At 45.6% G+C, this 144179-nt stretch overlaps 1 protein-coding gene across 1 annotated transcript; it reads left to right on the forward strand.

Moving 5' to 3' along the window:
* The first annotated feature begins 66318 nt into the window (after window positions 1-66318).
* Window positions 66319-100627, forward strand: LOC148543425 (histo-blood group ABO system transferase-like). Its single transcript, XM_088467397.1, has 6 exons — window positions 66319-66392; window positions 72437-72493; window positions 79407-79466; window positions 86186-86221; window positions 88031-88165; window positions 99868-100627. Exons 1-6 carry the CDS (start codon window positions 66361-66363, stop codon window positions 100625-100627), a joined length of 1080 nt encoding a protein of 359 aa, XP_088323523.1. The 5' UTR covers window positions 66319-66360.
* Window positions 100628-144179: the final 43552 nt, after the last annotated feature.

Below are 144179 nucleotides of genomic sequence, written 5' to 3' on the forward strand. Positions count from 1 at the left end.
GTTATTTCCTCCTCTAATGCTTCACATTGTGAGGTAGATCATTTAGGCAAACTCGCCTCGTCCAATAGGCTTCCTGTTAACTCTGGTTCATCCGACTGGGCTTTATATATATTACCAAAATACATTTGAAATCTTTTTAAAATGTCCGAAGACTTTGTGAAAATTGTTTCTGGTCTATCTCCTCTAATGGCCAAAACATTTTTTTTACGCCTACTCGGCTTAGATATTTTTGCCAGTAAGGAACCCGACCGGTTTCCCCACCTGAAGAGTTTATTCTTACTAAAATACAAATGTATTCTAGCTTGTGACAGCAAATAGCTTTCTAATAGTTGTCGGGTTTGTCTATATTTTTCATATAGTTCACTCGTTAACCCTATCACGTATTCCTGATAACAGTTACCTCGCTCTTCAGAGAGTTATATTTTTCCTTGTTCTTTCTATGCTGTTCTGCTGTATACGCAAAAATTTCTCCTCTCATTACTGTTTTAGAGGTTTCCCAATATAATATTAGATTGTTTCTATGCTCTTTATTATTTTCATAATAATCTGCCCACTTCTCCCTAATGTTCTGCTGGAATTTATCTGATTTCGATAAATATGTTAGAAATCTCCAAATTCTAACCCTTTTATCTGTGTTCATTAAATATATTGATATTGACACCATTGCGTGATCAGAGACTAATACGTCATATATGCTACTAGAAGCAACATAAGATACAAGTTGCTCTGCTATGAATATATAATCAATCCGTGAAAAAAGAATGGTGTACCCCTGAGTGAAAAGTGGCATGGCAGCACAGACGGTGTAATGGTTAGTGTTACTGCCTCACAGCACTGAGGTCATGGGTTAGATTCCCACCATGGCCCTATCTGTGCGGAGTTTGCATATTCTCCCTGTGCTTGCGTGGGTTTCCTCCGGGTACTCCGGTTTCCTCCCACACTCCAAAAAGATACTGGTAGGTTAATTGGCTCCCAACACAAATTAACCCTAGTGTGTATGTGTATGAGCATGTGGTAGGGAACATAGATTGTAAGCTCCACTGGGGCAGGGACTGATGTGAATGGCCAAATATTCTCTGTAAAGCGATGCGGAATATGTGTGCGCTATATAAATAACTGGTAATAAATAAAAGTGTATGTTCTCTCCTTTTAATGTCATAATCTCCATATGTCCACCACTCCGTCCTAATTCCATCATTAATCTTTCCATTTGATTCCTAAAAATTAGATTAATTTGTTTTACCGTGCTTGATCTATCCATGTGGGGATCTACCACAGCATTAAAATCTCCCCCCAATATTAAATTAGGAGTATCTCTTCCTAATATCATTTGTGTGATCTGTGAAAAAAATAGTGCTTGTGCATTGCTAGGAGCATAAACATTTAGGAGCGTGTATCTCGTTTCACAAATTTGAATATCTAGTAGAATAAATCTACCCTGAGGGTCAATTATTGTATCCAGTATAGTGCAAAATATATGCTTGGCCATAAGTATGGCCACCCCTCTTGATTTTGTTCGATGTGATGCCACCAGGCAATCCCCTATCCATCCATCCCTTAATGTTATATTATCCCCCTGTTTCTATCTTGTTTCCTGCAGAAATATAATATCGGAACCTGAACGTTTCATATGTTGTATTAATTTTTTTCGTTTTACCAGTGAGTTCAGTCCGCTTACATTCCTGGAAGATATAACCATTTGGGGTAATCGGGAAGGAAGTAAGATAGAATCAGGTTTTCTAATAGGTATCATCCGATCCCACTATCAGGTATTTGTTGACTCAAATTATTTAACCTCCTTTTGGGGCTCAACCTGTCCCACCGAGAAGTTGAGTTCCCACAAAATCTATTCACTCTAGGGTCCCGTATGCGCTTTTCCTATCTCTCTGTTTAAATTTCCATAAACATTTTTTAAACCATACTGCAGTTTATTTACAATCGTGTTTCAACCCATTTTCTTTTTTCCTCAAACATTGTACATTTTTACACTGCTCCCAGCCAATTGACCAGGAGCAGTAATGATCAATTGTTCTTATGTTACAATCATATAAAAGACAACTATTCATTTCTTGATTAACAAATATCAACCAACCAATAATCCCCAATATATTCTCCATCTACTCTTAAACTCTCTCTTAAGAATTATTATGTCTGCTGTTCTTCTGAACTTCGATTTACTATTTGAGGAGCTTTCTGAGGGGAGGGTATTTGTTTGAAAAACCGCTTAGCCCTCTATTGGATCAGTAAAAATGTATACCTGACCACTCTCTATCACTCTCAGTTTTGCCGGATATAAGAGAGCGAATCTTATTTGATGTTCCACTAAGTATCGGCAGATTGGGACAAATTCTTTTCTTTTCTGTGAAACTATTGCTGAATAATCTTGAAATATTAAGATCATCTGGCCTTCAAATCTCACCTGACCCTGTTGTCTGTATACTGACAAAATCTTGTCTTTTATCCTAAAATCTAGAAACCTAACCAATACTGGGCGTGATTTTATTCTTTCTTTCCCTGATCTCCTGGTTCCTATTCGATGAGCCCTCTCTATTTTGAGATTGCTACGATCCTCTGAGAGGTTCAGCTCTTTCAATATCCATTGCTCAATATAATCAGACAATTCTCCTCTATATGTCAGCTGCTGTGTAAACATTTAGATCAACAAATGGAATAAGCGCTCCACTGATTCTTGTATTGTAATTCTCTGCCTGCCACTTCTTCTGGGATCCCTATAAACCGGAGGTTGTTTCGACGGCTCCTATTTTCTAAGTCGTCCAACTTCTCCGCAAATTGCTGTAATTGATAAGACTGTGTTTCCACAGTATTATGTAATGATAATATAGTATCCTCAGCTTCACTGATCCTTTGTTCTGCTTCAATTATCCTATTTACTTGATCTTCTAATTTCGTTAAAACAGTCTCAACCAATTTCTTAAGGGGTTCTAATTTCATATCTAACTTTTCTTCCAGTTTCTGATCCATCATAGGTAATAAGATTTTAGAAATCTCCCTTGCCATTTCACTGGTTGAGGCAGAAGGTTCCCTGTTTATAGGGGATCCACTCCTGGTTGTCTCCCCTTTTTGCTGAGAGGAGCTGGGGGAAGAAGGGGCCTGTCTGGGGGCTGTGGTCCTATTCCTACCCATATTGCCAATATCAGTTGGGTTTGAAAGTCGCTTATGCTGTGTTTTAGACACACATTTATCCATTACCTATTTAAATAACTAAAGAAGAAAAAAAATCAATATCTATTCCTATTTTTCAGCAATGTGAAACCCTTATTTAAACAAAAAAAACAAAACAAAACAAACAATCCTCTTTTTTGTGTTCACAGAGGTGCTTATTCTGAAACAATTTATCCTACCACTAATAATATCAGATTTTCATATATCCCCTTCTTGTGCTCACATAAATACTTGTTCTAAAACAATGTTTTCCCAAACAACAATAATGTCAAATTTCCATATTTTGCCTTTTGGTATTCACACAGATACTTATTCTAAAACAGTTTTTTCAACCAGCGGTGATATCAAATTTCCGTGTACCATACTCCAAATAACGTGTCTTTAGAACCTCCATCCAATTTCCATACCCACCCTTGGTATTGGCTCTGTGCTTTATCACAGCCTTATCCTTGTCATATTCCCAATGTCCCCCTATCAGGCCTGTACCTTCTGTTTTCAAGATTAGCTCATATATATTTTCCTCTCTTCCCCTCCATCTACTCAACCATTCCTCTTCGCCGCGAATAAAACGATACCTCCTTGATACAGTCCCAATATCCCTTATCTAAGTCCTGCTCAAAAGCCCCCCTAAGTCAACTCTCCCCACCGCAAAAGAAAAAACATAAATCAGTTTAGGGTAGATCTCACCACCGGTCTGCATTTCCTTGTATGGAGCTGGGTGTGCACGGCTCAGCTAAAACGTGGCCACCTTGTTGCACCACCCACTGGAAGTCCCATTCAAAAAGTATTATTAACCTCCAAACATTAATTTCCACTCATTTCCAGTCAAGTTTGACCACCTTACAGCTCACAATATTATTTTCATCCAGCTTAGGCCAAAAGGTTGCACCAAGCTTGCTGGCTGACTAAGCTAAGTGACAGCAGTGGGTGGCACAAATATGTGGAAGTTCAACTTCCAACATGGCACATCTAGGAAACAGAGTGGCACTGCAGTGGCAAACAGGATGGCAGTTTAATAAACTATACAACCCCATAGAAAGTAACCAAGAATGTATTCATTAATTAAGAACTTGTTCACAGGGTCGAGGGAGGAGGAGTAGGTACTGATAGTAGTGGTGGAAGGCAGATAAAGGAAGGAAGGGTTGAATAATTAGTTCACTTTATTTTATTTTTGATTCCAAAGCAAAATATATGAGGGAGGAGGGGGGGTAGTATGGACCCACTAGCGACTTCCTTACAAAGCATATCTAGCTATTCACATCAGTCCTTGCCCTAGAAAAGCTTACAATCCATAGTCCCTACCACATGCACATGCACACAGATACACACTAGGGCTACTTTTTGTTGGGAGCAAATTAACACCAGTATATTACCAAATTAACTTACCAGTATATTTTTAGAATGTGTGAGGAAACCGAAGCAACTGTAGGAAACCCACACAAGCACAGGGAGAACATACAAACTCCACATATTTAGGGCTTTGGTGGGAATGGAACCCATAAATCTCAGTGCTGTGAGGCAGTAGTGCTAACCATTCCATTGATAAATGTTGGCAAACAGTACTGAGAGAAGATGACTTTGGCCTGAAAGATATCTGAAATTTTTCAGCATTCAGCAACCACACAGATATAGCACTGTGGCAGTTCAACTTGAAACTTGGCACATCTAGGAAATAAGAGAGGCACTCCAGTTGCAGACAGGTTGGCAGTTCAATAAACTATACAAATGTTTGTCATCTACGCAAAAAGACAGTCAGCAATGCCCTAATCAGTGCATAATGACACTGCAAAAACTCTAATCCATGCACTCATTTCCCACATTGACTATTGCAATAGTCTCCTTACTGGTCTTCCCAAAAACAGGCTATTGCCATTACAAATCATTATGAATGCAGCTGTGAAGCTTATGTTTCTTGCCAATCGTTCATCGTCTGCTGCCTCGCTCTGTCAGTCCCTCCATTGGTTGACGGTTTTCTACCATATTCAATACAAAATACTTTTACTTACACATAAAGCCATTAACCAAACTACACCAACCTACATCTCTTCACTCATCTCAAAATATCTCCCAACCCGACCTCTCCACTCAGAACAAGATCTGCGTCTCTCATCCCCATGCATTATTTGCTCCCATTCACGGTTGCAGGACTTTCTTTTGACTGCATCCACTCTATGGAATGCCTTACCACACACTAAGACTTTCCTCTAGTCTCCAATCCTTCAAGCGTTCCCTGAAAATTCACCTCTTCAGACAAGCTTATCAGATTCCAGAACCGCCCACATAACCTTCATAGCTTCCATGTCTAATTACATCCCCTTCCACAGTCCTCACATAACCTCACACATTGTCTTTCTTTCACATCCTCCTGAAATTTGGCTGCCATTCCTGTGTGACTGGATCATGCAGCCCACCAAGGAACTCTGCATTCTGGCTGGACCAAATTGCAATATATAGCACCTATCCTTGTGTATCAATGCCTGTTTCCCTATAGATTGCGAGCAGGGGCTTCCTACCTATATATCTGTCTGTTATTACCCAGCTTTGTTCTATAAATGTTTCCAATTGTAAAGCGCAACGGAATATGCTGCGCTATATAAGAAACTGTTAATAAATAGATAAAATAAATACAGCTGAGAACAAACACAAAGATCAGGCGCTCTAGAGAGAACTGGGAAAGGACAATAACAATAAGCAGTTCACCACTGTGGGGATAAGCAAACCCCAAAAGACAAGAGACTAAGAATATGGTAATGTGGGAGCGCTAATTGATATATGTAATGAAATAAACCCAATGGCATAAATAATGTAAATAGATAATGGGGTCACATTTAATAAAGCAATAGCATTAAAAATGTATGAAATAAATAGAATCAATGGTATCTAGAAACCAACATATAACCAGCGAGACGTCGGATTCATCGGAGCGGCTCTTACTTACTCCAGTCGCCGATCAGACATCCAGCTACACCACATAAGGGAACCTCATTCTATCCCGGCCAGGATCTTCAAGTGCACGGACAGCCGATTCCCCCACGCCGCACAGTACCCGCACTGCACGGTCTAATAGCGGGTAAGACTCTGTATTATACAATTACTGTGCTGGCACCATTATCCAATTTTTCCACTCTTTATTACAAATATTTGACATCTATATCTCCACAGTTGTTTTACCTCTCTGTTCTAATATTAAGAGATTTATCCATACATCCGATATTGGAACTATTGACATTTATATCTCCACAGTTGTTCCATTTCTTTGTCTCAATACCAAGATATATATATATATATATATATTCATACAAGACTCTATCATCTGTCGAATATCTCAGAATATCTGAGAGCCAATTCACTGGAGATATTCAACACATTACTCATATTAACAGGTGCATTATTTTTTAAAACCTTTTGGACATTTGTTTTGCAGTTTACAATCTACTAACGATTGTCAACATATATATTTCATTTATGCTGTTTTTTTATGTCATGTTTTTATTTATACATTGTTTGTATTGATGTATGTCAAATTTCTAAATACAGCTGAGAACCTTACAATAACTTTGTGATATCTGACAATGCCAGCAATATTGTGTGAGCATTACATCTGGGCAAATTCGAACACATCCCATGTTTTGCTCACACAATTAATTTGGTGGTGCAACATTTTTTTTAAAAATGACAGGAGCGTGCAGGAGATGTTCTCAGTGGCCCGTAAGATTTCTGGACCTTTTCGACTTTCAGCAACTGCGTGTCAAAGATTGCAGGACCAGCAAGAACTGTTGAATTTGCCCTGCCATCAGCTGAAGCAAGAGGTAGTAACTAGGTGGAATTCTACCCTTTATATGCTTCAGCAGATGGAGGAACAGCAAATGGCCATCCAAGCCTACACTACGGCCTATGACATAGGGAGAGGATTGGGAATGCACCTTAGTCAAGCGCAGTGGAGAATAATTTCCATGTTGTGTAAGGTTCTCAAACCTCTTGAACTTGCCACATGTGAAGTTAGTTTAGACACTGCCAGCTTGAGTCAGGTCATTCCCCTAATCAGACTTTTGCAAAAGCAGCTGGAAAAACTAAAGAAGGAACTGAAATGGAGTGATTCCGCTAGGTATGTTGGACTGGTAGATCAAGCCCTTCATCCGCTTTGCCAGGATCCAAGGGTCGTCATTCTTTTGAAATCAGATCACTATATTTTGGTGACCAAACTTGATCCTAGGTTTAAGTTTTGTGTCTTTCTTTCCGACAAACATAAATCTGAAAAGATGCAAAGAGCTGTTGGTGAAAAAATTGTCAGCTCAAGCAACAAGTGACATGGCATCATCTCCTCCTACAGTTTCTGCAGCTGCCAGGAAAAAACTAAATTTTCCTAAGAGACCCACTGCTGGTGGTGATGCAGATCAGTCAGCAAGAACTAATGACATCTGGTTGGGTCTGAAAGAACTGCCTACAATGAGTGACATGTCTACCGTGACTGTGTCTGATATGATCACCATTCAGAGAATGGTTGATTATTTTAGGGATAGCATCCAAATACTAGGCATGTCAGGCAGTCCGTTTCACTACTGGCAGGAAAAAGAGGCAATTTGGAGCCCCTTACACAAACTGGCTTTGCTGTACTTAAGTTGCCCACCCTCCAGTGTATACTCTGAAAGAGTTTTCAGCGCAGCCGGGAACTTTGTCAGTGATCGGCGTAAGAGATTACTTCCCCAGAATGTGGAAAAGATGATGTTCATCAAAATTAATTACAAATTCCACAAGGAAGACCTTTACCAGCAATTAAGTAAAAAAAACTACAGACGCGTCTGTAATGGTGGATTCCAGCAGGGACAAATTAATATTGTGTGAAGGAGAGGATGTACACACTGATGGGGATGACAATGATGATGATGATGATGATATCTGATCTTACCTATGTTGTAAAGCCAGTTTGTGTATGGGATCATTGCCACCAATGTCCACTGAGCATTGGCAGCTTGTTTTGTGGGGGTTCCAAACAAACCAATCATTTCAGCCACAAGTGGCAGTCCCTGTCGCTGAAATGATTGGTTTGTTAAACTGTGAATGTCCTGTTTCATATATACAACATAAGGGTGGGTGGGAGGGCCCAAGGACAATTCCATCTTGCACCTTTTTCCTTTCCATTATGTGCTGTTTGAGGCATTGCTGCTTGACATTTTTAATGTTATGGTTTATGAATGTCCAGAAATTGTAATGGCCACAGACAGCATCTCCTGCATGCCCCATTCATTTTTTTTAAAGAAAATTGTGAACCAACTGCTGCTTGTGTCAACCCGGCAGCACAAGTCGCACAACAGTGACAGTCAGCCAAGGGCTCTTAGCCCTCAAGGCTGCTACATGGCCCAAAGACCACATCCTGCTGCACAGCCCAAAGGCCACATGCCGCCAAAAGTTCTCAGCCCCCAAGTCTACTACACGACCCAAAGGCCACATCCTGCTTCACGGCCCAAAGGCCACCTGTTGTCACTCCTCACCAGCCTTCAAGGCTGTAACAGCTGCAACTTGCCAAGAGTTCCAGCCTTTATAGCTGTTGCAGGACTGGTTCCTAATCATAGCTCTGTATTCCAGTACTGCTCAGCCAGGAGGCTGCATCAACAATTAACTATCAATTCTTACTTTAGTCAGTGGCTGCACCAATTATCAAGTATCAACTCTTCTTACTTCAGCCAGTGGCTGCGGAAACTATCAATTCTTCAGCCAGTGGCAGCACCAATTATCAAGCATCAAGTCGTCTTACTTCAGCCAGTGACTGTGCCAACTACCAACTATCAATTCTTACTTCAGCCAGTGGCTGCACCAATTATCAAGTATCAACTCTTCTTACTTCAGCCAGTGACTGCGCCAATTATCAAGTATCAACTCTTCTTACTTCAGCCAGTGGCTGCACCAATTATCAACTATCAATTCCTCCTTCAGTCAGTGACTGTATCAATTATCAACTATCAATTCTTCAATCCTCAAGGGGTACCGCAACCATCATCTTTGCACAGTCCTCAACTCTATTTATCACTCAATTTTGAGCCAGCTACAGTAGCTGGATGCAACCTTTTGGCCCTTAACTAAATGAAAAGAAGAATATTGTGAGCTGTGAGGTGGTCAAAATTGACTGGAGACGAATGAAAATAAATGTTATTGAGGTTTAATAATACTGTAGGAACAAAAACAGGCCCATTTTATGTGATTTTAGCTGTTTTTATGATTTTTTAAGAAAAAATCCAGATCCAAAACCAAAACAAAAAACAAAACACGGAGGGGAGGTTTTGGCAAAACAAATCCAGATCCAAAACCAGGGGAGATCCAGTTGGAAAACACAGGGGTCGGCGCACATCCCTAGTTCTTGACGAAATCTTATTTTTAACAGTTCACAAGCGACCTTCATGCAATTTAAGGTTCTCTGACATGTGGTCACTCCTTCTAGAATATCCATGATAAATAGGTTTTCTATACTTTTGAAAGTGAAGTTAAAAACATTATTAAAAACTGGATGGTTTCTTGTTTCTCTGAGAATTACTGTAGCTTATTACTGATCAATTACCAGGTTGTGATAAACCTCCAAGGGGTCTTACTTTTTGTCCTAAACATTTGTGAGCAAGTATGACAGCAAACACCCAGTTGCACAGTGGATTACTGACCCATAACCGCTATGCAGATATTAGATGTGCATCCAGTACCTGTCATTAATGCAGTGGGTTTTAGACAGTTAATGGAGGTCCTGTGTCCCCGCTACCATGTCCCTTCTAAATTCCACTTCTCTAGAATAGCAATTCCCAATTTGTACAAGGACATTAAAAAAACCTTATTAATGTCCTCTGAAATGCCGTTGTGTCCACTGTCCACTTAACCACAGATGGGTCAGGGCAAACTAAAGAATACATGACTGTGACAGCCCACTGGGTAGGTGTATTGCCTCCAACAGTGCAAACAGCAGCAGCAGCATCTATCAAAAGACAGCTCATTCAGAACAGGCTACTCACTAAGAGGCATACCGCTAAATAGGCATACCGTAAAGTAGAACGTCAGTGGCGAAAGTCTACAACTCTTATCGTACTGCTCTGGACACTGCCAAACAAACATATTTCCAATCTCTTATCTCTGCTCAAGCCTCTAACTTCAAGTGACTTTTTAATACATTTAAACTGCTTCTCACCTCTCCCTCACCCAACCCACCTGCTACTATCTGTGTGCATGATCTTGCTTCCTATTTTAAGGACAAGATTGATAATATCCGAAATTAAATGGTACGCTCTCCCACAGCTAGTGACCTGCTCAAATCCCTACCTAAACCCTCTGGCATATTCTTATGAACACCTAATAATCTTTATACCCAAATGACGCTATTTAGCGTTACTAGTCGCACAAGAAATAATTGCTTTCCTGATCTTGAGTGTGGTTCCAAAGCACAAAAAGTTATTGTTCACATAAAAGAATTCAGTTACACGCCTTGATCTAAATATAATTAGCGAAAAAGATTATACATTCACAAGGTACATTCGATACATACGCAAGCGCTCTGGATCCAGATTTCACGGCATCAAAGGTGAAGCCTCCATCAAAAGAAAGAATATGATGACTAACTACTGGACATAGAGCGCTTGAATATATACTGTACAGAGAGTGGGCAATACAATAGAAACGAGTTGGCATAGTCCCATTGGTTCTTCCTCTTGGTTCTTCTGTTACGATACAGTTCATAGGTCAATTTGTACAGTAGTGGTTCAGCCATCCAACGGCTCTTTGTGTGTGTTTTCCCACCGAATAAATAATCATTAGACACTACATACATTCTATCACCTAATTCTCTATAGTTCATAACTTGCAGACGCATGTTGCGATCTCCTTGCCGATGGAACCAGAGATCTGCAAATATACAGTGGTTTGGAATGGCACCAAATATGGTCTGCTTATCATGTACTAAACCTTAAATATCAAATACATTAATTTCACAACATAATTGATAACGAATAAAACCTCTAATATTAACCTTAATGCTAGGGTACCTTTCAGTGTAAGTGTGCAATGTGTAAGTGTGGGGATATTAAGTAAAGACGCTAGTATGCGTTGTGCGTCTACGTGTTTGTGGAGTACACCTTGGTATGTGCTTTGTGGGGTTCTTCATATTATGTGTACATATTGTATTGTGAGGACTTTTAATGTAGTGCAGTGGCAGACGCACAACGCTAATAATCATAATATAGTGCTGTACACTGAGGTATCGTGGAGGCACCGCAAGATAGCGTCGTGCGGACAACGCAAAATGGCGTCATGTAGAAATTATTTTTACACCTTACGTCTCAGCCAACCATCCGGCTTCGACAGTCCACCCTTTGATAGCAAACAATATGCTATCACACTCTAATTTTAAAGTTTATTCAGACTTATACTATGAAATATTATTTAACGTTATATTATGGGATGGCACAATGTGGTCATTAAACCATCAATAGTGTGTCCCTGGGAGGGACATAAAACTACCCTTATATGCACACCGCGGATCTTGGAAGATCATAGGAAAGATGTGGGGATGCACCCAACCTATAAAGGAAGTCTTATAGGGGATAGGGACTTACATTATTTAGGGTGTTTATAATAACATTTAATAATACATTTCATGCATGACTAAATCTATACATCATCTGATGGTGCATTCTAGTTCAGGATTGTAATACAGTTCTTCATTTACCTTGGTATTCATACTATCATTGCTTACCAACATTCATTCTCCCGGTTTGCCTTAGCATTACATTTTCCACACTTCAATACAGTAGGAACACATCTGACACATAAGCCAATTACTAAGATGACAACCACTATGAGGATCAGGAGCTTACCTACACTAGCAACCATTTCCTGGACCCACTCTCCTAGACCGGAGAACCATTTCACTGGGTTCAACCAAGAGAACCACTCTTTTCTTCTACTTCAGCCAGTGAAGCATTATGGTTCTTTCGAAATTCCCATTTCAGCTGCAGAATTTCGTCCATCTTCCGGTCTATCACCTCCTTGGGGTCACTAGTGTTATTGGTGATGTATGTGCAGCACTTGACACCAAATTGGGTGACTAGAGTCACACAGTACCCACCAATGACAGCTGTTAAATAATTTAACACTAGTCTATGTTGCACAAGTTCTTTCTTATAGGCCTGTAGCTCCTTACCTGTGTACCTAAACATGTCATCATACATCTCGGTGATATTATCTATTAATTTAGCAAGATCTTGGATGTATCTAAAATTTAAAGTACCCCGAGCGATCCTGGTGGGATCTAGTGCTACCAAAATTTGGATACCAGTTGTTTCACTAATCAACTGTGGCCTTATGTACATCACCAGGTATCATGTTTCTTTTGTGTCTGTGTTTATACTGTGTATGAAGATATGGTGATGGTGTGTTTTTATGAATACCAAGCATTTCACCATGTGTAAAGGTCATAACCTCTGGGAGTACCCTTCCCAGGTAACATAAACCTTCTGAATTCGGAGAGAGCCACTTATACACTTCCTTCCACATATAAAACACACATCATAGGGGCAAACATAAGGAATAGAATGCATCGTAATCATTAAACACATTTCCCTAGCAAATGATTCTCTCTCAGGTACTCCAATCTGACTAACACAAGTTTCTGGTTGTATAACCCTGGCACAGTACCCTTCTGGTACCCTACCAACCATTTCTTTGGTGTCGCTACATGTATACCAATACTGAAAGTGTCTTTTACTTAATCTAATTGTGCGTAAAGTTCAACATTTATAGGTTCATTATAAGCTCTTAGTGAGAAGGTCATCGTCTGGTTATTCCCTGTCACCTCTCAACTTCCTGGTTTGTTAAAGTTGTTGATGTTCAAACACAAAAGTGATCTATCTATTTGGTACTGGTGGAGTTTAAAATGAGGTGGTTTAGACATAAGAAATTTTCCATACAGCGTCTTCCCTTGTTGTAATTCTACAACCTCAGAGACATTTAATGGAAATGGCACTAACCATACATTATGTTGTACCTGAGGCACGTGAGAGCACACCCAACAGTCAGTCTGGTTTAAAACCTTGCCCACCATGGTATGATAATCCTCTAAAGGATACCCACCCCAATACTGGTTATACTTAGGTTGGCACCGTTGGGTGCATCTCTCAACAACTATGGACCCACAAAACTCACAAATACAATATACCTCAGACGAAAAACCATCACACTGTCTCCAAGTTTCTAGGCTAACAGATCTCTTAGCAATTACTGTACTGAGTTTAGTCAGATACTCCCCCGATTGGTTTAGCACTCCTTCTCCTGACTCCACTCCATCGATATCACCATCATCTCTCCTCTCCATCATCTGTCCTCCGTCACAAAAACCAGAAATCCTGAAACAAATTAGGATGATGAAAACTCTGGAAGAAGACACAAACATAACCCCAGCACACCACTCCATTGCTGAAACAGTGATCTACAAATTTCTTTCGCTCAGGTGTCTCACTTCAACTTTTAACTCTCCCAGAACAGGCTCGCAATTGACAGGTCTACGTTATCTGCCTTGACTCCGCCTTGTATCTCCACTGGTTGGTTGACCCAGGTATCTCTCTCTGCCACTTTCAAGGAAGTTGTACTCATCAGCAACACTTGATTACGGACCTTCCCACCGATCTGTCAGACAACCTGAACGTAAGAAATTTCTGATCATAACAAATTCTCCAGGTTGGTCATCATGACAGTTTGTTTCTGGCATATCAGGTGACACCAATTTCAGTTTCTGCTGCTGCTGTTTCAACTATTTACTCATTGTTATAAGATACTTTACAGTAACCTCGTTGTTACTCTTCAAATCTTCCTGTGGACTTACAATCAAATGAGGTTGTCTACCAAACAGTACTTCAAAGGGGGACAGATTGAGAGGGGGTCTAGGAGTTGTCCTGATGCTATGAAGGACAAACAGTAAGGCTTCTGGCCACCCCAGTTCAGTTTCTGCCATGATCTTACTTAGTTTGTTCTTAATAGTGCCATTCACTCTCTCCACCTTCGCAATGGCCTATGGTCAATAGGGGGTGTGAAGTTTACTATTTATACCCATCAACTTACACATGCTATGGAAGACATCACCTGTGAAATGAGTACCCCTATCACTTTCAATAATTCTAGGGATACCATATCTGAATACAAACTCCTGTACAATCTTTTTAGCAGTGAATACAGCAGTATTAGTGGCAGCTGGCTATGCCTCTACCCAATTAGAAAACACATCTGTACAAACTAATACATACTTGAGGTTCCTGCAGGGTGGTAATTGGATGAAATCAATTTGAATTACCTGAAAAGGTCTGTCTGTCGGAGGGATGTGAGATGGCTAGGTTGGTATTGTTTTTCCAACATTCTTCCTCAAGCATGTCAAGCAGGACATTGCCCTCTTTTTGTGGACTCCCGTCCACATCCCTTTGATCTCCAGACTGCCTTTTCCTGAATGGAACACAAATTTTGCATCTCAATTAACTGGCATGTTAATTCTTAACCCTGCTGCCCATTTGGCAGCTTCATCTGCCCTGTTATTGCCCAATGACACGGGGTCTTCTTTACATGTATAAGCTTTACATTTGATGACGGCTACTTCTTTTGGTATCTGAATTGCTGTCAACAGTCCCTTTATGTGGTGGGAGTGTGCGACTGGTGTACCTGCTGCTGTCATAAAATTTCTTAGATGCCATAGAGCCCCAAAATCATGTACTACCCTGAAGGCGTACCTGGATTCAGTGTAGATGTTAGCTGACTTACCTTCTGCCAGTTCACACGCTCTCCTTAATGCCACCAGTTCAGCCACCTGTGCTGAATGAGGTGGACGGCTTCTACAACATCATTATCATTTACAATGGCATAACCTGTGCATAATTCTCCTGTGTCAGTTTATCTTTGACAACTTCCATCCGTGTAAAATGTCACATCTACATTTTCTAATGGTGTATCATGTATGTCAGGTCTTGCAGTAGAGGTCTGATTCAAATATTCCATACAATCATATGCATCAATATACCTGCAAAACTCTCCTTCCACCAGCGGCTCACCCTTTGTGCATCCTGAGGCACATACGGTAAATACGTTGCTGGGTTTAATATACTGCACCGTTTGATGGTGATATTTGCAGGTGCTATTAAGGCTAGCTCTCATTTAGTGAACTTAGCTGAGGAAACATGTCTGGTTTGGGCAGAATTCAGCAAAGCAGATACAGCATGGGGTGTGTAAACAATCATATCATGGCCTAATACTACATCCTCACTCTTACTGACCAAAAGAACAGTTGCTGCTACACTTCTCAAACATGTTGGGAGTGATCTTGCCACAGTGTCCAATTGTGCACTGTAGTATGCTACGGGTCTACTAGCAACACCATGTTTTTGTGTGAGGAAACCTGCTGCACAACCATCAGCTTCTGTACAATATACTTCAAAAGGTTTTTCATAATCAGGTATTCCCAATGCAGGTGCTCTTGTCAGACAGTATTTAAGGTTAAGGAAAGCCTGCTCTGTTTCCTCTGTGTGTACAACATGATCGGACTTTGAGGAAGAGACTAAGGGCCTGATTCAGAGACGGATGCGGCCTCACGGCTATTGCGAGTGGCCAGGATGATGGTCGCGATGGTTAAGACCATTGCAACCATTGGGCTTGTAATGAGACCCTTGTGGTATGGTCTCATGGCCGCAAGCCCCAGAGATCTTCTAGAAGCTCTCCCACTGACATCACTGTCAGTGGGGCTGCCCACAAATGGCAGACATTCGCATGGGAACTCCTCCATTTGTGAAGCCACCCCCCGCCATGCCTACAAAATGGGGCGAGCTGTCGATCAACATCGACAGCCACCTCTTTTGTAGTGAGCCACGGAGCGAGTGCTTTTTCTGCTTGCTCCGTGGCTCATGCATTCGGCGCGCGTGCGCACTGGGCCACCATCGACCTGCTTGCGAGTGGATCTGACTCAGGCCCTAAGTCCTGTAATGGTGAAGCCAAAATAGAAAAACCTGGGATCCACATTCTGCAGTATCCACACATTCCCAAGAAGCTACAGATTTGCTGTTGGTTTTGCGGCAGTGTCATGGTGTGTATGGCCTGAATTCGGTCTGTAGTCAGATGTCGTAGCCCCTGGGTTAGGCAGTGTCCCAAGTATTTAACCTTAGTCTGTCATAGCTGTAATTTGTCCTTTTCAACCTTGTGTCCTGTCTGTGAGAGATGAAGCAACAGTAGTTTAGTATTATTTAAACATGACATAAACAAATCAGAACACAAAAACAAATCATATACATATTGTATTAGAACAGATCCATTGGCAGGTTGAAAAGATTGTAAACAGTCGTGTAAGGACTGGGAGAAGATACTAGGGCTGTCTATGAAGCCCTGGGGCAATCGTGTCCATGTGTATTGTACCACCCTGTATGTGAATGCAAATTGGTACTGAGGTCAGGATGAAGAGGGACAGAGAATAAGGCAGAGCAGAGGTCAATGACAGTAAAATGGGTTGCGGATGGTGGGATTTGCATGAGGATGACAGCTGGATTTGGCACTACAGGGAATTGGCTCTAAACTACCTTTTCTACTTCAGGGTCCATAGGGTATCCACAGGATACCTTGGGGTATAGGTGTGACGTCAGTCGCAGGGCACCAAAGAGTTAAGCTTTCAGCCTCCCAGGATGCACTAGGTCCCCCTCCTATACCCCGCCCCCAGTTTAGTTTGGTGCCTGGCCGGAGTCGGGTGCACCTGTTGGAGTGGGGGCTAGAAGAGCCCCTGAAGCTTTTTCTTCATGCAGCTGTGGCTGCACATCTGGATGAACAGCATGGACAGTCAGTCCTGACGTCCATGCTGTCTTCCCTACACCCCGCCGGTACCAGAACGCCGGTACTGATCCGGGGATGCTGGTGGGCGTCTGGGGTCACAGCTAGCGGTGACCCCAGATGCTCCGGACCATGGCCGGATTCAAGGGGGACAGAGGTAAGCAGCGGGGTCCCGCGGTGGGTCCCCGCTGATCACATGGTCCTAAGTCCCCAGGCAGGGGGCTCCCTGGGGACTGGCTGCAGCGTGGAGCCAGGCGACCAACCTGCGCTTCCACTACCCCCTGGGACAGCGGACCGCAGCAGAGCGGTAGCGCTGCGGCGTCCCAGGGGTTAAATGCATGCCAGGGGAGCGCGCCTTCCCTGTCTCACAGCCGGCGCCTCCCCCGCTGCACACAGCCCTCTCTGCACTGTGCTGACTGGTCCTGTGTCAGCGCTCCTCCCCCAGGCCAGCTTCTCTCTGCTCCTCGGCGGCCATCTTCTCTGCAACGCATGGTGAACGCTGCTGGAAGTCTGGAAGGAAGCATCGTGGTCTGGGTCCCCCCGCATACCTCTCCTCCGCTGTGGCTCAGGTCTGTGTATGCAGCGCTGTGTCCTACCAGGCCCTGTGTCTGTGTAGTTGAGTGATCAGCGCTGTTAGTGCAGGAATTGTTATTTCTCTGCATTGTATGTGACTGTGCTAGCGCTGCCTGTAACTATTCTTCACTAAACTGTCAGCTTTATTACTGTCCCTGTTCTTTCTGCTAAAGCCCTTGCGGTGCGGTGCTGCAGGGTGGTCTCTCGCCTATTTAATACTTAATTGGTGAGAGAGGTCACATACGTGGTGCCATCATGTCTGAAAGTGATTTTCCCCTCCGGCTAAAGTGTACCACGTGCAAAGTACCGTTAGCGGAGGGGGAGGGTAGCGCGGAGGGCCTTTGCCGGCAGTGTTGTCCATGGCGCGGCCTATTACGGTTACAGCACCGGTACAGGAGCCGCCCTGGGCTTGTTTCGCTCAGGCGTTAACAGCTTTAGTGGGCCAGTTAGCTCCGCAGCCCGCGTTTACTCCGATGGGTTTGTCCCAGCAGTCTGTGGTGTCGTCACCCATGCAGGGGTTCCCACGACAATTGGTGGTACCCCACAGTCTCCCTATTTCCCCGCTCCCGGGTTCTCAGGAGCCAGCGTGGGTTAACTCCCTGACGAGTTCTTTACAGCACTTGTCGGATGTATTGCAAGGGGAGTCTGTGATGCGGCCTCATAAAAGGCCGGTGGCGTCTCTGTCCGCTCCTTATGAGGATGACGAAGGGACGTCTGATGATGGGGAGATTCTGGATCCTTACGATCAGGAACCTTTCCATACTAAGGACGCTGATGCTAAGTCCAAAGTATATATTCCTGGACTTATTCGGGCGGTCCGCACAGCCTTGGTGATTGAGGACGAAGTTCCCCCAGCGGCTAAATCTAAGTATGCCTTTTTCAAAGATGTGAAGGGCGATGCCACAGTCTTTCCTCTTTCGGGTCAGTTGGTGGACCATTTAGAGGAGGCGTGGAAACAACCTGGCAAAAGATACCAGCCGCAGAGACGCCTGGCGGTGGCTTATCCGTTCGCGGATAATTATTTTGCTAAGTGTGAATCCCCTCCACAGGTGGATTCTCACGTGACCCGTCTTGTCCGTAGTGCCACATTGCCGATGCCATCCATGTCCTCCCTTAAGGATGCTACGGACCGCAAGGTAGAAATCTGCCTGAAGTCCGCTTATTCCCTTGCAGGGGGGGCAGCACGGCCGGCTATGGCCATTTGCTGGGTTGCCAGAGCGATGGAGCACTGGGCGGATTCATTAGAGGCTTCTTTTGAATCCGACTGTCCGGCCGAACAAGCGGAGTTGATTGGCAATCTCCGTGATTCGGGCCACCTACATCAACGAGGCGGCTCTAGACATTAGTACTCTGGTGTCTAGAATTTCTTCAGCAGCGGTAGCTGCTCGTCGCACCTTGTGGCTGCGATCCTGGAAGGCGGACGCAGATCCAAGAAAGGTCTGGAAGCGTTGCCGTTTACCGGAGAAGTTCTCTTCGGTCCGGATCTGGATAAGATTGTGGCCACGCTGGCGGCAGCCAAATCTGCTTGTCTCCCGTCGGCCGCTGCTCCTTCTGGTTCTGGACCATCGTCCTTTCGGTCATCTAGGGCCCAGGGCAGGCCCAAACCACAGTCGTTTCCTCGACAGGCTGGCCCTAAGAAATCGGGCAAGCCCCGGAAACAGGCATGGAGTACCAGACGTCCGGCCCCCAAGCCAGATGACAAGCCTGCGGCCTGACGGTCCGGGTCTCCCCTTGGGGGATCCCAGGGTGGGAGGCCGCCTGCTGCAGTTCTCCCGGTGTTGGTCGTTCACTACGACAGACACTTGGGTTCTGGAGGTGGTCTCTCACGGGTACGCCCTCTCCTTCCGGCACAGACCCCCGGCTCGATTCTTCACCACGGGTCTACCATCAGACCGGAACAAGGCTACGGAGCTGCGGAAGGTATTGCACACTATGCTCCAGGCTGGAGTTATAGTGCCTGTTCCATTCTCCCAGAGGGGCCAGGGTTTCTATTCAAATCTATTTTTGGTACAGAAACCCAATGGGTCATATCGTCCGATTCTCAACCTCAAAGCACTCAACAAGTCTTTGCGGGTCCCGAAGTTTCGGATGGAGACCCTACGGTCCATCATTCTGGCGCTGGAACCTGGGGACTACATGGTGTCATTGGACATACAGGACGCTATGGCGGTCATGGCGGCTTCTCTGCGGCTGCAAGGAGTCCGCATGTTGCCGTACTTGGACGACCTGTTATTGGTGGCAGGATCTCCAGAGCTCCTGTTACACCACTTGGACCTGACCATTGCACTGCTGCAACGGCACGGCTGGCTAATTAACTGGCAGAAGTCCACTCTAATCCCGTCTCGGAGGATTCTGCATCTTGGAGCCTTATTGGACTCGGGACAGCAAAGGATCTTCGTGACGGAGGACAAGATCTCTGCTTTACAGTCAAGGGTGCGCAGTTGTCTGCACAGCCGCCGGGTGTCCTTACACTCGGCGATGAGGTTACTGGGCTCCATGGTGTCGGTGTTCGACATGGTGGAATACGCCCAGTTTCACTCTAGACCTCTGCAGCACCTGATCCTGTCCAAGTGGAACGGGCTGCCTCAGTCTCTGAAGTTCCAGACGATTGTGCTCACCCCGGAGGTTCGCCTGTCCCTTGCGTGGTGGTTAAAGATGACCCACCTCAACAAGGGACGTCCGTTCTGGGTTCCAAATTGGGTCCTGTTGACAACGGACGCCAGTCTTCGGGGCTGGGGAGCAGTTTTTGGGTCCACACTTGTTCCAGGGCAGGTGGACACCGACAGAAGCGGAGCTTCCAATAAATATCTTGGAACTCCGTGCGGTCTTCAATGCTCTCCTGCAGGCACAGCGGTTTCTCCAGGGTCACCCGGTGCAGGTCCAGTCGGACAATGCTACCACCGTGGCCTACATAAACAGGCAAGGAGGAACTCGCAGTCGGGCGGCTCTCGTAGAGGTCTCTCGGATCCTGGTTTGGGCGGAGCGCAATCTTCCGGCCATATCAGCGGTCTTCATCCCGGGAGTGCTAAATTGGGAGGCGGACTTTCTAAGTCGCCAGGACGTTCATCCAGGGGAATGGTCCCTGCACCAGGACGTTTTTCAACTACTGGTGGACAGGTGGGGTCTTCCAGAAATCGACCTCATGGCGTCCCGGCACAACAACAAGTTGCCGGTGTACGGGTCTCGCACAAGAGACGAAGGGGCGTCTCTGGTGGATGCTCTGTCCGTCCGGTGGACGTTCAGGTTCGCATACCTGTTCCCTCCGGTCTCCCTTCTTCCACGGGTAATCCGGAAATTCAAACAGGAAGGAGGGACGCTCCTGTTGATAGCTCCCGCGTGGCCCAGACGGCACTGGTTCTCAGACCTTCAGGGTCTGTCCTAGGACAGTCCTCTGCGGTTGCCGCTACGACCGGACCTTCTGTCTCAGGGTCCTTGTCTTCACCCGGACCTGACTCGGCTGTCTTTGGCGGCGTGGCTGTTGAGACGGCCATGCTGAGGTCCTGGGGGTTTGCCAGCTCTATGCTGTGTACCATGTTACGAGCTCGGAAACCGTCTTCCGCGAGGATATACCATCGCGTGTGGCATACGTTCTTCCAGTGGTGTCGACCGAGAGGTTATGCACCGCGGGAGTTTCGTCTGTCTCGGATTCTCGCCTTCCTGCAAGCGGGACTAGATCATGGGCTTCGCCTTGCTTCTTTGAAGGTACAGGTTTCGGCCCTATCTGTCTGGTTTCACCGTAGGATTGCTACAATCCCGGATGTGCGCACCTTTATGCAAGGTGTTCTCCGTATTCAGCCGCCCTTTGTTCCACCTGTGGCGCCTTGGGATTTGGCTGTGGTCCTGAGGACTCTCCAAGGACCGCCGTTTGAACCACTGGGCTCAGTGGATATTAAATGGCTAACAGCTAAGACTGTTTTCCTTCTGGCCGTTGCTTCAGCCAGACGTGTTTCTGAGTTAGGGGCTCTTTCTTGTAGACCCCCTTTCTTGGTTTTTTCATGGGAACAGGGCAGTGCTCCGCACTCGGCCCGAGTTTCTCCCCAAAGTTGTTTCCCAGTTTCAGGTTAACGAGGAAATAGTTGTTCCGGCCTTTAACTCACCGGGTCTTTCCGTGGGTGAGGCCTCTTTGGATGTTGTGCGGGCCTTAAGGACTTATGTGGACCGCACTTCTTTGTTTAGGAAGTCGGACGCTTTGTTGTCCTCTATGGCTTCTGTAAAAAGGGTTGGCCTGCTTCAAAGCAAACTTTGGCAGCCTGGATCCGTATGGCTATTTCTGAAGCTTATCTTCATGAAGGCCTACCGGTCCCTCCTTCTCTGAAGGCTCATTCCACTAGGTCTGTGGGTCCTTCGTGGGCAGCTTGACGTGGTGCCTCGGCAGTTCAGATCTGCAAGGCTGCTACGTGGTCTTCTGTCCATACCTTCGTGAGGTATTACAGGTTTGACACCTTCGCCTCTCAGGATGCTTCCTTCGGGCGGCGGATTCTCCTTTCTGCACAGGAGCGTCCCCACCCTTAAAGGATACTGCTTTGGGACATCCCCAAGGTATCCTGTGGATACCCTATGGACCCTGAAGTAGAAAATATGAGATATGGTAAGAACTTACCCTTGTTATCTCTATTTCTACGAAGTCCATAGGGTTCCACAGGACTCCCGCCCTGTCGCACCTGTGCTGCAGATGGGCTTTGCTCTGGTCACCGGTTTTCCGTCTCCCTCTGGTGAGAATGTGATTCTTGTATGTGTCCAGATCTTTGTTCTCTCTCTTCCTTCTCCTCCTCCGGCCTATGGCTTGGTAACTAACTGAGGTGCCTTGGCCTGGGGGCGGGGTATAGGAGGGGGACCTAGTGCATCCTGGGAGGCTGAAAGCTTAACTCTTTGGTGCCCTGCGACTGACGTCACACCTATACCCCAAGGTATCCTGTGGAACCCTATGGACTTCGTAGAAATAGAGATAACAAGGGTAAGTTCTTACCATATCTCATATTATTAACACCTCTAAGGTCCTGTACTAATCTATAGCCCCTCCCCCCAGCCTTCTTCACTGGAAAAATGGGACTATTGGCTACACTTGCTGTACGGACTAAAATTCCCTGTTACAATAATCGTTCAATAATGGGATAAACTTATCTCTACTTCTGGTTTTAACGGGTACTGGGGAATTTTTGGAGCTTGCCTACCAACTTTTAGATTTACCATTACTGGAGCTACATTTGCCATCAATCCAGTGTTCTGTCCATCTTGGTCCAAAGGGAACCTGGTATTTGAGATAACATCTCCTTTACCTGTGATAGACTTTGCTCTAGGATGGTAAAGTGAAGCATTAACCTTTGTGGAGTGTCCAGTATATTCCTTACCTCGTGCGCAACTCTCTCTGGGATATATAAAAATATACCATCAGGGGTACAATAAATGACACATCCCATTTCACACAACAAATCTCTTCCCAGAAGATTAGTAGGAGCCGCCGCTGCCAGGAGAAAGGAATGCCTGGTATGCAATGGACCGATTGTAACCTCTGCAGATTTGGTTAAAGGACATTGCTGCACTTTACCCGTTACACCCATTGCTGGTACTGTCTCGCTGGTCACCTGTAAATTAGCTGGAGATTTTATCACTGATCTGGTCGCCCCTGTGTCGACAAGAAAAGAATGTTTAGTACCAGCTACATCAACCATCATTACAGGTTCTTTCCCAGTACTCCCAGTTAACCTGACTGGCTGTAGACTGTGACCTGAACCCTAGAGCTGATTTTCTTCCTCCAGTAAAGCATTTACTGCCATGATGTGAGCAGATGACGGCTGGAACTGTCCTGACTGTTGTGGGTGTCCCTTCTGTGGGTATCTCGGTCTTCAGTGGTTTGGCAGTTCCCACTTTCTAGCTTTACAAAACCTACTTATGTGTCCCTCGTTGTTACAAATATAACACCTTCGTGATTGACATGTATTGAAAGGTTGTTGTTGTGTGGGTTGGGGAGTGTGGAAAGATTGTGGTTGTGTATGGGGATATGGGTTTGGAGGTTGTGTGGGATGAGTGTATTGTGGCTGTGTGTGATAAGAGTGCTTCGGTGATATTGCATTCCTCCTAGAGCTTGAATACTAACAGCCATTAGTTTCTCGCTCTGCATTTCTCTCTTCCTAAGGATGTTTTTATCATGTTCAATTGCAGATTCCCTGAGTGTGTCTACCGTAACTCCTCTCCATCCAGGAAGTGTGGTCTGAACCCTGGTCTTTAGAGTGTCTTTAAGACCATCCATAAGCACCATTATGGTCATTTCCCTGTGGTGTGTGTTGTCTTTTATATCTTCTATACCTGTCTATTGGGTAATAGTCTGCAGTGCTTTGGTGAAATAATCTGCTGCAGACTCATTCTCTTTCTGCTTAATTGTAAAAAATTTTACTCCAGTTAACTCCAGTTAACTACCACTGGGAAATATACAGCCAATTCGGTGACAATGCGGGTTATGTAGTCCTGCTTGCCTTCATCAGTTATGGGACTATCTCCATCCAATACACAGGCCGTGATAAACTTTTTCATGTCGGTATTGTGTGGAAGAAATGCCCATAATGCCACTCGCCAATCTTTGTTGGTTGGCTCATGAGCATTACCTAAATCCTTTACAAATCTCTGGCACTTTGCTAGTTCTTTCCTAGGGTCAGGGAAATCTGTCATTATGGAATGTAGCTCCGCTCTCGTCCATGGACAATGCATCACTACATCCCTTGTAGTCACTATACCATTTGTGTCCAGATTCCCATTGGGAACAGTTATTGTCCAGACGGGATAGAAGCCTGCCACACCGCTACCTTTGGCCTTGTTACCAGGTAGAGGGTTCAGCCTATTACTACTACGTATACTATTAACAACCTCCGCTACTGTTACAGCTGGTGTTAATACTTCCTGCACTGGTGGGGCTACCTCCATCACTGGTTCTAGTGGGGCAGCTACCTGTGCTTGCTGTGATGGTACATTTAACATTTGGGCAACATGGGAAAGAGCTGACATTACAACAGGTTCATCATCTGCATTATAAACATGTTCCTTATAGTTACTCAGGAGAGGGTACAAGAAACTTGTTACATTTTTATGATTTTTGAGATCGACTGTACCTTCACCCCCTTCCACATAGGCCGGACGTGGTGCGCATGTGTTACTAATATTCCCTTGGACAACGCTATCTTGCTGTGCGTGCACACTCTCTTGTGGCACGCACACAACGCTATTTAGCATTGTGTACGCACTCCCTTGCGTTGTGAGCGTGACGCAAGTTTGCGTCGTGTGCACACCACTAAACCACATGTTCCCCTCATGCTGCCACAGCTTTAAACAATCATTAAACTTTGTCCTTTACTTTAGAGATTTCACTAAACATATACTATCTCTAACATTATTCAGTACCTCCAAATCAAAGCTACCAATCTTAGGAAAATGTTTTCTAAATTTTTTGGTCATCTTGACCCATATGTCACAGTACGCCGTAGTGTACGCACCATACTTTTTAAGCATGATATACCTGGCCGAACCAGTTGGCCCTTTCACCAGCAGCACATCATCGACCATTTCCAGAGATAGCTTCACACCCATCTTAAGAAAACACTTAGCATTTTCTAGAGAATTTCGATTGGTGAACGATTTTCAGTAAGCTACATTCATGCACTCCTTCCCGTTATGCACAGATGGCCTGTTAAGCATTTCAGTCAGCTTGCATAATGAGGAGCAGAATAACCACCTATGTAAATTATTCTACTTGCGACGAATTCAACCCAAGCTTCAGCCGCTCGCTTCTTCCCTTTATGCACCACCTTCCCGGTAAGCGAAATGATCAGTGTGCATAAATGAGGAGTAAAATAACCACCTAGCTGATTATTTTACCTGTGGTGAATTTATCTCAAGCTTCACCACTTGCTTCCTACTTTGAGTTTACTCCCAGCTGGTAGAATCTAGAAGTTCCAATAACTCCTAACCCTGCCAGCAGTTTCACTCCCACGACAACCCACTTCACAATCACAGTTTATATACCCATACGGCCCGATCGCATTGCCCAAAGAATCTAACTGATCAATGAACTTTGTGATTAATGGGTGTCAGACTGAGAAACCCCTTAGTTTCTTGATAACCACAACGTACCTGCTTTATACTAGGGGTGTGCACCGGCCACTCTTCGTGTTTTGTGTTTTGGTTTTGGATCTGGATCTTTCTTCGTGTTTTGGATCTGGATTGGTTTTGCCAAAACCACCCTTCCGTGTTTTGGGTTCTGGGTTTTGTGTTTTGGATCTGTATTTTTTTTTTAAAAAGCATAAAAACAGCTAAAATCACAGAATTTGTTGGTTTCTCTGCTCCTATGCTATTATTAACCTCAATAACCTTAATTTCCACTCATTTCCAGTCTATTCTGAATACCTCACACCTCACAATAGTGTTTTTATGTCCAAAAGGTTGCACCGAGGTAGCTGGATGACTATGCTAAGCGACAGGAGTTGGCGGCACAAACACGTGACCCATCTAGGAGTGACACTGCAGTGGCAGACAGGATGGCAGTTAGAAAAACTAGGCCCCAAACTGTACATAATGCAAAGAAAAAAAAGAAGTGCAAGATGGAATTGTCCTTGGGCCCTCCCACCCACCCTTATGTTGTATAAACAGGACATGCACACTTTAACAAATCAATCATTTCAGCGCCAGGGTCTGCCACACAACTGTGGCTGAAATGATTGGTTCGTTTGGGCCCCCACAAAACAAGCTGGCAATTAATGTGTCCCTGCACAAACTGGCTCTACGGAGGCAAGATGTCATCCTCATCCTCCTCATCCACCGATTCCTCACCCTCTTCAGTGTGTACATCCTCATCCTCACAAAGTATTAACTCGTCCCCACTTGAATCCACCACCACAGGTCCCTCTGTACCTTCTGGAGGCTGGTCTCCCTGGAAGAGCTGATAATTCATTTTGATGAACATCATCTTCTCCACATTCTGTGGAAGCAACCTCCTACGCCTTTCGCTGACAAGGTTCCCGGCTGCACTAAACACTCTTTCGGAGTACACACTGGAGGGGGGGCAACTCAGGTAAAATAGAGCCAGCTTGTACAGGGGCCTCCAAATTGCCTCTTTTTCCTGCCAGTACAGGTATGGACTGTCTGACATGCCTACTTGGATGCTGTCACCGATGTAATCCTCCACCATTCTGTCAATGGTGACAGTATCATATGCAGTGACAGTAGACATGTCAGAAATTGTTGCCAGGTCCTTCAGTCCGGACCAGATGTCCAAACTTGGTCCTGCCTGCCCTGCATCACCGCCAGCGGGTTGCTTAGGATACCTAAGTTTTTTCCTGGCAGCCCCAGTTGCGGGAGAAAATGAAGAAGGAGCCGTTGATGTGTCACGTTCCGCTTCAGCTGACAGTGTGTTCACCAGCAGGTCTTTGCACCTCTGCAGGCTTGTGTCGGCCGGAAAGAGAGACACCACATAGGCTTTAAACCTAGGATCAAGCACGGTTGCCAAAATGTAGTGGTCTGATTTCAACAGATTGACCACCCTGGAATCCTGGCAAAGCGAATGAAGGGCTTCATCCACAAGTCCCACATGCCGAGCGGAATCGCTCCATCTTAGCTCCTCCTTCACTTTCTCCAGCTGCTTCTGCAAAAGCCTGATGAGGGGAATGACCTGACTCAAGCTGGCTGTGTCTGAACTGACTTCACGTGTGGCAAGTTCGAAGGGCTGGAGAACCTTGCACAACATGGAAATCATTCTCCACTGCGCTTGAGTCAGGTGCATACCCCCTCCTTTGCCTATGTCATAGGTGGATGTATAGGCTTGTATGGCCTTTTGCTGCTCCTCCATCCTCTGAAGCATATAGAGGGTTGAGTTCCACCGCGTCACAACCTCTTGCTTCAGGTGATGGCGGGGCAGGTTCAAGAGTGTTTGCTGGCGCTCCAGTCTTCGGCACGCAGTCGCTGAATGGCGAAAGTGGCCAGAAATTTTTCGGACCACCCAAAGCGTCTCCTGCACGCCCCTGTCGCTTTTCAGAAAATTCTGCACCACCAAGTTTATTGTGTGAGCAAAACATGGGACGTGCTGGAATTTGCCCAGATGTAATGCCCGCACAATATTGGTGGCGTTGTCAGATATCACAAATCCCCAGGAGAGTCTAAGTGGGGTAAGCCACTGGGCGATGATTTCCCTCAGTTTCTCTAAGAGGTTGTCGGCGGTGTGCCTCTTACTGAAACTGGTGATACACAGCGTAGCCTGCCTTGGAACGAGCTGGCGTTTCTGAGATGCTGCTACTGGTGACGCTGCTGCTGTTGCTGCGTAAGGTGATACATCTACCCAGTGGGCTGTCACAGTCATATAGTCCTTAGTCTGCCCTGTTCTACTTGTCCACATGTCCGTGGTTAAGTGGACATTGTGTACAATGGCATTTTTCAGGACACTGAGGACACTTTTTCTGACGTTTCTGTACAGTCTCGGTATCGCCTGCCTAGTGAAGTGGAATCTAGACGGGATTTGGAACCGGGGACACACTACCTCCATCAATTGTCTAAATCCCACTGCACTAATGGCGGATACCGGACGCACGTCTAACACCAACATAGCAGTCAAGGCCTCAGTTATACGTTTTGCTTCAGGATGACTGCTGTCGTACTTCATCCTCCTCGCTAAGGACTGTTGGAGGGTCAATTGTTTAGTAAAAGTAGTGGTGTTCCTACTTCCTCTCTGGGATGATGAACGACTCCCAGCAGCAGCAACAGCAGCAGCGGCAGCAGTAGGCGTAGCAATGCAGGATCCTCCAGAGGAATCCCGGATAGGAGAGTCAGTCATGCCAGTGACATGGCCTGCAGGACTACTTCCGATCCTGACTAAGGAGGAAATTGACGAGGAGGGAGTTGACGGTGTGGTTTGCAGGCGCTTGGATACAACAGGACAACGGGATTTAGGTGTCCCTGGACTGCTTACGGTCTTAGCCAAAGTTTCTGAACTTGACAGTAACTTTTTATGAACGCGCTGCAGGTGCCGTATAAGGGAGGATGTTCCTAGGTGGTTGACGTCCCTACCCCTACTTATTTCACCTTTACATATGGTACATATGGCAAGACAGTTGTTGTCCGGATTTGGATAGAAATATTGCCAGACCAAAGAGGTGGAATGTTTGGTCTTCTGCCCAGGCATGACCGTGATGGGCTTTTTCATCCCACGGACAACAACTGTCTCCCCCGGAGCCTGATTTAAACAAACCACATCACCATCAGAATCCTCCTCGCCAACTTCCTCCTCAGCGCCAGCTACACCAGTATCCTCATCCTGTTGTACTTCAACAGTGACATCTTCAATTTGCATATCAGCAAGTGGACTGTGGGTGCTCCTTTCAGCACTTGCAGGGGGCGTGCAAATGGTGGAAAGAGCCACCTCTTCCCGTCCAGTGCTGGGAAGGTCAGGCATCGCAACCACCACCACACTTGGACTCTCCTTGGGGATTTGTGATATCTTCTTAGAAAGCACAGTTCTTCGCTGTGCTTTTGCCAGCTTAACTCTTTTGATTTTTTTAGTGGGAGGAGGGCTTCCATCGTCATGTGAAGCTGAACCACTAGTCATGAACATACTAGGGATCGACCTTAGCCGTTCCTTGCCACTCCGTGTCGTAAATGGCATATTGGCAAGTTTACGTTTCTCTTCAGCTGATTTAAATGTCTTTTTCAAGGTCATTTTCCTGAACTTTGCCATTTGGGATTGTATGTGCCCTCTACTATGACATTGGGCATCGGCCTTGGCAGACGACGTTGATGGCATGTTATCGTCTATGTCATGACTAGTGGCAGCAGCTTCAGCACTAGGAGGAAGTGGTTCTTGATCTTTCTCTATTTTATTTTTATCGGAGAAAGTTTGGTCCTCCATTTATGTTATATCGATTTGATATATACGTGCGGCTAAACACAGAAAATAATTTTTTTTTTGGTTTGGACTGGAGTGTACTTTGGGGGTTACAGCACCCTTTAACGGTCAAGCCAGCCGGCCCTTATGACACAGGCGCACGCTTGGCACTACTTTGTTGATGCACGTGCGGCTACTGCGCACACAATTCACAAACACAGAAAATTATTATTTTTTTGGTTTGGACTGGAGTGTACTTTGGGGGTTACAGCACCCTTTAATTGTCAAGCCAGCCGGCCCTTTACTTATGACACAGGCGCACACTTGGCACTACTTTGTTGATGCACGTGCGGCTACTGCGCACACAATTCACAAATACAGAAAATAATTTTTTTTTTGGTTTGGACTGGAGTGTACTTTCGGGGGTTACAGCACCCTTAACGGTCAAGCCAGCCGGCCCTTTACTTATGACACAGGCGCACGCTTGGCACTACTTTGTTGATGCACGTGCGGCTACTGCGCACACAATTCACAAACACAGAAAATAATTTTTTTTTGGTTTGGACTGGAGTGTACTTTCGGGGGTTACAGCACCCTTTAACGGTCAAGCCAGCCGGCCCTTTACTTATGACACAGGCGCACGCTTGGCACTACTTTGTTGATGCACGTGCGGCTACTGCGCACACAATTCACAAACACAGAAAATAATTTTTTTTTTGGTTTGGACTGGAGTGTACTTTCGGGGGTTACAGCACCCTTTAACGGTCAAGCCAGCCGGCCCTTTACTTATGACACAGGCGCACGCTTGGCACTACTTTGTTGATGCACGTGCGGCTACTGCGCACACAATTCACAAACACAGAAAATAATTTTTTTTTTGGTTTGGACTGGAGTGTACTCTCGGGGGTTACAGCACCCTTAACGGTCAAGCCAGCTGGCCCTTTACTTATGACACAGGCGCACGCTTGGCACTACTTTGTTGATGCACGTGCGGCTACTGCGCACACAATTCACAAACACAGAAAATAATTTTTTTTTTGGTTTGGACTGGAGTGTACTCTCGGGGGTTACAGCACCCTTAACGGTCAAGCCAGCCGGCCCTTTACTTATGACACAGGCGCACGCTTGGCACTACTTTGTTGATGCACGTGCGGCTACTGCGCACACAATTCACAAACACAGAAAATAATTTTTTTTTTGGTTTGGACTGGAGTGTACTTTCGGGGGTTACAGCACCCTTAACGGTCAAGCCAGCCGGCCCTTTACTTATGACACAGGCGCACGCTTGGCACTACTTTGTTGATGCACGTGCGGCTACTGCGCACACAATTCACAAACACAGAAAATAATTTTTTTTTTGGTTTGGACTGGAGTGTACTTTCGGGGGTTACAGCACCCTTAACGGTCAAGCCAGCCGGCCCTTTACTTATGACACAGGCTCACGCTTGGCACTACTTTGTTGATGCACGTGCGGCTACTGCGCACACAATTCACAAACACAGAAAATAATTTTTTTTTGGTTTGGACTGGAGTGTACTTTCGGGGGTTACAGCACCCTTTAACGGTCAAGCCAGCCGGCCCTTTACTTATGACACAGGCGCACGCTTGGCACTACTTTGTTGATGCACGTGCGGCTACTGCGCACACAATTCACAAACACAGAAAATAATTTTTTTTTTGGTTTGGACTGGAGTGTACTCTCGGGGGTTACAGCACCCTTAACGGTCAAGCCAGCTGGCCCTTTACTTATGACACAGGCGCACGCTTGGCACTACTTTGTTGATGCACGTGCGGCTACTGCGCACACAATTCACAAACACAGAAAATAATTTTTTTTTTGGTTTGGACTGGAGTGTACTCTCGGGGGTTACAGCACCCTTAACGGTCAAGCCAGCCGGCCCTTTACTTATGACACAGGCGCACGCTTGGCACTACTTTGTTGATGCACGTGCGGCTACTGCGCACACAATTCACAAACACAGAAAATAATTTTTTTTTTGGTTTGGACTGGAGTGTACTTTGGGGGTTACAGCACCCTTTAACGGTCAAGCCAGCCGGCCCTTTACTTATGACACAGGCGCACGCTTGGCACTACTTTGTTGATGCACGTGCGACTACTGCGCACACAATTCACAAACACAGAAAATATTTTTTTTTTTGGTTTGGACTGGAGTGTACTCTCGGGGGTTACAGCACCCTTAACGGTCAAGCCAGCCGGCCCTTTACTTATGACACAGGCGCACGCTTGGCACTACTTTGTTGATGCACGTGCGGCTACTGCGCACACAATTCACAAACACAGAAAATAATTTTTTTTTTGGTTTGGACTGGAGTGTACTTTCGGGGGTTACAGCACCCTTAACGGTCAAGCCAACCGGCCCTTTACTTATGACACAGGCGCACGCTTGGCACTACTTTGTTGATGCACGTGCGGCTACTGCGCACACAATTCACAAACACAGAAAATAATTTTTTTTTTGGTTTGGACTGGAGTGTACTCTCGGGGGTTACAGCACCCTTAACGGTCAAGCCAGCCGGCCCTTTACTTATGACACAGGCGCACGCTTGGCACTACTTTGTTGATGCACGTGCGGCTACTGCGCACACAATTCACAAACACAGAAAATAATTTTTTTTTTGGTTTGGACTGGAGTGTACTTTCGGGGGTTACAGCACCCTTAACGGTCAAGCCAGCCGGCCCTTTACTTATGACACAGGCGCACGCTTGGCACTACTTTGTTGATGCACGTGCGGCTACTGCGCACACAATTCACAAACACAGAAAATAATTTTTTTTTTGGTTTGGACTGGAGTGTACTTTCGGGGGTTACAGCACCCTTAACGGTCAAGCCAGCCGGCCCTTTACTTATGACACAGGCTCACGCTTGGCACTACTTTGTTGATGCACGTGCGGCTACTGCGCACACAATTCACAAACACAGAAAATAATTTTTTTTTGGTTTGGACTGGAGTGTACTTTCGGGGGTTACAGCACCCTTTAACGGTCAAGCCAGCCGGCCCTTTACTTATGACACAGGCGTACGCTTGGCACTACTTTGTTGATGCACGTGCGGCTACTGCGCACACAATTCACAAACACAGAAAATAATTTTTTTTTTGGTTTGGACTGGAGTGTACTTTCGGGGGTTACAGCACCCTTAACGGTCAAGCCAGCCGGCCCTTTACTTATGACACAGGCGCACGCTTGGCACTACTTTGTTGATGCACGTGCGGCTACTGCGCACACAATTCACAAACACAGAAAATAATTTTTTTTTGGTTTGGACTGGAGTGTACTTTCGGGGGTTACAGCACCCTTTAACGGTCAAGCCAGCCGGCCCTTTACTTATGACACAGGCGTACGCTTGGCACTACTTTGTTGATGCACGTGCGGCTACTGCGCACACAATTCACAAACACAGAAAATAATTTTTTTTTTGGTTTGGACTGGAGTGTACTTTCGGGGGTTACAGCACCCTTAACGGTCAAGCCAGCCGGCCCTTTACTTATGACACAGGCGCACGCTTGGCACTACTTTGTTGATGCACGTGCGGCTACTGCGCACACAATTCACAAACACAGAAAATAATTTTTTTTTTGGTTTGGACTGGAGTGTACTCTCGGGGGTTACAGCACCCTTAACGGTCAAGCCAGCCGGCCCTTTACTTATGACACAGGCGCACGCTTGGCACTACTTTGTTGATGCACGTGCGGCTACTGCGCACACAATTCACAAACACAGAAAATATTTTTTTTTTTGGTTTGGACTGGAGTGTACTTTGGGGGTTACAGCACCCTTTAACGGTCAAGCCAGCCGGCCCTTTACTTATGACACAGGCGCACGCTTGGCACTACTTTTTTGATGCACGTGCGACTACTGCGCACACAATTCACAAACACAGAAAATAATTTTTTTTTTGGTTTGGACTGGAGTGTACTTTCGGGGGTTACAGCACCCTTAACGGTCAAGCCAGCCGGCCCTTTACTTATGACACAGGTGCACGCTTGGCACTACTTTGTTGATGCACGTGCGGCTACTGCGCACACAATTCACAAACACAGAAAATAATTTTTTTTTTGGTTTGGACTGGAGTGTACTTTCGGGGGTTACAGCACCCTTAACGGTCAAGCCAGCCGGCCCTTTACTTATGACACAGGCGCACGCTTGGCACTACTTTGTTGATGCACGTGCGGCTACTGCGCACACAATTCACAAACACAGAAAATAATTTTTTTTTTGGTTTGGACTGGAGTGTACTTTCGGGGGTTACAGCACCCTTAACGGTCAAGCCAGCCGGCCCTTTACTTATGACACAGGCGCACGCTTGGCACTACATTGTTGATGCACGTGCGGCTACTGCGCACACAATTCACAAACACAGAAAATAATTTTTTTTTGGTTTGGACTGGAGTGTACTTTTGGGGGTTACAGCACCCTTTAACGGTCAAGCCAGCCGGCCCTTTACTTATGACACAGGCGCACGCTTGGCACTACTTTGTTGATGCACGTGCGGCTACTGCGCACACAATTCACAAACACAGAAAATATATTATTTTTTTAGCACTTGGGGGAAGCACCCCTGATGGACAGAGCACCCCCTGGACAACACTACAGCACTCCTTTAGGACTGGGACACTGCACAGGACTTTGGAGTGGACACAGCCCCTATGGAGAACTGACTGCACAACACAGTCCAGCCAGCCCCTATGGACTTTGAAGTAGTGGACACAGCCCCTATTAACAACAGCAGCACAGCACAACACAGCCAGCCCCTATGGACTTTGAAGTAGTGGACAACAGCAGCACTACACTACACTACACTACACTACACAGCCCTAACTCCCACCCTCCCTCTTCACTGTCCACAGCCGAGTGAGAAAATGGCGCCGACGCGGGTACCTTATATAGGATCCAAAACCCGCGAGACTCGGAAGGCGGGATGATGACGTTTTGCCTCGATTTCAGATCCGAGTCAGGCGGGAAAAGTCGAGCCTGACTCGGATCGGACTCGGATCGGGGGGGCTCGGGGGGGTTCGGATTTCAGAAATCCGAACCCGCTCACCCCTACTTTATACACTGGCCCAGTAGCTTGTATGGCCCTGTCAGGCACCTACTGAGTTTCAACTTAGGCTTAACAGACAGAAGCCTCCACTTTACAATCACATGTTTCAATTACATATACCTTTAATGCGCAGAAAAAATAAATTAAACCTTTTCCCTAAATATAGTAGTGTAATTCAGAGATTTAACAAGCAATCACGCTATGAATACAATGACAGTTTGAAGACGTGACAGCAATACAGGAAATATGCGTACGCTATTGTGCGACTTAGCCTCTAACACAAAACTTTATCAATGAAAGAAAACAAACTTTTCCTTCCTTGTCCCTGGATTCTAATCAGCGCTCCTTGAACTCACACAATAATGCATATCGGTTTCTCAACATTGACGTAGCAGGTTTTCGAACTTCTTTCCTAGATATGGTGCCTTCCACCCTTTGTTGAGAGATTGATAACCGTGTGTTACCATGTAAATTCCGGTAGCATGATCTCACTAAGAGCCCCCAACTATTTATACCCAAATTACGCTATTTATTATTTATTCACATAAAAGAATTCAGTTACACGCCTTGATCTAAATACAATTAGCACAAAAGATTATACATTCACAAGGTACAGTCTATACATACGCAAGCGCTCTGGATCCAGATTTCCCGGCATCAACGGTGAAGCCTCCGTCAAAAAAAAGAATATGATGACTAACTACTGGATATAGAGCGCTTGAATATATACCATACAGAGAGTGGGCAATACAATAGAAATGAGTTGGCATAGTCCCATTGGTTCTTCCTCTTGGTTCTTCTGTTCCGATACCGTTCATAGGTTAACTTATACAGTAGTGGTTCAGCCCTGCAACGGCTCTGTGTGTGTTTTCCCGCCAAATAACTAATAAATAGACACTACATACAAAGTACATTCTATCACCTAATTCTCTAGTTCATAACTTGCAGACGCATGTTGCGATCTCCTTGCCGATGGAACCGGAGATCTGCAAATAAACAGTGGTTTAGAATGGCACCAAATATGGTCTGCTTATCATGTACTAAACCTTAGATATCAAATACATTCATTTCACAACATAATTTATAAGAATAAAACCTCTAATATTAACCTTAATGCTTAACCTTTCAGTGTAAGTGTGCAATGTGTAAGTGTGGGGATATTAAGTAAAGACGCTAGTATGCATTGTGCCTCTATGTGTTTGTGGAGTACACCATGGTACGTGATTTGTGGGTTGTTCATATTATGTGTATTAATAAATGTACGTATTGTATTGTGAGGACTTTTAATGTAGGGCAGTGGCAGATGCATGATGCTAATAATCATAATATAGCGCCGTACATGGAGGTATCGTGGAGACATCACAATATGGCATCATGCGGACAACGCAAATTGGCGTCGTGCAGATATTATTTTTACAATATAGGTCTCAGCCAACCATCCGGCTTCGACATTCTCTTCATTTGACCCCACAAACAAAGATAAAGTATCCACACTCTTCTCATCCTCCTACTCTATTCCCTCTCCTCTAGATCCTATACTCTCACAAATCAGTAAAGCTCTGTCTCCTGTGCTCATCCCAACCCTAACTAAAATCTGTAATCTCTCTGTACTGGCATCTTCCATCACTGTTCAAGCATACAGTGATTACTCCCATTCTGAAAAAACAAAATTCTGACCCTAACACTCTCTCAAATTACCATCCTATCTCCCAGTTCCCATGCCCCTCCAAGCTACCGGAAAGACTTGTCTACACTCGACTCACACACTTTCTTAACACCCACAACTTATTGGACCCACTTCATCTGGCTTTCGTTCCCAACACTCAACAGAGACAGCACTGACTAAGGTAGTAAATGATCTGGTCACTGCCAAAGCTAAAGGCCATTACTCACTCCTAATTCTTTTAGATCTCTGTGCTGCTTTTGAGACTGTTGACCACTCTCTTCACATACAAACATTTCAATCCCTAGGTCTTAAGGACATAGCTCTTTCTTTGTTCTCTTCCTACCTATCTGATCGCTCTTTTACTGTTCGTTTTTCGGATTCTGCCTCCTCTTCACTACCTTTATCAGTTGGAGTACCGCAAGGCTTTGTCTTAGGTCCTTTGCTATTCTCAATCTATACCATCTCTCTTGGCAAACTAATCCGCTCTTTTGGATTTCAGTACCATCTGTATGCAGATGATACTCAAATCTACCTATCCTCCCCAGATTTATCACCATCTGTATTGGTCCGTGTCACTGAATGTCTTCTGCCATTTCATCTTGGATGTCATCTCACCACCTGAAAGTTAATATTTCTGAAAAATAATTAATTATATTTCCACCGGCCAATAACAGTTACCAACCTGATCTCTTGTTACAAGTCGCGGTAATGACTTGACCCTTTCTGACAGCTTTCCCAGGCAGGACAGGGTAACTCCTTTTGCTCGGCAATCAGCACACCTCAGGAAGTGATGTCTCATCCACATGTACAGCTTGATTAAGTGTTGCAGCCTATTTACACTCACTGAACTATTGCACCTGTGCCGACTAAAGCTTGTCTGTGGATTTCATCAGCTTAGCTGCATGGGCAGTTTTTGTTCTCTCCATGATATTGCTTCCATTCGGCTTCCCAGCCGACACCAAGCAGCTCCCGTGCTGCCACCAATCTCGAAACGGTTTTCTAGCTGCAACTAGCAGCTCCCGTGCTGCCAACATTCACCATACGGCTTCCTAGCCACACCAAGTAGCTCCCGTGCTACCACCAATCTCCAAATGGCTTCCTAGCCACATCTAGCAGCTCCCATGCTGCCAACGTTCGCCGTACAGCTTCCTAGCCGCACCAATTATATCCTGTGCTACCACCATTCTTCATTCGGCTTCTTAGCCACTCCAAACAGCTCCTGTGCCACAACATTGGCACCATTGCTGCAACATCGGCACACTTCCCACCCCATCGGCTCTCAAAGCCATTTACTGACCCTAGACGGTTTATCTATGGCTATTGCTGCACCATTGGCACCATTGCCACAACATTGGCACAGTTGCCACACCATTGGCTCTCAAAGCCGTTTTCATACCCTAGACTGTTTATCAATGGCAAATACTGCAACATCAGCACCATTGCTGGAACATCGGCTCACTTGCTGCACCATCGGCTCTCAAAGAAATTTCCAAACTCTAGACTGTTCAGCTATGGCTATTGCCACAACATCGGCACCATCGCCGCAACATCGGCACAATTGCCGTACCTTCAGCACACTTGCCACACCATCACTATCATTGCCATATCATCGATGCAATTGCCTACTCATCAGAACCATTACCTGTATCAGCTCTAACTGTACACTTCATCACTTGAATTCCCTTGTACCTCCGTGTGAGCCTCTAATACCCCGAACGTAAGTCCAGGAGGCAGCCTAAGTACCGGTGAACATATCACAGTTCTAAGAGAACAACGGGCGGTTGTTATTGGTGAAGATCTCACTAGCCGGGTACTAGGGGTCTCACATGGAGCAAGCAGTGGGATTCATAACATCTCTCTATCACTGTTGATAACTAGATATTCCACCCTGCCCCACAAGCTTGCTGCCTAGGTGTCATACATGACTCTGAACTGTCCTTTGTACCCCACACTCAGGGCCTGATTCAGAGCCGCTCGTAAGCGGCCGCTCGTTTGCTCTGAGCGATGTTTGCACAACTGCGCATGCATATGGGTCATAATGCGCATGCGCAAACCAGTCATTGTGGTCGGAAATGGTGCGCTCGCAAAACAGCTAGGGGCTGCTAATATGATTGATAGAGTGTACCGTTTGTGGGTGGTAACGGGAAGGTGCTTGAAAATGGGGGTGTGGAGATCCAAACGCAGGCGCGCCAAACGGTCAAAAGGGCATTTAATGGGAGTGCATGATTAGTAAAGGAGCGTCACTTGGTTGTCTTTTAGCCTGAACTGCTCGCAGTGAAAGTGGTAAGAAAAACCTACCACAAGCAGTTCAGATGCCTTTCGATGTACCCGATTAATCTAATAAATATTGGAGATGACGTGTGTTACGAACGGCAAAAGGGCGTCTTTACAAAATAGCGAGCGCATTTTTCATTTGCTCGCTCAAACATAGAGGCGTCAACAAACCGCAAAGAGCAAGCGCTCAATTTAAATAGCCGGCCCCTTGTTTGGAACGACCATCCGCAAATAGCGTCCGGCTCTGGATCCGGCCCTCAATCTGTCTCAAAATCAAGTTACATAAATCTAAAAACATATCCAAAATTCAACCATATCTCACACAAGACACTGCAAAAACTCTAATCCATGCACTCATTATTTCCCGCATTAACTATTGCAATAGTCTCCCTACTGTTCTTCCCCAAAACAGGCTATTGCCATTACAATCCATTATGAATGCAGCTGCGAGGCTTATCTTCCTTGCCAAACGTTCTTCGTCTGCTGCCCCGCTCTGCCAGTCCTTCCATTGGTTGACGGTTTTCTACCGTATTCAATACAAAATACTTTTACTAACACATGGGGCCATTAACCAAAGCACACCAACATACATCTCTTCACTCATCTCAAAATATCTCCCAACCTGACCTCTCCGCTCAGCACAAGATCTGCGTCTCTCATCCCTACGCATTACTTGCTCCCATTCACGGTTATAGGATTTTCTTTGGGCTGCACTTACTCTATGGAATGCCTACCACACACAATAAGACTTCCTCTAGTCTCCAATCCTTCAAGTGTTCCCTGAAAACTCACCTCTTCAGACAAGCTTAACAGATTTCAGAACCGCCCACATAAGCTTCATAGCTTCCATGTCTAATTACATCCCCTTTCACAGTCCACACATAACCTCACACATTGGACCTCATTCAGACCTGGTCGCAACCGCTGAGTGCTCGCAACCGGGTCGATGTTTAGGCCCTGCACATGCACAGCGGCTGCACTGCATGTGCGCAAGCCCTGGAGCAAGAGAGAAATTCTCTCGCTCTGGAGCTCACTACAAAAGGGGCGGCTGTTGATGTTGATCGACAGCTCGACCCATTTTGTAGGCGTGGCAGGGGGGTGGTTTCACAAATTAAGGCGTTCCTTAAGGAATGCCTGCCATTTTGTGGGCAGCCGCACTGACATCAGCAGTGATCAAGCAGTAATGTCAGTGGGGAGCTTCCTGCTTCATCAGAGCAGGAAGCTCCCTGGGGCTAGCGGTTGCCGAGACCCAACCTTAGGGTCTCATCGCATGCCCTGATGGTCGCGATGGTCTTGACCATCATGACCATCAATCTGGTCGGTCGCTAAAGCTCTGGGTGGTAACCCACAGCTTAGCTAGCGACCAGGAGGCCACACTTGAAAAGTCAAGCGCCCGCCCTCATTCAGAGCAAGCGCTCGTTTCTTGCGACCGCCTTTGAATGAGGGCCATTGTCTTTCTTTCACATCCTCCTGACATTTGGCTGACATTCCTGTGTGACTGGAACATGCAGCCCACCAAGAAACTCTGCATTCTGGCTGGACCAAATTTCAATAAATAGCACCTATCCTTGTGTATCAATGCATATTTCCCTATAGATTGTAAGCTTGCGAGCAAGGCCTTCCTACCTATATATCTGTCTGTTATTACCCAGTTTTTTTCTATTAATGTTTCCAATTGTAGAGCACGATGGAATATGCGGTGTTATATAAAAAACTGTTAATAAATAAAATCAATACCGCTGAGAATCTCTTAGAAAAACTCAGGGAAATCATTGCAAAATTAATTACCCCACTTGGACTCTCCTCAGGATTTGTGATTTCTGACAATACCAGCAATATTGTGCGAGCATTACATCTGAGCGAATTTGAACACATCCCATGTTTTGCTCACACAATGAATTTGGTGGTGTAACATTTTTTTTTTAAATGACAGGGGCATGCAGGAGATGCTCTCAGTGGCCCAAAAGATTTCTGGACATTTTCGACATTCAGCAACTGCGCGTCAAAGATTGCAGAACCAGCAAGAACTATTGAATTTGCCCTGCCATCAGCTGAACCAAGAGGTAATAATTTGGTTGGAATTCTACCCTCTATATGCTTCAGCAGATGGAGGAGCAGTAAAAGGCCATCCAAGGCTACATTACGAAATATGAAATAGGGAGAGGAGTGGGAATGCACCTTAGTCAAGCACAGTGGAGAATAATTTCCATGTTGTGCAAGGTTCTCAAACCCTTTGAACTTGCCACATGTGAAGTTAGTTCAGACACTTCCAGCTTGAGTCAGGTCATTCCCCTAATCAGACTTTTGCAAAAGCAGCTGGAGAAACTGAAGGAGGAGCTGATTCCACTAGATATGTCAGACTGGTAGATCAAGCCCTTCATTCGCTTCACCAGGATCCAAGGGTCATCAATCTCTTGAAATCAGATCACTATATTTTGGCGACCATACTTGATCCTAGGTTTAAGTCATATCTTGTGTCTTTCTTTCTGATGGACAAAAATCTGAAAAGATACAAAGAGCTGTTGGTGAAAAAATTGTCAGCTCAAGCGGCACGTGACACAGCATCACCTCCTCCTTCAGTTTCTGCAGCTGCCAGGAAAAAACTACATTTTCCTAAGAGACCCACTGCTGGTGGTGATGCAGATCAGTCAGCAGAAACTAATGATATCTGGTTGGGTCTGAAAGAACTGCCTACAATGAGTGACATGTCCGATGTGACTGTGTCTGATATGGTCACCATTCAGAGAATAGTGGATGATTATTTTAGGGATAGCATCCAAATACTAGGCATGTCAGACAGTCCTTTTCACTACTGGCAGGAAAAAGAGGAAATTTGGAGCCCCTTACACAAACTGATTTTGCTGTACTTAAGTTGTCCACCCTCCAGTGTGTACTCTGAAAGAGTTTTCAGCATAGCCGGGAACCTTGTCAGTGATTGGCGTAGGAGATTACTTCCCCAGAATGTGGAAAAGATGATGTTCATCAAAATGAATGACAAATTCCATGAGTAAGGCTTTACCAGCAATTAACTAAAAAAACTACAGAAGCTACTGTAATGGTGGATTCCAGCAGGAACGAATTAATATTGTGTGTAGAAGAGGATGTACACAGCGGACTCTGATTGGGATTATGATGACGATGATGACAACATCTGATCTTACCTTTGTTGTAAAGCCAGTTTGTGTATGGGATCATTGCCACCAATGTCCACTGTGCATTGGCAGCTTGTTATGTGGGGTTCCAAACAAACCAATCATTTCAGCTACAAGTGGTAATCCCTGTCGCTGAAGTGATTGGTTTGTTAAACTGTGAATGTCCTGTTTCATATATACAACATAAGGGTGGGTGGGAGGGCCCAAGGATAATTCCATCTTGCACCTTTTTCCTTTCCATTATGTGCTTTTTTGGGCATTGCTGCCTGACATTTTTAATATTATGGTTTATGAATGTCCTAAAATTGTAATAGCCACAGACAGCATCTCCTGCATGCCCCTTTCATTTTTTTTAAAAGAAATTCTGGACCAATTGTTGCTTGTGACAACCGGGTGGCACAAGTCACACAATAGTGACATTCAGCCAAGGGTTTTCAGCCCTCAAGGCTGCTACACGGCCCAAAAGCCACATCCTGCTGCACGGCCTAAAGGCCACATCCCGCCAAGAGTTCTCAGCCCTCAAGTCTGCTACACAGCCCAAAGGCCACATCCTGCTTCACGGCCCAAAGGCCACCTGTTGTCACTCCTCACCAGCCTTCAAGACTGTAACAGCTGCAACTTGCCAAGAGTTCCAGCCCTAAAGGTTGTTGAAGGACTCGTTCCTAGTCATAGGTCTGTATTCCAGTACTACTCAGCCCGGATGCGGCATCAACAATTAACTATCAACTATCAATTCTTACTTCAGCCAGTGGCTGCATCAATTATCAAGTATGAACTCTTCTAACTTCAGACAGTGGCTGCACCAATTATCAAGTATGAACTCTTCTTACTTCAGCCAGTGGCTGTGCCAACTATCAATTCTTCAGCCAGTGGCTGCACCAATTATCAAGTATGAACTCTTCTTACTTCAGACAGTGGCTGCACCAATTATCAAGTATGAACTCTTCTTACTTCAGCCAGTGGCTGTGCCAACTATCAATTCTTCAGCAAGTGGCTACACCAATTATCAAGTATCAACTATTCTTACTTCAGCCAGTGGCTGCACCAACTATCAAGTATCAATTCTCAATTCAGCCAGTGGCTCCACCAATTATCAAGTATTCTTACTTCAGACAGTGGCTGCGCCAACTATAAACTATCAATTCTTCAGCCAGAGGCTGCACCAATTATCAAGTATCAACTCTTCTTACTTCAGCCAGTGTCTGCACCAATTATCAAGTATCAATTCTTCTTACTTCAGCCAGTGGCTGCACCAATTATAAATTCCTCATTCAGTCAGTGACTGTATCAATTATCAACTTTCAATTCTTCAATCCTCAAGGGGTACCCCAATATCATCTTTGCACAGTCCTCAACTCTATTATCACTCAGATTTGAGTCAGCTAGCTGGATGCAACCTTTTGGCCATTAACTAGATAAAAAAAATCAATATTATGAGCTGTGAGGTAGTCAAAATTGACTGGAAATGAGTGGAAATAAATGTTATTGAGGTTAATAATACTGTAGGAACAAAAACAGACCCATTTTATGTGGTTTTAGCTGTTTTTATGACTTTTTAAGAGAAAATCCAGATCCAAAACCAAAAAAAAAACAAAACACGGAGAGGAGGTTTTGGCAAAACCAATCCAGATCCAAATCCAGGGGAGATCCAGATCCAAAAATCAAAACATGAGGGTCGGCACACTTCCCTTGTTCTTGTTGTGATCTTCATTTTAACAATTACCAAACGGCTTTCATGCAATTTATGGAAGATGTTGCCTTGGAGTTTGGGTGGTATCACCACATGAGTCCCAAGCATTAAGGTTCTCTGACATATGGTCACTCCTTCTAGAATATCCATGATAAATAGGTTTTCCAAACTTTTGAAAGAGTGAAGTTAAAAACATTTTTAAAAACTGGATGGTTTCTTGTTTCTCTGAGAATTACTGTAGCTTATTACTGATCAATTACCAGGTTGTGATAAACCTCCAAAGAGTCTTTCTTATTTTCTTCCTCAGATTGTGGCCAAGTAGAACGTGATAGATGATCAGCATCATCACATATATTAGCTTCTCTGATTTCAATGTTATACTGTTGAGTAGCCATGAGCCAGACCATCATGGCTGGTCCTCCCTTTCTAAGATGTAAAACGAAAGCTAGCAGTTGGTGGTTGTGGAAAATGGTGATTATCTATCCTTATTAGATTTTATGGAATTTCTAAACTTCCCATGCTAAACTTAGAGCCTCACAACTCTACTGACTCAGACGGAGAAATGCGTAAAAACCCGTGGTGGCATCCTGTTGGTTACCAAACTTTAGTGCTGACAGACAGAACCATTTATGGACAGACATTCCTGTGTGTTCTAAAGGAGATATACTTACATTGCAGCTTCTTGGCTTCCTCTTGTGTCCTGCATAATAAGATTCCTTAGCTTTAAAGTGAATGGGACAGGACATTGAAGTATGTCTGCTTGGTTTAGTAACCACATTACAGCTGCTTTTATAAACATCATCATACTGGGACATTTTTTTTTTAATTGAGCATCATTAGCACTAAAATATGTATATATAAATGTGCATTCCATTAGACCACTGGGATAAAGCAAACAAACAATTCAGCCACGGAAAATCAAAATAAAATTCAATAGTAAGTCTAACTGCAGTTCCTATAATGGGACCATAAAAACCCTCCCAGCACAAAAATCATGCAACCATAGAAGTGCTGACAATCAAACTCACAATATTTTATCAATACATATAACAAACACTCGCCCGATGTAAGATACAATAAAAAAAATTCTAAACAGGAATTACAATGTAATTAACACACAGAACAAATAATTAACATGGGAACACAAAACAATTGGGAGCACAATATATCACAAAAAAACCTGGGTTGTGTCAATGATATTAGAGTGAATATGTCTCTAACCTAAAGAGAGAACAAGACAATGAAGTCAATAAATTTAAAGTAAATAAGCATTTAATGCACAGTTAAAAAAGTATGAAAAAAACATCTAAAACATGTAGGCTGTGAATAATTCAATAAATCCTACTGATAATCGATGTGTAGTTATCTGACATAGATCCACAAGTAAAAGTTAAAATATTAACATACAGCGCTGTTAAAAGAAAATAAAAAACAAAAAACAAATAGAGAACAGATGGTGGGAGAAATTCTTCTCATTCAGTGGGGGAGTAACTTGGTAGGGCTCCTTTGATAACCTTTATGATGCACATGTGAAGAATGGGGAAGAAAGAAGAACTCTCTAGTTGGGGTCACTCTTTACTGATACTAGATTGATAATTAAAAAAATAGCATTTATTGGATATGCATTAAAATATCTGCAAAAAACAAATACAGATCCTAAATAGCACAATTAACAATCAATATTGGACAAAACAAAACACAATACTAAACACTAATATAGGAAGCAATGTGAAATATGAGTCAGTGGAGTGACTTCAGGAGAAAGGGTTATATATTCAACAAATATGGTCATATGGAAAAGACCACTAAATGAGCCCCCCTCGAGATGTCAATCCAAACAATATAATGTTAATAGTATTGTGATCATACACAGAAAAAGTAAGTTCCATGAAAATAAAATTCCATGACGTATCACAGCAACAACACACATATAATATAATAAATCTCAAAATTACAAAAATTGTCAAAAATTGTTTGATATCATCAGATATTGGTAGAGAACTCTCAATGTGTATATCTTCAGGTTAATCAGATAGAGAAATTGTAAGTCTATCATATATGAAAAAAATGAAAATCCATAAAAAAGAGAGGAGACAATAATAAACTTGTGTAACAGACTATGGGCCTGATTCAGAGCCACTCGTAAGCGGCAGTACGCTCGTTCCGAGCGATGTTCGCACATCTGCGCATGCGTACGGATCGTTATACGCATGCGCGAACCAGTCAGTGCGGCCGAAATTCATGTGCTCGCAATATAGCGAATGCCTGCTATTTTGAGTGACAGAATGAGGCGTATGTGGGTGGTAACAGGGGAAGGTGCTTGAAAATGGGGAGTGGAGATCCGAACGTAGGCGTGCTTAAAGGTCAAAACGGGCGTTTTATGGGTGTGCATAATTAATACAGCAGCGTCATTGACCACGTCACTGGGTTCTTTTATAGCCAGAACTGCTCGCAAAATTGTGGTAGCAAAAACCAACCACAAGAATAGCGAGCAGTTCATACGCTGGTCAATGTACTCGATTAATCTAATAAATAGCGGACATGACGTAGGATGTGAGCGGCCAGGGGGCGTTTTTAACAAATAAACGAGCGTATGTTTTGCTCGCTCGTTCAGACTTAGAGGTGTGAACAGACTGCAATTTGCGAACGGATCATTTGAATAGCCACCCCTTGTTTTTGAACGAGCGAGCGCAAATAGCGACCGGCTCTGAATCAGGCCCTATGTGTCCACCGATTGCCGTATATAAATTATTACAGGTACCACAGAAAATGAGATTACAGAATAAGTGTGAAAATATAGGTAAGATATACTCTTTGTATGTCCATACAAAGAGTATATCTTACCTATATTTTCACACTTATTCTGTAATCTCATTTTCTGTGGTACCTGTAATAATTTATATACGGCAATCGGTGGACACATAGTCTGTTACACAAGTTTATTATTGTCTCCTCTCTTTTTTACGGATTTTCATTTTTTTCATATATGATAGACTTACTATTTCTCTATCTGATTAACCTGAAGATATACACATTGAGAGTTCTCTACCAATATCTGATGATATCAAACAATTTTTGACAATTTTTGTAATTTTGAGATTTATTATATTATATGTGTGTTGTTGCTGTGATACGTCATGGAATTTTATTTTCATGGAACTTACTTTTTCTGTGTATGATCACAATACTATTAACATTATATTGTTTGGATTGACATCTCGAGGGGGGCTCATTTAGTGGTCTTTTCCATATGACCATATTTGTTGAATATATAACCCTTTCTCCTGAAGTCACTCCACTGACTCATATTTCACATTGCTTCCTATACTAGTGTTTAGTATTGTGTTTTGTTTTGTCCAATATTGATTGTTAATTGTGCTATTTAGGATCTGTATTTGTTTTTGGCAGATATTTTAATGCATATCCAATAAATGCTATTTTTTTAATTATCAATCTAGTATCAGTAAAGAGTGACCCCAACTAGAGAGTTCTTCTTTCTTTCTCATTCTTCTCATTAATTCATACTCTCAGGGGAGCACCTCCACATAACTAACAATAATTTGTATACCCCTATTGGATAGTGGGTTTAATTGTTTCTTATGATTGTGGATCTGTCAATATCTATATCTTCATACCAGTGACCTCTTTATCCTGTGCTCATTGAACTTCTCCAATTCCCTTTTCCTGGTTTTTATTATGATGCACATGTGGTAAGGAGAGTATAGAAAAAAATTGATATACTCGTTTAAATGTGCATATCCATGTGAGCAGTCATTAATGTCTTTGGGAAAAAAGACTCACACTTTAAATATACGGTAGTTGAAGAAGGTAGCCTGTAAGGTAGTATAATGGATATTACCTGAGCCGGCGTGAATGGTAGCCGGGTAAGGTGATCAGAGGGCAGTGTCCGGATTGCCGCTCTGTGAATACAGGCTGTCCGTTTGTGAGAAGACTGAGTCCCGTCTATGGTGAATGGAGCTCTGCATGAGCACTGGTAGTCCGGGTATTGTCTTTCAGAATAAGCCGGTCTGGGGCTTTAGCGGGTCCCGCTATCGAGTGAGCTCACTGCGGTGTGTTATCCAGGTGATGGAATTCTTTGTGCAACCAATGTGCGCAACAATAAAAAGTCTGTTTTCTTTCTGGATCTCCACTAGTAAGGTAACCTAATGCGTTTCTCAGCTTTAGTAAGTCTGGCTGTTTCCTCAGAGGTAATAGACCTTACTCCAGGAGGGGAATTTGTAGCGTGGGCAATCAGTATATTTTCGGACAGGTGTATTTGATTATTCATTTCGAAAAAAAGTCAGCGACATTCTTAGATGATTTAGAAACTTTAGAAAATTGAGAACAAGCATATAAAGATTAAATAAATGGTAACACAGATATACATACTGACTAAAGAGCAAAAACATAAAGATAAGTAAAATAGATAAAGAAACATAAAACAACTTGCAGAGTATTAGATGACACATGTGTATTATGTCTGTTGGCTGCAGTAGCCAATACTTAAAAGGGCTATATCAACATTGTAAGTTGATATACAGCAAATAAGTCCCACATTGTATATTGAATAGTAGAAAATTAAATAACATATAAAAATTGATGTGACAATCAACTTTTTATATAAAAATAGAGAGTACATGAATCTCATAATACAGTGAAAATTACATAACAGTTAGGTGCATAAAGATAATTCCTAAACAACAAAGTAGGTCTATATGGTGATAGTAGATAATAATTAATATGGACCATAAAGTCTACACCATTATAGAAATCAAAGCATAAGCTGCTAGTTGTGAAATTTGACTACAGTCCAATTAACGTGCAATATATTTTCCTGACTATACAATTAAAACTTAATCTTAATCATGTTGATAAATTATGGATACTGTGTTGTAACAGCCTCCACCTATTAAAATTAAAGATGCTGCTTGTTAGACATAATATTCCAAGAATAAAATAATGACTGAAAATAATAATCAGCTCCTTAGATAACCACGCCAAATGTATAAGAACATTGTCCCTGTGAAATGTGCTGATTAGTACAATTAATGGGGGGAAATTCAATTCAACGCAATGTACCATTCTGGAACAGTACATTGCACCCCCGGCATTGGAAGTTTGAGAGGTTTGAGGGAAAACTTGCAATTTAACACTATTGTAAATGGCCCAAATGGGTGCAGACAGTCATCTTGGCAACTGAATTGTCCCCAAAGTGCTGAAAGTATGCCTAACATTTGTGTTTGTGTGTCAAGCATATTACTATGAAATCCCCATAAACACTGCTGAGAAAAATCTTTTTGTGCAGCATGTTAGCAATGGAAGAATAACCACCATAGCTGCATAGCAAACACAGGCCAGGTATGAATAACAAGAACCCTTTAGGTTTCCCATCTGTACTCCGACCCTGGTGCTCTTTATTTTTCCTTTCTTCATTGTGCAGTTTGCGCACATTGGGGCAGATGTTATGAAACTCTGGGAAGTGATAAAGTGGAGAGTGATAAAACAACCAACCAACCAGCTCCCAACTGTAATTTTTCAAACACAGCCTATAACATGATAGTTGGGAGCTTATTGGTTGGTCATTTATCACTCTTCACTTTATCACTTCCCAGAGCTTCATACATCTCCCCCATTATGTCCCTATATCCTAGATTCCCAAAGATCACCAAATGTGACCACAGAGACCTCAGGAGCCAGCACCACACCTAAGTCCCAATTGTGACCACCATCCTCTGTGTATGATGGCCCACAAGCTCACTGCCTAGGTGTCATACTTGACTCTGAACTGTCCTTTGTTCCCCACATTCAATCTGTCTCAAAATCAAGTTACATACATCTAAAAAGCATATCCAAAATTCAACCAAATCTCATACAAGACACTGCAAAAACTCTAATCCATGCACTCATTATTTCCCGCATTAACTATTGCAATAGTCTCCCTACTGTTCTTCCCAAAAACAGGCTATTGCCATTACAATCCATTATGAATGCAGCTGTGAGGCTTATCTTCCTTGCCAAATGTTCTTTGTCTGCTGCCACGATCTGCCAGTCCTTCCATTGGTTGCCGGTTTTCTACCATATTCAATACAAAGTACTTTTACTAACACATGGGGCCATTAACCAAAGCACACCAACATACATCTCTTCACTCATCTCAAAATATCTCCCAACCTGACCTCTCCGCTCAGCACAAGATCTGCGTCTCTCATCCCTACGCATTACTTGCTCCCATTCATGGTTATAGGATTTTCTTTGGGCTGCACTTACTCTATGGAATGCCTACCACACACAATAAGACTTTCCTGTAGTCTCCAATCCTTCAAACGTTTCCCTGAAAACTCACCTATTCAGGCAAGCTTATCAGATTCCAAAACCGCCCACATAACCTTCATAGCTTCCATGTCTAATTACATCCCCTTTCACAGTCCACACATAACCTCACACATTGGACCTCATTCAGACCCGGTCACAAGCACTGAGCATTCGCGCCCGGGTCGATTTTTAGGCCCTGCGCATGCACAGTGGCCACACTGCATGTGCGCAAGCCCCAGAGCAAGAGAGAAATTCTCTCGCTCTGGAGCTCACTACAAAAGGGGCGGCTATTGATGTTGATCGACAGCTCGACCTGTTTTGTATGTGTGGCGGGGGGTGGTTTCACAAACAGAGGAGTTCCTTAAGGAATGCCTGCCATTTTGTGGGCAGCCGCACTGACATCAGCAGTAATGTCAGTGGGGAGCTTCCTGCTTGATCAGAGCAGGAACCTCCCTGGGGCTTGCGGTTGCCGAGACCCAACCTTAGAGTCTCGTCGCAAGCCCCGATGGTCGCGATGGTCTTGACCATCATGACCATCAACCTGGTCAGTTGCTAAAGCTGTGGGTGGTAACTCACAACTTAGCTAGCGACCAGGAGGCCACACTCTTGAAAAGTCAAGCGCCCGCCCTCATTCAGAGCAGGCGCTCGTTTCTTGCGACTGCCTCTGAATGAGGGCCATTGTCTTTCTTTCACATCCTCCTGACATTTGGCTGACATTCCTGTGTGACTGGAACATGCAGCCCACCAAGAAACTCTGCATTCTGGCTGGACCAAATTTCAATATATAGCACCTATCCTTGTGTATCAATGCCTTTTTCCCTATAGATTGTAAGCTTGCGAGCAAGGCCTTCCTACCTATATATCTGTCTGTTATTACCCAGTTTTTTTCATAAATGTTTCCAATAGTAAAGCACAATGGAATATGCGGTGTTATATAAAAAACTGTTAATAAATAAATAAAATCAATACCGCTGAGAACCTCTTAGAAAAACTCAGGGAAATCATTGCAAAATGGCTTACCCCACTTGGACTCTCCTCAGGATTTGTGATTTCTGACAATGCCAGCAATATTGTGCGAGCATTACATCTGAGCAAATTTGAACACATCCCATGTTTTGCTCACACAATTAATTTGGTGGTGTAACATGTTTTTTTTTAAATGACAGGGGCATGCAGGAGATGCTCTCAGTGGCCCAAAAGATTTCTGGACATTTTCGACATTCAGCAACTGCGTGTCAAAGATTGCAGAACCAGCAAGAACTGTTGAATTTGCCCTGCCATCAGCTGAAGCAAGAGGTAGTAACTAGGTGGAATTCTACCCTCTATATGCTTCAGCAGATGGAGGAGCAGCAAAAGGCCATCCAAGGCTACACTACAACATATGAAATATGGAGAGGAGTGGGAATGCACTTTAGTCAAGGGCAGTAGAGAATAATTTCCATGTTGTGCAAGGTTCTCAAACCCTTTGAACTTGCCACATGTGAAGTTAGTTCAGACACTACCAGCTTGAGTCAAGTCATTCCCCTAATCAGAGTTTTGCAAAAGCAGCTGGAGAAACTGAAGGAGGAGCTGAAATGGAGTGATTCCACTAGATATGTCGGACTGGTAGATAAAGCCCTTCTTTCACTTCACCAGGATCCAAGGGTCATCAATCTCTCGAAATCAGATCACTATATTTTGGCGACCATACTTGATCCTAGGTTTAAGACATATCTTGTGTCTTTCTTTCTGATGGACAAAAATCTGAAAAGATACAAAGAGCTGTTGGTGAAAAAATTGTCAGCTCAAGCGGCACATGACACGTTATCAATTCCCAAGCGGCCTTCATGCAATTTATGGAAGATGTTGCCTTAGAGTTTGGGTGGTATCACCACACGAGTCCCAAGCATTAAGGTTCTCTGACATATGGTCACTCCTTCTAGAATATTCATGATAAATAGGTTTTCCATACTTTTGAAAGAGTGAAGTTAAAAACATTTTTAAAAACTGGATGGTTTCTTGTTTCTCTGAGAATTACTGTAGGTTATTACTGATCAATTACCAGGTTGTGATAAACCTCCAAAGGGTCTTTCTTATTGTCTTTCTCAGATTGTGGCCAGGTAGAACATGATAGATCATCAGCATCGCCACATATATTGGCTTCTCTGATTTCAATGTTATACTGTTGAGTAGCCATGAGTAAGACCATCATGGCTGGTCCTCCCTTTCTAAGATGTAAAATGAAAGCTAGCAGTTGGCGGTTATGCAAAATGGTGATTATCTATCCTTATTAGATATTATGGAATTTCTAAACTTCCCATGCTAAACTTAGAGCCTCACAACTCTACTGACTCAGATGGAGAAATGCGTAAAAACCTGTGATGGCATCCTGTTGGTTACCAAACTTTAGTGCTGACAGATAGAATCATTTATGGACAGACATTCCTGTGTGTTCTAAAGGAGATATACTTACATTACAGCTTCTTGGCTTCCTCTTGTGTCCTGCATAATAAGATTCCTTAGCTTTAAAGTGAATGGGACAGGACATTGAAGTATGTCTGCTTGGTTTAGTAACCACATTACAGCTGCTTTTATAAACATCATCATACTGGGACATTTTTTTTTATTGAGCATCATTAGCACTAAAATGTATATATACAGTCAGGCGCATAAATATTGGGACATTGACAGAATTTTCATATTTAAGCCTCTATTCACCACTACAATGGCTTTGAAATGAAACAAACAAGATGTGCTTTAACTGCAGACTTTCAGATTTAATTTGAGGGTAATTACATCCAAATCAGGTGAACGGTGCAGGAATTACAACGGTTTCTATATGTGTCTCCCACTTTTTAAGGGGCCAAAAGTAATGGGACTATCAACTCAAAAGCTATTTCATGGACAGGTGTGGGGTATTCCCTCATTATTTCATTATCAATTAAGCAGGTATAAGGTCTGGAGTTGATTCTAGGTGTGACATTTGCATTTGGAATCAGTTGCTGTCGACTCTCAATATGAGATCCAAAGAGCTGTCACTATCAGTGAAGCAAGCCATCATTAGGCTGAAAAATCAAAACAAACCCATCAGAGAGATATCAAATACATTAGGTGTGGCCAAATCAACTGTTTGGAACATTCTTAAAAATAAAGAACGCACCGGAGAGCTCAGCAACACCAAAAGACCCGGAAGACCACAGAAAACAACTGTGGTGGATGACAGAAGAATTATTTCCCTGGTGAAGAAAAACCCCTTTACAACAGTTGGCCAAATCAAGAACACTCTCCAGGAGGTAGGTGTATATGTGTCAAAGTCAACAATCAAGAGAAGACTTCACAAGAGTGAATATAGAGGGTTCACCACAAGATGTAAACCATTGGTGAGCCTCAAAAACAGGAAGACCAGATTAGAGTTTGCCAAACAACATCTAAAAAAGCCATTACAGTTCTGGAACAACATCCTATGGACAGATGAGACAAAGATCAACTTGTAACAGAGTGATGGGAAGAGAAGAGTATGGTGAAGGAAAGGAACTGCTCATGATCCAAAACATACAACCTCATCAGTGAAGCATGATGGTGGTAGTGTCATGGGGTGGGTATGTATGGCTGCCAATGGAACTGGTTCCCTTGTATTTATTGATGATGTGACTGCTGACAAAAGCAGCAGAATGAATTCTGAAGTGTTTCGGGCAATATTATATGCTCATATTCAGTCAAATGCTTCAGAACTCATTGGATGGCGCTTCAGAGTGCAGATGGACAATTACCCGAAGCATACTGCAAAAGCAACCAAAGAGTTTTTTAAGGCTAAAAAGTGGAATGTTATGAATGGCCAAGTCAATCCCCTGACCTGAATCCGATTGAGCATGCATTTCACTTGATGAAGACAAAACTGAAGGGAAAATACCCCAAGAACAAGCAGGAACTGAAGACATTTGCAGTAGAGGCCTGGCAGAGCATCACCAGGGATGAAACCCAGCGTCTGGTGATGTCTATGCATTCCAGACTTCAGGTTGTAATTGCCTGCAAAGGATTTGCAACAAAGTATTAAAAAGTGAAAGTTAGATTTAGGATTGTTTAGTTTGTCCCATTACTTTTGGCCCCTTAAAAAGTGGGAGGCACATATAGAAACCGTTGTAATTCCTATACCGTTCACCTGATTTAGATGTAATTACCCTCAAATTAAATCTGAAAGTCTGCAGTTAAAGCACATCTTATTTGTTTCATTTCAAAGCCATTGTGGTGGTGAATAGAGGCCAAAATATGAAAATTATGTCAATGTCCCAATATTTATGCACCTGACTGTAAATTTACATTCCATTACACCAGTGGGATAAAGCAAACAAACAATTCAGACATGGAAAATCAAAATAAAATCCGATAGTAAGACTAACTGCAGTTCCTATAATGGGACAATAAAAACCCTCCCAGCACAAAAATCATGCAAACATAGAAGTGCTGACAATCAAACTCACAATATTTTATCAATACATATAACAAACACTCACCCGATGTAAGATACTATAAAAAAATTCTAAAAAGGAATTACAATGTAATTAACACATAGAACAAATAATTAACGTGGACCATAAAGTCTACACCCTTATAGAATTCAAAGCATAGGCTGCTAGTTGTGAAATTTGACTACAGTCCACTTAACATGCATGTATTTTCCTGACTATACAATTAAAACTTAATCTTAATCATGTTGATAAATTATGTGTTGTAACAGCCTCCACCTATTAAAATTAAAGATGCCGCTTGTTAGACATAATATTCCAAGAAAAAAAAAATTACTGAAAATAATAATCAGCTCCTTAGATAACCACGCCAAATGTATAAGAACATTGTCCCAGTGAACTGTGCTGACTAGTACAAGTAAAGGGTAGGAATTCAATTCAACGCAATGTACCATTCTGGAACAGTACATTGCACCCCCGGCATTGGAAGTTTGAGAGGTGTGAGGGAAAACTTGCAATTTAGCACTATTGTAAATGGCCCAAATGGGTGCAGACAGTCCCCAAAGTGTTGAAAGTATGCCTAACATTTGTGTTTATGTGCCAAGCATATTACTATGAAATCCTCATAAACACTGCTGAGAAAAATCTTTTTGTGCAGCATGTTAGCAATGGAAGAATAACCACCATAGCTGCTTAGCAAACACAGGCCAGGTATGAATAACAAGAACCCTTTAGGTTTCCCATCTGTACTCCGACCCTGGTGCTTTTTATTTTTCCTTTCTTCATTGTGCAGTTTGCGCACATTGGGGCAGATGTTATGAAACTCTGGGAAGTGATAAAGTGGAGAGTGATATAACAACCAACCAATCAGCTCCCAACTGTCATTTTTCAAACACAGCCTGTAACATGACAGTTGGGAGCTGATTGGTTGGTCATTTATCACTCTTCACTTTATCACTTCCCAGAGCTTCATACATCTGTCCCATTATGTCCCTATAGCCTAGATTCCCAAAGATCACCAAATGTGACCACAGAGACCTCAGGAGCCAGCACCACACCTAACAGCCCCCATTGTGACCACCATCCTCTGTGTATGATGGAGCCCAATTGGGGCCTAGCAGTGACTGCGCAAGCAGGAATGGCTATAGAGCCCGGGCACGCAGAGTCCCTGCCAGTTGCTGGGTGAAACTAAAAGGACGCACACCAAAGCACAGAGTATCTGATGGATTGTGCCCAGATTTAGCAATGGAACACAACTTATGAGAAATTACCAGTTACTAAGATGGAGAAACGCGTTAGTTTCTTCATCAGTGGATTCTCTTATCTGTGGATATATTTAATGGTGTTACCACCTGCTGAGCCACAATCCATAAGGTGCAAATAGACTAATCATTGACAATAAGCACTAACCCTAAGCAATCAGATGCATGTAATCCTACTATATACCACAATCTGTCACCACCTTGTAATACTGACAGTGTATGTTGTGGTACGGTGAATCAAAGCTCTGGACCAGCCGCAGTGAGTAATCTGATCACAGCTTGGTATCAACCATCACTCCACCGGCTTCTACCACATAATACAGCTTGGTCTGCGAGACCTCTGAGGAATGGTATATCAAATCCCTGGATCAGCCACAGTGAGTCATCCATTACTCTGGATATCATGACTGGGCAATTCCCATCATCCCACCGGCTTTTTCCTCTCAGTACAAGCGGAATTTGTAACACTTGTGAGTAAGTATTTTATAGTACTAATCTTTATAGAGAGAGTAGACTGAAATCATTACTGTGGGCTCTTTTTATCAATCTTTTTTTTACGAGTGTTAAAAGGGTTGTTTTCACTCCCTCATCACATTATTTTAGTTTCACTGAAATGTATTAAAGGGCAATTGGAGTAGTTTTTGTGAAAACTACTCCAAAGCCTTTTAATTCGCTTTCTTTAGCAAGCAGATTGAATATCCAATACTTGCAATAGGAAATGCATTCTGCTTGAAATGTACTAAGGAGGAATTGTGAAAAAATACCAGGTGGGAGCCCTGCTCTAACAACGCCATCTGGAGATGATGTTAAGCAGGGTTCCCCCTGGTTCCCCGACTCCTGCTCCGATCTGACAGGTAGAGATGGAAGCCGGCCCCCTGTGGTCAGCTTTGGGATCTAAATAGATGACAAGCTAACACCTGCAGCTGGCGGTCCTCTGATCGGTGATCAGTGAGATATGTTCTTCGGTCAGCTGGCCGCTAGAGATCCTGCATTGTGACCCTGGTCAGTTGTGCTATAAACTGCCTCACAGAATGACCTATAGATGCCTAATGTTAAATTCTGCTCTGTCACTTTATACAGAACAGACGATCACCCTCAGTAAACAAACTAGGCTTACCATACTGTCCCTTTAAACTGGGACACTCATAAATTACACAGGTTCTGTGGCTGGCTGACTTCAAGCCTGGATTTCACCTGGGTTTAATGATCCACAGAACCTGTGTAATTCATGAGCATCCTGGTTTAAAGGGATGATAAGGTAAGCCTACCTATAAGCCACTAATATAATATCCAGATAGCTATAAAAGACACTTCCTTTTTAAGAAAATCCTTGTATAACACTGATGTTAAACCGGTGCTACAAGTCCTGGAGACAATTATCGTTGGACAGGATAAATTAGCATAATTTGTGTTCATTAACCATGGGACAACATAAATACATTTCCAGAAATATAAAATAAGTCATGATTGACATGTAACCAAGATTAGGGATAATAAATATGAGTTCAGGAATGTATCTGCCCTATAAATTATTTGATTGTGTGCTTCTTAGTCAAATTAATCTGTCTATTAATACTGGAGAGAAAGCTCCTGTGTTTGGCTATTTTCAAAAGAGGAAGGTTCAGCCCAGTGACATCAGTTACCTCCTGCTCAGAGTCACCTGAGAGCTGGTCCCAGTAGCTGCTCCTTATCATTCTCCCACCATGAGCCTGGAGAAATGTGAGTTCCTCTAACAATAGCTATAATCAAGCACAGTATTGTATTGTATATTACATGGGTCAGAGCCGTGTTTCTTAGTAAACTTATAAATTAATAATGAAGAATAACATTTGGGCAGTTAATGGCCAGATCAATGGATCTGTTTTCTAAAGTGTTGATGGGAAATTCATTATCACTTATATTTTGTATTTTAGTATAACTATTTTTATTATATAGTGTAATGTTTGATACGTAGAAATGTATTTGGTAACCATTTGGAATATAATTGATTCGTGCCAACAGGGCTCATGTTACTAGGGGCAATTATATGTAACACGATGTCATGTTTATTCATGTTTATGTGTAATTTTCTCCCAACAATTGTTACTGTTATTAATGTGCGTGAGTGGAAATCTAAAATGTCTGTGTGGTTTAATTTAAGAAAAATCACGGCACATTCATAGATAAAGACACAAGCAAAGTAATAAAGACAAAGTGGTAAATGGTCCCATACTGTACGTCTGCTGGTCAATGACCTTAACCGCTGATCCGTCAGAGAATTGGTGAAAATCTACATGTTAAAAATCCCTGATTTGCTGATCATTATCATATTTTGAGCGTGATCCGCAAATCAGTGAAAGCCAACATGTTTTCACTGATGTCCTTACACCGGCGTATGGGGATCAAAGAATTGCAACAATCCTTAGTATTGTGGGGAACTTTTTTTCTGCAGAGGGCCATTTTGATATATGTAACATTATTCACCGGCCTGGTGCTGCCCACGCCCTCTCCGTGTAAATTCACAGGGACGGGGCCACAATAGCCAGTGATTATAGCAATGCCCGGAGCATCCTGAGGATGCTCCTGATAACTGTAAGGGCAGCGGCGTGATCGTCTGAAACGTCCTAAGGATGCCCCAGGTGGCACTGCTGCATAGATTCTGACTGCAGGGTGCCATTCTAGACACCATGCTAGCTAGATGAGGCCAGGGCTGGACTGGGACTAAAAATAGGCCCTGGCATTTAAAGAGCGCACAGGCCCACCTCGCGTCAGCATCTGGCTGTTTACTTGGACTCCTCCCCTTACTATTCTTGGCCCCTCCCACTTCTTAGTCTATTCTCTTACATATATAATTGATATTAGAATAACATACTGTAAAAGTACACATCATTCTCTCTATTAATAATGTAATACCTACAACAGAGCTCATCCTGCAGGGGATTCAAACATGTGCCATAGTCAGACATTACTGGTGTAGGTCACACACAAAGAAAAGGGAACGCAATTTCCCAAATGACCAATCCCTGGCTTAGCAATTGTACAGGATTAGATAGTGTTCACTGCAGGAATTTTTTAGGGCAGGGGTGCTGAACGCAGAGGACACATCTGTGCACACCAAAGCAGAGCCATAACTACACATTTTGACAAAAGAATGTTTGTGCCGCAAACCACAGAAAAAAAATCCAGGTGCGGTCTCGCTGGGAAGACGCGTAAACACATAATAGTACCCCCAATTAAAATTATGCCACACAGTAGTGCCTCTTAGTCACATTATTATTATCCTCTGTTTCTATGACGCCATAAGTGTTTAGCAGCACCTTACAAAGTACAGTACATAAACAAATAAGTGAACAAGAAACCAGTGACTTACAGTACAATAGAATACAGAACAAGTATATGCTGCATTAGCGATCATAATGCTCAAAATAAGCAGTAGGGAGTCAGCAATCACGTTGCATCACACAGTAGTGCCCCATAGTCATGTTATGTCATACAGTAGTGTCCCTTAGTCACATTACACCACATGGTAGTGTCCCTTCGTCACATTACACTGCACAGTAGTCTCCCTTATTCACATTACGTCACACAGTAGTGCCCCATAGTCACGTTATGTCACACAGTAGTGTCTCTTAGTCACATTACACCACACGGTAGTGTTCCTTCGCCACACTACACTGCACAGTAATGTCCCTTATTTATGTTACGTCACTCAGTAGTGTCCCTTTTTCACGTTACGTCAGTGTCCCTTTTTCACTTTACGTCACACAGTAGTGTCCCTTATTGACATTACACCACACAGTATAGCCCATTCAGTTATGCCACCCAGAGCCCATTCATGTTATGCCACACAGTAGTAGTGTCCCTTATACCTTATGCCATGCAGTAGTAGTGTCCCTTATACATTATACTACACAGTAATGCCCCTTATACATTATGACACACACAATAATGCCCCTTAAAACACATTATGCCACTCACAGTAATACCCTGGCATCTGCAGATGGCATCTGTCAACAGATCATGAGGTGTCCAAAGATGGCATCCAGTCAGCTTCTCGCCCGCCCTTTTCATCCATCGGCCGGCCGAGTCATGACATCAACGTGGCCGCACATGACACTCCAGTTACTCCACCATGTCCTCAGCATGGTGCCACCAGGCAATCCTGCTGGCAGCTCACAGGAGCTGTCAAAATGGCGTCCAGCCGTTCCTCACAGATTATTCCTGGGACAAGCCCCCACCGTGCATCACATACCAGGCCACATCACTAAGTAATGACATGGCCCAGGGCCGTATTAAGACTTGTGGGGGCCCCATCAATAAAATTGCCAGGGGGAAGGGAGAGAGAGAGAGAGACAGAGGGAGGGAGGGGAGAGAGTAATAGAGAGAGAGAAGTCGAGGGAGGGAGAGGGAGAGAAAAAGAGGGAGGGACAGGGAGTGAGATATATAGCGGCCTATTCATCGACACTTCATTTTTACAAAAGCAGAGGAAAATGAACATTTTCACCTGCAATTGTAGAAATTAGGTTTTTTGCCATTCATCACGAAGGTAAAGTAGGAGATATACGCTCTTGTGCGCATGCGTGACCCGTAGGTTACACATGTGCACTTGTCTCCTCTGAAAGGAAGAGTGAAACACTTTGGGGAGACAGCTGATTTTTGGATCAGCTGTCTCCACGCTGGAGCAATGATGAATTGCTCCGGTGCTCGCGTAGCATTAAAATGTTAATTATCAGGGTCCGTTTGACCCTGATAATTAACATCAAATAGACCCCTAAGAGAGGGAAAGGGGGGGGAGAGAGGGTATATGTTTAGGAAGCCGGCAGACGGAATGCCGCCTGACGGCTTCCAGACAATTTAATCCAGACGAGGGACGAATGACAGGCGTCTAAATCTAGACGCCTGTCATTTTACGTACGCTGGGAGCCCGGCGCCCGGCATCCCGAACGAGCGGATGCTGGGCACCGCAGCGGACAGCCGCGGGGGGGAGGGTTAGGTTTAGGGCTCACGGGGGGACTTAGGGTTAGGCACCCCCCCGGGAGGTTAGGGTTAGGCCAGGGGGAGGGAGGGTTAGGCACCCTTGGGGGGAGGTTAGGGTTAGGCACCCCCCCGGGGTACTTAGGATTAGGCGACGGAGAAGGGGGGGTTAGGTTTAGTCACTTAGAGGGGGGATTAGGGTTAGGCACAGGGGGGGGGAGGTTAGGGTTAGGCACCCTAAAGGAGGGTTAGGGTTAGGGGGAAAAATAGGTTAGTTTATACTTACCTAGGGACGATCGGGATTTCCTCCTCTGTCGGCCAGCTGCTGTTTGGATTTGAACCACCGGCCAGGGGTTCAGCGGTAATTCATACTGATTCCGGGAGAGAGAGAGAGGGAGAAAGGGACAGGGAGGGAGACAGGGTAAGAGAGGGGGGAGAAAGTGAGAGAGATGGAGAGAGACAGAGAGTGAGATAAAGGAAGAGAGAGGGAGGGGGGGACAGGAGTAGGGGACAGATAGAGAGAGAAGTGGAGTGAGGAAGAGAGAGAGATTGAGAGGTAGAAAAGGAGTGTGTGTGTGTGCACTGCACACTCTCTCAATAGCACTTAGGTACCAGCTTTCCTAAAGGGGCGGGCACTTCGTGGCATAAGGCCACGCCCCCTACTCACAGCATTATTTCATAAAGAAAAGGGTGATGCTGCCGGGACGTGGGAGCCAGCCAGGGGGCCCCAGGATGACCGCCTTGCCTATAATCCGGCCCTGACATGGTCGCACGTAGTAGCTGCCGAAGCAGGGCTGCTAGGCACTGTAACAGCCCTGCACATTGACACCTCGCAGGACCCGCCTGACTAATTCACCTGCCCGGGGGTGGATGCTGCCTTGGTGGAGCCTGACCACCGGCCGCGTCATAACGTCATGATGCGCCTGCATCATGACGTCATTACGCAACGACACGGCCGCTGCTTCAGAGCATGGCGCCGCCCGGGAGGTAGTTCTGCCGGGCACGCCAGCGCTTTGTCAATCCGGCCCTTGTGGCCATTGGCCCTTCTGGCATTTGCCAGAAGTGCCCGATGGCCAGTTCGGCCCTGGATGAGGCTAACAGAAGAAAGCTCAGAGGGCCAAACCAAATGCTTCCAGGGGCCTTATACGGCCCCCGGGCATGAGGTTTCCCATCCCTGGTGTAGGGGGACCTTTACTTACATGTGAGACAAGAGGTGATAGGAACATCATGGTTCCACCACAATCACTTGTAAATCCGGACGGACTTATAAATATTCCTGGTCTGAACTTTGAAATCCAATTCAATCCAGTGATATGAACAAATTATTCCATACAAATTATATTATCATTATAACAGTATTGGTGAGTATTATTATTGTTGTAAATGATGGCAGTATGTATATAAATCTATATGCTTTCTAATTAATATGCACCTAAAATGTTTTATTGGAATGATCTACAGCACACACTGCAGATTTCCCTTCAATAGTGCCTCCAGCGTTGTCTGTCATAGGAAGTTTTCCCACTAGGCTGTTTCAGCGAGGCGCAGTACCCTGTCTGATTTTGAAATGCAAAGATGCCCCCTGTTCTTTACGGATGTGCCCAGGTGCATCGCGGACCCCCCTCCCTGACCTCAGCGTGCCTGTGGCAAAGCATTACCCAGTGAACTTGTTCTCTCCTGGCCCCCGGCTGCTTGATGGGGCATGTGGTATGGTTTAAGGGGCATTTATGAGGCAATGTGGGTTGGTCTAAAAGCAGGGTTGCCTACCCTCCCGATTCGGACGGGAGCCTCCCGATAAACGGGTGCAGCTCCCGCCCCCCCGGAAAGGCAGGCAAGCCTCCCACCTGCCGCCGATCCCCTGACCCCCCCTCCCGATTACCTGATTAACCCCCGCAGCGGGGGGGCGCTGACGCGATTCGCGTCATTTTGGCCCCGCCCCCTGCTTCGCAATGCCTTTTTTTCTACATTGTGTAGCGGGGCCGGGGCTAAAATGACGCGATCGCGTGACCCCGCCCCCTGTCACGCCCGCAAAGAGACCTCAGCTCTTTGGACACGCCCCCTTTTGCCGGCCACGCCCCCTGTTCTGCCGATCTGGGAGTGGTCAAGATTTATATAGATAGATTCAATAATCCAAGGTACCAATACCACAATACAAAATGTAAGGGAAACCACCGCTAATTGGTTCTGATGCAGCTGTAGCCAAGGTGAAGTTTTTAAATTTGTATATATATTTTTTATATAAGGGGAATATATCCCAATATCTGTAAGACAAGCACAATCCAACCGCATATGAATAAATAGCAGATGATTAACAGTTAGTAATCTATAATCTTCTGAGGAGGAAAAAAGCAAGCTAATGAATATTCAGATCCCAATTTAAGACAGCATTTTTCCTTATCTATCAATCATCTCAACATAGTATCTTTTTTATGCATCTGTAAGGTAAATATTTTTTCAGACTAGGTGCAAAAATATTCTTGTAGGAATCAAATTGTGGATCAATGTAGTTTCACTAGTCTGGATTAATTTAAGGTGTGGTACAGGACATAATTAAATACCACAGTAATTAGTATCAGGGGGGTATACAATCGGGAAGCCAGCTGCCTTAATACTGGCAGCCGGCTTCCCGACTGTCATATCGTGGTGAGGGATGAAATGTCGGGCGTCTAGATGTAGACGCCTGACATTTCTCCGACGCCAGGAGACCGGCGACCGGCATCCCGTTCGAAGGGATGCCGGGCGCTGTGAGCGGACAGCCGCGGGGGGGAGGGTTAGGTTTAGGGCACCCAGGGGGGGACACTTAGGGTTAGGTACCCCCCCGGGAGGGTTAGAGTTAGGCTAGGGGGGGGGAGGGTTAGGGTTAGGCACCCCGGGGGGGACTTAGGGTTAGGCACCCCCCGGGGGACTTAGGTTTAGGCAGCGGGGAAGGGGGGATTAGGGTTAGGCACTTGGGGGAAGGTTAGGGTTAGGTACCCCTAAGGAAGGTTAGGGTTAGGGGGTTAGATTAGGTTAGTTAGTACTTACCTATCCACGATCATTATTTCCAGCACTGTCGGGCTTCAGCTGCTGGGAACTCTGCTGTTGTTGGCCAGGCACTGCGGGGAATCGAACCACCGGCCATGATTCCATCAGGGGAGTACCGAAAAGGATAGTGAAAAAATACTGTTCAGTATAGTATGGTGCAAGTGGCTGCTGTATCCCATATACAGGTGTAGTTAATGGGGTATGAGCGGACCTGCCTCCTATACCCTAGCAATATGAAGAAAGATATTGGCATCTGCTGTTTATCCAGTCTAACTCACTGGGAGTCTGGTGAAATCAGCGCAGGCTCCCTGGTGCAGTGTCCAGTAAATGAGAGTGCCATATATATAAGAAATAAATAGAAAATCATGAGAAGGAGGAAATCCTGAAAGCTGCTGCCCTATATTTGAGTTATGATCTCAGAGAATATGAGATGAGCGGTTCAGGAAGCTCCAATCCCAAAAGAAGAAAGATACAAGGAGAAAGCTGGTGTGTATAGGTCACTCTTTGACAGCGCAGTGGGTGGCCCAAAATGAGTAAGGTGATACCACCCAGCGAGTCCCTGAAAAGAAAAAGGTACCTTATGTTGAGTCTGCTATAGCAGTGGTGTGCTGTCAGTGGAGTCCCCACGTGGACAGCGGGGGCTCAGTGGTCAAGACGTACGTTTCACCAGAGAGTGGCTTTGTCAATTGAAGTCTGTATGAGCTCAGAACTGGTCGGGTATATATGTGACCTGCCTCCTATACCCTGGCAGTATGAAGAAAGATATTGGCATCTGCTGTTTATCCAGTCTAACTCACTGGGAGTCTGGTGAAATCAGCGCAGGCTCCCTGGTGCAGTGTCCAGTAAATGAGAGTGTCATATATATAAGACATACATATATTCTGGCACTAAGCCAGAATCTACTGCCAGTCAGCCAGTGCTGCACTGCGGGACCGCCAGAGAGAGGAGGTGGCCCACACTGAGTCTGTACACGGGCCCCCTTCTCTCTTGAAATGCCCCTGATCTATAGATGGCGTTGCTTGGTGTATGTGGTAATTGCAGTCAAACCTCTGAATGGGATGCAATGACATTATGCCGACATCCGGCTTCCCGACTGTCATATCCCGGTGAGGGTGAAATGCCGGACGTCTAGATGTAGACGCCTGTCATTTCACTGACGCCGGGAGACCAACGCCCCGCATCCCAATCGAAGGGATGCCAGGCGACGCGAGCGGACAGCCATTGGGGGGGAGGGTTAGGTTTAGGGCTCCCAGGGGGGACTTAGGGTTAGGCACCCCCCCGGGAGGTTAGGGTTAGGCTAGGTGAAGGGAGGGTTAGGCACCCCCGGGGGGTTAGGGTTAGGCACCCCTCTGGAGGACTTAGGTTCAGGCTGCGGGGAAGGTGGGGTTAGGTTTAGGCACTTAGAGGGGGGATTAGGGTTAGGCACTTGGGTGGGAGGTTAGGGTTAGGCACCCCTAAGGGAGGGTTAGGGTTATGGGGGTAGGTTAGGTTAGTTAATACTTACCTATGGACGATCGGGATTTCCAGCGCTGTCAGGCTGCTGCTGCCGGGATCTGTTCCAGTGTCGGGCTCCGGTCTTTCATACCGATTCCCCTCTGAATATGGCAATATTGGAGGTTTGACCACATTTACTAGCATAGTACATCCTGCCCCTAAACTCCCCTGCTAGCCAGTCAGTAGAAGAGGTGGCTACACAAAGGAGGACAGTTATGAAGGCAAGGGGAGGGCAGCAAGCATTCTCAAGCAGGATCTCCCACCCGCCCAAACCTGATGCTGATTGCATTTTCATGTTATTCACCACAATTACTGAGCAGGGTTAGAGTGGTGCGCAAGGCATAGCAACTGGGGGGGAGCCAGCAGACATTTGCAGATTCACCCACCAAGAATGGCCACACACCTGGCTCCAGCTTTGAACAGTTGGGCCCAAGGGCTGCAGGGTGCAGGTGATTTGCACCAAGGGGCAGGTTTCCCAGGGGGGGGGGGATTTGCAGGACTAAAAAAGTTAGTCTGCGCACAACCACAAATACTGAGAAATTGATAGAAGACTTAGGGTAGCCTTGCCCACCAAGTGTCTTCGAGTCAGACACTGGCATGTTGCGGCCAGCCACAGTAACTTTTTCTGCAGTTGCACTGATTTTGGCAGCCATTTTCAGAAGAACTTTCGGTGCCTCCACAGGACTGATGTAATGTCTGATGGTGCGACTGATGTACGTCCGATAATGGGACTTTTTTATGCAAAGCGGCGGTTTATCACCACAGCCTATGGGCATTTATGTACGAATTCCATTGGCTGCAACATTAGCATAAAGCCGCAGTCATGCGTCATTAAAACTTGCAGTTGCGCCGGCATTAGTGACCACCTGTTATGAATCAGGCTCATTATGGGCCTCACTTATCAATGAGTTATATTACTCAAAACAAGTGATAAAACTCACTGTGAATGATAATGGAGCTCCAGCCAATCAGCTCCCAACTGCCATCTGTTTCTGGAAATGAACATGTTGCCCATAGCAACCAATCAGATTCTACTTATCATTTATCTAGCACATTCTAGAAGATAATAGCTAGAATCTGATTGGTTGCTATAGGCAATATCTCCACTTCTAAGAACTCTCACTTTTGTAAATTTACCCCTAAATGAGGTCCTATGTCAAGATATTCTTGCCTACTTTTTAGTTTTACAACCCAAGGGGCAAATGCAGGGTGCATGGTGAAGTAAATAAGCGCACAGGGATGCAAGTGCATGGAGGCATTGTAGTTCCACAAGTGTGCTGAAAAACATCTCTGGCTAGTAAGTTTTCCCCTCTATGGGAGAGAGTTATCAAATTTCGGAGAGAGAAAACATGGAGAGAGATAAAGTGCAAACCAATCAGCTTTGTTCTGTCAATTTCCTAGCACAGCCTGTAAAATGACAGAAGCTGATTGGTCCTTTATCTCTCTCCACTTCAGCTCTCTCCAGATTTGGTATATCTCCCCCTATGTGTTAAAAACGTTTAGCTATTTTGATCTGTAAATAAGAATATTAATTTTAATTTGACCTTTTCTTGTTATAGGGAGAACCATCTGTCTAAAGAGGCAATGCATTGCTGCACTTTCTGTGATGCTCTGTATATTGCTTTTTTCAATATATTGGTAAGTAAATACATAACTCAAATAAAGGTATTGTCATTTAGTTATGCTGTGTAATCAATGTACTGCACAGTACTGTAGCTATAGTTGCATCCCAAAACATTAAAATACTGTAGATATATTTGTGTGTTCTATACATACTGTACTTCACACTAGCCTACTTTTGAAAAAGAATTTCAGGGAGATTGTGAAAGCAGCACTTATGACAGCCTGGTAAAGTGGGCGTGTACTTATTTACATCCAAATGTTAATGAGCCCCAAAGACAGTCAGGCCGGTATGTTCTAAAGGAAAAATGAGGTAAAAACCCTGTTCTCTGGGTTTTTACCGCATTTCCATATGTACTAAGTCCCGGCCGCCCTTTTATCGGTACAGAGGGTAATGCCAGAAAAACCTGCCACTACCCTATAGAAGTCTATGGGCTTCTTACTGCATCCCGTACCCGACGCTTCGCCGCCCCGCAGTCGCCCAGCACTGGCCCCCACTCACCTTAGTCTCCTGGTCACCGGCCCATGCTCCTCCTGGGTCATTCACTGTCCAGATGATAAGTTAAAAAAATAATAATGATAATTGATGTATGTACACTGAACTGGAAATATACAAAATGCGCTGTACTTTGATGTCATGATAATATATTTACACTGCTATGGTATATAAAGAAGCTGTTTATTTTACATATATGTTAACCCCCCTCCCTGGGGTATAGTTGAGTGGACCACCCGTGCAGGACTTATGGGCTCGTGGCCAGGGACAAGCCAATGCCATGGCAGCAGAGGGGAGAGACTGCTGCTGAGAGAGCTCAGTTGAGTGAGACATTACAGCGGCACGTGCAGGTGGCGGGAATCAGACCTGCACGCGACCGCTGCTATAAAGGGAGCACCCACGGGGGCTGCTGGGTAGAAGCTGCCTGAGGGGAGCAGGAACCGGACTCACCGGGGCCACGCTGGGAGGAGTCGCAGGCATTGTGAGGAAAGTTCCGTCCAGGACCTGAGCAGCCAGGAAACTGTGAGGACCTGCCAGAGGAAGCAGCATCAGCAGGGGCCGCTCACAAGCCTTCCCCTTCGGAGTGACTGGCAACTGGGGCTGGATAGGAGGAGAGAGAGAGCTGTCTGAGGTACTGAAATCGCTAAGATGGTCTCCACGGAGCAGGTCTGTCAGCCTTAAGCACACCACACTCCAGTTCAGATATACAGTTATTCATCTACTGTGAGGTCCTGATCAGTAATAGCACCTTCTGTTATTAGAAGAATCCACTGAACTGATATACCCAGCCTGTCGCTAAACAGTAGAAGTGAACACTTAGCCAGATAATTAAGCTTTTCCTGAGGTAACTCGTGCTGACAGGAGAGTATAGAAGGATCCTTCGGTGAATATACCCAAACAGCACATGTTCTAAATAAATAAAAGATTAAAGGACCATATCATTTAAACAGCATTTGAAGAATTAATAATCTGTTGACAAGATACATCTTATTGTATAAAGAACCGTGAGTAAAGTTGGAATATTACACTGAGGCGAGGCAGAATCAGCCACCTTGAGTGAAACCACAGAAGTACATTTATACTAGGGAGTGTCAGTCATCTTGAAGGACAGCTACAGCCTACATAAAGGAGTTCACAGGCCCGGGCTTGCCACGTACAAGTGGCAGCACCAGTGACAGCACCAGAGTTAGTGCAGCCTTCATAATTACAACCAGGTATCAGGGAGAAATAGTGACAAAGCAGCTATTACTCAAATGTGCACCAATGCAATGGGTACTGGCCAGACTTTAAGGGAAATTGAGAGTGCCTAAGACTGTTACTTGCATCCAGTAATACTTGGTCATTGACTGGGTCAAGAACCAACATTGAGTTAAGGCAGAGGTTCCCAAACACTGTCCTCAAAGCTCCCCAACAGTTCAGGTTTTGGAGATTTCCATGGTTGACCCCAGGTGCTTAAATCAAATTGACTGAGGTACTAATTAAGTCACCTGTGATCAACCGAGGATATCTCTAAAACCTGAACAGTTGGGGAGCCTTGAGAACCATGTTTGGGAACCTCTGAGTTAGGGCATTTCATTTGTTACTAATGTTTTGTGAGTTTTACTTTGATGTGTTACGTGTATGATCTAACACCCTTCTTTCCAGCTTAAAGAAAGAAGTGTTCCAGGTTAATAAAATCCCGCTGGGAACAGAGTGTAGTTATTTTATTCCTATATATGCAACTTATTGTAATGTACCTTGTTGTTTTGTTACTAATGTGCAAAATTGCTCCTTTGGGAAATTGTGAATAAATTCTCACTGTTATTCAACCATGAATCAGTAACCTACAGTAAGGGTCTGAATCTTACTGAAACTGAACCAAAGCAGTCGAAAGTATTAGAAAGCATGTTGACCTGGTAAGAAAATGTCACCCTACACAACACTGGGACTAGAACTAAGTGATCACGACACCAGGGCTCGGAGGGGGTGGGGTCCCACGGAGACCCCCTCACCCGGCGTCGGCTGCTTCGCAAAGGGCAGCTTTTATCACAAGAGCTGTCCTATGCAATACTAATCGCATATGTTAGTACATTAGTAAGGTTGCGGTGACTGGAGGAATGTACACCGCAACCTTAGTACACAACAGCCTCTGTAAGATCTATTTCTTGATGAAAATAGACTGATACTTTTCAGAAAATGCATGTAGCCATAGGGATCATTGTGCCAAATGATACTAATGATCCAATTTGAATGTATATATATATATATATATATCTTTTTTAATATAGCAGCTTCATAATGGGGGTAAGGTGCAATCAGGAAGATTACTAGACTCTTCAGGTAGACAGGGAGATTGCTACTGTTTCAGGGAGTCTCCCTGACAATGAGGGAGAGTTGGCAAGTATGACATACTTATTTTACACATATTTGGGGTGTATTATTATATGTGTATATATGTATAAGTGTGTATGTATGTGTTATTGTGTGTATGCAGTGCATGAGTTAGTGTGTATGTGTTAGTGTGTGTATATAGTGTATGTGTTAGTGTACTATGTGTATCTATGTGTATATACAGATGTGCCCAGCTAGTTTGTTGATCATAGCGCGCCATTCAGACCTCCTGTGTCGCGCCATGGAACGTTACGTGATGGCTGTACTGTGGCGTACCGTGTTATTCTACAATGAAAGATAAGCCATGGCATGTAATACACTGCTTAACCTCTAGGTGGCGAGTGCTCCTCTGATAAATCTGTCATTATGTAATGCTTAGTGTGCATCTTCTGGTCAATGTTAATATACAGCTGCTTTATTGGGACTCGGTACAGTAATATGCATCTACTGTAGGGTCACTTTTGGGGACAGGTACTTTGCAGCACAGTAATAGAGATGTGTCCACATACATCTATCCTCCATGCGCTACAAGTTGCTCCACACATAGCGCAGGAGTGCTGTGTGACTTGGTAGCGCCGAACGTCTTTTATGCATCTTTTATGCGTCTTTATATCCTAAAATGCATCTTATTAGCACAAGCAGCTTCTGCTGATTAAAATGATATGCAGCATGCCTATGTTCTGTGAGCCAGTACGGGTGTATCTGCAAGCAAATCACTACGTTAAAGTGTTATAGCTGCTATTAGTGTAACATAACGTTTCATGTGCAGATACACCCGAACTGGCTCACAGAATATAGGCATGCTGCATATCATTTTAACACTAACAAGTGAATTACAATACAATGTCTACTGTATAGCAGAAATGCCAAGTGATGGGATGTTGAGAGAAATATTTTGAGCCTTTTGAGTCTAAGGTCACAGGAGTGCTGTGTGACTTGGTAGCGCCGAGAGTCTTTTATGCGTCTTTTTACCCTTAGCTGCTTGTGCTATCAATTTGATTCACAGTATGATTCAGATGCATTTGAAGGTAAAAAGTCACATAAAAGACGCTCGCGCTGCCGAGTCACTCCATGCCATAACAGAATTCACACACACCACCAAGTGATTTATTTTTAATCTAGTAATGAAGATTCAAAAGAAGAAGAAAAAAAAAAACTCCCCTTCCATTATTCAAACCCCAGATCTCAAGGCGTAGACCTTACCCACTAGCCTACACACTCTAGCCATGTTGAGAGCTGCACCTTTCGTTTATGTGATGTGAAGTGTGCAAATTAAAGCAGGCAATGTGTACAATGTCAATAGTGGGCTCAGCATGCGGCAACATTGAATAGAAGCAAATGATGGTGGGGTGGTGGTGAGCCATACAATGAGCTCAATGGAGATGAATAGTAATTGTGTGATGGTGGGGGGAGGTGGTGAAGGAACTTGGGTGGCCATACACAGAGAGGAAGGGAGAAGGGAAGTGCAAAGTAGTGTATTTTAAAAGTATTGAATCTGACATAAACTATCTTTATGAAAAACTTGCCCCCTGTCATGTGTACAATACAATGTCTACTGTATAGCAGAAATGCCAAGTGATGGGATGTTAAGAGAAATGTTTTGAGTCTAAGGACATAGGAGTGCTTTGTGACTTGATAGCACCGAGCGTCTTTTATGAATCTTTTTACCATAAAATGCGTCTTTTCAGCACAAGCCGTTTCTGCTGATTAAAATGATATGCAGCATGCCTATGTTCTGTGAGCCAGTACGGGTGTATCTGCAAGCAAATCATTACGGTAAAGTGTTATAGCCACTATTAGTGTAATTTAACGTTTCGCTTGCAGATTCACCTGATCTGGCTCACAGAATATAGGCATACTGCATATCATTTTAATCAGCAGAAGCTGCTTCTGTTATCGATTTGATTCACTGTATGATTCAGATGCATTTGAAGGTAAAAAGTCGCATAATAGACAGCTTCTTTATGTGCTCACTTTATACAGGCCTGTCTCTCATGGCACAAGGGGGAGATGTTTTAAGTGCCGAAGCGGCATCAGCGCATATTAGGACCGCTGATACCGCTTCTCCCCCATGTATGTTTGGGGGGCTGGCTGGTAAATGACAGGTGTGCTATGCTATACAAGATAGCAGCACGATAGCTCGGTCAATTCATCTGATCATTCTGCCCGCTCAGGGACATTTCTAGAGAGGAGTGGGCCCGTGTGCAGCCTCCGACATGGGCCCCCTCCTTTCTGTCCAGCAGTGCACTGAGCTGTACGTGGCCAGCGCTGGAGTTATAGACTCTGGGCACTAGAGTGCGCCCAGAGTCTATAGAGTATGCGCAAGACACTGTGAAAATGGCCGCGGCGGCCATTTTCGAGTCATTTTTACAGCGCCGAACCCCCGCGCTGACGTGGGACTCCAGAAAGATAAGTAATACTATGGGTGCAGGGTGTGCGGTAAGGGGCCACCCTGGGCCCAGGAGCCCGTGTCCCCCATACACCCTGCATACATTATAGATACACCCATGCACCCAGTGTAGCTGTTGCTATTGAAAGCTGCAGCCTGATGATGCCCTATCCCCACAGCAGGGACAGCACTATCCCTACTGCGGGGCCTGCTGGCTCTAGGGCTGCACGAAGGATCCCTGGTCCTTCCCCATTAATCCATTCCCCTTTTTAGGGTGTGTTTATCTCCCTATTTGAAAAATGGGGGGTGCCAATGCTCTTTCTGGCACGGGGCACAAAAAAGTCTAGTTATGCCTTTGTTGCGTATGGTCCTGACGAAAAATGGCGGGAATGTGTTAATTGTTGTTGGAACTGTGGCCATGCACAGAAAGGACACAGATGGAGTCAAAGAGTTGTCAAACACAACCCTATAGGGGAGATTTTGCACATTTTGGAGAGAGATATAAAGTGTAGAAGTTGCCCATATCAACCAATCAGCTCCTCATTGTCATTTTACTGTACATGCTATACTAGAAAAATGACAAAAGCTGATTGGTTGATTTGAAGAACTTCTCCACTTTAATAAATCTTCCCCAGACTGTCTCTGTACCTGCAAAGAGGAGTAACAAGGTGTCATATCTACCGCATACATTGCCCTGTGCTATGCATAACTAAGCAATAATAAATACATAGGTAGTTGATGTTACACTGCCTTTTATCGGATTATTTTTTACATTAAAATAAACAAATGCTTTCTAATGTTGTTTAGGAACATATATAAGGACACAGACTGGCAATCGTTTACTATCTTTTCCTGCAAACAACAGTGAGTACAAGTATTGTTAATATTCTCATAAGTTCAAAATTCAGGGAAAGGGGAAAACTGGAATAATGGATCCTTGCACAAGTCCAACACTGTTATTATTATACCAATTATATTTGTCCCTTATGCTGGCCATACACACTACAATTATCGGGCCGATCAGCCCGATATCCGCGGATCGCCCTGATAATTGTAGTGTGTGTGCGGGCAACCGATTGTTAAATATCGCTCGGTTAGGCATGCCGGATTGTCCAGCATGCCCATCCGATGTGATATTTATGAGTACAATGTCGGCCGCATCGGGCAGTGTATGCCCAGCCGCCGCCAACAGACAGACATTTCCTGTGTTCCTGCCCATGGAAGGAACAGGGAAATGTCTCCTCCCACGGGGGTGGAGCCCAGATGTCGGGCAAATTTGCTTAAAGTGTATGCCGCTGACATCTGCGGCTGGCATGATGCCAGATAAAATGTCTGTCAAGTCTGACAGGCATTTTATCTGGACGTGTATGCCCAGCTTTAGTTTCACCACAAATTCTTGTGTATATTTAAAGGGGGTGCAGCCTTTTGACAGCCGTAAAACCTAAAGTACCAAAGAAGAAAAAAAGCTTTGTCCTGTTTGGTGCACTAACTGCTAAAATTTAACCTTTATTAAATACCATTAAAATATGTAAGCTAAATCAGTGAAATATTTAAAAACAACAGTAAGTGTATAAAAAGGTGAATAAAGTGATTAAAAAACAAATTGATCCACTGTGTGTTTATTTGTTGTACATTAGCAGCATCTGTTTTATATTGGGTGTTGATTGATTCAATGCTGGTAATTCAGGGCCTGATTCAGACCCGCTCACGAGCGTTCGCAAGCGGGTCGATGTTGCCCAAGTGCGCATGCGCACGATGGAGGCGGCTCCGTCGTGCGCATGCGCGAGACCCGAATAACGATGGCCAAGCCGTCATTATGGGTCTCGCACCAAAGGGGGCGTGCTGTCGATGGTGATTGCCAGCACGCCCCCTTTGGTGGGCGTGCCGGGGGCGTGGCTGCCCAGACGGAGGCGTTCATATGGGAACGCCTACCATCTGGGGCCGGCCCCACTGACATCACTAGTGATGTCAGTGGGAGTGTTTTTGGCTCTGATAGAGCCAAAAGCACTCCGGGCTTGCGGCAGACGAGACCCTACCACAAGATTCAGACCCGCCTGATTCAGACCCGCTCGCAAGTGCTATGCGCTCGCAAGCGGGTCAATTGTTAGGCAGTGCGCATGCGCGGAGTGCGCTAGCCCGGAGCGAGCGAGAAATCACTTGCTCCGGTGCTCGCATCCAAAAGGGGCGGCCGTCTGATAGAGCCAAAAGCACTCCAGGGCTTGCGGCAGCGAGACCCTACCGCAAGGGTCTCATCGCAAGCCCAATGGTCACGATGGTCTTGACCATCGCGACCATCATTTTGACCACTCACTATAGCTGTGGGTGGTAACCCACAGCTATGCGAGCGGCCAGGAGGCCGCTCCAAAAAATAGGAGGGACGGCCCGGATTCAGAGCGAGCACTCTGTCAGACCGTCCGGCTCTGAATCAGGGCCTCAGTTCAATAATAATATGTTACATATAACATCCAATAAAGATTTGGTATTTATACGAGGGCTGGCTACATTACACATTACATACTATTGTAGGAGATTCTCCTCCAGCAATTTTCTCAATATAGTGTCCAAAGTGTGAACCACTTATGCATATTAAGCTGGTTATCTGAGCACAGAAGAACAATCTGATATTATAAATCAGTATGCTGTGTTTTAAAAGTATTTGTAAACTACCAAATATCTTCTGTTAAATCAGCAGTTTATTACTGCCATAAAACAGTGTTATGTTTCATAACATTGCCATCATTAAGCTCTTGTGGGCAGGTTAGTAGTCATAATTGTTTATTAATCTCATTCAGAGACATAGTAACTCTGTATTACCCCTTTTACACCAGAGCTAAAACCCGGGTTTTGCAGGGTTAACCCGGGTAGCTCCTTGGCGTAAAAGGGGATAGGGTTGGATACCTGGATCGAGTGACCTGGAAATCCAACCCATGTAACTAGCAGGGTTTAACACGGGAATAACCTGTGAACCCTGCAGTGTAAATGGTGCGATCCGGGTCATGTGACCTGGATCATGCCGCATGCCTGCCGATTGGCCGGCCTCAGAGGCGCTTGGAGATGACGTCATCTCCAAGCGTTCACTTCAACGACGGAAAAGCCGGGTTATGCAGACCTGGCTCGGGTGTGAACGGTGCTGGCTCGGGAAAATCCTGGCTCGGCGCCGGCTCGGAAAATTCTGGGTCTGCGACGGCTAAATTCTGGGTCTGATCCGGATTGGAATCCTGCTCCAACCTCCGGGTCAGACACGGAATTTAGGTGTAAAAGCGGTATATATGTGGTTTACAAAGCATTAACACAGTGTATATGTCTTTACTGAAACCTGTGAATGTGATATATCAAGTTCCTTCTGTTAAGTCAGCAATTAATTACTGCCACAGGATAATGTTATATTTCATAGCATTGCAATCACTGAGCTCTTATAGGCAGGTTAGCAATCACACTTATTTGTTAATCTTATTCATACCTCTTTTAAACCAAAAACCTGGGTCCGACCTGGGTTTTTAGACATGGTTCCAACCCAGATCAGACCCAGGTCAGACAACGTTTACACAGCACCATCGATCTGTGTTATTCCCAGGTCAGCCCCGTTCACAGTGAACCTGGGTCTGCCCTGCTAAACTTGTGAGGTCATAAAAAGTGGGAGGTGACTGCTTCACAACCACCAATCAGCTCATTTTAGGCATGACCCAGGTCGGATAACCCGGGTTGCGCCGTTTACACTGCACCATTACCCAGGTCCATCTTGGGTCCAACCCTGGTAGCTACTTGTGTTGGATTGCCGAGTCACTTGACCCTGGTTATTTTTCAGGGACCCTTTTACACTGAGCTATGACCTGGGTAGACCCAGCAAAACCCCAGGTTTTTGCTCTGGTGTAAAAGGGGTAACAGAGATCTTGTATATATTTATATATGTAGTTTGTGGACTGCACTTGCTGTTAAGTACACTAATACTGCTTTTATGCTTAAATTCCGGGTGTGATGCTAAGGTTGGAACAGGGGGCCTGATTCAGACCCGGTCGCAAGCGCTGAGCACTCGCAACCGGGTCGATGGAGCTGGCTCCGTCGTGCGCATGCGCGAGACCTGGCTAGCGACGGGCACTCCGTCGCTTCGGGTCTCGCACCAAAGGGGGCGAGTTGTCGATGTTGAGTGACAGCTCGCCCCCTTTGGTGGGTGGGCCTGGGGGGTGGCTGCCCAAACGGAGGCATTCCCATGAGAACACCTGCCGTTTGGGGGCAGCTCCACTGACATCACAAGTGATGTCAGTGGAGAGCTTCCAGTTCTGTTAGAGCCGAAAGCTCTCTGGGGCTTGTGATGGGCTAGACCCTACCACAAGGGTCTCGTCGCAAGCCCAATGATCGCGATGGTCTTGACCATCGCGACCATCATCCTGGCCGCTCGCAATAGCTGTGGGTGGTCACCCACAGCTATGCGAGCGGCCAAGAGGCTGATCCAAATAAAAAAAAGCCTGGCCCTGATTCAGAGCGAGCGCTCTGTCACAGCGTCCAGCTCTGAATCAGGCCCTGGGTTCCTAACCGGATCAGACCCGGAATTTAGCCGGCGCCGATCCAGGATTTTCCTGAGTTGGCGCCATTCACACCGGAGCTTGGTCTGCATTGACCCGTCATCTCCAAGTTCCACTGTAGCGGACCAGTCGGCAGGCATGTGGCATCGTGACCCGGATCGCACCGTTTATTATTTACACTGCAGGGTTACACTGGTTACTCCCGTGTAAAACCGTGCAAGTTACCTGGGTTGGATTGTCGGGTCACTCCATCCAGGAATCCAACCCAGTCCCCTTTTACATCAAGGAGCTACCCGGGTTAACCCTGCAATAACCCGGGTTTTAGCTCTGGTATAAAAGGGGTATTAGTTACAAAGCATGACCAGTGTGTTTGCATTCACTGGTGTTTGTTAATATTCTCATAAAGAATGTGTACTGTACAATTATTTTGATACAGTGTAATGGTAATTTTTGTCTACGTCTCTTCCCCTGGTGTGTATTTATAATCAATAAGGTTATGTTTTTCTAATGCCCTATACATTAAAGTGCAATATCATTGCTCTGACCACAGGTGCTTCTCCAGAGGAGGGGACCCGTGTGTAGTCTCTGTACGGGCCCCTTCTCGTGATGACTCTGTGTCTCCACAATTCCACAATTTTTCTGGCGATTTCTTTACTACACCAAAGGTCAGCTCTTACCGGGAGAGCTGTCCTTTACAATTTTGTAGGTATATACTGGTGATATTATCGCCAGTATATACCTGGACATCTGGCACTTCTGGCAAACGCCAAAAGGGCTGATTGGCCGGTCCGTATTGAAACCCTGGCCGAGTAGCTCCGCCTGCTGGCGCTCTGCTTGGCTGGAACACTGAGAGCCAGGGGCGTTTGGCGAGGCCATGCCTTCGTGCGACCAAACCACACCCCCCATCGACTGAGGTCAAGCCCCCTTTTCGTGAGCGCCTACGTCGCGCACATCAGGGACTTATGCCAGGGCTGTTTTGCAGCCCCAGTCTGTTCCTGTTAGCGCCGGTATGTACCCAATAATATCCGGTATATACGGTATCGCGGACGCGATGCTTAGTAAATCTCGGTCATCAGTCTCCAGCATTGCTATACAGCATTCAGACTCAAACATCACCTGCAGCCTGCTTTCAGTGTGCATAGCACTCAGCTTTGTACATCGCCTGCAGCCTGCCTTCAGTGCACACAGCACTCAACTTCATCATATCCAATACCATCTGCAGTCTGCCTCCAGTGTACATAAAATCCAATTGCTGTATCAGTAGAAGCCTGCCTCTGCTGTACTACCTATAGTTCATCCCTCCTGTATATTGACTTTATTGAACTTCTAGTATTGATATGCATATAGCCTATTGGGGTGATCCCAATAGGATAGCAGCGGATGTGAAAGCATATCTCCCACCTTCAATGCACTGGTGATCAGGGCTTATTCGCACACTGAAGGTGCACGTGCCCAAAAGGGGCATGGCTCCACAGGAAGCACTGTATCCATGAGACACGCATTTTCTTCATGCTGGGGGCATGCCCAGCACTCCAGGACCTGCTGGATATGCCCACAGTCCCTCTCTTCTGTGAATAGACACCGCTCACATGAGCACAGCATCTATTCACCATTTGCTCTGGTAAGCAGAGCAGCGGATGAGAGGGGGCCTCCCAACTTCTTCCCCTCCACTGCAGGACACTGGTAGGAAGGCTGGACAGAGGGCAGTGTCGGACTGAAGCATGAAGGGCCCACCAGGGGAATGCAGTGGAAGGGGCCCATGGTTAAGGGGTGTGGCCAGCCACCACAAATGTTTGGTTAACCAATAAGCAAATCTGGTGTAGCATCTATAGAAAGGAACCAATCACCCATGATCAGTGGTACTATTCCACCAGGTAACTGACCATCTAATAGAGTAACAATGTATGGTTTGAGGTCTGGAACCTGACACCTAGAGGAGTGGGTGGGCTCTCAGGCAGTGGGGCCCACCGGGGATTTCCCCTGTTCCCCTGTGGGCCACTCCAACCTTGACAGTGGGCCTGATTCAGAGCCGGATGCTCTTTAAGAGTGCTCGCTCTGAATCAGGGCGTTTTGTTTTTGTTGTGGCCTCCTGGCCGCTCGTTAAGCTGTGGGTGACCACCCACAGCTTTTGCGGGTGGCCAGGTGATGGTCGCGATGGTAGCTACCATCGGGGCTTGCGACGAGACCCTTGTGGTAGGGTCTCGTCCCAGAGAGCTTCCTTCTAACAGAGCAGGAAGCTCTCCACTGACATCACTGGTGATGTCAGTGGTGCCTCCCTCAAACGCAGGCGTTTCTTTGGGAACGCCTCCGTTTGTGTAGCCACCCCCCCGCCCTGCCTACAAACCGGGGTGAGCTGTCAATCAACATAGACAGCCGCCTCTTTTGTAGTGAGTCCCGGAGCGAGATAATTTTTTCTCTCGTTCCGGAGCCTGCGCGTGCACAGTGCCCCACCTTCGACCCGCTTGTGAGCGCTATGCGCTCGTGAGCGGGTCTGATTCAGGCCCTGTGTTCGAAAAGTTGTATGAAAACACTGAAATACTGCTATACTATACAGACATTTTTCTGAACCCCCAAATGCTGGAAAGACTTTAATTTGATGAAAAACACTTGCTGAGTATCAATAAAAAGTACAAAAATCAGCTTTTGGGGGTCCAGGATGGTTTCCCCACTTTTTCATGCACTTCTCTCAGGTCACTTTTTGTAGAAAAGCTGCGCACCCTCGTAACAAGTCCTGTGAACTTGCATTTCCAATTTTATCCTGCATATAATAACCAGTGCGCGCATATGTGCGATGTATGTGAGTTTTATAAAAAAAACAAACTCATTTTTGCAAACTTGCAAATAACCGGGTATAGATAATCAGCTCCCAGAATTAATGATTGCTGCTGTTATTATGATCTAGGTTCCGTAACTATGAAATATCTGAACTTGCTATTTAAAAACATTAGCACATTTACCTGGTCAGAGAAATTAGTTAACATGCAGTTTTTTGGGTTTGGTTTTGGATTCCTTTAAAATTGACCAATCCAAAACCGATATTTGGTTTTTAAATCTGAGTTCCGAATTTATAGCAGACCTGAGGCAGGACTTGGTTCTACTCGGACCCCCAAAAGTGATCCAAGCCGGAACTCGATGCAACTCAGAACCCCTACGTTTGGGTGTGTTAGTTTTTCAGGAAAACCGAACCACACATCTCTACTTGCCACTATATGTAAGGATGTAATATCTAATTTATTGTCTCTGTATTACTCCTGTAGACACATTACCAGCTCTAGAAGACAGGTTGTAAAATTATTCCAGGATGTGAAACTTCAGCGGTAAGACAACAACATCTTTGTCACACATATAATCTTTTATAAGTTTATAAAAAAAAATTGTCATGTACTTTGAATTCCTAAAGATCTATTTTTTCCCCTTTATTAGCTTGTTCTTCTAGAAAAAAATGCTAGAAATAGTCTTTGGCAGTTCTACCTCCAGCCACTAGAGGCCACTACTTTTAACTGAATTTTTGCTTCTGTGTTTTGTCTACTTTGCTCCTGCTAATCATGAACTTTGCATGCAGCTAACCTTGTGTACTGAGCCAGATGAACATCAATTAATTCTTAATTTGCCATCCTGTCAGACCCACCAACATTGTTTCTTCTACCAAATACAAAATGCTCTGCTCCTGGACTTCCCATCTAATTTATGCATGCTCGCCCAGACTCCCAAATTTGTCGGGAGTCTCCCAGCTCCCGGGAATTTGGGTAAATCTCCCTCAATTTGCCAAGTGGTAAGTCCAGAAGCAGAGCATGTTGTCCTGGTGGGGGCCATGTTAGATTGCCTGTTCTGGCATCCTTTGGTAAAGCTCTAAGGGCCTGATTCAGAGGCACTCGCAAAAAGTGAGCACTCGCTCTGAATCAGGGCGGGCGCAGGTTTTTTAGTTGCGGCCTCTTGGCCACTCGCATAGCTGTGGGTTACCAACCACAGCTATTGCGAGCGGCCATGATGATGGTCGCGATGGTCAAGACCTGGGCTTGCGATGAGACCCTTGTGAAACAGAGCCAGAAGCTCTCTCACTGACATCACTGGTGATGTCAGTGGGGCCGCCCATAAATGGCAGGCGTTTGCATGGGAATGTCTCAGTTTGTGAAGCCAACCCCCCGCCACGCCAACAAAATGGGGTGAGCTGTTGATCAACATCGACAGCCGCCCCTTTTGTAGTGAGTCTCGGAGCGAGCACTTTTTGCACTCGCTCCGGGGCTTGCGCACGTGCAGTGCACACGCCGCGCGTGCGCACTGGGCCACCATCGACTCGCTTGCGAGCGGGTCTGAATCAGGCCCTAAGACAATATTTTGACAATATAGGTATGTTTCTGAATTTTTTATTATGCTATCTCTTTTTCAGTATTTTGGTTAGTTTTCCTTATTCTTTATAGCCTGCATGGGTCACGGTTGCAACTTCTGTCGAGGGGTGTATCTATAATGGGTGCAGGGTGTGCAGGGCACACAGGCCCCTGGTCCAGGGGGCCCCGCACCGCACACCATGCACCCATACTATTACTTACCCCCTGGAGTCCCACACCGGTGCGGGGGTCCAGCGATGTAAAATCGACTGGAAAATGGCCACCGTGGCCATTTTCCCATCGTTTGCGCATGAGCAGTACAGGGAAAATGGCTGCCACGGCCATTTTCCCAGTGACCAGCACATACTCTATAGACTCTGGGCGCACTCTAGTGCCCAGAGTCTATAACTCTGGCGCTGGCTGCGCACAGCTCAGTGTGCTGCCGACCATGGGACAGAGAGGAGAGGGCCCGTGTCGGAGACTGCACCCCCTCCTTTCTAGAAACGCCCCTGCTTCTGTCAATGAAGAAGTTTGGCCAATTTATTAATCAATGATGTCTTTAAAATAAACGGAAACTGCTGTTTCTGCATATTTAAGTAACACCCTAGGTGATTTTCATGTAATATGATATGCCATACTAGAAAAGGGAAGGTATTTTGATGAGAGATATATTGTTTATGTTAGTATGTACTTTGTATACAGTTAAAAAAAGCTATATTTAGCCTAAAATTAATTTCAGGTACTAAGGTATCACTTTACTGTTTGTTGTAAATGTTCATGATAGGGGTAGAGGCTGATTGTGGGGTATATATTTATATAATGTGACATATGAAGGCACGAGCCATTTGTATAATTTACTGTAATGGCTGGAGGTGAAATCCTGAGGTAGCTCGAGCCCTGAGTGGGAAGTCCGTTAGGGGCCACGAGACAGATGGAGCTGGTTAGCAGTTAGTCTGCAGTTCCCCCTCGAGTGCCCACCATACGGACTTACCGGCACTGCATTAGATGAGAGGGTGCTAGTAGCAGCTATCACCGGATGTCATCTGTGGTGGAGCCAGTGTGGGCTGAGGTGTGTGCCGGTGTATCGTCTTGGGTCTTGCAGGGACACCTCTGAAGGAAGACTATGGGAGCCGAAGCCTATGGGCCTCATTCAGAGGCGGTCGGAGGATGCAAGCGGTCGCTCAGAAACTGGGCGGCCGCTTGCATCCTGACCACCCGCCTCTGTTGCGGTCGTTAGGCTGTGGGTTAACACCCACAGCTCTAACGACCGCTCCGGTGATGGTCGCGATGGTCAGAGACCATCGTGACCATCGGGGCTTACGACGAGACCCTAGGGTAGGGTCTCCCTTGTCGTAAGCCCCGGAGAGCTTCTGGCTCTGTCTGAGCCGGAAGCTCTCCACTGACATCACTAGTGATGTCAGTGGGGCCTCCCCCAAATGGTAGGCGTTCCCATGGGAACGCCTCCGTTTGGGCTGCCACCCCCCCGGCCCGCCTTCCAAACGGGGCGAGCTGTCAATCAACATCGACAGCTTGCCACCTTTGGATCGAGACCCGCTACGACCGGCGCTGTCGTCCGTAGCGGGTCTCACGCATGCGCACGACGGCGCCGGCGCAATCGTGCACATGCTCTGTGGGAGGCCATCGACCCGGTCCGAGCGCATCGGCGCTAACGACCGGGTCTGAATGACCCCCTATGAGAGGTGCTGTACGGCTGCACTACAAAGCACACAGGAGGTGCCTGTGCGAGTAGGGAGCCAGGACGTAATGGTTGACGGGCGCTAATCAGAGGGGCTGAGCTTGAGATTCAAGCTACCTATAGCAGCGATCCTTGGAGGGGACAGTGAGTAGTAATAATCTCTGCACGGCACCACTACTATCGCACTACGTACTAGCAGTAGGAGTGGCCGGAAAGCTAGTTGAAATAGTAATCAGCTATACCATCGTTTAAGTGAAAAGTTGGTGGAGAGGAGATATTATATTGAACCCCTAATCCAATTATAAGGGGGTCTGATGAGAGTATTATCTAATTATAATAGAGGAAAGTTGAACATCAGAGCAACATTGAGGCTTAAAATTATCTTTGGCTCTTACCTCCAGTCAGCCTTTCTGCCAAACTGTTATATAAACCTCAAAAACTTTCTAGTTAAGGAAAAGAAGCAATAATCGATCAAACAACAATAACAGCCAGTTATCTTCTATAATTATAATCTGCATTTTTAAACCCAGAATATTTTGCCTCCCTTCCTTAAGGGAGCTGCAGATATAGAGGACATTTGAATAAAAAAAGAACAACAAAAAAAGACAAGAGATAGGGAGTTTGTTGCAAAGGAACAAAATTGAGCTAGATGTAATATGCTTATTCTATAGCCATGTCCCGGAGTTATTGTGATTTATTTGTTATTTCATTTAGATAATGAGACACATCCACTAGCAGACTGTGAAACGACTGCACGATTATGACATTGTAATCGTGCAGTCGTTTCACAGTCTGTGCTGTGCCTACACGTAATGATCAGTCGTTCAGTGCAGGCTCATCAATCATCCCCTAACATGCTCAACCTGACGTTCTCATCAGGTTGACCAGCATGTTCGGGCGATGACTGATGTTGGAAACGACCAGCGGGAGCGCGCATCGCTGGTCGTTTCCGACATTAATGTGCCCGATTCATGCATGATTCATGAGTGACTGAACGATAATAATATCATTATTGTACAATCGCTCATAGATATTGGTATTGGTACTGTAAGTGGATGTGCGCCTTAACATTGTGAAAAATTGATTGTCAAGTGTGTGCTTGAATGTACAGTAACCTGTAAACTGAGAAATATATGTGACTATATTTGTGCTTATAAACAAAGAAAAGTCTATTTGATGTTATAAGTGTATTACTTACCTGAGAGATCTCCAGACGCTGATCACTGTGATACCTACGAGGGAGAAAGAAAACAGGTATATTATTACTATGACATAATACACTCTATAACATACTATACTATATCAAACAGTTACCCTAGAGTACATTTAAGGGCTACCATAGGTTTACCCAAGCAAACCTATTGTAAGTAACGGAGGTGATATACCGGTATTGTAACAAAGCTTGGGTGGAGGCACTAGCATATACTTAACCCCGGAACCAGGGGTTACATTTAGGAGCAGAATCAAGAATCCTTAAATCAGGGCCATTAATCATACCTCTTTTCCACCAAAAACCTGGGTCCAACCTGGGTTCTCATCCATGGTTCCAACCCAGGTCAGACACCCTTTACATAGCATCATTGATTTGGGTTATTCTCAGGTCAGCCCCGTTCACACTTAACCTGGGTCTGCCCTGCTAAACTTGTGAGGTCATAAAAATTGGGAGGTGACTGCTTCACAACCACCAATCAGCTCATTTTAGGCATGACCCAGGTCGGATAACCCGGGTTGCGCCGTTTATACAGCACCATTACCCAGGTCCATCCTGGGTCCAACCCTGGTAGCTACCTGGGTTGGATTGCTGGGTCACGTGACCCGGGTTATTTTTCAGGGACCCTTTTACACTGAGCTAAGACCAGGTAGACCCAGCAATAACCCAGGTTTTTGCTCTGGTATAAAAGGGGTAGTAAAGACAAGGGAGGCTCGTGTGCAGTCTCCATGCAGGCTCCCTCTTCTCTAGCCAGCACTGGAGGCAAGTAGACTGAGCCAGAGATTACTGCTCAAGAGCATGTCTCCATAAACATGGTGTTCATGCCATGTTTTTGGTGATCTTTCTACTGTACTGCGCATATCGCATGGCAAACTAGCCACCATGCACTGACACTGCCGACGCAAGACTATTGAACAAGGTTGCAGGGTATTCAGTGTTAGCTCCCCTGGACCCATTATAGATACGCCATTGCCTTAAATCTATAAATAAAGAAACCGGCCACCAGCCCTCTCAGCAGCTGTCCCCATAGTTTTCTATGGGGATAGTATTTAACAAGATTCACAAAGTGAAGTTTTGCGGATCTTACATGCGTGGCCAGACTGGCCATCTGGCACTTCTGGCAAATGCCAGAAGGGCCGATGGCCAGATGGGCCGCCCTGGCCGTTTGAAAGCCTGGCCGAGCAGTGGAGCTGATCTGCCGGCATGCAAGGAGACGGGGCATGCCACTTCTTTCTGTTAATGGTCATATCTCTAGAACCAGATTTCTTCCAAATGGCGAATCATTTTGTACACAAAATCTGCACTCCACATAAAGGACCTCATTCAGAGACGGTCGAAGCGGCCGCACGGTTGTACGCCACCGATGTTCTCTATACTGCGCACGCGTAAAGTTCGCAATGCGCATGCGCAAACTAGCCGCTACGATCAGAAATTTCTCTCTCCTTGAACACAGCCAGGTCGGTAGTTTGAGTGACAGATTGAGGCATTTGTGGGTGGTAACAGGGGAAGGTGCTTGAAAACAGGGGAGTGGAGATCCGAACACAGGCGTGCCTACTTATGCGAACAGCGTTTTATGGGAGTGCATACGGTTTATGGGAGTGCATAATTAACAAAGTAGCGTCATGGCACATGTGACATGGGAGGTTTTTACACTGACATGATCGTAGAGCTTAAGAGAGGGTATGGTCAACCTTAAGCTCTACGACCAGTTCCGATGGTTCCCGATGGTCACGATTAATCCTTATATGCCCGGAGATGACGTGCAATGCGTACGAGAAGGGGGCATATTTTTTAGAATTCTGACCGCTTCCTCCCCTTGGTCGGCCAGCTACCGATCCGAACTTAGGGGGCAAATTGCGAGGGAATCATTTGCATATCCGGCCCCTTTTCCTGTACGACCGTGCGGCCGCTTCGACCGACTCTGAATGAGGTCCAAAGTGGATAACAAAAGGTGACACTTCCCTAGTAATCTCTGTTTGTTGATTAAGTGTATTTTAGACAAATCAATGTGATTAATTTAAAAAATGGGGAAATAATGCAGAGACACAACCCAAAGGTGACGATGCCGGACTGAAAATAAGTCGGAGGTAACTGATCGGGCATTGTGTGTGCGCAGAACTAAAATCGAATATTCACCCTCATGTAGAGTTGTACGTCTGTGGCCAGACTGCCCTTTTCCGTACCCTTGGTTTTATAGTATACCAGTTACCAGTGAGCACTTGCAGCAGCCCTATCCTTGTTGCAAAAGATATGTCTGAGAATTATATGTATGCACAACTCGGCGTCCAGCAATTCCGTCAACAGGCTCACAGCAAACATTGCCTTTGTGACAATGCTCCAAATCGCCAGTTGAGTCGCACGTGGAGATGCGACTAAATTGCGTACATCTCTGCACTGCAGTAGTTACACTTGGTTACGTAGCATGCGCAGAGCGTTAGCACGCTAGATATGTTCCAGGAACAGACTTTCATTCAGTGCTGCATCAACACCACTGGTGTTTTTTCTTAGATTATAAAAGCCGCCACCTTACAGACCAGCTTGGAGATATGGGGGAGATGGCAAGTGGGCCAGAATTGATTCCATTCTATGCAGGAAGTGAGGCCGCTGCGGTAATGTTTATGACTCTGTACACATGTGAGACACAAGATTCTGATTATGGGAGGAAACATTGTAACGAAGGTGGGAAGCTGCATATATTGGAGGAATAAATTTTTTTTTTATTAAACCCAACTTAGTCTCAGAATAAATAGAGAATAGAACTATCTGTAATGCTGCTAACACTGTTTTCCTTTAAATGTTTTTCAGAATGCATTATGTCAAGCCTGACGCCTTCAAACCACCGTAAGTTTTTAATTGTCAGATATGCATTGTTATTTTCAGTAACTATGAATTTCAACAACCACAGGATATGGGATGCAGTCCAGTGGGGTAACTAGGACATTTGAAGCCCAGGGCAAGATAAAAAACAGAACTCCCCACCCTAACTATGGGCGTGAGCTGAAAATGTGGGCATGGCCACATGCCACAAGGGGCATGACCACTGAAAAATGGGGGAGTCAACATGATACACCACCGTTTTTCATCACTCTGGGAACAATCCTTTCCATTCCATATGCACCTTAATGTCCCCAGTAGTAAAACCCCTTATGCTATGCCCTCAGTAGTAGTGTCCCTTATGCAATGCCCCTAGTAGTAATGCCCCTCATGCAATGCCCACTGTAGTAGTGTCCTTATGCAATGTTCCCAGTAGCAGTGCCCCTTATGCAATTCCCCCTGTAGTAGCACCCCTTATGTAGTGCCCCCAGTTATACAGTGCCCCTTATACAGTGCCCCAGTAGTGCTCCTTATACTACAGGTTTCAGTAATGGCTAGGAGATTCAGGGAGTTGGAGATGAACTCCCATGGGTTCATGGGTGGGGACCAGTTTATTACAGACTAACCTGGCATTCCAGAGGGCACAGGATAGAGGGACAGTGGCTCTCTCTGAATGAGGGCGGGCACTTCTTGTTTTGAAGTGCTGCCTCCAGGTCGCAAGCTAAGCTGTGGGTTACCACCCACAGCTTAGCTTGCGATCAGGGTGATGGTCGCGATGGTCATCACCATCGCGACAATCGGGGCTTACGACCAGACCCTCAGGTTGGGTCTGGGCTCTCATAAGCCCCAGGGAACTTCCTGCTCTGTTTGAGCAGGAAGTTCCCCGCTGACATCATCAATTGTCAGTGGGACCACCCTCAAATGGCAAGCGTTCCGACTGGAATGCCTCCATTTGGCAGTGCACGCCCCGGCACGCCCAGCAAACGGGGCGAGCTGTCACTCAACATCGACAGCTTGCCCCGTCTGCTACGAGACCCCTAGCGACGGAGCGCCCGTCGCTAGCCAAACACACGCACTCAGCCGATGTTTTCGCACTGCGCATGCATATGCATCGCACTGTGCGTGTGCGAACTAGCCAGTGCGATCGGGTAAGGGTATGCAGACTACACGCAGTGTGTACGCAGACCCTTCTAATATTGATCGACAGGAAGTGCCGTTTGTGGGTGGTGACGGGGGGTGCTTGGGCGAACACAGACGTGCCTGTGCATTGGGGCGCCGTTATAGGGGCGTAATTAAGGCAGTGAGGCAGAATGCACAGCCAGATGACTTGATGTACGCAGGAAGTGGCCAAAATATTGCACAACATCAGGTCAACCTGTATTGTGTGTATGGTTCCGATGGTTCTCGATGTTACCAATGTTTCCACTGTCTTGCGGACTACTTAGGCTTTGAGTAAAGGGAAGTGGGCGGCATTGTGTAGTGCTGGGCGTCTGGTTCTTATGCTGCGGCTGCCGTGCGTTTGCATTGATTAGCATATACACGCAGCGGCCGAGTGTGTGCGTTCTCTCACTTGCGTTCCTTGCTGAATCAGAATCCTGTGTGTGTCTATAACCTCCCAGACAACAGGACCTCTAGCAGCCATCTTATCATGGTAAAGTTATAGCGCATGCTTGTCTTCACCAACAGTTACATTGCTAATTAGACATCTTGGTGTTATTCCTACTTTCTTAATAATAACAGGTAAAGAAAGTAGGAAGCAGAATAAGATCAGTAAATAGGATGAACAGTACATTAAACCTACTGTATCTGAACTGACATATTGATTCTTCTTCTCAGGAGAACAGATGTACTTACGGTAACTCCATGGCTTGCACCTATTGTTTGGAATGGAACATTTAACAGAGATATACTGGATGCGCAATTCCATCAGATCAATGTCCGTGTTGGTCTAACTGTGTTCGCTATTAAAAAGTAAGTTATAGGGGTATTGACAGGTAAACAAGTAAAAAAATCTTACAATATTAATTATTTTATACAACAATTTCCTCTTCCTTTTTTCTTTAGATGATATTCAGTGGCGTCCCTACCTCTCTCTTTACCTGGTGCGGGCAGCAGTGGCAAATCAGGGGATGTGGCCTCGCAGGAGGGGGTGTGGCCTCGTACCCTGAACGCCCATTTTTTGTCACACCAGAGGTGCCGGAGGTGCAGGCTGCCCTCGGGGACAAGCCTGTGTGAAGTGCCAGCTCCCTCACTGTGTCAGGAGCTCCTGTCACTTTGGTGTCACCCCTCGGCTGGTGACACCTGGGTGCGGCCCACACCCCCCATACCCCCCTTATGATGTCAGTGATGATATCTACAGCAAATAGAGAAGTAGGCCAGGCTCCAGGCAGTGGCGTCACTAGCGGGGTGCAGGCCGCACCGGGTGTCACCCTCCAAGCGGTTGACACCAAAAGCCGCACCACTCATGCCCGCAAAACCCCCTCTGACAGACTGGGATGGACATTGGAAATGTTGGTTAGCAGCCATCGTTGTTTCCAATTCGATGGAAGTACTTTTTCCATCAAATACCGGTAATTTGATGGTTTCCAGCCATCGGATGCAGCTTTCCAATGCCCATCCAATGGCTGGCTGCAGGGGTACAGCACACACCGCTGTTCTGCATAGCAGAGCAACGGGTGAGCAGTGGGAGAATAGATGCCGTGCCCATGCGCATGGCATCTTTTCAGTGTATAGGGGTAGCCTTGGGAGAGTCTCGGAGAGTCACATCTCGGAGAGTGCTGGGCACGCCCCCACAGTGACGTGAACAGGGGGTGCCACGAGGCTCCGCCCTGTTCACAGAGGCTCCACCCCTGTCTTTAGTCATTTAAATAGTTTTAACCATCAAATTCTTTTGATGTGATGGTTAGTTACCATCAATTAAAAGTTTGAATGGTGGAAGCCCAGCCATCATTTGAGGGCGGGCTTCCGATGTCCATCCCAGAGCCTGGCCCTGCTAGCTACAGCCATCTCCAAATGTCATTAGCAATTGTAGCCTATAGGCTATACTCAGCAGCATTTGCCTGGAGAGAGTTCTATAGGATCCAACCGCTGCACCCATTGCTTATGCGTGCGTGGTCAGCAGACCCTGCATTTACAGTAGTGCACCCAGCTCCTGTTTGTTTGTTTTTACTGTGCATCTCGACTGTGGGCCTGATTCAGAGATGGACGTTTTTTTTTTGTGCAGCCTCCTGGCTGCTCGCATAGCTGTGGGTGACCACCCACAGCTATTGCGAGCGGCCAGGATGATGGTTGCGATGGTCAAGACCATCACAACCATCGGGGCTTGCGACGAGACCCTTGTGATAGGGTCTCGTCTGCCACAAGCCCCAGAGAGCTTCTGGCTCTAATAGAGCCGGAAGCTCTCCCACTGACATCACTGGTGATGTCAGTGGGGCCGCCCACAAACGGCAGGCATTCGCATGGGAATGCCTCCGTTTGTGAAGCCACCCCCCGCCACGCCTACAGAAACTGGGCGAGCTGTCGATCAACATCGACAGCCGCCCCTTTTGTAGTGAGCCACGGAGCGAGAGAATTTCTCTCTCACTTCGGGGCTTGCGCACGTGCAGTGCGGTCTCGCTGCGCGTGCACAGAGCACACCATCGACTCAAGCGCTTTGCGAGCGGGTCTGAATCAGGCCCAGTGTTCATACAGAGATGGAGTTGCGATTTCTGACGTACGAAGATGGTTCGTCTTATGGGAGTGTTATGGGAGTGTCGCTAAAGTATTAGCATACAAGACGCTCAATCACTCATATTGCAGGCTGTACTCAGAGGGAAAAAAATCTCCATGTGCCATAGGGCTGGTGCAAGTTTCGATGGTGCCACCGGCGGTGGCGCCTGAAGATGAACAAAGCGGTGTTACATAATCTAAAGACACTCAAAGTGGGCGCCTCAGTCTTTGCATATTAAAACGCACTCTTGTATAACAGGGGAAGGGCTGATACTACCGTTAGCATAACGTCGCAGACAAGACTACGGCATGATGGTGCTAAAGCAGTTGCAGCATCTCGCACCCCCGAATCAGCTTGCTTGTGTGGCAGAATGGCTGATGCCAGCGCTCAGAGCGTGTTACTCTTTTTAATTTGCTCAGTGCATCTCCCACACTCCCAGTTGCTGCCGGCTGGTGTAATATAATATATGCAAATTAGTGGCCTATTTAATAGGATGTTATGGTGCATACACATGGTCAGATTTGTCAGATCATCGATTTCCTTGAACGATAACCATGAACAATTTGAACGATTTTATCAACGATGAACGATGAATGATTTCTGACACTATTTAAAATGAATGAAATCGCTGAAACACAGTCGATGCCAGATATCGTTATCTGACATGCGGGCACAGGCATCGTTGGTCGATGCATGCCCAACATGTCAACGATATGAATGATTGAACGATTTTTACAATCGTTATCGTTCATATCTGAGAACAAATCTGACCGTGTGTAGGCATCATAAGACCTTGCCAGATCATTGACTCCACATTTGTATGTCCAGCTTTTCATCAGCTTATATCTGTCTTATTGTTTCTGGGATTTTCTGCTAATTCTAAAGGTGTATACACACACACACAACGATTTTTTGAATGATTATCTATAACGATATCGTTTTTCGCTCAATCGTTGAAAAAATCGCTCACTTTCTGAGTTAAAACGATAAACGATTATCGTTCATGCGCGTTCTCATTTGTAGTTTGTAGTTCAGTCAGACTGACCAACTCAACTATTTTCAGTAAGAGAATATGCAAAAATCGTTTGTAGTTCAAAAAAAATCATTCATTGCATTTAGTACATGAATGATTTTAGTAAATGATTTTCGTCTATTTTTCCCTTGAAAAAATGAATGAAAATCGTTTACTAAAATTGTTCATTTACTAAATCGTTGTGTGTGTATGCAGCTTAAGGGGTAAATTTACTAAAGTGATAGTTTTTAGAAGTGAGTTTTAAAAGTGATGTTGCCCATAGCAACCAATCAGATTCTAGCTATTATCTTCTAGAAGGTGCTAGTTAAATGTTAAGTAGAATCTGATTGGTTGCTATGGGCAACATCACTTCTAAAACTCACTTCTAAAAACTTTCACTTTTCACTTTAGTAAAAACGATGTAAGTAATAAGAAATACATTGGTTTATTGCTTCTAACCCTTAACAACCTTGTATAGCTTACTTAACTTAAACTAATAAATAACGACACAGACAACAAGAGCTTGGCTAAAAGGTCACAGCTTTTATTTATAATTAATTAACCTAACCAGGGTGGCAAAGAGATGCTGCAGGCTCAGTTCTAGCTTTTACTTTGCTCAAAATACTCGGGGAACGACTGACACGTCCCCCCTCTAGACGTACTAACACTGCGAGGGTCCCACTTCCCTCCTGGGCCAATCCGAGACGCTTTCGTACAAAAAGCGCCCGGGTCCCCCCGTGCGGACCATGACAAATTTGCCAGGTTCATCGAGGGCAAGTGCCCCCACAACGTATCTTACGCCACATAAAGCCACTGAGCTGCAGCATACTCCCGCCATGCTGCGCCTCCCCTGAATTGGGAAGAAAAAGTTAGTATGACACAACATAAACAGTAACGGGTGGGATGGTGGGTTTCAAAGATCCAGGAACCAAGAGACTGTCCATGCTCACACAAGCCAATATATACTGATCATCTGACCACTCCTTCAAACAATATCATTGGCTCCACCAACCAGCTGACCAGACAGCCTTATAATCTGCCCAGCAACAAGGCTGACCTCAACATCCATACAGCAAAAAACATAGTATTCTTAGTTATACTCATGCTTATCCAGCCTTCGCATACTATGAACATTTTTCGTTGAACGATTTTCTTTCAGTTTTTCCCTTGAATAAGTGAATGAAAATCGTTTTACAAAGTAGTTGGTTTTACTTTACATAATAAATGATTTTCTGTGTGTTGAAAGAAAAATGTTGCAACTTCTATTGAAAATTGTTCAGTTGGCCAGTCTGACTGAACTGCAAACTACAATCGACAAACGTGAATGCGCATGAACGAAAATCGTTCATCGTTTATCGTTTTACACTGAACAATTTTTTGAACGATTGAACGATAACGACGTTGTTATAGTTAAATCGTTCAAAAAATCGTTGTGTGTGTACGCACCTAGAGTCTTTGGCTCCAGAGGCTGGCAGCAGGGCCGAAGCTAGGATATCTGTCACCGGGTGCAAGGTAGCAATTTTGCGCCCCCTCCCTTCCCGTACCTGGATTTTGTCCTTCTCCTCCATAAGGCAGTGCCACACATCAAAATGTCCATTACACATTATGCCACACACTGTAATGCCCATTACCAAAGTGCCACTTACATATTTGCCTGACACCATTTTATGCCCCACAGTAAGGCTTCTAATTACTTTAAAATTACCTGCTCGTTGCCATGGGGTTTCATGCTTGTTGCCATGGGGGTTTATGCTTGTTGCCAGGGGTTACATGCTCGTTGCCAGGGGGTTTCATTCTTGCTGTCAGGGGATTTATGCTCATTACCAGGGGTTCCATGCTCATTGCCAGAGGTTTCATGCTTGTTGCCAGGGGGTTTATGCTCATTGCCAGGGGTTACATGCTCATTGCCAGGAGTTACATGCTCATTGCCATGGGGTTACATGCTCGTTGCCAGGGAGTTTCATGCTTGTTGTCAGGGGATTTATGGTTACCAGGGGTTCCATGCTCGTTGCCAGGGGTTACATGCTTGTTGCCAGGTGGTTTATGCTCATTGCTAGGGGTTACATGCACATTGCCATGGGGTTTATGCTCGTTGCCCGGGGGTTTTCATGCTCATTGCCAGGGGATTTCATACTCCTTGCCATGGGGCTTCATGTTCATTTCCAGGGGGGTTTATGCTCGTTGCCACAGGGGTTTATGTTTGTTGCCAGGGGATTTCACGCATACCTCTCAACATGACCCTCTCCAGGAGGGACACAATGCTCTGGTCCTGGACTTCCCTGGTAAGAGGTGGGGCTGCAGCGCAGTTCAAAATTCAAAAAGGGGAGCCAGACCAACTGTCATTTCACACGCTGCCAAACATCACTGGCCGGGACTCACTGGCAGTTGGTGTGACTCCCCTATTTGAATTTTGGACTGTGCTGCAGCCCCACCCCTGGAGCCACCACCAATCATAAATTACCAGGGAAGTCCAGGACCAGAGCATTGTGTTCCTCCTGGAGAGGGTCATGTTGGGAGGTATGTTTCACGGGAGAAGATGCAGCTTTCAGCATCTTCTCCCGGCAGCGCCAGCGTTCCCGGCACTTCCGGGAATGCTGTGTGCATTGCGCTCTGCTAACAGACACTAGAGGTCCAGTAGGATCTATAGCATCTGACTCCTCCATGGCAGCGGCCACTTTTGCATGGCCGTCTTCAGCAGAGTCCATGCGGACGGCTAGTCCACATGGAATCTGCTGAAAATGGCCATCCAAAAATGGCCACCGCCAAGGAGGAGACATACACTAGAGGTCCAGTAAGGATCTCTAGGATTTGTCTCCTCTTTGGCGGCGGCCATTTTTGGATGGCTGTTTTCTGAATCTGCAGCCCCCAAGCCACCGCGAGCCAGCTTTTTCACCCCCCGCAATCCGGCACCCGGTGCACGTGCACCTCTAGCCCCCCCTAGTTGCGGCCCTGGCTGGCAGCCATATCCTGGAGCTGCAGTTACTGAAAACGTTGCTATTTGACAATGTGCAGTCTGAAAACACAACCGTATGTTCAACATGTGCATGTTCTATTATATTAATATAAGGCTGTATTCTATTTAATTATTAGCTTACAGTATATCTCACATTTGATCATTTGCATTTCACTGTTAAGCTTTGCCTGTGGGTTTCTGGTGTAAATAAAGCACTTTAGAAATTTCTTTAACGTGCTGCTGCTATTTACACCACAGCTATGCTCATGACTATTAGGGGTAAATTTACTAAAACTCGAGTTTGGTCGAGATGACAATCTTGGGTGAGTTTAGGCATGTTTTTCATCTTGCAAATTTACTAAAGACAAACTTGGGTGAGTTTGGGAGAGAGTTCTCACTAGTAAAACTCGGGTAAGATTGCAAACTCGAAACAACTCACCATCGGGCAAACTTGGAAGTATTTTTCATGTAAGAAATACAACTCGCAAATTTACTAAGAATCGAGATTACAATATCGAGTGAGATTGTAGCAGTCTCGTAGAGAAATTTACGTTTCAAACACTCCACCACCTGAGCTGCGAGTTTGGCAGAAACATACACAGATCAGTGTGATTTGTGTATGTTTCTGCATGTGTACTTAGAGGTCATTCAGACCCGCTCGTGAGCAAAGGATGCTCGCAAGCGGGTCGATGTTGCCCCACTGCGCATGCGCATGATGGAGGGAGCTCCGTCGTGCATATGCGCGAGACCCGGATAGCGACGGGCTCTCCGTCGCTCCGGGTCTCGCACCAAAGGGGGCGTGCTGTTGATGTTGATTGACAGCACGCCCCCTTTGGTGGGCATGCCGGGGGCGTGGCTGCCAGATGGAGGCGTTCCCATGGGAACGCCTACCGTCTGAAGCCGGCCCCACTGACATCACTAGTGATGTCAGTGGGAGTGATTTTGGCTCTGATAGAGCCAAAATCACTCCTGGGCTTGCAGCAGCGAGACCCTACCGCAGGGTCTCGTCGCAAGCCCGATGGTCGCGATGGTCTTTGACCATCGCGACCATCTTTTTGACCGCTCGCATATGCTGTGGGTGGTCACCCACAGCTATGCGAGCGGGCAGGAGGCTGCTCCATTTTCAGATAGGAGGGCACTGATTCAGAGCGAGCGCTTTGGTCAGAGCGTTCAGCTCTGAATCAGACCCTTAGTTTAAAGTGTTTTTATTAAAAAAAAATGACGAAGTGTCCCCCCCCAAAAGACATATACAGCCCTGGACTGGTCAGCAGTACTGGTTCCTAAAATTACGGGGAACAAAACGAGTAGGGTTCCACCGTAATTTAGGAACCAGCACCTGGCTTCAGGGCCAGTCCTGGTTTTAAATATATGAGGGAAAAATTGCATAGGGGTCCCCCTATATTTAAAACCAGCACCAGACCGGGGTGTAATTCCACAGCAAGGATACTCTATCACCAGGTCTCCATGGCCAAAGCATTCGCACCCCAAGCCAGATCACCCCTAGAAGGGGTCCCCCCTCTCCTGAAACCCCAGACTTGGGCTGAAGCCCAGAGCTCTTCCCCGCACCCCTGGAGTGGTGGGTACGGGGGTAACAATGTGTTAAATTGTTACAAACTATTGTATTTTACAGTGGAACTACAGGTGCCAACATGCCTGCCCTTTTGCACTTGTGGAACTACAATTGCCAGCAGGCGGCAGGCACTCGTGTCCCCACTGTAAAATAAATAGTTAAAAAAAGACAGAACACACACTGTATATAGTAAAGCTTTATTACATACCTACCTCACTTACACATACTTACCTACTGCCAGCTGGTCTGTCCCCTTGCCCAATCCAATGGGTGTACCTGAAAAAAAGATCTGATACTCACCTCTATCCTCGCGCTGGTCTCCGTAGCATCCAGGGGTCTTGGCAGCATAACAAACCGAGTAACGGAACATACCGGACAAGTATTGGTATGTGTTGTCACATACTGGATCAGGCTGAAGCAGCAGAGGAAGGTGCAGGCATGATTTTTTAGCATTTGTCACTGAGAGTTAACCCAGGAATTAGCAGATAATGCCTGCACGATATTCAGACTGTTTAGCTTAGGTCACGCGCAAGGTGTGTAAAACCGCTTGTCTAAACAACTATTAAGGCAATTCATCCCTATTTGGCCAATAAAGTACTTTAAAAAATAAAAGTAGCAAAAGTACATGGTTAAAAATGGTCTGCAAATAATTTTACTTGGGGAGAATAAGAAAATGGAGATGGTTTACAGTTAACACAATTGTTGTGTATAGTTTATGTGACGTATTAGACAGGTCACCATGATATGTGAAATAGGCCCAGCGACAGGGGGGTTCAAAGGGGACACCTGTACCGGGCCCCAAGAGACCGAGGGACCCTGACCCCTCAGGAATTTGGGGAGCCCCGCAGTGGCGTAACTAGGGTATTTGGAGCCCAGGGCAAATTTGAAAAGGGAGCCCCCCCACCCCGATATGTGCGCGCGCGGAAAAAAATGGACGTGGTCACTTAAAAATGGGGCGTGTCAACATGACACACCCCTTTATTTTCACGCTGAACATTCCTATCCATATAAACCTTAACCCCAGTAGTACCCCTTATACAGTACCCCCAGTATGCAGTTGTGGTCTCTCTTATGCAGGCCCATAGTAGTGCCCCTTATACAGTATCCCCAGTAGTGGTCCCCCTTATACAGCCCCCAATTAGTTCCCCTTACTCAGTGCCCCCAGTAGTGGTCCCCCCAAATGCAGTGCCCTATGTAGTGTTCCCCCTTATGCAGTGCCCCCAGAAGCAGTCCCCACAATGCAGTGCACCCAGTAGTGGTATCCCCTTATGCAGTGCCCTTTATATAGTGCCCCCCAGCAGTAGTCCCCCCCATGCAGGTTTCCCAGTAGTGGTCCCCCTTATGTAGGCACCCAGTAGTGATCCCCCCTATCTAGTGCCCCCTGTAGTGGTCCCCGCAGTGCCCCTAGCAGTAAGCCCCTTATATAGTGCCCCTAGCAGTAGTCCCCCCCTCCCATGCAGTGCCCCCAGTAGTGGTCCCCCTGATGCAGGCTCCCAGTAGTGACCCCCCCTATCCAGTGGTCCCTGTAGTGGTTCTTCCTGTTATTGCCCCCAGTTGTGGTCCCCCCAGTGCAGTGCCCCTAGTAGTAGGCCCCTTTTATAATGCCCCCAGTAGTAGTTCTCCCCCCCCAAGTAGTGGTCCCCAGTTGAGGTTCCCCCTCCCGATTAAGTGCCCCCTGTAATAACCCCCCCCAGTAGAGGTCCTCCCAATAATGGTGCCCCCAGTAATGGCCCCCCCCAGTAGAGGTCCTCCTAATAATGATGCCCCCAGTAGTAGCCCCCCCGTTGTGCCCCCACCCCAGTAGAGGTCCCCCCAGTGGTAGCCACCCCCGTTGTGCCCCCAGTAGTGCTGACAGGTTTTTAAAAATATATATATATAAACATACTTACCTGAATCCACGCTGCTGCTGCTCCTCCAGTCCGCGACGCCGCTCCCGCCGCCGCCGCCCGCCAGTCCTCCCGGGCTGGCACGCTCAGCATAATGGGACAGACGTCATGACGTCTGTCCCATTACCCACTGCAGGAGCCGGACGGAAGTCCGGCTCTTGCAGTGGGTGCTGCAGCAGTCAATGAGAGTCTATCTGACTCTCATTGGCTGCTGTTTAACACACGCATCGCCGCCAGCGCTGGCGGCGATGCATGTGTTATGCACAGCCTGAGCCCGCCTCCTGGCGCTATTGGGCAAGCGCTCAGGGGGAGGGAACAGGCTCAGGTGTGCAGCACAGGACCGGAGCTGGAAGCCTAGCGCCGGTCCTGTGTAAATGTGTAGCGCTGACCGCACTCATTGCGGTCGGCGCTATACTGGTGGCTAACTAGGGCGGGCCGGACCGTGGCCGGCGGCATCCCCCCGCGCCGCCGGTCCCACGGCACCCAGGGCACGCATCCTGCCCGACCCCCCCTAGTTACGCCACTGGAGCCCAGGTCATGTGTCCCCCTTGCCTCTGCCACCTGCTGTGTAAGTTGCTTATACAGCAGCTGGCAGAGGCAACAGTAAGCAGGGCACCTGACCCAGCACAGTTGCTGCAGCTAGAACCACCATGGTCGGCACAGGCAGAGTCAAGGATGGAGGATAGCAGCCGGTGCAGCGTGCATGACGTCATTACGTTGCGCCACTGGACCAGGGGGGAGCCGCCGGCCAGGCCGAGTCTGGGTCACCAGGAAAGAGTAAAACAGGCAGCTCAGCAGGTAAGTGTGGTGCGGGGCCAAGCTGGGCTAGAAAATCATAGGGCAGGCTGCAGGTGGTGAGGAGCTGCAGTTGGAGGGGTGGTGACAGACATGGGGGCTGGGGTAGAGGGGGTGTAAAAGACACAGGTCATGTGGGAGAGGGGGTGTAAGAGACACAGGGGCTAGGTTAGAGGGGGAGCAAAAGACACAGAGGCTAGTGGAGAGGGGGATGTAAAAGACAGGGGCTGGGGGAGAGGGGGGATGTAAAAGTCAGGGGCTGGGGTAGAGGGGGGGTGTAAAAGACACAGGGGCTGGGGTGAGGGGGTGTAAAAGACACAGGGGCTGGGGGAGAGGGGGGATGTAAAAGACAGGGGCTGGGGGAGAGGGGGATGTAAAAGACACGGGGCTGGGGTGAGGGGGTGTAAAAGACACAGGGGCTGGGGGAGAGGAGGGGTGTAAAAGACACAGGGGCTAGGGGAGATGGGGGTGTAAAAGACACAGGGGTTGGGGAGAGGCGGGGTGTAAAAGACATAGAGGCTGGGGGAGATGTGGGTGTGTGACAGACACGGGCTGGGGAAGAGGCAGGTGACTGACATGGGCTGATAAAAAGGAGGGGGGCACAGGGCAGGGACAAATCAAGCACGTGGAAACACGTGGGCTGGGGAAATGAGAGCTGAGAAACATGGGTGCTCAGGAACAAAGATAAAGGAAGGCTTGGGGGGATAATAATGCTGAGAGATACAGGCGATATGAGTGGATGGCTGCAGATGGAGAGACACAGGGGATGAGGCTGGAGACAGAAATGGTACTGGAGTGAAGAGGGTTAAGGCTGGTGCAACACAGACAAGGATAAGGCTGAGAGACACAGGGGATGGTCCAAATGCCATCTTGCATGTACTTACTGAGAGGGGATAGGGGGCCCCAAAAACATGAGTGTACCGGGCCCCAAGATTTCTGTTGCTGCCCCTGATGTCGAGCTCAACTGAATTGAATTTGAATTATTTTTATTTTACATTGTAGTTTGTATTATTTTTTATGTAGGCATACTTTACAAGGCTTCACAGCATAACCTTTTCAAAGAGGTTGTAAATAATTTGGGTTCCATACAAAAGGTCGACAATGATTTGGTCAACACCAGAAGGTCAACTTCGAAGAAGATTGACAGTACAGAAGGTTGACAGGTACAAAAGGTCGACCTGAAAATGGTCGACGCAGAAATGGTCAACCCATTTTTTGTTAGGGTTAATCACTTACCGGTGGGTTAGCTAGGCACTAGGAAGGATGGTTATGGTTAGGCACGTACCCCTATGGTTAGGGTTATGCACTAGGAGGGATGGTTAGGATTAGGCACCAAGGGGAGGTTTAAGTTAAAGATTAGGGTTAGAAGAAAAAAAAATGCCTCGACCATTTGTGTTGTCAACCATTGCCATGTCGACTTATTGAACCTGTCGACTTTCTGTATTGTATTCCTTTTGTCATATTAAACTTTTTCCATGTCAACATTTTGGTGTTGATCAAGTTAGTGTTGACCTTTTTATTGCTGACTTTTTGTATCACACCAATTAATTCTAATAACACCAACTATGAAGTTATTTTATCTTGCTAGTCATTAAATTAGCCTTGTCCTATTACTTTTGGTTTTCATATCATGTAAAGATATCCCTTACCTCATATTCTCTATCTGTACTAGACAGTTTTTTCCTAAAGCCTCACATTATGCATTTTGTTTTATAACACACTGTTATTTGCCTTTATTCATTTTTTAGATACGTAATGTTTTTAAAAACATTTATTGAAACGGCTGAAAAGTTCTTCATGGTGGGCCACAAGGTCAACTATTACGTGTTCACTGATCATGCCAACGAGACCTTCAATTTCACCCTTGCCGAGGGGAGACAATTGGTCATTCTGGAGGTACCTGCCTATAAAAGGTGGCAGGATGTTACCATGAGGCGGATGGAGATGATACGAGACTTTTCTATTAAGCGTTTTATCAATGAGGTGGACTACTTGGTCTGCGTGGACGTAGACATGATCTTCCACAATTATATTGGGGTGGAGATCCTAAGTAACGTCTTTGGGGCTTTACATCCCGGCTTCTTTATGGCATCGAATATGCAGTTTACCTATGAGCGAAGGCCACAATCCATGGGCAACATTTCATTTGGTTTTGGTGACTTTTATTATACTGGAGCATATTTCGGGGGTATAATAGATGAGGTCATCAAATTGACAAACTACTGCCACAATGCCATGATGATTGACAAAGAGAATCACATTGAGGCCCTTTGGCATGATGAGAGCTATTTAAACAAATATTTTTTATCCAACAAACCAACAAAAATCCTTTCTCCCGAATACAACTGGAACAATTATTATGGTTCCCCTGCTGTTGTGAAAATCAAGAGGTTTCTTGTTTTAGAGAAAGATTACAGTAAAGTTAGATTCAGACGGGAAATCAACGACCGAGAGATAAACAATGCTTCAAATACAAAGAATATCAACTGGACTGTTGGAAGCTATTAATAGGTAAATGTTTAAAACAATGTGCATGACTTAAATAAGAGACAGGCTTCTCTTACTTAAACAATATTTATTGCAGCAAACCTTCAAAGCGACAATATATATAGATATAAAATGTAACAAAACAATTATATAAGTAAAAATGTTTCTAGTTGATTGAGCTGCAATAGCAAGCAAGATTACATTTTCAACCTGAATGTTATACCCAAGTTCCAGTCTAGAATGATATCCGGAGGTATAGCCTCCCAGGTTAACAGAATGTTCTCTATTAATTGTGCTATTAAACACAATTGCTCACCAAAAAAGGTGCAATAGTATGTCTCCTCATAGTTAAGGCGCATATCCAATTGCCGACAATGAAGGACCGCACGATAACGATATCGTTCAGTCGTTCATTATACTGTGCAGTGCCCACACTGAACGATATGTCATTCAGTGCAGGCACCCTCCCTCATCCCCGAACATGCTCAACCTGACGATCTCGTCAGGTTGACCGTCTTGTTCAGGCGATGAGCGATGCCGACAACGACCAGCGGGAGCGCGCTTCGCTGGTCATTACCGACATATCCACTGCACGATTAATGAACGATAACGATGCCGTAATCGTTCAATCCTCCATTTATACCACCAAGTGGATACGCGGCTTTAGTTTGCAGCTAAATAGTGCGGGTGCCGGTGGAGTTTGAATCGGCAGCGGTAGTGCCACAGCAGCAGTAGGGCACTGATAAGATGTCTGTCCTCCGATGCACACTGGGCCAGTGGCGTTCTCTCCTAGAGTGTGCTGACTGGATCTGCTGAATGTTAGTACCATTAAGATCAGATCACTTTCCGCAGTAATAAAGGGCATCCAGGTAGCTTGCGGTTAAGCAAAGATGAAAGTCCCGGACACAACAGAGGTATATAGCTGGGGCAGGCTGAGGTGAAAATACAGCTCAGACAGCAGCTCCAACTGGAAGTAACCCATTGATTGATGCGTTTCACTCCTCACTCAGATCTTTTTCAAGACAAGGGTTTTCCTTTCTCAATCCTCCTCTTTGTAGCTTACTTAATTTTTTTTTTTTTCACAGTTGGGTTTAATTGCTTCAAATTCATGATATCTGTTTATAAGAGTGCAAATAGGAATGTTGCATTTATAATCCTGCATTAGAACAAAAGACTACGCATAGGATTATACCTCAATTGTACAATGATATTTTACTGACGCCATTGTCTTTTTTATTATATTTATTTCAATGTTTTTGTTTTAGTTCCCCTCTCCTAATATTCCGATCTAATATCATTCCATATATCCATCTTGTCTGCACATTGAGGACCTCATTCAGAGTTGGTCATAAGTGGCCGCTCAGTCATACGCATCCGATGTTTCCAGACCACGCATGCGCACGGTTAGTTGTGCGCATGTGCGTACAAGACCTTGCAATACAAAATGCTGACGATCGTATGTACGAGCAGGAAGTGGCTTCCGAGAGTTGATTGACATGAAAGGCCGTTGTGGGAGTTGACGGGGGTGGTGGTCTGAAAACGCAGGCGTTCCTCACCGTTTTCAGGGCGTTTTAGGGGCGTGCATAATTTACCTGCTACGACTGACATAGAAGGCTGGAAGTAGTAAAATGTCACTCTACGAGCAGGTTTGAGGCCTGGCTGATCGTATAGCTTGAGGTAGGGTATGTGCTCTCTCAAGCCCCAGAGTACAATCGATACTATCGAATATTATTGATGTTAGGATTGATGTTTCTATTTTGAGCCACACAATTCAAGCAGCCAATAATCGTTTGTTGAAGCTAATAACACTGCTAATTGGCTTGTAATTGATTCAGCTGCGTTAGCATTAGAGAATAATAAGAATAAATATATTTCATGGGGATGGCTTATTCTGTGCGTTTTTTTGTTAATTTTAACATGCATTTAACAGCAACACAACATTATTATTCCAAAATCCGGGTTTAAAATCTTTTTTATTTACAAACGCACTACCAGTAATACATCAGCATGAACTAAATGACATTTGAACAATACAACACAAGAGGCCGCAACCATCAGAAGAAAATTAACATACAGCGACTGACAACAACTGACGATTGACTCGATCGCTAGCTGCTATCACTCGCTAGCTAGAGGAGGTGCATTGTTCACGTATGGGCGTCACTTTGGTTGCGACCGACCGGCCGTGCGATTGCTTCCTTTTTCAGTTTTTTGGTCATTAGGCGTACGACCGAGCAGCTGCTTACGACCGACTCTGAATAAGGTGCTGAGTTCCTCCCCTGCTACTGACCCTTAGTTAGGTTACCGCCACAAAACGCGTTATGCACTCTAAGGGGTAGACTTTCTAAAACTTCTAAAAAGGAAAAGTGGAGGTCTTTCCCATAGCAACCAATAATATTGCAGCTACCATTTGTGACACCCCTATATTTTTGGATATTGCGTGGGATGGTGTCTCAACTCTTACCGGATTCTGGGTCCTGTTGATCTTTTTCATGGTTTAGGGAGGTAAGAAAGAGGGTACAGGCAGGCACCAGTAATGTCAAACACAAATTGCTAATTATTTGACCAGATAATAGACAAATAACAATTTATAATATACTCTCAAAACATCTACTAAAGAATCACACTCTAAATACAACAAAGGTTTTATTTAACAGGAACATTCTAAGGGTTGAATACCCATTGATTCGGTGATTACTGGACAGGTAAGAAACTGGGATATAAAAGGGTTAACACTACAATTTAACAACAACAAAGAAATTGTAACAGTATCAGTATCATATAACAGAAATTCATCAAACACTTCTATCACTACAGTAAAGATCTTTAAACTTCCCTTTTCTAGCTACCCCACCAACCCTACTGCAGGCAGGTACATCACTCTCAAAGAATAAGTCCAGCGCTTACTGTATAGATGGTGCACTTCGACTAGGTTGCCCGGGTTATCTGATCTAGAGAGCGTCTATTCCCTTGTAGATTTTTACAGTTACACTTTAGCTTTCATTAGTAGCTGAGAAGCTTAGTAATATGTGGTCCTTCCAGGATGCAGTTTATAGACTGGCGGACTACATGCTGCCGGTCTATATCCCAACACGAGGATCCCGATGGGGGACTTCAGATAGGTATCAAAATACCGACACTTATCTGAATCCCAACACCGGAACGCCGAAAGATGACAGCCAGAACAAGGTAAGTCCGTGGGCGTCCTTAGCGTTAGCCACGAGGGGGGAGGATTAGGTTTAGGATTTGGGGGTTAGGTTAGGGTTACGCACCCCTAGGCGGGAGGGTTAGGCATCACCGAGGATTGGTTAGGGTAAGGAATCACCCGGGAGGTTTAGGGTGCGGGAGGTTAGGCACCCCATAGGGGGACTTAGGGTTAGGCACCAACCCGGGAGTTTTAGGCTTAGGCACCCCTAAGGGAGGGTTAGGGGGGGAGAGGGGAGGGTTAGGCTACTCAGGGGTGCCAAGAGGGTGGCGCAGCGGGAACAGATTACCCGGGCCCGGGTCCGGCACCGCTCCCCCCCTCACAGCAGCCCAGCACACAGCGCCCACTGCAGGAGCCGGAAGGCGGAGCTCATGAGTGAGCTCAAGGCGGCTCTGGCAGTGGGTGCAGCAGCCATCTTCAAAGCTTAGTTACAAAAAGTTACAAGGATATTAATGTTAAAAAAAATCACACAATTACTCGCAAGTTCAGAAATAAAATAAAAGAGAAGAAACAAACCACTCAGACCACGTCGACTTAAGTAGTTCTCGGATGGGACCATCTCATTGGATAATTCTAGATCATCTGTACCTTTTCGATAGCCCCATGCAGAATGAACACTGAGCTACCAGTGTGTCACATTTTTATGCCTGCTTCTCCAGGCACCCCCCCTCACCCCCCTCCCTGGGTTGATTTTAACCCTTGTCAGCGCAGAGTGTATTGTCCAGCTGGCTGAAGCTATAGGGATTCTCGGTCAAGTGAGCAGAGTTCTTTTAATTATACATACAGCTCTTTTAGAAGTTGAGAAGTTTGGGATCACAGACATGTCATTAAACACACACACACTGATCAGGTGAGGGAATACACACAGTGGCGTCACAAGGGGGGTGCGGGTGGTGCGGGCCTCACCGGGTGTCACCCACCAAGGAGGTGACACTAAAAAGCCACACACTCCACCCGCCATCACACAGCTGTCTGCACCCTCCCCTGCCATGAATGAGATGCCCGCAGGGCCGGCAAGAGGGGCGGAGCATATCAGTGGCCATGCAAGGAGTTGGGTCCCGGGCAGGGGTCCGTCCGCTGCGCGCCCACACCCCACCCACTTTTGCGGCCACTGCCCATCCCAGACCGTCACGCTGGAAGGTTTCTTTCTAATTTTTTTTAAGGCAGCGCGCGGCACGTGACATTATGTCGTCACACTGCACCACCACTGCTGAAAGACAGGAGCTCAGGAACCCGCTTCCCGTCACTACGCCACCGCCACCACTGCTGGATGAGAGGAGCCTTCAAGAAGAAGGTAAGTGAAACAAGGTGGCTGTCTGAGGACACAAGGCTGGCTGGCAGAGGACACAAGTGGGGGAAGGTTGGCTGGGGACACAAGTGGGGGCTGGCTGGTGACACAGAGGGGGTGAAGGCTGGCTTGGTACACAAGTGGGGGCTGGCTGGTGACAAATAAGGGGGGAGGCTGGCTGGGGACACAAGTGGGGGAAGGATGGCTGGGGACAAGTGGGGGAAGGATGGCTGAGGACACAGAAGTGGGGGAAGGATGGCTGAGGACACAAGTGGGGGAAGGATGGCTGGGGACTCAAGTGGGGGAAGGATGGCTGGGGATACAGGTGGGGGAAGGATGGCTGGGGACACAGAAGTGGGCAAAAGATGGCTGGGGACACAAGTGGGGGAAGGATGGCTGGGGACACAGAAGTGGGGGAAGGATGGCTGGGGACACAAGTGGGGGAAGGATGGCTGGGGACACAAGTGGGGGAAGGATGGCTAGGGACACAGAAGTGGGCGAAGGATGGCTGGGGACACAAGTGGGGGAAGGATGGCTGGGGACACAAGTGGGGGAAGGATGTCTGGGGACACAGAAGGGGGGAAGGATGGCTGGGGACACAGAAGTGGGGCCTGGCAGTCTGGAGACACAGAAGTGGGGATTGGCTGGCTGGGGACACAGAAGTGGGGGTAGACTGGCGTCATCATGCCCCCGGGTGCGCCTGGCATTCTGGGATGAGCACTGCAGTGTGACTATTTGACACTTGGACTGGTAAGGGGGGAGAGCGCGTGGAGCTGTGCACCTTGGTCCTGATTTTTTTTTTGGTGGAGGTGTCACCATGAGTTACAGCACCGGGTGACACCAACCCTAGTGATGCCTCTGAATACACCCCTCTGCAGACTGAGTGTCTGTGGGTATAAACAACCACTCTTTGATCTCTGGGCCTGATTCAGACCCACTCCCTATGCTGCGATCGCACGCAGCGAGCGTATATATGCAAAACAAACGATCGCACGCACACCACAATGCAAACACACACACGCCCAGCCACAATTAAAAACACCCACCGTAGTCTGCGTAGGAACATCACGTTTCTCCTTGCGATGCATTCACTCCTGAAATCAGCAGATTCATCATTCCTCTTCCCATATATCGAAATCATAAGCAGGACATCTGCTACATTACGATGTACTTGCCTGAGCAAACGATGTGCATTTGCTAATAGCTTGTTATGTGTATGTAATTGTTTGATTGCATCTTTGATTTTCTTTAGGTATTGGTTTATTGGTTTTTATTAAACATTCTTTGGCTTTTTTTGTGTTTTGTTTTAACTTTAAGAAACACACACATCTATATCTCCCCCTCTCTCTTTAAATGTTTTTTTTTAAATTAATATGAAATATATGTATATCTATAACATATATACATATAAATCTATAAATATATCTATAATATATATAATGTGTTCTAAATCAGCTCTTAACTGTCACTATATAGGCTTGGTTTTCAAAATGTCAGTTATGATTAGATTGTTTGTCAGTTTGCTTCCACAAATGTTTTATTTTTTTCAAAAAAACAGTGTATGTAACACTGTGTATATACAATGTTTGGTTTTGCAATGCATTCAGGGCATGGCAGTAATGTCCCTGATTGCTTTGCACAAAGTGTTCCTATCATCAGGATGTATCATGCAGGACATCAAAGGTCGAAACGCGTTGGTATTGGATGCCTGCATCATCTCTGCCCTGGAAGCAAGAAACATCTTTACTTGAAAGCATTGGGACCCTAAGTTTGACCCCTTAGGAGATTCCGGATGATCCCAGGACCGGTTACCTAGGGGTCCCAGTGCTTATTCACTGGGTATGTGGCGGCTTGCTCCATTTTTCATTTTATTGAACACTCCCTATTGTTATCCTAGGGTGGTGTTATATTTGTATGTGGCCTCATCTGCACTTTACTATATTTGTGTGCAATTGCATTTGCACTTTATTTTTATCTATTCCCATTGGAATTCATGTGATTTTATTGTGTATTATGTGATTAAATTGTTATATTTTATCAACTATTCACCAATTTTTTCTTTTGTACTCAGCGCAGTGTTGGAATTATTTCCTAAACCTTCATATACCATATATACATATAAATCTATAAATATATCTATAATATATATAATGTGTTCTAAATCAGCTCTTAACTGTCACTATATAGGCTTGGTTTTCAAAATGTCAGTTATGATTAGATTGTTTGTCAGTTTGCTTCCATAAATGTCTTATTTTTTCAGAAAAACAGTGTATGTAACACTGCGTATATATAGGGGCACATTTAACAATGTTTGGTTTTGCAATGCATTCAGGGCATGGCAGTAATGTCCCTGATTGCTTTGCACAAAGTGTTCCTATCAGCAGGATGTATCATCCAGGACATCGAGGGACATGGACTCCGAAAGGAGGCCATCCCTGTGATGTTTTTGAAGAGCTGGCAGCCAGTGCAGGAGGCGGTGTGCATGCACAGTCCTGGGGACTGCACATGCACATCCGCCGTAGCCGGGGAGGGTTCTTGCAGATCCCTTCACCGGCTAATAGTGCGCGTTGTAGCCCATAGGCTACAGATGGCGCTAGCTGCTCTTGATAGTGTAGGGAATGCTTTACATTCTTGATATTTGTACATTTGCCATCACACTATCTATCCCCCATAGAAACCTATGGTGTGTGTGGCAGCAAGTGGGAGTTAACGATACTGCCTTTGAACCTTATAAATACCCCTGCCTATACCTTCTAATATCCTTCCTATAAACCTCTAAGGATGACGCTATTTTGCGTACGCGCTCATACAGTAAATAAAGACTCCAGACCTAGAACCTGTGGTTCCAAAGCACAAAGTATTATTCAAGTAAAAGTACAGCAGTTACACGCTATGATCCTCATATAATCTTAGCACAAAGAAATTATACAGACCCAAGTACAATTATACATACGCAGCACTCTCTGGTCCAGATGTTAGGCATCAGCAAGAAACCCCTCGTCAATCAGCATTCAGCACGAAGACTAGGAACCCAGGGTCAGAGCACACATATTTATACCCCCCAGGAATAAACAACACAATAGAGAAGTTTGTTGCTAATACCATTGGTCCTAAAGGAGAGGGCATATGTTACAAGGCATTTAACAGGTTGGTTCAAATAGACACAGTCCAGCCTCTAACAACTGGTGGTCTCTGGTTTCCAGCCTCATGCAAATCTTAACAGTTGTTCATATAATGTACATTTTGTTGCTTGAAGTCTCTGTGGTCCATAAGTTGAGAATGCATGTTGCGATCTCTCCATCGATATTACCGGAATACTGTTGAGAGAGTACGCATCAGTACAATACCAAACATGGCTTACTTATCACGTATAAAACCTTAGTTACGAAATAATCTTTATTTCATAGCAATTATAGTAAATGTGCATACTTGAATCTTATACCTTAAAGCTTATGGAACCATGTATGTGAATATGTAATGTGTGAGTATGTGGGGTTTGATGTAAAGAGGTTAGTTAACTTGGGGCAGATGCGTGTGCATGAAGCTAATATTCAGCGTTTTCATACAGGCTCTTATGCATTCGCTAATATGCGACTAGTTAACAGCGCAATTGTGCGTATTAATGTGTGTATGAGAAATGGTGAAAGATGCAATCGCATGATGCTAATAGTAATATCGCCACATGTACTAAAGTGTGAGTTTATCTAAAATGGCGCTTAGGCGGCCATTCGCAAAATGGCGTCTTGAGATCTTATTTCCAAGATGGCGTCTTGCAGCCAGTCGCAAGATGGCATCGGTGCGATCCAATTTTAAACTGATCTTGTCTCAACCAATTATCCAGCTTAGACAGAGTGGAGGGATTGCAGCAGGTACGGGAAATAGCTGCTGTGTTCCCTATGTAAATCATTTGTGGGATATTTAATATTACAGGCAAAAACCCACAAACTGTGTTTTGTGTAGATTTATCTAAAATTAGTCAATGATAAATGTGCCCCTTAATCAATAACAATAGCTATTATGGTGTAATAAAAGCATTTTTTTATTTCAAATTTAACTTTTTTATAAATTTTTTTAAAACATTGAAAAAAACGCAAAAAAAACCAGAATAAAATACAAAAGGCCCTCCTGATGCTGGTTATCACCCCCCCCCCCCCAGAGTTGCCACACACTGGGCCATCACATCCAGCTCCCTCTGTATAACATCGGTCAAGCATTCCTGTGGCACATCTGAAAATAAACCCAAAAATTATTGTTAATGTTTTAATTTGTAAAAATGTTTTAAATTCTTAACTGTAGAAACTATCACCCACTCATGCTTCCTATGATAAACCCAGCACTGCAAGCTATGTGACAGTGCTGCCTTTATAAATGCAGCAGGTGTTTTCAGACACCATCTGTACAATTTACCTGATAGCAATACTCACATTTGAAAAGTTGCCTGTAGCCTGCATTTTAAAAATTTAACACAGAAACAAGCTTGTAGAGATAATGTCTCCCTTCAACATACATGTTGTAGTGTAAATTTTGCAAATACAAACGTACTTTGAATATGTGTTTCAAAGTTTTTTTGGTCTTGCATGTACCTTCAGCTGCAGGTCCTTCCTGGGATGGTTCCTGGGATAATGCAGCCCAGCTTGACCCTCCAGAACTTGCCTAAGAGGAAGCTGATCCATGGGAGGAGTGTTGGGAATGGTATTGTTCTGGGGAGGTAGGGGAGGAAAGACTGGAGCGTTGTGGAGGGGAGGTAGGGGAGGAATGGTGGGAAGAGTGAGCAGGGGAGGTAGGGAAGGAATGGTGGGAAGAGTGAGCACGGGAGGTAGGGGAGGAATGGTGGGAAGAGTGAGCACGGGAGGTAGGGGAGGAATGGTGGGAAGAGTAAGCATGGGAGGTAGGGGAGGAATGGTGGGAAGAGTGAGCAGGGGAGGTAGGGGAGGAGTGGTGGGAAGAGTGAGCACGGGAGGCAGGGGAGGAGTGGTGGGAAGAGTGAGCATGGGAGTTAGGGGAGGAATGGTGGGAAGAGTGAGCAGGGGAGGTAGGGGAGGAATGGTGGGAAGAGTGAGCAGGGGAGGTAGGGAAGGAATGGTGGAAAGAGTGAGCACGGGAGGTAGGGGAGGAATGGTGGGAAGAGTGAGCACGGGAGGTGGGGGAGGAATGGTGGGAAGAGTGAGCACGGGAGGTAGGGGAGGAATGGTGGGAAGAGTGAGCAGGGGAGGTAGGGAAGGAATGGTGGAAAGAGTGAGCACGGGAGGTAGGGGAGGAATGGTGGGAAGAGTGAGCACGGGAGGTAGGGGAGGAATGGTGGGAAGAGTGAGCAGAGGAGGTAGGGGAGGAATGGTGGGAAGAGTGAGCACGGGAGGTAGGGGAGGAATGGTGGGAAGAGTGAGCACGGGAGGTAGGGGAGGAGTGGTGGGAAGAGTGAGCACGGGAGGTAGGGGAGGAATGGTGGGAAGAGTGAGCAGAGGAGGTAGGGGAGGAATGGTGGGAAGAGGGAGCAGAGGAGGTAGGGGAGGAATGGTGGGAAGAGTGAGCAGAGGTGGTAGGAGAGGAATGGTGGGAAGAGTGAGCACGGGAGGTAGGGGAGGAGTGGTGGGAAGAGTGAGCAGAGGAGGTAGGTGAGGAGTGGTGGGAAGAGTGAGCAGAGGAGGTAGGGGAGGAATGGTGGGAAGAGTGAGCAGGAGAGGTAGGTAAGGAATGGTGGGAGGAGTGAGCAGAGGGGGTAGGGAAGGAATGGTGGGAGGAGTGAGCAGAGGAGGTAGGGGAGGAATGGTGGGAAGAGTGAGCACGGGAGGTAGGGGAGGAGTGGTGGGAAGAGTGAGCAGAGGAGGTAGGGGAGGAATGGTGGGAAGAGTGAACACGGGAGGTAGGGGAGGAATGGTGGGAAGAGTGAGCACGGGAGATAGGGGAGGAATGGTGGGAAGAGTGAGCACAGGAGGTAGGGGAGGAATGGTGGGAAGAGGGAGCAGGGGAGGTAGGGAAGGAATGGTGGGAGGAGTGAGCAGAGGGGGTAGGGAAGGAATGGTGGGAGGAGTGAGCAGAGGAGGTAGGGGAGCAATGGTGGGAAGAGTGAGCACGGGAGGTAGGGGAGGAGTGGTGGGAAGAGTGAGCAGAGGAGGTAGGGGAGGAATGGTGGGAAGAGTGAGCACGGGAGGTAGGGGAGGAATGGTGGGAAGAGTGAGCAGAGGAGGTAGGGGAGGAATGGTGGGAAGAGTGAGCACGGGAGGTAGGGGAGGAATGGTGGGAAGAGGGAGCAGGGGAGGTAGGGAAGGAATGGTGGGAAGAGTGAGCAGAGGAGGTAGTGGAGAAATGGTGGGAAGAGTGAGCACGGGAGGTAGTGGAGGAATGGTGGGAAGAGTGAGCAGGGGAGACCGGCTGACGACCATGCACAGGGGCGCAGAGAGGGGGGGGGCGGGTACTGATTACCTGGGCCCAGGCTTCCTGAAGGAGCCGGCGGGGGCCCTGGTCCGGCATCGCCCCCCTCCCTCACAGCAGCCAAAGCAGTCTCCTATGCCTGTGGGGGGAGAGCAATCACACTGATCACGCCCCCCCTGGCTTTGAGCAGGGCTGCGGGGGCTCAGAGTGCCCCCCTCCCCAGCACGCAGCGCCACTATGTGGCACTACAATGCTTTTTTCTTTCATTCTTAACCAATAAAATGCCATCAAACATTAAATTTCATATGGTTTTTAAAAAAGGCTACTACCTAAAAATAAACAAAATGGCTGCTACCTGAAAATAAACAAATTGTCTGCTATCTCAAAATAAACCAAATGGCTGACGAGCCATATATATCTTAACAGGAAAAAACAAAAAATAAAAAAATGCATACATACACAGTGCAAATCAACTTACTTTGCAAATTAAGTGCCCGCAAGCGGGCCAGAGGGTCAGGGGTCCGAAGCCAGAGGTCAGACCAACGTCTCGCCAATTGTACAATTGTGCATCTGAGGCCTATGCGGCGTAGCCTACACCACACCTCTGCATAGGCTTGTAGCTTTTTTTATTAGTAACAAATGGGGCCACGGGCCCCAGCACCGGTCCATTACATTAGCCATGATCCGAAGCTCCCTGCGGGTGAATCTTGTGGCTCTCATGATGGCAATGACAAATATTACAGTGTGCATACTTTATATAAACTATGATGCTATCTGATTGGCTGTCCCCACCAAAATGGAGGCTGAACACAGGACATTGGTTATTGTTATATTCTATTTTGACATAACTCCATCCATACAGCATGTGTTACCTTGTGCCACAGCTGGCGTATGCCTGTGCGGTATTCCGTACACTCCCAACACTACGCAGTTACTCGTGAATGTGGCTGTAACTTGTAAGGGTGGTTTTATAGGCATGTGTTGGTGACTGTTGGGCTCATGTGCTCGGCATATGAATGGTGCACAATTATATCTGCGTACGCATTTGCCTATAAATAGCAACACTTGGCTTTTGGATTTTTGCAGTCATGGAGGATCAGTCCTGCTGTATGGCTGACTGCTTTCAGGAGATACACAATATTCTGGATGAATTTGGAATGGGACCATCATTAGAAAATCTTGATGAGGACACACTTGCAGATGTGGGTGTTGGAAGTGTTCCTGTGTCATCACCAGATGTTCCTCCTCCACCTCCTGCAAACACATGACCTCCAAATGTGTCTGCCCCATGGCAAGATGTGGCTTGTTCAACTTCAGATGGCAGGATACAAGGTCAAATTATTCCTTTTGTGGTTACAATACCCTCATCCAAGAGGCACTGACCAGATTATTTCTTGGGCATGACATTCCAGTTGAAATTCGTGGAGAGATCTGGGTGGAGAACCAAGAACATCAATCTTAAGCACTCCACTCAATATGAGGTTTATTACCTTAGAAGAAGGTATGTTTTTTAAAAAATTGCTTAACATTTTAAAATGCTATTGAAAAATGGTAGTATTTAATGTTAAATAAGACAATCAAAGTTTATTCTGAAATCCCAATGTTGTAATCCCAATGTTAAATATATAATTTGTGACATAGCAGGATGTTTTTTTGTCAGAAATATTAAAATAAAAATTGTTATTAGATGGAGTGACCTTTGCAGCCGACTTTGGAGAAAGATAATTTTATGGATCCGACAACTAAATGGGCCATGGGGTCCCCTCCCTGACATCTTGGCTTTGACCCAAAGAGATCTACAAATCTTGGGGTCCTTAGAATGGAGCTTATTGTCTGATGGCAACTTACTTCATCTGGTGCCTAGACAAGATGCCCAACATGCTGTGTCTGGTAAATATTTGCATACACCTGTCTCTGTATCTGTCTATTTATGTGTAAAGTCCAAAAACTAATTTTTACTTTTTTAAAGAGCCTGTCATGGATCAAAGACTGCAGTCGGATGGGGGGAGGGCATAACCTCCATCAACTGTGCCTCCCCCATCCACTACTGCCTCCCTTGGCAAAGTCATCAATGGCATTAGGGTGGCAGTGGAACGCCAAGCTGCAGCCATTGAGGCAGTCCAGGCTAGCATGGTGGCACAAACTCCGTTCTAAGGACAATTAGCCAAGACATCAGGGAGATGAAATACCAACTTACTGGCCCAAGACAAGGTGTGAGTGAGGTGGACCAGTACCCTGCTCTAGCTGGAACGAGCTCCAAACAGGGTACACGGCGGTCCACCTGGATTCGGAAATTGAGATCTCTGGAGTTGGCTGCAAAGCGAAAGTGCAAAGATTGATGTTCTTGGAATATTTCCCACCAGATTTTTCCACAAACTTTCTGGAACTTTTTGCCCAAAGATGAGATCTGGTTAGTGCCTCTGGAAACCATACAAGGAATATTTTGTCCTTGTATCTTGCCATCATATGTGGCAGACATATTTGGAGATGATTTATGATTTGTAGGAGGTGAAGGAGGGACATTTGGTGATGGCACAAAAGTCACATCCCACATTTGCAAGTGTGAACCCATTCCAAATGTGTCCAGAAAATTGTGTATTTTGCACTATTCACTTTTTGAGTTTCTGTATTGTTGTTTTCAGAATTGTTTATTTTTATAACCCATAATTTTCAGTCAAATTGATTGTAACCAAAAAAATAAATAATTTTTTTACATTTCAAACAAAGTATGTGAGTTGTATTTTTAATATGCATTTGAAAATTTAATTTACAAAAACTAAGAGGGCCTCTACAGATGCTGTGGATCTACACTTCCAAGCATGGGCTGCCACAGTATTGCTGTTAAGGCATGTATTTACTCTGGAATGGCATGCTGGGATGTGCAGTTCCACAAAAGCAAGAAGGGAGCACAATAAAAAAATGAAAAAAAGAGAGACAACTATTTCATAGTTTACAATTTTACACTTTATTTACACAATTTGGAATGCATTTGCATAAAAATAAACATGCTGTAAATTGTTAGGGCAGTAAAATGTATTTGGTACCTGTAAACACATCACAATGATAAACAATCAGAGTAATTAGAAAAATAATTGGATTGAGCAAAATAACACATCTAGGCCCTCATTCAGAGCCGTACGCTCTGAGCAGAGCGCACGCTCTGAATGAGGGCCGTCCTCCATAACTATGGAGCGTCCTCCTGGACGCTCGTATAGCTTTGGGTCACCACCCACAGCCTATACGAGCGTGCAGTTTGATGGCCGCGATGGTCTTGACCATCGCGACCATCGAAACTGCGAGCCGGGGCCTGCGGTTGAGGTTTTCAACCGCAAGGCCCGGAGTGATTTTGGCTCTATCAGAGCCAAAATCACTCCCATCCCACTGACATCACTAGTGATGTCAGTGGGCCGGCTTCTGACGATAGGCGTTCCCTTAGGAACGCCCCCGTCAGGGAGGCACGCCCCCGGCACGCCCACCAAAGGGGGCGTGCTGTCAATCAACATCGACAGCACGCCCCCTTTGATCAGGAACAACGAGCGAAGGAAAGTCCTTCGCTCGTCGCGTCTGGCGCATGCGCACGACGGAGCTCCCTCCGTCGTGCGCATGCTCAGTGCATAACATCGACCCACTTGCGAGCGGACAGCCGCTCGCGAGTGGGTCTGAATCAGGGCCCTAGACAGCAATCATTCAATGCAATGAGCAACAACTGCTACTCTATTATGTGTGTATGCAACCATCGTTAGCGAAGAGAACCATCGACTGCAAACCCAGGCTTGGTAGACCCCAGGCTACTCCTAGCACTGCGAGTGCTGCAGAGAGCAAAAGAGCCAGGTGACGTGTACAGTGACAATCCAGTGTAATTATGTATGCCCATAAGTTAAAAAACGCTCAGCCACGCCTGTGCTAGTGCAAGCACACTCCGTTTACACAGACTTGCCCCAGCCACCACCCACTGATACCCCATTCTGTCACTCAAACTACCACTCTGGAAGTATGCTTGAGAGCGATTGTTTCCTCATCGCAGTGGCGGGTTCGCACTAGGGATGTGCAGGCTCGGATAGGTTCGAGTTTGCATGTGGAGTTCGGATTTTTCCCTCCAAAAAAACGGAACTCAGAACGAGGCAAAACGTCATCTTACATGGACGAACATCATCATTCCTGGACAAAAGACCAGGAATGATGATGTTCGTCCATGTAAGATGACGTTTTGCCTCGTTCTGAGTTCCGTTTTTTTGGAGGGAAAAATCCGAACTCCACGTGCAAACTCGAACCTATCCGAGCCTGCACATCCCTAGTTCACACACGCGCACTGCGACGCATACACATGTGCAGTTAAAAACAATCGCCCGGTTGCATGCAATCGCAGCTTAGCAAGTGGGTCTGAATCAGGCCCTCTGTTCCTAAACAGCACTCAGTGGCTCTGAATCAGGGCCAGGCTATTTTTTTTTTAGAATGGCATAGCTGTGGGTGACCACCCACAGCTATAGCGAGCGACCAAGAAGATGACCATCGCGACAATCGGGCTTGCGACGAGACCCTTGTGGTAGGGTCTCGTTGCCGCAAGCCCCAGAGAGATTTCGGCTGTAACAGAGCTGAAATCTCTCCCACTGACATCACTCGTGATGTCATTGGGGCCGCCCCCAAACGGAGGCATTCACATGGGAACGCCTCCGTTTGGGCAGCCACTCCCCCAGCCCGCCCACCAAAAGGGGCGTGCTGTCACACAACATCAACAGCACGCCCCCTTTGGTACGAGACCCGGAGCGACGGATTGCCTGTCGCTATCCGGGTCTCGCGCATGCACACGTCGGAGCCGGCTCCGTCATGCGCATTCACTCTGGGCCACCATCGACCCGGTTGTGAGTGCTCAGGACTGAATCAGGCCCAGAGGCCCTCATTCAGAGGCGGTCTCAAGAAGCGAGCGCTCGCTATAAATGAGGGCAGCCGCTTGCCTTTTCAAGTGCGGCCTCCTGGTCGCTAGCTAAGCTGTGGGTTACCCCCTTTTGTAGTGAGCTCTGGAGCGAGAGAATTTCTCTCTCGCTCCGGGGCTTGCGCACGCACAGTGCAGCCGCTGTGCGTGCGCAGTGCCTAAACACTGACCCGGTTGCGAGCGCTCAGCACTTGCGACCAGGTCTGAATGTGGGCCAGAGTTCTTAATGACTTAGGGCCTGATTCAGACCTGTTTTCTATATGCGTGTGCTCGCAAGCGGCCTGATGTTCTGCATACATGCATGCGCATGCTTCGTTTTGCGCGTGCGCGAACTACTCACTGTGATCGCATAGTGCTCACTCGCCCTGCAAAGACAGCCCAGTGTACTGAGTGACAGGAGAGGCCATTTGTGGGTGGTAACAGGGGCATCACACTAATAACGGGGAGTTGGAGATGCGAACGTAGGCATGCCTGGGTGTTTCAACGCCATTTTAGAGGCGTGCATAATTAACAGGCAGCGTCATAGTACAGGTCACTTGTTTTTTTACACTGATTTCCTCGCAATGCTTGCAGTAGGGTAAAGCTACCTCAAGCACTGCGTTCACATCCGATGGTGCTCGATGTACCAATGTTTTAATACACTTCCTGGAGATGACGTGTGCTGGTGGGCGGCTCTGCCTGTGCGATTGGGCGTACACAAGTGGCCACACGCTAAGACATGGTGGGCGTGCTCATGCCTTGGTGAGCGATCCAGTGGTGTCACTTTGACAAATTTGCATACGCATCCAGCGAGCGTACGCAGATAACGAACGGGTCTGAATAAGGCCCTTAGTTTAGCAAGAGCCTGGTCAGATGTCTTGTAATTTCCATGGACATCTTTCTTATGTGCCATACAATTGGACATTTATGGCAGGGCAGGAAGACAGAATTTCCTATAACCTCTCTTTCAACCTTTGCTGCTCATCTTCAAAGGCTTGTCATCTTCTACACACAATTAACATTACATATACATTTACAAGGGAAAGTTACATGTTTATGCTAACATGTGCAGTTATGCCCATACGGATGTGGAATCCGCTTTTTCCGCCACAACTGGAAAACAGACAAAAATGGTCGTTCAGACAAATCGGTTAAAACACGCAAATTTAACCAATTTGAACAATGGATTTTTGGCTGTTTTCCAGTGTTTAAGACCATATAATCGATTGTCATTTGCTCCCATACATTACCAGGTTTTCCTTCCTACCAGCCAGATTGGACAGATATCTGACAGATAATTGTATAGTGTATGCCCAGCATAAGAGATGGAAATGTTCAACAAATATACATGTAACAATCGCCTGACTTGTCCAATGCTTTTACAAATTGTTTCATTAAACCCAAGGCCTGATTCAGAGCCGCTCGTAAGCGGCCGCTCGTTCGCTCTGAGCGATGTTCGCACAACTGCGCATGCATATGGGTCGTAATGCGCATGCGCAAACCAGTCATTGCGGTCGGAAATCGTGCACTCGCAAAACAGTGAGGGGCAGCTAATTTGATTGACAGAATGTACCGTTTGTGAGTGGTAACAGGGGAAGGTGCTTCAAAACAGGGGAGTGGAGATCCGAACGCAGGCGTGCCTAACGGTCAAAACGGCATTTAATGGGAGTGCATAATTAGTAAAGGAGCGTCATCGACCACGTCACTTGGTTGTCTTTTAGCCTGAACTGCTCGCAGTGATAGTGGGAAGTAAATCCTACCTCAAGCACTGCGAGCAGTTCAGATGCCTTTCGATGTTCCCGATTAATCTCATAAATAATGGAGATGACGTGCGATGCGAACGGCAAAGGGGCATCTTTACAAAATAGTGAGCGCATTTTTCGGACGCTCGCTCAGACATAGAGGCGTCAACACACCGCAAAGAGCAGCGCTCAATTTAAATATCTGGCCCCTTTTTAAGAACGAGCGTCCGCAAATAGCGTCCGGGTCTGAATCAGGCCCCCAGTTTGATATGGAGAAGTGTCAGTAAGATTTTTTTCCTATCCATTAAGGGCTCATGAATGATGTTGGCTTCTCCTACAGTTATAACTTCTCTTGGAGGCCATACGGTTTTCTGCCAGTGCTTTTGCTTTGCAATACTATAAGCATATGTGACAAGGATACTTAAGGCCCCCATACATGGGGCGAGTTGTATCAGATCCGATGGCACATACGATTTCCCTTGGAAATTCTACCCTTGAAATTCTGGCCCTGATTCAGAGCCGGATGCTCTGACAGAGCGCTCACTCTGAATCAGGGCCGTCCTCCTTCATTTGTAGAGCGGCCTCCTGGCCACTCGTATAGCTGTGGGTGACCACCCACAGCTATAGCGATCGGCCAGGAAGATGGTCGCGATGGTCAAGACCATCGCTACCATTGGGCTTGCGACGAGAACCTTGTGGTAGGGTCTCATTGCCGCAAGCCCTGAAGTGCTCACCATCGACACTCACCATCGACAGCACGCCTTCTTTGTAGCGAGACCCATAGCGACGGCTTGTCCATCGCTATCCGGGTCTCGCGCATGCGCACGATGGAGCCACCTCTGTCGTGCGCATGCGCACTGGGCTAACATCGACCTACTTGCGAGCGCTCAGCGCTCATGAGCGAGTCTGAATTAGGCCCTCTGTATGATTTGTGTCTAGAAAAGGTACAAATGACCATACGAGCCAATGTATCTTAAATGATTGCAAATTGTTTACGATATATCGTATGCAGCAAATACACACATGAAGCATCTGCTGAAATGTCAATAGGGGAGGGCTTATCTAGGGGGTATAAAAGTCAGCATCCATTTTAGATCTGTGCACACTCTGCTCAGTGACTAGTGATTCTTGGTTTTATACCCAGCTGAATGTTGTACTTTGCTAGTGTGTTCTGCTTTGTTTTAAGGCTTGCCTTTTACAAAGTGTGAGTATTCTGCTTTCTGATGGATTCCTGTCGCCATAAGCTTCTGCTAGCCTATGGCTATCTGAGGCTGAAAGGTGAAGAATCTGAGGAGAGGAGGAGGATGAGGTCGTGCTGGATGAAGTGGCTGATGAGGAGGGAGAGCCGCTCCCATATGCCCCTGCTGATGGAGATTAGGGAGAACAACCCAGATGATTATCTCAACTACCTGCATATGGATGACCCCACCTTCCAGGAGTTGTTGCGTCTGGTGGCCCCCTGTATCCAGAGGCAGGACATCAGAATGAGGAGGGCCATCCCACCTGAGGAGAGGCTCATTGCGATGCTGAGATACCTGGCTACAGGGAGGTCATTTGAAGACCTGAACTTTGGGACCCTCATTTCCCCCCAGGCTTTGGGGCACATCATCCCAGAGACCTGTGATGCCATTGTCAATATCCTGAAGTTCCACTACTTCAAAGTAAGTAAAACATTACACATTTTTTTCTTGTGATAGAAAAACTTGTTTTTATTTTTTTAATCACACTGGGGTTTAGTAAAATAACCAGCATGGCTGTATATATTTATAAAGGTTGTAGGTACATAAATACAAAACCAACATGGCTGATTTATTTTGTTTTAACAAACCAACATGGTATATTAACTATATAAAAATGCTATATCCACAAGTAAAACTGGATGATAGTTAAAATGCAAAAACATTCTGCAAAGGTTTCATTTATGGAAAGAAACGTATTCTTAGCAGTGTATAAAAAGTACTATCTTCCCAAGTTTTTTGTCTCCCAATAGCTATTTAGCTGCATAGTATATGGCATGTCAGATGATAGATTGAACAGGCAAAGAAACACATGGTACAAGTCCAGACTGAGGCCCCGGCAAACAACAATCTGTCCTTGTGCCATGCCCTTAGTGACCCCGTCCAACCTGCATCATCAACACTATATGCCATGCAGCGCCTATTGGGAGACATAAAACTGGATGATAGTTGTAAATAATTTACAATTCATAATTTAAAAAATTAAGGGGGGTCCTCATCCTCTGCCAACATGGCACTATACACAACTTCAGAGGATGTGGAGGGGTTGGTGGTTTGAGGAGTAGGATAACTGGGATGGAGTGTTGGGGTTTGCCCCATTATTGGTGTGACCTGGTAGGTTGATGGAGGGTAACTACGGGATGCAGATGGGCCATAGTTAAATGGCTGCAACATTGTCTGGGGGACAGGGTCATTGGTGAGCCTTGTTTTGTTTGCCAGCTTCTTCATTCTACCCCAGATGACTGTATCATACATAAGGCGTTGGGCATGGATTGCTGGCTTTCGTCCATTTCCCTCAGACTGCTACAGTAGCTATGTGCATGCCCAGGCGGTCAAACATGTCCAGGGTTTTAGTTAATGCATGCTTGACCTAGTTTAAGAGATCATCTGGTTGTTCCTGGGTTTTACACTGGTATCTCCGACATTTAGGGGCAGGTTGTGGTGTTTCTGCCTTGCTACCAATTTGGCAGGCAATTTGGTCCAGGTTAGGTGCTGAAGGTTGTTGAAGGAGAGTGATACATTTTTTATGTTAATAACATGTTTTTAAAATGTTTTATTTTATACTTTTTTTATTCTAGTTCCCAGCTATGGTGGAGGAGTGGCAGACCATTGCTGAGGAGTTTGAACAGAGATGGAACTTCCCGAACTGCGGTAGAGCAATAGATGGCAAACATGTCAGCATTCCCCAGAGGAAGACCAATATCTGGTTGAACGCGTTGGAAGATAGACATACTAACTTTCCACATAAAGAGAAAGAAAAGGAGAAAAGACAAAGTCCAATCGGATGAAAGCCCCAGCACCGCACTGATCACGTGGTCCAACGAGCGCCCAACAGCAGGAGAAGAGAGAAGGAATCAGCCGTACGGACAGCAGGGAGATCGGGCACCAGTGCGCAGGAAAGTTGGTGTGAGCGGCAAACAGGTGAGTCTCTGTACACCCACATAGACGCAGGCAGTAGTCCAAAAGTGCTGCAAACCGGGGGACGTCTGGAGTGAGACGGACCTAGGTGATTTGGCACTGTGAGACGGAGCCAGGTCCGGAGCCCCTGAAGAGCCCCGCGCCGTCAACCCCAAGGCGTAAGTGTGCCATATGACTCCCTGTACCCCCTGTACCGCTGCATGTGCACCATCAGAGTTCTTTCTTACAAAATCCCTTTGTCTTTAAAGCGGGACGCCGCTCAGTCTCCATCTTCACATCATTCACCAATTTGATTTTGAGTACATTGAGCATTATACAGAATATTTGTGTGACATTTATGTACTTTTACATGTGGATTATATTCAGACGATTGAATTAAGAAGTAAGCCTGGACGGATCATTCTTAAAAAAGGACAACATATGCCCCCTGGCTACATATACAATATAAAAACAAAAACAAAAACAAAAAAAAATCTTTTTTCTTCCTTTTGAATAATTGCCAGAGAGTATAACATCAGCCACCAATCAGAAAGGAGTTGTTAACTCCTATTGATTACACATACATTTTATGTCAATACCTGCACAAGTTTAATGTACGATTTTATTAATGTGTCTCATTACATTTCATGTTTTTTGTGTATTTGTATTTACAAGTAAAAATGTATTATTACTATTATTTTTGACTCTGTATCAAGTGTCAGGTAATTAGACCATCCTATTTAAACTGCCTGGTTTAACTATCAAACAGGATATATCATGCACTATACTACATAAGATAAGTGCAGCACTTTTTTCCGATATTTACAATTACTGATCAGGCTGGTCGCTGATAAGTGCAGCTGCTATCAAAATTAAAATACAGTTTCCCATGTGGTAAACAGTGCGCAAAAATTACTATACTTCTGAGATGTCTGGATTACTCCACCTGTACACAACGGTTCCTTTTATTATAACTTTATAGGATTTTTCATCATAGTGCTCATGGCGGTGGTGAATGCCAATTATGAGTTCATTTTTGTTGATGTGGGCAAAAATGGCCTTGCTTCTGATGGGGGGTCATTTAAGCAAACACTCTTCTATGAGAGGCTTAGCTCCAACCGCCTGAATTTGCCACCAATAACGGAAACAAAGGGCCTGATTCAGACCCACTCGCGAGCGGCTGTCCGATGGTGTGCACTGAGCATGCGCACGATGGAGGGAGCTCCGGCTTGCGCATGCGCGAGACGCGACATTCCTTCACTCGTTGTGTCTGATCAAAGGGGGCGTGCTGTCGATGTTGATTGACAGCACGCCCCCTTTGGTGGGCATGCCGGGGGCGTGCCTCCCAGACGGGGGCGTTCCTGAGGGAACGCCTACCGTCAGAAGCCGGCCGGCCCTGTTTTGTATACATTTATGGCATTAATATTGCCATGCTGCTGGTACCATGTATGATATGGGTAAAACCGAGCGCGGGTATATTTCTTTTCTGTTTTGTTTCAAAATTGTGCCTTGTGCTACCGTGGCAGCTTTCAATTAAGGCTATAAAAGGCCTAGTTGGGTGTGGCTAACAGCCAGCCCCTGTATAGATGTGTCCCTCTGTATCTAGGAGGTGAGTACATTTAACTGCAATGTAATGATGTGCTAGGCATATATGCTAGTGTTAGGGACCTGCAGAAAAATGTGGTCCCTTGATGCTGGGCTGCAGGCTTAAATGCTTTGATCAAATCATGACGAAATCCCCTTTGTTTTATTTGCTGCACACATATATAGATTTGTAGTATATTATTGTTAGCGCCGATAGCAAAAGTTTTTCTGTTTTGTATACATTTATGGCATTAATATTGCCATGCTGCTGGTATCATGTATGATATGGGTAAAACCGAGCGCGGGCATATTTCTTTTCAGCAATTAATGGCCTACTTCAATGGATTGGGGGCAGTACCGTTGCAGGAGTACAGCGGGGGCGATTCAGACCCGGACGCTAAGCTGCGCTCTCTCGTCACCATCAGGGGGCGGATATGCAAATGCTGCGATAGCACAGCCAGGCTAAAGGACGCCCTCTATGTCTTAGAGAGCGACGGCAGAATGATCGCATGCCGGTGTAATGATGCCCACTTTTTTTTCTTAGCACACGTCATCTCCAGGAAGTGTATGATTAATTAGTAACATCGAGAGCCCTTAAGGTAGATCCTACCCCGCCGCAAGCACTGCGATCACTGCAAGCGAAAATACAACCAGGTGACGTGTACAATGATGCTTCCATGCTAATTATGCATGCCCAAAGAACACCGTTTTGATTCCCAGACAGGCCTGTGGTCACGCATCCACTCCCCCATTTTCCAGGACCTTCCCCTGTTACCACCCACAAACGGTCACTCAAAGGAGCGGCGAGTCTGCAGGCTTCGAACAAGCACTTTGCCATCGCACAGACTGGTTTGCGCACGTGCGCTGCGATGCATATGCATGCGCTAATGGGTGACAATCGCCCATAGCGAGCGATCGCGGCTTAGCGTCCGGTACTGAATTACCTCCAGTATCCGCTAAAGGACTATAGTGGACTTGTGAACTGTACAAAAAACATTCCATATAGTGTGTAATTAATATGTTTTATACTTACTACTTCACAATAAGATGCTTGTTCCATGTCTGGGTTGTCCTCTACAGGGTCCTCTGGAAGACTCTCCACCATTAAGGCCTGTGATGTTCGCTGCAGCTCCTGCTCATGCAGGAATTTGAGAAGGTCAAAGTACCACAGTGTAGTTGTATATGTGTCATCTGCCCCCCGCTCCAGATGCCCGGGACTCTTGTTGCTTCTTTTTATCCTTGGACCTTGACATGTACAGTCCTTAGATTTGGGATTTTGGCCTTGACCCAAACTGGAGATGCCTCATCATGAAAGGGCTTGATAAACTCAACAAGCTCCTGGTTTGCAGCGGCTCTCTTAATTTTATTCCGGTTATCCGGACTTTTAACTCGCCACTAGCACTCATGAGCGTGGGAGAGCTCAATAAACCCTGACACAAACTGCCTTTCTCTGGCACTTGTCATTCCTGTTGGGAAAACAGATTGTAAAAATTTTAAAGTTTGAATATTGTGTTTTAAATATTTAAATTAGTTTTAATGTTTTAAATGTGTAAATAATAAATTTTTTAACATGTTTATAAAGTTTTAATGTTTTACCATTTGACAAAATACATGAAGTTTCCGTTTTTTTGAGCAATTTTTTTAGAAACGGGGATAACAAGCTTGCAATGCCAGGGGGTTCAATGCGTGTGTTGTGGATTTGGCGCATTGATGGGCTTCGACGTTGATGGTCTAGATTCATTGGTGGTGCTGGGGTATGCATTGGTGGTGCAGCAGGGGTTAATACACTTTGAGGTGCAGGGGTTTGCATTGGTGGCGCAGCGGGGGTTAATACACTTTTTTAGATGCAGGGGTATATATTGGTGGTGCAGGGGTGTACACTGGTGGTACAGGGGTTAATACACTTTGGAGGTACAGGGGTATGCATTGGTGGTGCAGGGGTACGCTTTGGAGGTACTAACTTGATATTTTCATACTGTTCTTTAAGTTTTGTTGAACGACCGATAGGAATCAATGCAAATGTATTCCCATTGTGCAGTAATACGCATTTATAGCTCCTTTTAGAACTGTCCAAAAAGAGCTGCCAGTCTTTTGGCTCGATTCAGACCCACTTGCTAGACGCGTTCGCTCGCTTGATACGTATGCAAATTCGGCAAGGCAGACGATTGCACGGTAAGGCAATAGCACGCCCACTATGATAGCTTTGTGTATGCAGATGCCCACCAGCCTGTCTTAAGACACCCACTTGCGCACGTCATGTGCAGGAAGTGTATGCAACGATCGGTACTATCGGACCCATATGCAGCACTTGTGGCTAACCATACCCTACCGCAAGCACTGCGAGCACTTCAGTGTAATTTTCAACCAAGTGACGTGTACTATGATGCTGCCTCTTAATTGCCTGAAATGGCATTGAGACGCTCAGGCACGACTGCATTCGCACCTCCACTCCCCCATTTGTAATGGCCAGCCCCTGTCACCACCCACAAACGGCTTCTCCAGTTACTCATTCGGCCAGGCTGTCTATGCGTGGCGAGCATACGTTTCCTGATCGCTCACAATGGTTTGCGCCAGTGCATTACGATGCAGAATGCAAAAATCGTCTGGTTGCAGGCAAACGCTTCTAAGCGCGCGGGTCTGAATCTGGCCCTTTGTCCGTTATGAACTTCACTCTGTCAAAAACACCTTAAAATTAGCTTATACATAAATATACAGTCAGGTCCATAAATATTGGGACATTGACAGAATTTTCATATTTTGGCCTCTATGAAATGAAACAGAAACAAACAAGATGTGCTTTAACTGCAGACTTTCAGATTTAATTTGAGGTTAATTACATCCAAATCAGGTGAACGGTGTAGGAATTACAATGGTTTCTATATGTGCCTCCCACTTTTTAAGGGGCCAAAAGTAATGGGACAAACTAAACAATCCTAAATCTAACTTTCAATTTTTAATACTTTGTTGCAAAACCTTTGCAGGCAATCACAGCATGAAGTCTGGAACGCATAGACATCACCAGACGCTGGGTTTCATCCCTGGTGATGCTCTTCCAGGCCTCTACTGCAAATGTCTTCAGTTCTTGTCTGTTCTTGGGGCATTTTCCCTTCACTTTTGTCTTCATCAAGTGAAATGCATGCTCAATCGGATTCAGGTCAGGGGATTGACTTGGCCATTGCATAACATTCCACTTTTTAGCCTTAAAAAACTCTTTGGTTGCTGTTGCAGTATGCTTCGGGTCATTGTCCATCTGCACTGTGAAGTGCCTTCAAATGAGTTCTGAAGCATTTGACTGAATATGAGCATATAATATTGCCCGAAACACTTCAGAATTCATTCTGCTGCTTTTGTCAGCAGTCACATCATCAATAAATACAAGGGAACCAGTTCCATTGGCAGCTATACATGCCCACGCCATGACACTACCACCACCATGCTTCACTGATGAGGTGGTATGTTTTAAATCATGAGCAGTTCCTTTCCTTCTCCATACTCTTCTCTTCCCATCACTCTGGTACAAGTTGATCTTTGTCTCATCTGTCCATAGGATGTTGTTCCAGAACTGTAATGGCTTTTTTAGATGTTGTTTGGCAAACTCTAATCTGGTCTTCCTGTTTTTGTGGCTCACCAATAGTTTACATCTTGTGGTGAGCCCTCTATATTCACTCTTGTGAAGACTTCTTTTGATTGTTGACTTTGACACATATACACCTACCTCCTGGAGAGTGTTCTTGATTTGGCCAACTGTTGTGAAGGGGTTTTTCTTCACCAGGGAAATAATTCTTCTGTCATCCACCACAGTTGTTTTCCGTGGTCTTCCGGGTCTTTTGGTGTTGCTGAGCTCTCCGATGCGTTCTTTCTTTTTGAGAATGTTCCAAACAGTTGATTTGGCCACACCTAATGTTTTTGCTATCTCTCTGATGGGTTTGTTTTGATTTTTTAGCCTAATGATGGCTTGCTTTACTGATAGTGACAGCTCTTAGGATCTCATATTGAGAGTCAACAGCAACTGATTCCAAATGCAAATGTCACACCTAGAATCAACTCCAGACCTTTTACCTGCTTAATTGATAATGAAATAACGAGGGAATAGCCCACACCTGTCCCTAAAATAGCTTTTGAGTTGATCGTCTCATTACTTTTGGCCCCTTAAAAAGTGGGAGGCACATATATATAGAAACCGTTGTAATTCCTACACCGTTCACCTGATTTGGATGTAATTACCCTCAAATTAAATCTGAAAGTCTGCAGTTAAAGCACATCTTGTTTGTTTAATTTCAAGGCCATTGTGGTGGTGAATAGAGGCCAAAATATGAAAATTCTTTCAATGTCCCAATATTTATGCACCTGACTGTATATATATATATATATATATATATATATATATATACTGTATATTATCTACACATATATTTCACCATAACTGTCCTTTAAAATACACCATTCATATTTGTATCACAAACCACTCTTCTTAAACTTATGCAGTGGTGTTCTCAATGCAGGGTGCCGGCGGTGTCGGTAGAACGGGGGTGCCAGCAGTGTCCTCAGTGCAGGTTTGCTGACTGTGTCTGCAGTGCAGGGGTGCTGGTGGTGTCCTCACTGTGGGAGTGGCGGCAGTGTCGGCAGTGTGGGGGTTGGTGGCGATGTCCTCAGTACATTGGGCAGCAGGGCAGAAGTGTCGGCAGTGGTGGTGTCGGCAGCGGATCCGGGGTGATCGCCCCGGATCCCCGAAATTCGGGTGGGTCCGGTTCTCAGGGAACCGGACTCGCTCATCTCTAATATATATATATTTTTATATATATATATGTATATATATATATATATGTGTGTGTGTGTGCATATTAGGGATGAGCGGGTTTGGATTTCTGAAACCCGAACCCCCCCAATCCGAGTCGTACCCGAGTCAGGCGAGAAAAGTCGAGCCTGACTCGGAACTGAAATCGAGGCAAAACGTCATCATCCCGCCTTCCGGATCTCGCGGGTTTTGGATTCTATAAAAGGTCCCCGCGTCTGCGCCATTTCTCACTCCAGCTGTGGACAGTGAAGAGGGAGGGTGGGAGTTAGGGCTGGCTGGGCTGTGTTGTGCTGCTGTTGTCCATAGGGTCTGTGACCACTCAGTCCATAAGGGCTGACTGGGCTGTGTTGTGCTGCTGTCATAGGGGCTGGCTGGGCTGTGTTGTGCAGTCAGTTGTTCATAGGGGCTGTGTCCACTCCAAAGTCTATAGGGGCTGGCTGGACTGTGTTGTGCAGTGTCCCGTAAAGGTTGTAGTCCTAGAGGGGTGCTGTAGTGTTGTCCAGGGGGTGATCTGTGCATCAGGGGTGCTCCCCCAAAGTGCCCTCCAAAAAAATTTTTTTTTTTTCTGAATTTGTGAATTGTGTGCGCAGTAGCCGCACGTGCATCAACAAAGTAACGCCAAGCGTGCACCTGTGTCATAAGTAAAGCGCCGGCTGGCTCGTCTGTTAAAGGGTGCTGTAACCCCCAAAGTGCACTCCAAACAAAATAAAAAAATATTTTCAATGTTTGTGAATTGTGTGCACTGTGGCTGCACGTGCATCAACAAAGGAGCAGTGCCAAGCATGCGCCTGTGTCCCATAAGTCTGTTAAAGGGTGGTGTAAGCCCCAAAGTGAACTCCACAAAAAATAAACAATTCTTTTTTTTCTGTGTTTGTGTGCAAAATGTATGCGCAGTAGCCGCACGTGCTTCAACACAGCAGCAGCACCAAGCGTGCGTCTGTGTCATAAGTCAAGGGCCGGTTTGGACATCTGGTCCGGACTGAAGGACGTGCCAACAATGTCAATTTCTGACATGTCTACTGTCACTGCATATGATACTGTCACCACTGACAGAATGGTGGAGGAATTATTTTCTGTGTTTGTGAATTGTGTGCACTGTGGCTGCACGTGCATCAACAAAGGAGCAGCGCCAAGCATGCGCCTGTGTCATAAGTAAAGGGCTGGATGGCTTGTCTGTTAAAGGGTGGTGTAACCCTCAAAGTGCGCTCCACAAAAAATAAAAAAATCTTATTTTTTTCTGTCTTTGTGAAATGTGTGGGCTGTAACCACACCTGCATCCTCAAAGCAGCAGCGCCAAGCTTGCGTCTGTCTGTTAAAGGATGGTGTAACCCTCAAAGTGCGCTCCACAAAAAATTAAAAATTCTTCTTTTTTTTCTGTCTTTGTGAAATGTGTGGGCTGTAGCCGCACCTGCATCCTCAAAGCAGCAGCGACAAGCGTGCGTCTCTGTTAAAGGGTGGTGTAACCCCCAAAGTGCGCTCCAACCAAAATAAAATAATCTTCTTTTTTTCTGTGTTTGTGTGTGAAATGTATGCGCAGTAGCCGCACCTGTATCCTCAAAGCAGCAGTGCCAAGCGTGCATCTGTCTGTTAAAGGGTGGTGTAACCCTCAAAGTGCGCTCCAAAAAAAATAAAAAAATATATAATTTTTCTGTCTTTGTGAATTGTGTGGGCTGTAGCTGCACCTGCATCCTCAAAGCAGCAGCGACAAACGTGCGTCTCTGTTAAAGGGTGGTGTAACCCCCAAAGTGCACTCCAACAAAAATAAAACATTTTCTTCTGTTTGTGAATTGTGTGCACTGTACGTGCATCAACAAAGAAGCAGCGACAAGCATGCGCCTGTGTCCCATAAGTCTGTTAAAGGGTGGTGTAACCCCCCAAAGTGCACTCCACAAAAAATAAACAATTCTTTTTTTTCTGTGTTTCTGTGCGAAATGTATGTGCAGTAGCCGCACGTGCATCAACACAGCAGCAGCGCCAAGCGTGCGCCTGTGTCATAAGTCAAGGGCCGGTTTGGACATCTGGTCCGGACTAAAGGACGTGCCAACAATTTCTGACATGTCTACTGTCACTGCATATGATACTGTCACCATTGACAGAATGGTTGAGGATTACATTGGTGACAGCATCCAAATAGGCATGTCAGACAGTCCGTACCTGTACTGGCAGGAAAAAGAGGCAATTTGGAGGCCCCTGTACAAATTGGCTCTATTTTACCTGAGTTGCCCCCCCTCCAGTGTGTACTCCGAAAGAGTGTTTAGTGCAGCACCTTGGCAGCGAAAGGCATAGGAGGTTGTTTCCACAAAATGTGGAGAAGATGATGTTCATAAAAATGAATTATCAACTCTTCCAGGGAGACCAGCCTCCAGAACGTACAGAGGGACTTGTGGTGGTGAATTCCAGCGGGGACAAATTAATACTCTGTGAGGATGAGGATGTACACAACACTGAAGAGGGTGAGGAATCGGTGGATGAGGAGGATGAGGACGGCATTTTGCCTCCGTAGAGCCAGTTTGGCCGCTCGCATCATACGTCATCTCTGCTACTTATTTGATTAATCGAGTACATCGAAAAGTGTATGAGCTGCTCGCTATTCTTGTGGTAGCATTTTCCTACCGCAATCATGCGAGCAGTTCAGGCTAAAAGACAACCAAGTGACGTGGTCGATGACGCTGCTTTGTTAATTATGCACACCCTTAAAACGCCAGTTTTGACCATTTGGCATGCCTGTGTTCGGATCTCCACTCCCCGTTTTCAAGCACCTTCCCCTGTTACCACCCACAAACGCCTCATTCTGTCATTCAAATTAGCAGGCACTCGCTATTTTGCGAGCACACGAATTCCGTCCACACTGACTGGTTGGCGCATATGCATTACAACCCATACGCATGCGCAGATGTGCGAACATCGCTTAGAGCGAACGAGCGGCCGCTTATGAGTGGCCGCTTACGAGCGGCTCTGAATCAGGCCCAGAGCTCACTAGCAGTTTCTAAAGTCATGAAACGACTATTGTGTATAAGTCTGGGACAGCGCAGAGTGGCGCTAGTGTGAAAATTCAACAGCATAGTAATACAGACAACTGGGCATGTGCAGTGATGATCTTCCATATGCCATGGCATAGAAGATGGGAGAAGCAGTGAGACTAGGCATTAGGCCGTTAGGCCACACGCTTCACCCATTACTACAGTACTGTAGTTCCTAAAGTAATGAAATCACTACAATGTCTAAGTCTGGGACAGTGCCGACAGTACTTACAATGGCAGTCAGTGTGTAATACAGAGCTTAATGATTTCAAACTTTATTAGACATTCTTCTACCGCTTTATTATACATTTCTGATTCCATGTGGAAACCGCTGTAATACTGTACAGTGCACCATATCACCACTTCTGTCAGCCAATCATCGGGCGGTGATACAGAACATACATTGGAAATCAGATGCATGCGCTATGTAGTTTAGGAAAAGTGACACCTGGTGGCCAAAAAGTTGTATGAAACATTATGATTTTTTTCCAGCGCTACGCCATGCTACATCACTGAACTTTCTAGTGGCGCGACTCATGGCGTGGTGTGTGGAGTGCCTTGCATGGCGCGCTTTATAGCGTATGGAGCAACAAACTAGCTGGGCACATCTGTAAATGAAATTGCTAAAAAATACCCTCTAAATTTAACGCAGATGTGTATATAGTAGCTAAAAACAATGCCTTAAGGATTTAAGGCATGTTTACTTTTCCACATTCCTGTACCATTTCATGCCTGATACAACACCTAATGTCTAACACAGACATACAGACAATGAATAGACATGGCTGTCAATAGCCATTTTGCTCTCCCATTGCACTTGGCTAAAGTAACATCCGGCTCAAGACAGTGTTTTTCTTGAAGTCTGGAGGCTTAAAGCTCAGCTACTTTTTTCGATAAATTCAAGTCACGAATTAAATCGTTTCGTTCCTTTTGAGAAAATTTGTTTGGAGTAGAGGAACTTTCTTCAAACTCACTTTCATCTGTGTTGTCACTTGCACTGGATGGAATTAACATTTCCACACCAGGGCGGGATGCACTAATACTTACCGCCTAACACCGCCAGACATCGCAATTGTATAATCGCATATGCGATCTGTACAGCAAAGGACCTTCCGATAAGAGCTGTCCATGGCGATCTCTCCTGCACAGTGGACTTCCGGGTTTATGACCCGAGAGTTCATCTGCGCATGTGCAGACTGACGCGGCGGCCACGGGGCATGCTGGGAGGGATCCGATCAGATCCCTCATAGCAGCGCCATGCGGCAGAAGCCAATAGGCTTCTATAGGGTAACGCCAGCAAAATCTGGCGTTACCCTCCACATCGCAGCCTTGGGGCCAGGAGATTGCTGCATACGGAAAATGCAGTAAACAGGGGTTTTACCGCATTTTCCAAAAAATGCAGTAAACAGGGGTTTTACCGCACTTTCCGTTTGGTGCATCCCGCCCCATGACATTCAACTTCGTACAAAGAACTGAATGATGGTACAGGATTTTCGATCACCTTTAGCAGGGGCGTATCTTCCTATTGGCCTGGAAGGCCCTTGCCAGGGGCACTGGCCAAGGGGGGGCACTATTTCAGCTCGACATCACTAGCACATGATCTCCTGTTTTCTCTGCTCTTAGCAGTGTCCCACAGTCAGCTGCATCAAAGATCCCTGGTCTCCTTCTGTCTCCTCTGCTCTTGCCAGTATGTATTAGCCTTCTTATATGTCCCTTTATATCAGAAACATTTAAAATTAGGGAGAGTAAAAAAATTTTTATTTTTATTCCTAATATATCTCTTCTCCCACAATACCTAACACATATCAATCACCACTCACTAATTCCAATATGTCAACTGTGCAGGAAAAGAGCGCAAGCACCACATCAATCACAAAGCTCTATTCGCAAGGTAATTTGCATATATGCAAATTATCTTGCCCACAATGCATCTTGTTTGTTATTGATGCCCTCTTTTCCTGTGTTGTTGACATATATAAATTAATAAACAGTGCTTTTCATGTAGTAAGTGTTATAACTGAAAAAAAATATATAAAATAATATACATATTGTCTCCCTATTTCTACAGGCATGTAAATTGAACTACCCACAGTGTAAGTTTAATAAATTTGTATTTTCTTCAATTTGGGGGAACTGGCTATGATCTTTATAGGTTGTGGCTAATCCTGTGTTGAGAATAAGACATGATTCATATGGACTGTCTTCATTCTTATGTGGGATAATATAAAAGATTCATGTGAGTTATCATCCCAGTAAATTAATGGTGGAGTGAAGGTATCAGTTGTTAAAAAGCATATTGCTGTATAGATAGCCTAATTTGAATATATGTAAATTATGTTACCCAAATGCATTTTGTTTGTTTTTGGTGCACTGTTTTTAAGCTTTTCCTGTGTTTTTTTTGCATAAAAAAATTATATACAGTGGTTTGAAATAGAGTAAGTTCTATAAGAGATATATATATATTAAAAAGAGAAATAAAAATTATACTCTCCCTATTTCTTCACGTGTGTGAATTAAACTTCCCCCAGTGTGTGTTTTTTTTTTTAGTAGAAGCAGTCATTGGAGGGGGGCGCCGGTCCCTTAGTTTGCCAGGGGCGCTTGAACCCCTAGATATACCCCTGACCTTTAGTACAATTGCGGAGTAATTCCACGCAGGTTTTACAACCTTTGTGAGGCACCCAAATCTTGTCTTACTGGCTTATGTGACGTCCAAAATAAGTTTGATACGCTTGTTTTACGAATACAGTTATATTTTTTCTTTCTTTTGCAACACTATATTTGGCAAAAATATAACAAAAAACATCAGGGTTGTTAGTACACTGTCTCAGAGAAGAACTCATTCTTACGGCGAAAATGTTTTGTTTCACACATTCAGTGCTAACTCCCAACAAAATCCGAGGATGTACTGAACAAAACAAGCCCAAACGGAGGGAAATTGGTTGTGGTGGGACAGAGAGAGGGCGGAACAAAGGAACAGGAGGTGTGCTAACTGCGTTACTCGGTCCTCTCCGTTGCTCCTCACTGTATGCTGGGAGGAGGCGTGGCTGTGGTCTGAGGATGTCCCAGCAGTGCATTGCTTCTCTCTGTATGCTGGGAGGAAGCGTGGCTGTGGTCTGAGGATGTCCCAGCAGTGCATTGCTTCTCTCTGTATGCTGGGAGGAGGCATGGCTGTGGTCTGAGGATGTCCCAGCAGTGCATTGCTTCTCTCTGTATGCTGGGAGGAGGCGTGGCTGTGGTCTGAGGATGTCCCAGCAGGCTCAGCAGTGCATGGCCACGGCTCCTCCCAGCGTTAGTGAGAGATATGAATGTGTTATGTGTCTCAAACGTGACTACCAGCTACGTTATCACAAATAAAATAAATTCTTGTTATTGTTGAAAGAGGGTAGTTGTTAAAATAGTAAATCGATTGTTAAAATAGTAAGTCAATTCTGTTAAGTAAAGCAGGCCTAGACTAGTAAGGTACTTTAATTGGAGAAAATTATTGATAATAATTTTTAATTTGAAAACTGGAGCCAATTCAGCTATAGCGAAGATCTAATGCGAAAATAGATCTGCGAGTACTCTTAAACCAACCTTAAATCCTTGGTGAGAAAAAAAAAAAAAATAGTTTCCCAGTGTTATATATTGAACACTGCAGAATGAACAATTTGCTCAAGCAGAGGAGTTGTAGATCGGAGAAAGAGGAACGATGATAGCGCAACCAATAATGGGTGTCACGTATGGATTAATAGGTAAACAGTAAAAACTCAGGATCTCATTAGATGTTACCTATGACAAGGCAGATGTTTTAAAAAACATATATTTATTACACATTAAATAAGTCATTCATTTCAAAAGAGAAAAAAATGTAAAAAATGTATATACATAAGTACTAGCAGTGAAAATGACTGGTTAATCTTGGTATGATGAAATGAACATTGCATTCTTAGATATGATTGTTCTATGAAAAGTATAGGATCAATATGTAGACCAAGATGTAAAAATAAAAATAGGTAAAAATAGATAAAAAGTAAAAAATATGTAAGTGGAATAAATGAATGAATGAGTTGGTCCCTGAAGAGGGAAAAACTAAAAAATTCTCAAACACGTCATTGGATATTATAAAAAAAAGTACCTAATTTGTAATCCGTGTCTCACAACGTTTCGGCGATGCTTTGCCCGATGGTTTCCCCGATGTTATTTGTCAGCTCAACTTGGTGCAATGTTCCAGGGGAGATTGGTAATCCTGTGGGCTGGTGTGGATATTGGTCCGTGTCTCCTGGATTCCTAAAAACACTTGCGCATGTGATGTTCTCCCATGGTATTGTCTGCTCAACAGCTGAACAGCTTGATGCCATATTTGAAGGGAGATCCTGTGTTCCTGTGGAAGTGTTTGCCGGAATCCAACGATACATATACTATACATAGTACATACTAGTACATAGCACATGCATACTATACATATACTCAAGGCTTATAGTGGTCCTAGAGAGGTGGTGGAACTCATCTCTCTCACTGCCTACTCCCCACCCCCCTGCCACGCTAGTCTGAGAGGCCAAAACAAGTGTGAAAACTGTTCTTTACACGCACACACACCGTTGTGTATAGGAAACGGTAAAGTGAACGGCTGGGGGCCGCCTAGGCTTTGGGGGCTATGACATTGTGAAATACATTTTAGATGCTCTTTTTAGCACTGCTGCCATCAGCTGAGACTACAATGTTACATCACTTAAAAAGAAATAAAAATGTTCTATATCATCAGTGTTATTTTTCTGCCGTGCCTCTGAGTTTTTTTATGGGGTCCCCACAAACTAGTCTATGTCACTTGGATGCCCAATGTATTTTTGCAATGCTTATATATTGCCTTCTCTAGATTCTTTCCTTACCTATATGCTGGTTTCTCTGAAGAAATTGAGCCTCCCTAGGCAGAGAGAGAGTGGCTCTCTGTCTGTGGGACTTCTGTGCAGGGACTTGGTGGAGGTGGAACTAGTTCCACATACCATTAGAGGTGAGGGAACTCCGTTCCACCCCGTTCCACCCCGTTCCACCCCGTTGCTGCCCACTTTAACCCCTGCATATACTGTACATGCACTAGAAATAAACACCAGCTCGTGACAATATAACTGATCAACTTACTTTTAGATACATCTTTCTGTCTATTCTGATTTCTTACACGTGAATCATTCATTAGGAATTTAAATAATGACAGTAATATATAATAAACTAGGGGTGTGCACCGGCCACTTTTCGCATTTTGGTTTTGGATCTGGATCTTTCTTCGTGGTTTGGATCTGAATTGGTTTTGCCAAAACCACCTTTCCGTGTTTTGGGTTCTGGGTAGAGATGTGCGCCGACCCTCGTGTTTTGGTTTTGGATCTGTATCTCCCCTAGTTTTGGATCCGAATCTGGTTTTGGATTTTTTCCTTGGTGTTTTGTTTTCATGTTGTGGTTTTGGATTTGGATTTTCCTCTTAAAAAAATAAAAAAAACTGCTAAAATCACATAAAATGTGCCTTTTTTGTTCCTATAGTATTAATAACCTCAATAACATTTATTTCCACTCGATTCCAGTCAATTTTGACCACCTCACAGCTCACAATATTGATTTGTTCATCTAGTTTAGGCCCAAAATTTGCACCAAGATAGCTGGCTGACTAAGCTAAGCTGCAGCAGTGGGCGGCACAAACACATGGCAGTTCAACTTCAAACATGGCACATCAGGAAACACTTTCATTATTTCCAGTCAATTTTGGTTAACTCACAGCTCGCAATATTGATTTTTTTCATCTAGTCAAAGGGCCAAAAGGTTGCATCCAGCTTGCTGGCTCAAAACTGATTGATATAATTATTAATAGAGTTGAAGACTGTGCAAAGATGATGGTTGGGATACCCTTGAGGATTGAAGGCATGGGCCTTCATAGAGGTCAAGGAAGTTGACGGCCTTGCATTATCATGATGACTGCTGGCGGCAGCTACAACATGTGCGTCTTGGCCTTGCTCACCTGTCATGTGACAGCCCTCCATATTTTCTGTGGTCTTGAAGCAGTGTCACAAGCACCAATAGTGTAGCCAAGGTGCGGTTACAAAATTAACACACGTGTAGTCGGGCGCCCACAGAAAAAAAGTATACAAAAGACACTATTTTTTTTTTTTCGGGTCCAAGAGCATAGATTGGTGACGACTGGAGTCGGGCAGCACTAGGTTGCGTTGCTGTATCTTGTGTGGCTAAGCTTAACACACACACACAGAAAATAAATAGACAAAAGACACTATTTTTGGGGGGGGAGGGGGGTTTCGAGTCCAGAACTTGGGCCCAGAGCACAGATTGTTGACGACTGGATTCGGGCAGCACTAGGTTGCAACTTGCGTTGCTGGCTGGATCTTGTGCGATACTGCGGTTAAGCCTAACACGCACGCACACACACACACAATATATATATATTTTTGTTTTTGGCGTCCAGAACTTGGGCCCACAGCACAAGTCCAGATCTGCACCAGCCCAGATGGACACAGCAGACATGAAAAACACCAGCCCAGAATGGATCAGCAGCACCAGCCCAGGACACAGCAGACAGCACAGATGGATCAGCAGATAGCACAGTGACAGTGACAGCACCGCGAGCAGAGACCAGAATGAATCAGCAGTCACCAGCCCAGGACACAGCAGACAGCCCAGATGGATCAGCAGACAGCACAGTGACAGTGACAGCACCGTGACCAGAGACCAGAATGGATCAGCAGTCACCAGCCCAGGACACAGCAGATAGCACCAGCACCTCTCCCAGCCCTACATTACCCACCCTCCCTGTTCAGTCTCCACAGCCGGAGTGAAATGGCGTTTTTTGCGTGGTCCCTTATATACTACATTGATCATAGAGACGAAAGCTCGCGAACCATCATTTAGCTGTTTCAAAACCCATTAACTGATAAAACATTTTGTCTGGGAGTACATTGGACTCTGAATTTCATTATTATTCACAAAATACTGTATACATTAATTAATTGCTAGTCAGCTGTTAAAACTGTTGTACAGTACATTACTATGTGTGTTTCTTACTAACCCCTCTTTTGCGGAAATCGAAAATCACTACTCCCATTTTTATTTTATTTTACAATTATAGCTTGTATTTCACCCCATGTAAATGTATTTCTTCACATTGATTGTCTCCTGGCTCAGGGGCATGGGCTATACCTGCAATTCTGCCTATCTCCCACCTCCTGCTTTTTTGGTAACTCCTATGTTTCCACAGGCAATGTGACAAGAACCAATTCCACCCCCTTTACTTGGCTCCTTCCCTTCTAATAGCATAGCCAGCAGTTCAAATCCTGACAGCAGAACCTCGCAGAGGTGAAGATCCCGATCGCTAATTAGGTAAGTATAAATAACCATATTTTCCCCCTAACCCTCCCTTAGAGGTGCCTAACTCTAACCCTCCTCTAAGTGCCTAAACCTAACCACCCCTCCCCCATAGCCTAACCTTAAGTCTCCTGGGGGAGTCACCTCCAGCTGTGCCCTGATTCAGAGCGTGTGCTCGCAAATAGCGAGCGGCTCTGAATCAGGCCCTTAGAGTCTAGTAGGTGAAAGCTGGATAAGCTTGAGAATATCTAAGAATACTAGGTTTTTTGCTGTATGGCTGTTGATGACAGCCTTGTTGCTGGGCAAGTTCTAGTGCTGTCTGGTCAGCTGGTTGGGTGAGCCAATGATATTGCTTGAGGGAGTGGTCAGATGATCAGTATATATTGGCTTGTTTGCATTTAGGCAGCCTCTATTTTCTGAATCTTTGAAGCAGTATCAGGCTGGGTAGCTTTGCCTTTTATATATATTTTGCCAACTTTGTATTCCCACTTTTCACAATGCCTTCCCTTTCTTCCCCCTTTGTAAAATTTTAACCTCTAGTGCATCCTTTATCCCACTTCACCCCATTCACGCCACTCGCCCCCCTTCTCCCCCCCGCTGGCTCCAGTTTGCTGCACGCTAGTGCAGCTCCTGCAGGGGCTACCCCCCCTCCTCCCTCTCCTGCTCTGGCTTCCCCGGGGCTGCACGGTTTTCCGCCATGCAGCCCCGGCTCCTGCTTCCGCGGCTCCCGCTGCGCACTCTGCTGTACCCCCCTGCCTCCTCCTGCAGCTAGCACTGTTGCACAGCCCCGGATGGTGTGGCAATCCCTCCCGCTGTCTGCAGTTGGTCCCGATGCCCTGTCCTTGCAGCAGGCCCGGCGGTCATCTTAACATCCCGGTGGCCATTTTGGAGCGGTGTTCCTCAATACCGCTAGTTAGGGCAGTCATCCAAACACCCTTGTTATACCCCATATGTCCCCTTGTTTACACAGGCAAATAGCTTCAGGCCATGGGCATCACATTATTCTATGTCCCTCCCGTGCAAGGCCCTGTTACCTCCACTCATCATTCTTATCCCCTTATTATCCCATGCAGGAGGTTTCTGGACTGCCCCTTCCTGAACATACATCATACATCTTCAGGTTTGCTCCCCAGCTTACCACGCACCCCAATTTTTCCTTCTTTTTCCCTTTACTTTCCTCACCCTGCCCCCATTTTTTCTCAACCCTCTCCTTCACCACTAATTTATTCCTTCACTCTTGCCCCCTCCCTCCCCTGCGGCCACTGGCAGCTCTTGGTCTCCTGGGTCACCCGCACTCCCGGGCGCTCCTTCCACTTCCATCTCCCGTTCCGGCCACTCACTTCTCCATACATCCCCTCTCCCACTGCAGTGGCTCCTTAGCCTTTTCCTCACCTGTCTACTGTAGTTGCAGGTTTCCGAGGTTGCGGGAAGAGTTTTGGGAGAAGACTCGGTAACTCATGCGGCTGATGATCCCGTGCGGGTCAAAGTGGTCTCGACGGTTGAGCCGGTAGCTCTTCCACGTGAAAGTTTCTAGATGAGGTTTTGGGACCACCTGGTTCTGGTGAGTATGATTGTTTCACTGCATTTCTTACTCTTAATTTCCATTACCTGGTGCACCTGCGTAAATGGACAAGAGGGTTGTGCAGCGTTTAGCCAAGAGATCAGGTGATAATTATAGGAAGGCTGATGATGCAGCTTATAGGTGTTGCAAAAAGATAACTGTACATTGTGCAAATTTAGTGTTTCTGCGCAGTTGCACTACAGCGGGGAAAGAGCCACAAAGGTAAATTGTAGAATTTTTCTCGCTCACTTATGTGATGTAGTAGGGGGAATCAGGCTACGAAGATGAGCGTCGTGGGTGAGATGATATTTTTTACTATAATAATTTATTTAAATGCATGCTCATCTTCACTGCATGCTATTTGGTGAGCGGGCTGAGGAGCATGGGTGTTTTATCGATACATTTGTGTGGTGCATTACATGTTGTTTGATCCATATTTAGCATGGGGTGAGTTTGATGCCCAATTCAGGCGGAACTACGTCGGTAGGGTGGTATGCCTTTTGGGGAGTTAAAGAGGTTTTAGGTTTGTTCACAGCAGTGTTGACCCCCCTTGGCTACGGGGCCGCCCTGCAGAACTTATTCTGCTGGTAAGCCTGGTGTTGTCACAAATGGTGTCTGTGAGTTACCTGTCTCAGGTGTTGAGCTGGATTCAACGGAGACCGGCATGACTGGAACCATAGTTGACATAAATAGCCCTTTTGCAAGACTTACCCGTATGTGGCAGTGAGAACTGCCTTTGATGATAAATGACAGGAACTTGGAACCAGTAGGAAACTTGGAGGAACTGGACTAGGACCGGCAGGAAGACTTGCTGAGTTGAACTAGTGAACTTGGAACTTAACTCCGGACTGGAGTAACGTGGATTAAACTGATGAACTTGGAACTTGACTCTGGACCGGAATAACGTGGATTGAACTGAAGAACTTGGAACTTGACTCTGGACTGGAATAACGTGGATTAAACTGATGAACTTGGAACTTGACTCTGGATTGGAATAATGTGGATTGAACTGAAGAACTTGGAACTTGACTCTGGACTGGAATAACGTGGATTGAACTGATGAACTTGGAACTTGACTCTGGACTGGAATAACGTGACAATGGCCGAAGGGAAATCAGGTAATGCTGAGACGAGGGCTAAGCAGGGTAATCCGGAAATGCTGTGACAAAGGCTGGAACTCAGGTGCAGGCTGGATTGGGTAATTGGGAATAACAGGTACAGGAAGGAATGGGTCGGTTTGGGAATTTTAGGTTCAGGGAGGGAGTGGGTAGGTAGAAAGAGCAGGAGTTGATTCACAGCAGGAAGCAAGGCAGGGTAACACGGTGCAGGTTTGCAGGGAGCCAGGGACCAACCAAGAGTAGGGCAAGCATCAGAGCACAAGGTTAGGAGCGCAGGAACTCACTTATAGCTGATGCTGAAACACACGAGTTGTACTGGCCTGGGAACTAGCAGGGTTTCTGGATGCTCCAGGTATTGCTGTAAGCAGGACTTCTGGATTTGGCAGGCATTGCTGTAAACAGGATTTCTGGATTGCCAGGTATTGCTGTAAGCAGGATTTCTGGATTTGGCAGGCATTGCTGTAAACAGGATTTCTGGATTGCCAGGTATTGCTGTAAGCAGGATTTCTGGATTGTCAGGTATTGCTGTAAGCAGGATTTCTGGATTGCCAGGTATTGCTCTAACCAGGATTTCTGGATTGCCAGGTATTGCTGTTAGCAGGATTTCAGATTGAACTGGTCTAGGAACCAGGAGGTTTTCCAGATGCAGCAGGGGTTACTGCCAGCAGGAGCTTGGGATACACTTGTACCCGGAGAGACAGAAATAGCACACTCTGGGCCTGATTCAGACCCGCTCGCGAGTGCTATGCGCTCGCAAGTGGGTTGATGGTGGCCCAGTGCGCATGCGCACGATGGACCTGGCTCCGTCATGCGCATGCGCGAGACCCAGATAGCGATGGGCAAACTGTCGCTCCAAAGGAGGCGTGCTGTCGATGTTGAGTGACAACACACCCCCTTTGGTGGGTGGGCCAGGGGGGTGGCTGCCCAAACGGAGGCGTTCCCATGTGAATGCCTACCGTCTGGGGCCGGCCCTACTGACATCACGAGTGGGAGAGATTTCAGCTATATTAGATCCAAAATCTTTCTGGGGCTTGCGGCCACGTGAACCTACCACAAGGGTCTTGTCACAGGCCCAATGGTCGTGATGGTCTTGACCATCGCGACAATCTTCCTGGCCACTTGCTATAGCTGTGGGTGGTCACCCACAGCTATGCGAGCGGCCAGGAGGCCGCTCTAAAAAACAAGAAGGCCGGCCCTGATTCAGAGCGAGCACTCTGTCAGAGTGTCCAGCTCTGAATCAGGGCCTCTGTACACCATGGGAAGTAATGAGATGTTCAGGCCCAGAATGCTATCAGGGGAGGATATATATGTCTCGCAGGAATTGGTGGATATGGACAGGTGGTCTGGTAGTAGCACTCTGAGTGGTGGAGGGCACAACATGCAGAGGGAATGATCATCTCTGCAGCACTGAAAGTCAGAACCATATCTGCGATTCCAATCAAGCCTAGCAGTTTTCACAGACAGGAAAGGACCCAGGTGAATAATCACTGTGGAAAGGAATGCATTCCCAGCACGACCAGAGCAGATCTACAAGGCAATTACACACATAGATCCATGAGACAGCTGGCAGGTGTAAGTCTACAAACAAAAAGGTGAAAACGAGACAGGGTCGTGACAGGTGAACGGAGGTGGTGAGAGGCAGAGGGTCGCCTTTTATGATTACCGATTCTCTCGGGGGTCAGGCTGATATTTGACCTCTCCTGACACCTTTGCGGAGGTGAGATCTAGGCCAAGGACTGCCGACATGAATCGGGGGCTTAGCCCCCGGCTTAAGGAAAGTATGGTGGTCGCTCAAATCATCTTAATGATATTGTCCAGGTGCTTGTAAAGGGTGGGGTTTACACTGAACCAGAGAAAAAAAAAAGGATATTCCCTCCAGCACACTGCAGCAATATTGGCAAAAATACTTGAATCCTACATGATAACAGAATTCAGGGATGCCGGTATAGAGGAGTCTTGACGTTGGCCCGGCGCTTAATCATATATTTGCAAATGTATGCAACTAATACCTCTGAATTCCGTTATCATGTAGGATTCAAGTACTTTTGCAATATTGCTGCAGTGTGCTGGAGGGAATATCCTTTTTTTTTTCCCTCTGGGCCCCGGCTTAAGCGTCAGCTCCAAGGAAGCCAGTTAAGGCTTAGTCACTGTTTTGTTTGGCTACTTTTTTCTGTGGTTATAGCTAACCTGGTAGGTAGAATTTTTGTTGTTGTTGCAGGGTTTCTTTCGGCTTCCATTGGACCTTGGTAGAGCCTGTGCTGAACAGGGCGCCCGTAGCTTGTGCCAGGGGCTGGCTGGCAACTTTTAGCCTTGGGGCAAGTCCAGAGCACTGGCCCATAAGCAACAGATCATCCTTAAAATAAGGTTGCGAGATCTCGTGTGCAGAGTGACCGGCAGAAATGAACAATGAGTGTCCTAATCAATGACTCAAATAGGGATGTCAATCTCAGTACATACACTTAAATAAATAAAACATTATAAGAGTAAAATAAAATGTTGGATATTTCTCAGAAAAAGAGACAATTAACAACGAAACATAGGGCCTGATTCAGAGCCGCTCGTAAGAGGCCGCTCGTTCATTCCGAGCTATGTTTGCACAACTGTGCATGCGTATGGATCATAATACGCATGCGCGAACCAGTCAGTGCAGCCGAAAATCGTTTGTTCGCTAAATAGCAAATGCCTGCTATTTTGAGTGACATGAGGAGGCGTATGTGGGTGGTAACAGGGGAAGGTGCTTGAAAACGGGGAGTGGAGATCCGAACGCAGGCGTGCTTAAAGGTCAAAACGGGCGTTTTATGGGTGTGCATAATTAATACTGCAGCGTCATTGACCACGTCACTGGGTTATTTTATAGTCAGAACTGCTCGCAAGATTGTGGTAGGAAAAACCAACCACAAGAATAGCGAGCAGTTCATACGCTGGTCGATGTACTCGATTAATCTAATAAATAGCGGACATGACGTAGGATGCGAGCGGCCAGGGGGCGTAGTTTTCAAAAAAACAACCGCAAGTTTTGTTCGTTCGTTCGTTCAGACCTAGAGGCGTGAACAGACCGCAAAAAGCGAACGGTTCATTTGAATAGCCACCCCTTTTTTCTGAACGAGCGAGCACAAATAGCGCCCGGCTCTGAATCAGGCCCATAATCCCTTTAGCAGTTACTAACGGGGTTATTTAATTTAACAAACAGCATATCGCTGTTTATCACTGTACCGCTTGCGCCATCTATACATGGCAACAGTGATGCGGTCCCCATAGCAGGCATTGAGGACCCAGAAACAGCTTTTCCAGCTTCAGCGAAGCATTGCAGGCTCTGCTGAGCCCCTGGCAGGTGAAAGCGTAATCCACATGTGCAGACTGACCGTCGCACATAACACAACTGACTGACCGTCGCACATAACACAACAGCCCGTAGATGTCAGCCCAAGTACTGTATGTGTGTGATGGTGTGTTCAGGCAGGGCTGCGCTCCAGGTCATGGCCCTGCTAGCCCGTCCCTAGAGCCGCCACTGTA

Source organism: Taudactylus pleione, unplaced genomic scaffold (assembly GCF_031769625.1).
Source record: "Taudactylus pleione unplaced genomic scaffold, aTauple2 ptg000003l, whole genome shotgun sequence".
NCBI classification, from domain to species: Eukaryota; Metazoa; Chordata; class Amphibia; order Anura; family Myobatrachidae; genus Taudactylus; species Taudactylus pleione.

Bases quoted from the DNA above. Each gene is read 5' to 3' on its own strand.
- LOC148543425 (XM_088467397.1), top strand. From the start codon at position 66,361: ATGCTCTGTATATTGCTTTTTTCAATATATTG. The intron at 66,393-72,436 runs GTAAGTAAATAC...AATGTTGTTTAG, and splicing joins TTGCTTTTTTCAATATATTG to GAACATATATAAGGACACAG. The intron at 72,494-79,406 runs GTGAGTACAAGT...TTACTCCTGTAG, and splicing joins ATCTTTTCCTGCAAACAACA to ACACATTACCAGCTCTAGAA.